Source organism: Spinacia oleracea, chromosome 3 (assembly GCF_020520425.1).
Source record: "Spinacia oleracea cultivar Varoflay chromosome 3, BTI_SOV_V1, whole genome shotgun sequence".
Taxonomy (NCBI): domain Eukaryota; kingdom Viridiplantae; phylum Streptophyta; class Magnoliopsida; order Caryophyllales; family Amaranthaceae; genus Spinacia; species Spinacia oleracea.
This window is the reverse complement of record NC_079489.1, coordinates 69,374,138-69,518,316: the sequence shown is the minus strand read 5'-3', so window position 1 is coordinate 69,518,316 and position 144,179 is coordinate 69,374,138. Positions and strand designations below refer to the sequence as shown.

At 37.1% G+C, this 144,179-nt stretch overlaps 10 protein-coding genes, 4 long non-coding RNA genes and 2 pseudogenes across 24 annotated transcripts; 11 read left to right on the top strand and 5 right to left on the bottom strand.

Annotated features, from left to right (window-relative positions):
* Positions 1-30,420: 30,420 nt before the first annotated feature.
* LOC110802424 (uncharacterized) lies at positions 30,421-41,523 on the bottom strand. Of its 9 annotated transcripts, none has more exons than XR_008930599.1 (7): positions 41,049-41,506; positions 38,871-38,996; positions 38,471-38,507; positions 37,994-38,139; positions 37,894-37,901; positions 32,136-32,274; positions 30,421-30,873 (listed from the first exon to the last, which is right to left on the bottom strand). XR_008930599.1 is itself a non-coding variant. In XM_056840466.1 (6 exons), the coding sequence occupies exons 1-6, from the start codon at positions 41,070-41,072 to the stop codon at positions 32,244-32,246; spliced, it is 372 nt and encodes a 123-aa protein (XP_056696444.1). In that variant the 5' UTR covers positions 41,073-41,505; the 3' UTR covers positions 30,421-32,243. The 9 variants fall into 9 exon arrangements, 3 of the variants coding, with proteins under 3 accessions (XP_056696444.1, XP_056696442.1, XP_056696443.1); XR_008930600.1 differs by having other exon boundaries at positions 30,421-30,786; XR_008930597.1 differs by having other exon boundaries at positions 30,421-31,113; positions 41,049-41,505.
* A 4,204-nt stretch (positions 41,524-45,727) lies between these two features.
* On the top strand, positions 45,728-50,244 carry LOC110802537 (ankyrin repeat-containing protein NPR4-like; annotated as a pseudogene).
* A 7,752-nt stretch (positions 50,245-57,996) lies between these two features.
* Positions 57,997-60,863, top strand: LOC110802552 (putative disease resistance protein At1g58400; annotated as a pseudogene).
* Positions 60,864-62,025: 1,162 nt separating this feature from the next.
* On the top strand, positions 62,026-64,241 carry LOC110802432 (uncharacterized). Its single transcript, XM_022007873.2, has 2 exons — positions 62,026-63,557; positions 63,848-64,241. Exons 1-2 carry the CDS (start codon positions 62,450-62,452, stop codon positions 63,880-63,882), a joined length of 1,143 nt encoding a protein of 380 aa, XP_021863565.1. The 5' UTR covers positions 62,026-62,449; the 3' UTR covers positions 63,883-64,241.
* A 4,769-nt stretch (positions 64,242-69,010) lies between these two features.
* LOC130470384 (uncharacterized) lies at positions 69,011-74,230 on the top strand. The gene is made up of 5 exons (XM_056840463.1): positions 69,011-69,475; positions 69,999-72,162; positions 72,250-72,393; positions 72,803-73,669; positions 73,773-74,230. The coding sequence occupies exons 1-5, from the start codon at positions 69,396-69,398 to the stop codon at positions 74,043-74,045; spliced, it is 3,528 nt and encodes a 1,175-aa protein (XP_056696441.1). The 5' UTR covers positions 69,011-69,395; the 3' UTR covers positions 74,046-74,230.
* A 281-nt stretch (positions 74,231-74,511) lies between these two features.
* Positions 74,512-77,465, bottom strand: LOC130470383 (uncharacterized). 2 transcript variants are annotated; one of them, XM_056840462.1, is made up of 2 exons: positions 76,765-77,465; positions 74,512-75,071 (listed from the first exon to the last, which is right to left on the bottom strand). In XM_056840462.1, exon 2 carries the CDS (start codon positions 75,068-75,070, stop codon positions 74,621-74,623), a length of 450 nt encoding a protein of 149 aa, XP_056696440.1. In that variant the 5' UTR covers position 75,071; positions 76,765-77,465; the 3' UTR covers positions 74,512-74,620. The 2 variants fall into 2 exon arrangements, with proteins under 2 accessions (XP_056696440.1, XP_056696439.1); XM_056840461.1 differs by lacking the exon at positions 76,765-77,465 and adding an exon at positions 75,360-75,706.
* On the top strand, positions 76,775-78,724 carry LOC110802568 (putative disease resistance protein RGA3). The gene is made up of 2 exons (XM_022008001.2): positions 76,775-78,328; positions 78,401-78,724. The coding sequence occupies exons 1-2, from the start codon at positions 76,775-76,777 to the stop codon at positions 78,722-78,724; spliced, it is 1,878 nt and encodes a 625-aa protein (XP_021863693.2).
* Positions 77,986-81,117, top strand: LOC130470382 (putative disease resistance protein RGA3). The gene is made up of 2 exons (XM_056840459.1): positions 77,986-80,405; positions 80,526-81,117. Exons 1-2 carry the CDS (start codon positions 78,848-78,850, stop codon positions 80,537-80,539), a joined length of 1,572 nt encoding a protein of 523 aa, XP_056696437.1. The 5' UTR covers positions 77,986-78,847; the 3' UTR covers positions 80,540-81,117.
* A 113-nt stretch (positions 81,118-81,230) lies between these two features.
* Positions 81,231-82,223, bottom strand: LOC110802440 (uncharacterized). Its single transcript, XM_022007882.2, has one exon. It carries the CDS (start codon positions 81,733-81,735, stop codon positions 81,520-81,522), a length of 216 nt encoding a protein of 71 aa, XP_021863574.1. The 5' UTR covers positions 81,736-82,223; the 3' UTR covers positions 81,231-81,519.
* A 618-nt stretch (positions 82,224-82,841) lies between these two features.
* On the top strand, positions 82,842-83,602 carry LOC110802725 (uncharacterized). Its single transcript, XM_022008180.2, has one exon. The coding sequence runs from the start codon at positions 83,212-83,214 to the stop codon at positions 83,419-83,421; it is 210 nt and encodes a 69-aa protein (XP_021863872.1). The 5' UTR covers positions 82,842-83,211; the 3' UTR covers positions 83,422-83,602.
* Positions 83,603-84,562: 960 nt separating this feature from the next.
* LOC130469099 (uncharacterized) lies at positions 84,563-85,973 on the top strand. Its single transcript, XR_008929473.1, has 3 exons — positions 84,563-84,774; positions 84,859-84,906; positions 85,645-85,973. It is a non-coding gene; the product is annotated as an uncharacterized lncRNA (long non-coding RNA).
* A 19,065-nt stretch (positions 85,974-105,038) lies between these two features.
* LOC110791272 (protein FAR1-RELATED SEQUENCE 5-like) lies at positions 105,039-110,003 on the bottom strand. The gene is made up of 5 exons (XM_056840458.1): positions 109,371-110,003; positions 107,178-107,461; positions 106,453-106,847; positions 105,569-105,804; positions 105,039-105,477 (listed from the first exon to the last, which is right to left on the bottom strand). The coding sequence occupies exons 2-5, from the start codon at positions 107,297-107,299 to the stop codon at positions 105,172-105,174; spliced, it is 1,059 nt and encodes a 352-aa protein (XP_056696436.1). The 5' UTR covers positions 107,300-107,461; positions 109,371-110,003; the 3' UTR covers positions 105,039-105,171.
* A 2,107-nt stretch (positions 110,004-112,110) lies between these two features.
* On the top strand, positions 112,111-113,207 carry LOC110802735 (uncharacterized). The gene is made up of 2 exons (XR_002537299.2): positions 112,111-112,747; positions 112,923-113,207. It is a non-coding gene; the product is annotated as an uncharacterized lncRNA (long non-coding RNA).
* Positions 113,208-114,405: 1,198 nt separating this feature from the next.
* Positions 114,406-115,863, bottom strand: LOC110802743 (uncharacterized). Of its 2 annotated transcripts, none has more exons than XM_022008200.2 (2): positions 115,315-115,863; positions 114,406-114,556 (listed from the first exon to the last, which is right to left on the bottom strand). In XM_022008200.2, exons 1-2 carry the CDS (start codon positions 115,697-115,699, stop codon positions 114,543-114,545), a joined length of 399 nt encoding a protein of 132 aa, XP_021863892.1. In that variant the 5' UTR covers positions 115,700-115,863; the 3' UTR covers positions 114,406-114,542. The 2 variants fall into 2 exon arrangements, with proteins under 2 accessions (XP_021863892.1, XP_021863887.1); XM_022008195.2 differs by having other exon boundaries at positions 114,406-114,852; positions 115,315-115,861.
* Positions 115,864-124,075: 8,212 nt separating this feature from the next.
* Positions 124,076-126,686, top strand: LOC130470381 (uncharacterized). The gene is made up of 3 exons (XR_008930596.1): positions 124,076-124,223; positions 124,710-124,916; positions 126,573-126,686. It is a non-coding gene; the product is annotated as an uncharacterized lncRNA (long non-coding RNA).
* A 3-nt stretch (positions 126,687-126,689) lies between these two features.
* Positions 126,690-128,028, top strand: LOC130470380 (uncharacterized). Its single transcript, XR_008930595.1, has 3 exons — positions 126,690-126,718; positions 127,570-127,750; positions 127,892-128,028. It is a non-coding gene; the product is annotated as an uncharacterized lncRNA (long non-coding RNA).
* The last annotated feature ends 16,151 nt before the right edge of the window (positions 128,029-144,179 follow it).

Sequence of the window (144,179 nt, the reverse complement as noted above, 5' to 3'; positions counted from 1 at the left end):
CCAGCAGCTGACTAGCTTTGAAATACAACACATACCCCGGTCTGAAAACAACAAGGCAGACGCTTTATCTGAAGGAAATAATGCCCTTGGTCCAAGTATGCATTCTATGTTAAGTCTAATAAATGCGGTTCAGTATTAATTAACAAGTTAATCATTCAGTGAGATCAAGTGAGCTGAATGCCTAGCTAGAGGCCGCTTCAGTTCAAGTGGAATTAATGATATTAATCCACAGCTTACTCTTGACTGAACCCGTAGGGTCACACAAATAGTACGTAAACGGATCAAGTATTTAATGGCATTAAATACTCCAACTATGGATATTCGGAATCGACGGATCTTGGTTTCAGTGGGAGCTGAGATCGTCACAGGCAAGAAATGAATACTCCGGAAACGATGATATTGCCGGAAACGGAAATATGGATCGTATCGGAAATATAAATATTATCCAAGTCGTAGATGTTGCCGGAAACGGAAACATGGTACGTATCAGGAAATATTATCGGAAATGGAAATATTGCCGGAATCGGAAATATTGCCGGAAACGGAAATATTGTCAGAATCGGAAATATTATCGGAATCGGAAAATAATTCCGGAAACGGAAATATTAAATATTTGTTCGAAACGGAAATTAATTCCGGAATCGAAAATATTAAATATTGTTCGTATCGGAAATATATTCCGGAATCGGGAATTTAAATCGGAAGCGTATCGTACGAATAAGCATCGGACGAGGCCTGCCGGACGAGGGCCCAGCACGAAGCCAGGCCATCGCCCAGCAAGCCAAGCGCGCCACACGAACAGCCAAGGCCACGCCAGGCCCAGCGCAAGGCCAGGCCCAGCAGGCCGTGGCAGCGCGCACAGCGCGCGCAGCGCGCGCAGCTGCGAGCAGTGGGCTGCGAGCATTGCTGCAGCTCGCGTGGGCTTGTAGCTCGCGTGGGCCGTGCGGCCGTGTGGGCTGTGCGCGGGCATGCCCTGCACGCTTGCGGGACATGCTCGCGTAAGTGTTTGTGTTCGCATACGAAACCTAAAACGTGCAGAATTCGTTTAATGATTAAATTCCTAATTCTATTTGATAAATTAATTAAATAAGAGTTTTATTATAATTCTAATTTAATTAATTCGTATCCTAATAGGATTCCAATTCTCTTTCCATACCCCTATAAATATGTGGCCTGGGTTCACAATTTATAACGAGTTATTCAAGTATTCAAAGTGAGTTTTTGAGGGAAAAATTCAGTCACACATCTTGCTCAAAAGTGCGGAAAATTTATAGTACCTTAGGGGCGATTCTAGTTGGTCAATCTTAAGGCGGATCCGGACGTGCTGTGGACTATCTACGGAGGGACGACACTTGGAGTCCTAAAGACTTGTTCTTGTTCGGTTCGGGCGCAGCTAGGGAAGGCACGCAACAAAGAGTATGCATCTAAACTATGCTAAATGATTATGTGTAAATAATATGTATTCCTGGCTTAATGGTTGTTTCCGCATGATTTATGAATTGTCATATGTATCATAACCTAACAGTGGTATCACGAGCCTCTTATTATTTTCATAATCTAAATTGCATGAACATGGTTAAATATTACAAATTTGCAAGAATTAAAAGGGGTGATTAATTTTCGTAATTGTTAATTAATTGCAAATTGCGTTTATTTAATTATACGTACGCAGTTTTTCGGCAGTTTCTTCGTTACTCATCCAAATCGAGTGATTTTTGTGTCAATTCCGCATGTAAAAGGCATTCTAAAATTTTGACAAAAATAGAATTTTTCTGCCGAACCCAGAATTCTCAAATTCGAAGCCTAACTATGACTTTTCGAAGGTTTTAGTTTTTCGAATGCAAAATTTCGTAAATTTAAGATGTTAAATTAAATATTTGCGATTCTTGTTGATAAATCTTGAATTTTTGATTGACCTACTGTATATGTTTAACAAGTTTGAATGCCTAGCCTTGTTAATTATGCAATCTAATTTGTAATTATGATTAATTAGTTGAAAATTAGAATAATTTAGAATTAATTTGATTTTCATAATTAATTATAATTTAATTAGAAACCTATGATTAAAAACCACCATAAAAATTGTAAATTTATGATAAATTTTAAATTTTTATGACCTAGGCTTGAATCCATGATAATCGGAAATCAATTGAATAATAAATTTTCGATTTTTCGCCCTAAAATTATGAAATTAATATTAATTTATTAATTTGTCATTAATTTTAAATATAAATTTTAAATTTTTATGCGATTCGTTCATATAACTTGCACGCACAAAGCAATGGACGCTTCGTGTTACCCTTAAGGGGTGTTGTATAGTGCGGGCATGCGACGACGAGCAAGGGAGCTCGTCGCCCGTGCGGCACGAATGCAATGAGCAAGGGCATGGTGCACGAGCACAAGGCAGCAGCCCTGCCTTGTGCCGTCGGCCACGAGCTATGGACGAATGGGCATGGGCGAAGGCAAGGCACGGCAGTCGCGTGTGGGCAGCGAGCGAGCTGCGCCACAACGCGCACTGCCTCGCGCAAGCGCGCGCAGCGAGCGCGCAGCGAGCGCAAGCTCGCGTGCCACGAGCGCTGCGCCCAGCGTCGATCGCGCGCAGCAAGCGCTGTCGAGCGCGCACAGCGAGCGATGGCTCGCGTGCATCGAGCGCTGGCGCGCGCGCAGCGAGCACCAACTTGTGCGATGGCTTGCGATGGGTAGATGCAGCAGCTATGCGACGAGCGCATGGGCTGCGCGCACATGGCCAGCGATGGCTGTGTGCGTGTGGCCCATGGGCGTGCGATGCGTAGGGTGTTTGCATTACGATTAGATCGTTTTGAATGTTTAATTTGAAATTTTCAGTTTACGTAATTTTAATTAATTTTAAAATTAATAATTTAAATTATTTTCTTGGATTTTAATTTTGAATATTGTAATTATAATAAATTTTATTTATTCTAATTATTTTACTAAAATTAAAATCATGAATTAATTTAAATACGACTGAAATCAAATTAAAATTTTTGGATTCAATTATAAATTTATATGGGCTTTAAATTTTAATTAAATTTGTATGTTTCCGGTTAGACTTGAAATACATTTTTATGTTTAAAATTAGTAAAGCATATGAATTTATTGGTTTAAGTGGGAGCGCTTTTTAGTCATAAACTCTTGATTAGGTCTACGAATCCTTAAGGTTAAAACAACTTGATTAGAATTAATAAGGACTGAATAATTGGTAGATTATTGGTGCCCTTGATTAATTGCTGCAAATGTTTACGTGATGCATAATGTGTTTTACTAACCAGCTATTTGAGCCATTCATGATAATGAATGGGTGAATGGTATATATTGTATATGTACTGTTTTGCAGGTTATGAAGTGACTAGTATGGCCCAAATAGGATAGAAAATATGGTCTGCGTACCATTAATTTGAATGTAATTGGTCTAAAGTACCAAAGTTGTTTTTCAATTCAAATATGGTCTGCGTACCATCAAATAGTTGTAATTAGTTTTAATTATAACTTATCCTATTTGAAGAAAATGGTGCCTCCCACGGAGATTTTCAAGACGGACTTTGAAGTTAAAGCTTCAAGATGAAGTCGGGCCATACTAGATCACATTTATCTTATGCATGCTTTAAGTTATTTATTGTTTTACATGTCTTAATTATGCATGAGATCGCGGCTTGATTATGTTGCATGATTAAGGATTTTAGTTCACTTAAAATCTAACCAACATAGTAAGAGCCTTAAGTTCCAAACTTAAAAATTGAGTTAAAAGGTGTCATGCCAAAATATACACTTGCTTGGATATCCTTTACATCAATCTAGTAATAGTTTTCGCTCAGCGAGGTGTTACTTATTGGTCCTAAAGGGGCAAGGTACACAAATAATTGTGAGTACATGTTAGTTTTGGTGAAACTCAACGATATAAGTAAGGAGTCCTTTTATGTCGTGGCAAAATCGATAGGTTTTCCTAATAAGTTCTTAGACGTACCTATCAACCAAGAGTAGTTTCTAGACTATTAGCAAAAGGCTTTTGCTTACCTAAAATGTTTTAGAATTGAGTCGACAAACTGTGCTTAATTCTTCAATGGTTTTAGGGTCTTGGAATCATTTTATTCACACCTGCCGGAACAATAAATTCGAATAAAATGCTAATAACTTGTTGAAATTGCATGATTGCTTTAATTTTCAAGTTATTACTCATGATAAATGTTTAGACCTTGCATGCTTCAATGTATGTTTTAATTATTGTTTATAATTAAATATCTTGTACTGCATTAAATCCTTTTAGAAAGGTAACAGTAAATTTCCTCGATTGGTAGTGAATCCAAGAACGATTCACGGAAATGAGAGAAAGTGAGCAATATAAAATGTACGTTTCTTTTAGCGACTTTTATGGTTGTTTTCGAATATCAAAATCGAATGGCAAACCAATTGGTGCTTGTGAATTCAAAATACAATGTAGTTTTGAGATCATAAAGCATTGAGTTTAATACGCTCAGCTTTACCAATGGTTAAACAACCTAATATCTTTGTCCATTTAATTCTCGAATGAGTCTAGTCCCTAGACATTCGAATAGATAGATGCTTAGAGAACTTTAGAAGCTTCTGGTAAGATCATCCAGTTGAAATATAATGTTCAACATAAATTAAAATGGTAAGAACTTTGTTGTAGTGACATTGGACATGTCTAAACAAAGTATAAAAGTCAACACTAAAGAATTCTATTCTTAAGACTATAAGAAAGGGTACAAGAAATAGGAAAACAAATGAACAAATGAAAGGAATTTACGATTCCGTTTCTACCTATAAGTTTATGTTTAAAGAGAAGTGACCTAGCAATCAAACTTCCTTGGTATCATATACCGCTTGAGGTTCTTACTTCGGTAATAACTCAAACAATGGAAGCTAGGCTACACTAATGACCTACAAGTGGGAAATGAAGCATGGCAATGCTACATTAGTTGTAGGGTCATCTAGTTTGTTTTAAGTCCTTTCAAGGCTGGAACTAAATGGCTATTTTGTTCCATAATCAGCATACCTAAATTTCTGCTTCAAACACAGAAAGACTCACATTCATAAGAACAAAAACAATGTTTGTTTGTTTGTTTATTTGAATAAAATGGTCATTTACGGGATGAGTCAATATGCTTGATTAAAACAAACAACTCTTTAACAATAAAAACTTTACTAGGTTCAAATCAACCCCTTGATTTGAGTTCCACTAATCTTTGGCATTGTTGCTTAGACCATATCAACAAGTTAACATTCAAAAGCTCTATTTTGATGGAATTTTGAAAGTTGATTGATTTCTAGATCAATTTAAGACAACTAGTCTTACTTGTTGAAAGTAACAAAAGATATGAACTATTGTTAGAACGCCTAGACAATAGAGTTCAAAGCTAAAGAAAGGTTTTATGACTTTATTATTTCACACAGATTTGAGTGAATATAGGTTTATTTACTCAATGTGATATAAGTTTGAATCTGTTTGGCTAGTTCAAAGATTCAGAAGTATAAATCCCACTTGTTAAGAAATCACAAAGATCTAGGTTAGATCATGTTGATGATTACTTAAATCAAGAATGATCATCAATGATTGTTAGTAAAACTCACAATCTAGCTCCATAAGATATGGCATATCTAAATTGGAATGATCGAAGTCGATTAGTACTTGATTCGATCAATGATGGATCATAAACAAAATGCTCAACTACCACCAAACTAAACTAAATTCGTCAAAGCTATAGAAAAGAAATTTCAGAATATCTTTTCGATAATATATATCTAGAGAGTTGCTAAACTCAGTGGGAGCTTAGTGTTTGTTATTCAACAAACTAAGGCCCAAGTCTAGATATATGTTTCATTGTGATTTATTCAAATGAGACTCAAGGGTATTGTTTCTACCACGAATTTTTGAGAACATAATGTTTGTTTGCTCGAAATAATGTCCTTTTGGAGATTCGTTTCCAAAATGACAAGTGGGAGAAAATAGACCTCGAAAGTCTTCGAGGCGAACAACAAACATAAACGGACATTCCGGAGGCTTTTCAAAGTGCTTCAGAAAAACCGAACTTATTCTTTAAGGACTTTAGAAGTGGCTTTAAAGAATAGACTTCTCTTAGAAGACTTTACAAGTGCTTCAAGGAGAACAGAATATTCAAAGGACTTTCAAGTGGCTATTGATATTCTGTTGTTTGATGTTCTATACCCAAGTAGGCATAGAGTTCAAGTCACTGGAACTATGAGATTCTTCTATTAGATAGTAAAGAAACATAGAGTTCTGGTCAATGAAACTATGATATTCTTCTATTAGATAGTGAAGAAACCTACAACTTGCAGTCAAACTATTATCATGTAAATTAATGAGTTTGTGACCTGTAAGAAAGCTATGACGAAACCCAAATTCCCTAAAATGGTTAGAGGCCATATATAGACTCAAATGTTTAATGGTTAGAGGCCATAAAACATACTCAATGTTTTGATGACAAAATTAAAATTTTGTTGATTTGCAAGAATAGTTTCACACCTATTGGTTGCAAGTTTGTTTCAAGGATAAAAACCATCAAACATGAAATTGTGTTCACACACAAAGCTAGATTAGTTGTTAAAGGTTACAAGCAAATTCATGACATGGATTGTGTTGAAACCTCATGCATAATCGTAATGCTCAAGTCTATATTCAAGCAATGATTGCATATTGGTACATATAGCAATTGGATGACAAAACGTATTCCTCAATCAAATGTTGGAATAAACTATGTACATGGTATGTCATAGGATTTGTGGATCCAAATAAATGCTTGAAAAGAAAATCTAGTTTATAAAATCTAAGTACAGATTTAAGCAAGCAATTGGGAATTAGAAATGTATTTTAGTGAAACTAATAAGTATTTTAGTTTCATAAAATGTACATGATTCTTATAGATATATAAGAAGTTTAGTGGGAGTACATAAAACTTAATTGGTCCTATGTGTATCACACACATATCTCTCTATTGTGAAATAACATTCAAATGCTAAATACTTAGATTTGAGATTATTCATCAATGACGGACCAAGGCGAAACTTAGTTCATAGTGGGTACTAAGATCTATTTACAAAGATCTTATAATATTGTTTTGGATTAAGTAATGGCATTTACTAAATCAAACACGAAAGACTCCATTGGAGATATTCGACCCATGTGAATAAATCTAAGTAAAGAATGTTTGAACTATGTATAAGCATTTACTAAGTTAAAACATCAAAGGATCTAAGTGAGATTCTTCACCTATATTTTATGTCAAAGAATTTAGCTGGATTCAGTATCTACTGAAATTGAATGAGCTAAAGTTACATGAATAGAATTCAATTGGGAATTATTCTGCAAAAGAATTTATCATGTATGATATAATATGAGGATCGCCAAAAACGTATCGTATGACTTTAGGCATGACGAACATATACCAATCTCTATTGATCTAAGTGAAGATCAACTAGATTGAGATCAAGAATACTTATGGTACTTGAAAAGGTACATAGGAATAGTTCTTGATTCAAGGAAATAAAGATATGCTAAATATTGATGCTACACGCATAAACACTGGCAAAGGATCAAGCAAGACCCTTTGGAGTTAACCATTGATAAGGACGAGCTATAGAGCATCGTGTTTTGAAATGGCAACATGGATTGGAGACCATGAGTTGTTGCGTGGGAAATTAAATATTAATTTCTATGTTCTAAGATACAACTGGAAAGTCTTCCACATATCTGTGAACTGCTTGGATAAGTAAATCCAAACAAAGCATCACTAGCAACCTAAACAGTTGAAGTAAAAGTACTTATTGCCTAAGAAGCAATAAAACAGGGTTGTTTGTTTATGTTAAAGAGTTTCTTCACTGAACTTGGGTAGATCATATGTCTTCTGACTTGATGGTTCTTCATTGCAAGATGCGTAGAACTACTCTTGTAACTAGAAGGAATAGATCACAAAATAAACACACTCAAAAGATCTTATCATCATATCTCGAAGAACATTCGATGAAAGGATATTAAGATTGGCAAAGCATGATAACTAAACCTATGCAACAAGTGAGAAACAACACTCACATTGTAGCACTGGAAATCAAGCATAGCTTTGAATTCCATGAACTGTTTTAAAGATGGGTTTGAGGCCCATGGTTATAAAACATTGGGGTTGAACATTTATCATATATGAAATGTGTTTTCGTATTCCATTTAATCTTGGTTTAGTATTAAATGATGAGTCCCTTCAATTTGACAATATATTCAAGATAGACTGTCAGGACCAGTCCTGTGACTAAGAAATGTCTATCAAGTGAACTTGAATGTCAAAGGTTGAAAATGGTCCCTAGTCGGAGTTTTCTATAAAATTGGACGCATAGAAAATGTTAGACGACTAGAATGCAAGATGACTAGTAGTTCTGTTTCTTGAACTATGTGGACATGGCAATGTCATAATCATTTGCATAGATACTTACTTTGGGAAGACTAGTATCGGACAAGACCTATGAAACTTTACTGTAAGAGATGAAAATCTGTCATAAGTAAATTTCATTAAAATTATTAGACACTAAATCCTCAATACCTGAGTGATTTGAGATTACTTGTTTGAGAACTTGTTGCTTTGACGTTGACCAACCGTCGCACCGTAAAAGGAGGCTATAAAGGCAACGCTCAGGTAATCACCTATCAAACGAAGTCTAATCTCAAGATCGCAAGATTGGGATTGTCCTCCCATAAATCGGGATGAGATGCTTAAAAGTTGTACAAGGCCACTCGGAGAGCTAGAAACTGTGAAATGCATGGCCGTGCTCGGATGAATCATAGGCTATGATTATCTGTTTATTTGATCAGTTGAACTCTGAAACCGAGGAACATCTCTGGACATAATAAGGATGACAACTCTTACCTTATGTTCAAAGAGCAAGCATCGAGCGACAAAGGAATTAGGAAATGCACACTTGTCCCTAAGGACAAGTGGGAGACTAAAGGAAATAATGCCCTTGGTCCAAGTATGCATTCTATGTTAAGTCTAATAAATGCGGTTCAGTATTAATTAACAAGTTAATAATTCAGTGAGATCAAGTGAGCTGAATGCCTAGCTAGAGGCCGCTTCAGTTCAAGTGGAATTAATGATATTAATCCACAGCTTACTCTTGACTGAACCCGTAGGGTCACACAAATAGTACGTAAACGGATCAAGTATTTAATGGCATTAAATACTCCAACTATGGATATTCGGAATCGACGGATCTTGGTTTCAGTGGGAGCTGAGATCGTCACAGGCAAGAAATGAATACTCCGGAAACGACGATATTGCCGGAAACGGAAATATGGATCGTATCGGAAATATAAATATTATCCAAGTCGTAGATGTTGCCGGAAACGGAAACATGGTACGTATCGGGAAATATTATCGGAAATGGAAATATTGCCGGAATCGGAAATATTGCCGGAAACGGAAATATTGTCAGAATCGGAAATATTATCGGAATCGGAAAATAATTCCGAAAACGGAAATATTAAATATTTGTTCGAAACGGAAATTAATTCCAGAATCGAAAACATTAAATATTGTTCGTATCGGAAATATATTCCGGAATCGGGAATTTAAATTGGAAGCGTATCGTACGAATAAGCATCGGACGAGGCCTGCCGGACGAGGGCCCAGCACGAAGCCAGGCCATCGCCCAGCAAGCCAAGCGCGCCACACGAACAGCCAAGGCCACGCCAGGCCCAGCGCAAGGCCAGGCCCAGCAGGTCGTGGCAGCGCGCACAGGCGGACTCGGAACAGGAAAAGGATGACTGTCTCCCGACTGAGGTTGCTGACTGGATCCTGCACAGTGAAGCCGTTAACTAGCCTCGGGGGTGATCCGAGAATTACCCCTCCGATGCTTAAGTCAGATTATGCTGGTAGCTCTGTAATAAATGCTCATAAGAATGATTGGATTGGAATTGCGTACCTTTGGCATTGATGGGGGTCCGTATATATAGACGGGTTATTTGTACGGAGGACCCGGGTTATTACCCGTTGGTTCCGGACCGCTCCATCCTCAACTTTGACAGGGAATGCAGCGCAGCTGCGAGCAGTGGGCTGCGAGCATTGCTGCAGCTTGCGTGGGCTTGTAGCTCGCGTGGGCCGTGCGGCCGTGTGGGCTGTGCGCGGGCATGGCCTGCACGCTTGCGGGTCATGCTCGCGTAAGTGTTTGTGTTCGCATACGAAACCTAAAACGTGCAGAATTCGTTTAATGATTAAATTCCTAATTCTATTTGATAAATTAATTAAATAAGAGTTTTATTATAATTCTAATTTAATTAATTCGTATCCTAATAGGATTCCAATTCTCTTTCCATACCTCTATAAATATGTGGCCTGGGTTCACAATTTATAACGAGTTATTCAAGTATTCAAAGTGAGTTTTTGAGAGAAAAATTCAGTCACACATCTTGCTCAAAAGTGCCGAAAATTTATAATACCTTAGGGGCGATTCTAGTTGGTCAATCTTAAGGCGGATCCGGACGTGCTGTGGACTATCTACGGAGGGACGACACTTGGAGTCCTAAAGACTTGTTCTTGTTCGGTTCGGGCGCAGCTAGGGAAGGCACGCAACAACGAGTATGCATCTAAACTATGCTAAATGATTATCTGTAAATAATATGTATTCCTGGGTTAATGGTTGTTTCCGCATGATTTATGAATTGTCATATGTATCATAACCTAACATTATCCAAGCTGGCAAGCGCAGCATCCTGCAACACGCCACGTCATGTATTCTGGGAAGTAAAACAGTTCAAAAGCATTGACGCCTCGAGAACAGACATCTTAGACCGAACAGCCACCTGGATGGATGATATTGTCAACTTCAAAATGAATGGAGTACTCCCTGATGATCCCAAGCAGGCAGAAAGATTACAAAAGAAATTCACCTGGTTCGAGATATGGAACGGGACTCTACACAAAAAAGCTTTCTCACGGCCTCTTCTTCGCTGCGTAACCCCCGAGAAGGGGCATGAAGTACTGGAAGATCTTCATCAAGGATTATGCAGCTCGCACATAGGGGGGAGGGCCCTGGGGGAAAAAGCTCTAAGAACTGGATACTATTGGCCCACTCTCAAAGAGGACGCTCTTGACTTGGTTAAGCGGTGTGATAAATGTCAACGGTTTGCTCATCTAATTCGACGGCCAGCACAGAGACTGACACCAATCACCAGCACAATACCATTTGCCAAATGGGGGATGTGAAGGAAGTAATGCCCTTGGTCCAAGTATGCATTCTATGTTAAGTCTAATAAATGCGGTTCAGTATTAATTAACAAGTTAATAATTCAGTGAGATCAAGTGAGCTGAATGCCTAGCTAGAGGCCGCTTCAGTTCAAGTGGAATTAATGATATTAATCCACAGCTTACTCTTGACTGAACCCGTAGGGTCACACAAATAGTACGTAAACGGATCAAGTATTTAATAGCATTAAATACTCCATCTATGAATATTCGGAACCGACGGATCTTGGTTTCAGTGGGAGCTAAGATCGTCACAGGCAAGGAATGAATACTCCGGAAACGATGATATTGCCGGAAACGGAAATATGGATCGTATCGGAAATATAAATATTATCCAAGTCGTAGATGTTGCCGGAAACGGAAACATGGTACGTGTCGGAAAATATTATCGGAAATTGAAATATTGCCAGAATCGGAAATATTGCCGGAAACGGAAATATTGTCAGAATCGGAAATATTACCGGAATCGGAAAATAATTCCGGAAACGGAAATATTAAATATTTGTTCGAAACGGAAATTAATTCCGGAATCGGAAATATTAAATATTGTTCGTATCGGAAATGAATTCCGGAATCGGAAAATTTAATCGGAAGCGCATCGTACGAATAAGCATCGGACGAGGCCTGCCGGACGAGGCCCAGCACGAAGCCAGGCCATCGCCCAGCAAGCCAAGCGCGCCGCACAAACAGCCACGCCAGGCCCAGCGCAAGGCCAGGCCCAGCAGGCTGCGCGCAGCGCGCAGCGCGCGCGGGCGCTGAGTGGGCTGCTGCTCGCGCGCACGCATGAGGCCCATCGTGGCTGCCGTGCGTATGTGTGCAAGTGTTTGTGTTCGTGCACGTTTCCTAAAACATGCAGAGTTCGGTTAATGATTAAATTCCTAATTCTATTTGATAAATTAATTAAATTAGAGTTCTTGTAGGATTCTAGGTTTGATTAATTTGTATCTGAATAGGATTTCGATTCCCTTTCCATACCGCTATAAATATGAGGCTAGGGCTCACAATTTATAACACAAGTTTCAAAGTATTCAAAGTGAGTTTTTGAGAGAAAAATTCAGTCACACATTTGCCTATAAAGTGCCGAAAATAATAGTACCTTAAGGGCGATTCTAGTTGGTCAATCTTAAGGCGGATCCGGACGTGCTGTGGACTATCTACGGAGGGACGACACTTGGAGTCCTAAAGACTTGTTCTTGTTCGGTTCGGGCGCAGCTAGGGAAGGCACGCAACAAAGAGTATGCATCTAATCTATGCTAAATGATTATGTGTAAATAATATGTTTTCCTGGGTTTATGGTTTTTCCGCATGATTTATGAATTGTCATATGTATCATAACCTAACAGTGGTATCACGAGCCCCTTATTATTTTCATAATCTAAATTGCATGAACATGGTTAAATATTACAAATTTGCAAGAATTAAAAGGGGTGATTAATTTTCGTAATTGTTAATTAATTGCAAATTGCGTTTATTTAATTATACGTACGCAGTTTTTCGGCAGTTTCTTCGTTACTCATCCGAATTGAGTGATTTTTGTGTCAATTCCGCATGTAAAAGGCATTCTAAAATTTTGACAAAAATAGTACTTTTCTGCCGAACCCAAAATTCTCAAATTCGAAGCCTAACTATGACTTTTCGAAGGTTTTAGTTTTTCGAATGCAAAATTTCGTAAATTTAAGATGTTAAATTAAATATTTGCGATTCTTGTTGATAAATCTTGAATTTTTGATTGACCTACTGCATATGTTTAACAAGTTTGAATGCCTAGTCTTGTTAATTATGCAATCTAATTTGTAATTATGATTAATTTGTTGAAAATTAGAATAATTTAGAATTAATTTGATTTTCATAATTAATTGTAATTTAATTAGAAACCTATGATTAAAAACCACCATAAAAATTGTAAATTTACGATAAATTTTAAATTTTTATGACCTAGACTTGAATCCATAACAATCGGAAATCAATTGGATAATAAATTTTCGATTTTTTCGCCCTAAAATTATGAAATTAATATTATTTATTAATTTGTCATTAATTTTAAATATAAATTTTAAATTTTTATGCGATTCGTTCATATAACTTGCACGCACGAAGCAATGGACGCTTCGTGTTACCCTTAAGGGGTGTTGTATAATGCGGGCATGCGACGACGAGCAAGGGAGCTCGTCGCCCGTGCGGCACGAATGCAATGAGCAAGGGCGTAGTGCACGAGCACAAGGCAGCAGCCCTGCCTTGTGTCGTGTGCCACGACCAATGGACGAATGGGCATGGGCGTAGGGCGAGCCAAGGCAGTCGCGTGTGGGCAGCAAGCGAGCTGCGCCACAACGCGCGCTGCCTCGCACAAGAGCGCGCAGCCTCGCGCGCAGCGAGCGCAAGCTCGCGTGCCACGAGCGCTGCGCCTAGCATTGCTCGCGCGCATAGCGAGCGATGTCGCCCGCCCAGCGAGCGATGTCGCGCGCCCAGCGAGCGATGTCGCGCGCCCAGCGAGCGATGTCGCGCGCGCACTGCGAGCGATAGCCCGCGTGCGATGAGCGCTGGCGCGCGCAGCGAGCACCAATGCGTGCGGAGGCTTGCGATAGGGATGCAGCAGCTATGCGACGAGCGCATGGGCTGCGCGCACATGGCCAGCAATGGCTGTGTGCGTGCGGCCCATGGGCGTGCAACGCGTAGGGTGTTTGCGTTACGATTAGATCGTTCTGAATGTTTAATTTGAAAATTTCAGTTCACGTAATTTTAATTAATTTTAAAATTAATAATTTAAATTATTTTCTTGGATTTTAATTTTGAATATTATAATTATAATAAATGTTATTTATTCTAATTATTTTACTAAAATTAAAATCATGAATTAATTTAAATGCGACTGAAATTAAATTAAACTTTTTGGATTCAATTATAAATTTATATGAGCTTTAAATTTTAATTAAATTTGTATGTTTCCGGTTAGACTAGAAATACATTTTTATGTTTAAAATTGGTAAAGCATATGAATTTATTGGTTTAAGTGGGAGCGCTTTTTAGTCATAAACTCTTGATTAGGTCTACAAATCCTTAAGGTTAAAACAACTTGATTAGAATTAATAAGGACTGAATAATTGGTAGATTATTGGTGCCCTTGATTAATTGCTGCAAATGTTTACGTGATGCATAATGTGTTTTACTAACCAGCTATGTGGGCCATTCATGATAATGAATGGGTGAATGGTATATATTGTATATGTACTGTTTTGCAGGTTATGAAGTGACTAGTATGGCCCAAATAGGATAGAAAATATGGTCTGCGTACCATTAATTTGAATGTAATTGGTCTAAAGTACCAAAGTTATTTTTCAATTCAAATATGGTCTGCGAACCATCAAATAGTTGTAATTAGTTATAGCTTATCCTATTTGAAGAAAATGGTGCCTCCCACGGAGATTTTCAAGACGGACTTTGAAGTCAAAGCTTCAAGATGAAGTCGGGCCATACTAGATCACAAATATCTTATGCATGTTTTAAGTTATTTATTGCTTTTAAATATGTCTTAAAATGCATGAGATCAAAAGCTTGATTATGTTGCATGATTAAGGATTTTAGTTCACTTAAAATCTAACCAACATAGTAAGAGCCTTAAGTTCCAAACTTAAAAATTGAGTTAAAAGGTGCCATGCCAAAATATACACTTGCTTGGATATCCTTTACATCAATCTAGTAATAGTTTTCGCTCAGCGAGGTGTTACTTATTGGTCCTAAAGGGGCAAGGTACACAAATAATTGTGAGTACATGTTAGTTTTGGTGAAACTCAACGATATAAGTAAGGAGTCCTTTTATGTCGTGGCAAATTCGATAGGTTTACCTAATAAGTTCTTAGACGTACCTATCAACCAAGAATAGTTTCTAGACTATTAGCAAAAGGCTTTTGCTTACCTAAGATATTCTAGGATTAAGTCGACAAACTGTGCTTAGTTCTTCAATGATTTTAGGATCTTGGAATCATTTTATTCACACCTGCCGGAACACATAATTCGAATAAAATGCTAATGACTTGCTTAGATTGCATGATTGCTTTCATTTTCAAGTTATTACTCATGATAAATGTTTAGACTTTGCATGCTTCAATGAATGTTTTAATTATTGTTTATAATTAAATATCTTGCACTGCAATAAATCCTTTTAGAAAGGTAACAGTAAATTTCCTCGATTGGTAGTGAATCCAAGAACGATTCACGGAAATGAGAGAAAGTGAGCAATTTAAAGTGTACGTTTCTTATAGCGACTTTTATGGTTGTTTTCGAATATCAAAATCGAATGGCAAACCAATTGGTGCTTGTGAATTCAAAATACAATGTAGTTTTGAGATCGTAAAGCATTGAGTTTAAACGCTCAGCCTTACCAATGGTTAACAACCAAATATCGTTGTCCATTTAATTCTCGAATGAGTCTAGTCCCTAGACATTCGAATAGATCGATGCTTAGAGAACTTTAGAAGCTTCTGGTAAGATCATCTAGTTGAAACAAAATATTCAACATAAATTAAAATGGTAAAGAACCTTGTTGGTGACATTGGACATGTCTAACAAAGTATAAAAGTCAACACTAAAGAATTCAATTCTTAAGACTATAAGAAAGGGTACAAGAAATAGGAAAACGAGGAACAAATGAAAGGAATTTACGATTCCGTTTCTACCTATAAGTTTATGTTTAAAGAGAAGTGACCTAGCAATCAAACTTCCTTGGTATCATATACCGCTTGAGGTTCTTACTTCGGTAATAACTCAAACAATGGAAGCTAGGATACACTAATGACCTACAAGTGGGAAATGAAGCATGGCATTGCTACATTAATTGTAGGGTCATCTAGTTTGTTTTAAGTCCTTTCAAAGGCTGGAACTTAATGGCTACTTTGTTCCATAATCAGCATACCTAAATTTCTGTTTCAAACACAGAAAGACTCACATTCAGAAGAACAAAAACAATGTTTGTTTGTTTATTTGAATGAAATGGTCAATTACAGGTTGATTCAATATGCTTGATTAAAACAAACAACTCTTTAAAGAACTTTACTAAGGTTCAAATCAAACCCTTGATTTGAGTTCCACTAATCTTTGGCATTGTTGCTTAGACCATATCAATAAGTTAAACTTCAAAAGCTCTATTTTGATGGACTTTTGAAAGTTCATTGATTTCTAGATCAATTTAAGACGACTAGTCTTACTTGTTGAAAGTAACAAAAGATATGAACTATTGTTAGAACGCCTAGACAATAGAGTTCAAAGCTAAAGAAAGATTTTATGACTTTATTATTTCACATGGATTTGAGTGAATATAGGTTTATTTACTCAAATGTGATATAAGTTGAATCTGTTTGGCTAGTTCAAAGATTCAGAAGTATAAAATCCACTTGGCAAGAAATCATAAAGATCTAGGTTAGATCATGTTGATGATTACTTGAGACCAAATATGATCATCAATGATTGTGTGTTGTAATTTCACAATCTAGGTCCATAAGATATGGCATATCTAAGTTGGAATGATCGAAGTCGATTAGTACTTGATTCGATCAATGATGAATCATAAAGACTTTTCCTATAATTTCTAAAACAAAATGCTCAACTACCACCAAACTAAACCAAATTCGTCAAAGCTTTTGAAAAGTAATTTCAGAATAACTTTTCATAAAATATCTAGAGAGTTGCAAAACTCAGTGGGAGCTTAGTGTTTGTCATTCGACAAACTAAGGCCCAAGTCTAGATATATGTTTCATTGTGATTTATTCTAATGAGACACAAGGGTATTGTTTCTACCACGAATTTTTGAGAACATAATGTTTGTTTGCTCGGAATAATGTCCTTTTGGAGATTCGTTTCCAAAATGACAAGTGGGAGAAAATAGACCTCGAAAGTCTTCGAGGCGAACAACAAACATAAACGGAAATTCCGGAGGCTTTTCGAAGTGCTTCAGAAAATCCGAACTTATTCTTTAAGGACTTTAGAAGTGGCTTTAAAAAAAATAGACATCTCTTAGAAGACTTTACAAGTGCTTCAAGGAGAACAGAATATTCAAAGGACTTTAAGTGGCTATTGATATTCTAATGTTTGATGTTCTATACCCAAGTAGGCATAGAGTTCAAGTCACTGGAACTATGAGATTCTTCTATTAGATAGTGAAGAAACATGGAGTTCAGGTCACTGAAACTATGCAATTCTTCTATTAGATAGTAAAGAAACCTACAACTTGCAGTCAAACTAAAAGAAGTGACTTGTAAGAAAGCTATGACGAAACCCAGATTCCCTAAAATGGTTAGAGGCCATATATAGACTATATGTTTAATTGGTTAAAGGCCATAAAACATACTCAATGTTTTGATGACAAAATTGAAATTTTGTTGATTTGCAAGAATAGGTTCACACCTATTGGTTGCAAGTTTGTTTTAAGGATAAAAACCATCAAACATGGAATTGTGTTCACACACAAAGCTAGATTAGTTGCTAAAGGTTACAAGCAAATTCATGGTGTGAATTGTGTTGAAACCTCATGCATAATCGTAATGCTCAAGTCTATAATTCAAGCAATGATTGCATATTGGTACATATAGCAATTGGATGACAAAACGTATTCCTCAATCAAATGTTGGAAGAAACTATGTACATGGTATGTCATAGGATTTGTGGATCCAAATAAATGCTTGAAAGAGAAAGCTAGTTTATAAAATCTAAGTACAGATTTAAAGCAAGCAATTGGGAATTAGAAATGTATTTTAGTGAAGCTAATAAGTATTTTAGTTTCATAAAATATACATGATTCTTATAGATATATAAGAAGTTTAGTGGGAGTACATAAAACTTATTTGGTCCTATGTGTATCACACACATATCTCTCTATTGTGAAACAACATTCAAATGCTAATGACTTAGATTTGAAATTATTCATCAATGATGGACCATGGCGAAACTTAGTACATACTGGATATTAAGATCTATTTACAAAGATCTTATGATATTGTTTTGGATTAAGTAATGGCATTTACTAAATCAAACACGAAAGACTCCATTGGAGATATTCGACCCATATGAATAAATCTAAGTAAAGGATGTTTGAACTATGTATAAGCATTTACTAAGTTAAACATCAAAGAATCTAAGTAAGATTCTTAAACCTATATTATATGTCAAAGAATTTAGCTGGATTTAGTATCTACTGAAACTAGATGAGCTAAAGTTACATGAATAGAATTCAATTGGGAATTATTCTGCAAAAGAACTTATCATGTATGATATAATATGAGGATCGCCAAAAACGTATTGTATGACTTTAGCCATGACGAACATATACCAATCTCTATTGATCTAAGTAAAGATCAACTAGTTTGAGATCAAGAATACTTATGGTACTTGAAAAGGTACATAGGAATAGTTCTTGAATTCAAGGAAATAAAGATATGCTAAATATTGATGCTACACGCATAAACACTGGCAAAGGATCAAGCAAGACCCTTTGGAGTTAACCATTGATAAGGACGAGCTATAGAGCATCGTGTTTTGAAATGGCAACATGGATTGGAGACCATGAGTTGTTGCGTGAGAAATTAAAATAATAATTTCTATGTTCTAAGATATAGTTGGAGAGTCTTCCACATATCTATGAACTGCTTGGATAGGTAAAACCAAACAAAGCATCACTAGCAACCTATACAGTTGAAGTAAAAGTAATTATTGCCTAAGAAGCAATAAAACAGGGTTGTTTAAAGAGTTCTTCACTGAACTTGGGAAGATCACCTATCTGCTGGCTTGATGGTTCTTCATTGAAAAATGCGTAGAACCACTCTTGAAGCAAGAAAAAGGTCTGCTAACTTGATGGTTCTTCATTGAGAAATGCGTAGAACCACCATTGTAGCGAGAAAGACTAGATCACAAAATAAACATACTCAAAAGATCTTATCATCTATCTCGAAGAACATTCGATGAAAAGGATATTAAGATTGGCAAAGCATGATAACTAAACCTATGCAACAAGTGAGAAGCAACACTTACATTGTAGCACTGGAAATCAAGCATAGCTTTGAAATTCCATGAACTGTTTTAGAAGATGGGTTTGAGGCCCATGGTTGTAAAACATTGGGGTTGAACATTTATCATATATGAAATGTATTTTCATATTCCATTTAATCTTGGTTTAGTATTAAATGATGAGTCCCTTCAATTTGACGATATATTCAAGATAGACTGTCAGGACCAGTCCTGTGACTAAGAAATGTCTATCAAGTGAACTTGAATGTCAAAGGTTGAAAATGGTCCCTAGTCGGAGTTTTCTATAAAATCGGACGCATAGAAAACGTTAGACGACTAGAATGCAAGATGACTAGTAGTTCTGTTTCTTGAACTATGTGGACATGGCAATGTCATAATCATTTGCATAGATACTTACTTTGGGAAGACTAGTATCGGACAAGACCTATGAAACTTTACTGTAAGAGATGAAAATCTGTCATGAGTAAATTTCATTAAATTATTAGACACTAAATCCTCAATACCTGAGTGATTTGAGATTACTTGTTTGAGAACTGGTTGCTTTGACGTTGACCAACCGTCGCACCGTAAAAGGAGGCTATAAAGGCAACGCTCAGGTAATCACCTATCAAACGAAGTCTAATCTCAAGATCGCAAGATTGGGATTGTCCTCCCATAAATCGGGATGAGATGCTTAAAAGTTGTACAAGGCCACTCGGAGAGCTAGAAACTGTGAAATGCATGGCCGTGCTCGGATGAATCATAGGCTATGATTATCTGTTTATTTGATCAGTTGAACTCTGAAACCGAGGAACACCTCTGGACATAATAAGGATGACAACTCTTACCTTATGTTCAAGAGCAAGCATCGAGCGACAAAGGAATTAGGAAATGCACACTTGTCCCTAAGGACAAGTGGGAGACTGAAGGAAGTAATGCCCTTGGTCCAAGTATGCATTCTATGTTAAGTCTAATAAATGCGGTTCAGTATTAATTAACAAGTTAATAATTCAGTGAGATCAAGTGAGCTGAATGCCTAGCTAGAGGCCGCTTCAGTTCAAGTGGAATTAATGATATTAATCCACAGCTTACTCTTGACTGAACCCGTAGGGTCACACAAATAGTACGTAAACGGATCAAGTATTTAATAGCATTAAATACTCCATCTATGAATATTCGGAACCGACGGATCTTGGTTTCAGTGGGAGCTAAGATCGTCACAGGCAAGGAATGAATACTCCGGAAACGATGATATTGCCGGAAACGGAAATATGGATCGTATCGGAAATATAAATATTATCCAAGTCGTAGATGTTGCCGGAAACGGAAACATGGTACGTGTCGGAAAATATTATCGGAAATGGAAATATTGCCAGAATCGGAAATATTGCCGGAAACGAAAATATTGTCAGAATCGGAAATATTACCGGAATCGGAAAATAATTCCGGAAACGGAAATATTAAATATTTGTTCGAAACGGATATTAATTCCGGAATCGGAAATATTAAATATTGTTCGTATCGGAAATGAATTCCGGAATCGGAAAATTTAATCGGAAGCGCATCGTACGAATAAGCATCGGACGAGGCCTGCCGGACGAGGCCCAGCACGAAGCCAGGCCATCGCCCAGCAAGCCAAGCGCGCCGCACAAACAGCCACGCCAGGCCCAGCGCAAGGCCAGGCCCAGCAGGCTGCGCGCAGCGCGCAGCGCGCACAGCGCGCACAGCACGCGCAGCGCGCAGCGCGCGCGGGCGCTGAGTGGGCTGCTGCTCGCGCGCACGCATGAGGCCCATCGTGGCTGCCGTGCGTATGTGTGCAAGTGTTTGTGTTCGTGCACGTTTCCTAAAACATGCAGAGTTCGGTTAATGATTAAATTCCTAATTCTATTTGATAAATTAATTAAATTAGAGTTCTTGTAGGATTCTAGGTTTGATTAATTTGTATCTGAATAGGATTTCGATTCCCTTTCCATACCGCTATAAATATGAGGCTAGGGCTCACAATTTATAACACAAGTTTCAAAGTATTCAAAGTGAGTTTTTGAGAGAAAAATTCAGTCACACATTTGCCTATAAAGTGCCGAAAATAATAGTACCTTAAGGGCGATTCTAGTTGGTCAATCTTAAGGCGGATCCGGACGTGCTGTGGACTATCTACGGAGGGACGACACTTGGAGTCCTAAAGACTTGTTCTTGTTCGGTTCGGGCGCAGCTAGGGAAGGCACGCAACAAAGAGTATGCATCTAATCTATGCTAAATGATTATGTGTAAATAATATGTTTTCCTGGGTTTATGGTTTTTCCGCATGATTTATGAATTGTCATATGTATCATAACCTAACAGGATGGACCTATTAGGCCCTTATACGAAGGCACCGGGTGGACTGCGTTTTGTGATAGTTGCCGTCGACTATTTCACCAAATGGGTAGAAGCTGAAGCTCTGAAAAACACTAAGGCCCAAGATGTGAGAGCATTCATCTGGAAAAACATCATCACAAGATTCGGCGTGCCTCAGTCCATTGTCTTTGACAATGGGCCACAATTCAAGACACCCAAATTGGAGGGTTGGTTGGCTGACCATGGCATCACAGCATGTTTTGCATCAGTAGGCCGTCCCCAAGCTAACGGACAGGTAGAAGCATTCAACAAAATCATCTTTGAGGGGATGAAAAAGAAACTTGATAAAGCAAAAGGCTTATGGGTCGACGAGTTACCCAATGTCTTATGGTCTATACGAACCACGGCAAAGAACTCCACAGGAGAAACACCATTCTTATTAGCCTATGGTGCTGAGGCCGTCCTACCCATTGAAATGTGTGAACCAACTCTGCGCGTCATGTTATTTGACGAAGACGCCAATTGGGAAATGATGAAAGCGGACTTGGATTTCTTGCCAGAAACTAGAGGGAACGCGGCTTTGCGCCATCAACTATACAAACTCCGGATGACTAGAGAATACAACAAAAGGGTCTCTAGAAGAATCTTAAAAGTTGGAGATTTTGTGCTTAGGAAGATGGAGGCCGTCGGGCGCGCCAATGAACAAGGCAAACTCACTCCTACTTGGGAAGGTCTATACGAGATTTACGAGGAAGTCCGAGACGGAACCTCCCGGATCCAAGACATGCAGGGACGTCCGATTTTGCGTACTTGGAATGCAGACAACCTGAAGAAGTACTTTTTCTAAATTAACATCTATGTGATCTTGATTAAATGTTTTGTAAAGATGTCCAAACTATAGACGCATCATGTAGCATGGCTTAATGAATTTTAAATGAAAAATTTCCTGCAAGCCGGCCTTGCTGGGAAACCTTTATGACAAATACGTTATCAAATCTCTTGGAGAAGTGCAAACTAACATTCTCTTGAGAATTAAAGACTAGTCGTGTAAAGGCCTAAGAAGTGGCCCAGATTAGCACCCTCACTAGACTGATCACCTAGAACACAGGGGACACACATTTTTCAGCAGCTATATAAAGTAGCTAAAGACCTTGGCAAAAAGACCAAGGCAAATATTTGCCGTCTCTATTTAGGGGCGTCAGCCATAAATGATGAATTAATCAAAAATAAACAGAAACGACAAAAGCTAGGAACAAAAACGTTCAAAAGACGCCTAGTCATTCCAATAAGTTAGTCATAATTACAAATTATGCACATAGTGCCATTAAGCAGGGCGTCACAAAAACAAACCCAAAATAAATACAAGGCACCTAGAATGCCTCATTCATCATCATCGCTGGGAACAAACTCAGGAGGAGCGCGTCCTTCTTTCTAGGCCTTCTCCACCTCAACCTGATAGTTGAGGAACTTCTCAAACCAGCTGAAGGGGCATTGACTGCCGAACTCGGCATTCCAGGCAAGCTCCATGCCCCCTCGAATCGACTTCTCACCCAGCACGGCTGACTAGTTAAGCACACCCTTTGACGTGGCCACCTCCTTGCGAGCCGCCTCCAACTGTGTTTCCAACTCCTTAAACTGAGTCTCAAGACGAGAAAGCTCAGCCTCTTTCTCCTTAATCTTCCCAGAAAGATCTTCAATCTGAGAGAAGTTCTGATCAATCTGTTCAAGGTGGTGCTTATTCTCAGCAAGTTGGGAGGACAGGGACTTGGTCACATCATCGATTTCCTCCCGCCTGTTGAAACGAAGCCCCTCCAGCTCGGCAAAATGCTGATCACCGCACTGACTAGCAAGAAGACGATGTCTAGCCTCTTCATGCACCAGAGCAGTGCGCCACTTCTTTAGCGAATCCAACAGAATAAACATCTGCGAAAAATAGCAAGAGTAATTATCAAAGATAGAACGTAAAAAGAAGAAAAAATAATAAAAAATAAAGCTTACATCCAGTGCAGAGGACTGCATGGCGGCAAGTTGATTCTCGGCCGCCTCGGGAAGGGTCTCAGCGTACTTAGGAGGAATAGCATTGCGCATCAGACTCATTATCCGCCTCCGGTCCTGAGAAGTAAACCCGCCTGAAGAAGGGATCTGATCCAATTCAGCATCAATGGCTTTTTGAGGGTCGGGTATTTCTATTGGAAAAACAACGGCCTTAGAATCTCGGGGAGAGACTATAGAACTGCTAGACGAGGAACGGCAAGTGGTTACGATGTTGGAGTAAAACTTACCACCAGAATTCCTAGCCCTCTCCGTCGTCCTCAGAGGAATGTTCTGGCGGACGACTTCACGAATTCCCCCAAGAGGATCAACCGCCGCCTCAGCTTTTTGAGAGCTAGGAGAAGCGGACGACGTCTGATGCGCAGTAGACACCTTGGACTCCTTCGAGGCTGTTGACTTGAAGACAGGTTTCCCTGTGCCACCAGCCCTACGGTTGGAAGGAAGTGTCGCGTCCGAGGCAGCCTTCCTCGAACTCTGAAGAGACAAGGCCACGTCAGTTGCAAACATTGAAGGAAATCACATGTTTTGGAAGGCTTAAACAATACCTTCTTGGGGGCAGCCTGCTCAGCCGCCTTCTGACGCTGTAAGGCCTCAAAAGTGTTGGCGTCAAGCACCTCTGCCAGCCAGGACGGCATATCTACTCGGCCTTTGGCTGCATCATCCAGCTTCTCCATAGCCTCGTCTGAAAATCAAGGAAGACGTTAGTACAAAGCGAGGCATTAATAAAACGAAAAAATCTGAAGTACACTACATTACCTCTCGGCATATACGAACACAAGCCCACAGCCGAGAGGAAAATGGGATCGCCTAACTGATCCAAATGAGGCAACCACCCCTCGGGTATATAAGCCGTCTTGGTCCCAACTATGAGCGGCTTGGCCTTGAATAAGGACGAGATCCGTTTCTAGAGGGCGGGGGAAATTGGAGGAAAGGAATCGCTTTTTCCCACAAAATTGGGCTGAAGCGTCCAACGTCTCATCCTGTCACATATCTCCAAATTAGTGGTTCTGATAACCACCCACTTCTTCCTCCAGTGATGCCACTTGGACGCCTTGCCCATCACCGTCCGGTAAGTGCCCTTGTAAGTAAGAGCTAACCTACCTTCGGCGGACCGAGGAACCTGAGACATGGAGGCTATCCTGAGGAATGCTGGGAAGGAGAAAGTAATACCCTCAAGCTCACACCGGGAAATATAGCCAAAGACGCCAGCCCAGGAGTTGGGGGACATTTGGTTTAGACCGATATTGAAGCCGTCCAACACCTCCACCACAAAAGGGTGAGGAGGAAACCTCATGCCTAGCTTCAGAAAGGAGCTGTATACGGCGAACTCCCCGTTTACTAAGCCAAAGCTGGTACAGTCTATGCCAACCGGCATGCAAAACTTGTACTCAGAACCCAGGTTTAGGGACGCCCCATAATCCGCCCCCTGGGAAGTAAGAAAAGTCAACCACGTCTGAAGTGGGAAAATCTCACTAGGGTGAAGGTGGCCTTCTTTTCCACCTGAAGGACCCGCTGGTGCACCGTCGGCACGTTCGTTTGTGGGGGCGTCCTTCTCCATGGGGGAAGAAGATTCCCCTTTGAAATGTGGCACACCTTCTATTCACACCATGATATCCTGCACAGGCTGAAGAATTGGCTCAAGACGAGGGGCATAACTTGAGAAGTGAAGACGTCAAAATGGCAGGTCACCGCCCTCAGTTTTGACGAGGCCCTCACATCATTGATAAGGAAAGGGAACAAGGAATGACCGAAATCAACAAACAAGTTTATCCAAAATACATGTTACCTGATAGATCGAAGAGAAGATTTCCAAAGAAATTCGATGAACAACTGCAAGAACATGACCTTGAAGATTATGGTGGTGCTACAGTGTCTCTTGGTGGATGCTGGACGCCGGAAATCGCCTTCTCTTATGGCTCTCAAATGATCACTAAAAATGAGGGGGAAATTCACTCAAACTTGTCACTTATTTATAGAGGGGTAAGAAATGATTACCCCTGCCACGCGTCGTCGCCTTACTGGACAACCCAAAAGTAGTGAAAACTAACGTCCATTTTCACCCCTCATGAGGGGAAAATGATGTGGGCCTAATTGCTTCCATCACAAGTCCAAAAGAAGTCATAATATCCAATCGAGCCTGCCTAACTGACCCATGGCTCAAGCCCAGGAAGTAGGCTTGGACCTTGGTGCTCAAACAACATAAAGGCACGACCCTAATTGGGAAAGCCCACGATCTCTGGCCCAGTTTATAAAAGGGCCATGATTGACGGCCAAAGGACACGTGTCCCAAATCCCCAGGGGGCACACATCCCACAAATAGGGTTGAGGGATCACTTCCCGAGAAACCCTAGCCCTATAAAAGGCTCAGATCCCAAGGTAAGAGAAAATCAATTCATTCTCACCTACCTTAAATCATTTCTTGCTCTGTCTTCTCTCTAGAATTACTTCTCTCTCTAGCCTATACTTACTTAGGCATCGGAGGGAATATTCCTACGGGAATATTCTTGTTTTGCAGGTTGCCAGAAGTTCGTGCCAGGTCATACTTGATATCTCCGAGGAACGCGTGACACGTCATTGAAGGAAATAATGCCCTTGGTCCAAGTATGCATTTAATAATAAGTCTAATAAATGCGGTTCAGTATTAATTAACAAGTTAATAATTCAGTGAGATCAAGTGAGCTGAATGCCTAGCTAGAGGTCGCTTCAGTTCAAGTGGAATTAATGATATTAATCTACAGCTTACTCTTGACTGAACCCGTAGGGTCACACAAATAGTACGTAAACGGATCAAGTATTTAATGGCATTAAATACTCCATCTATGGATATTCGGAATCTATGTTCTAAGATATAGATGGAAAGTCTTCCACATATCCGTGAACTGCTTGGATAAGCAAATCAAACCAAAGCATCACTAGCAACCTATACAGTTGAAGTAAAATTATTTATTGCATAAGAAGCAATAAAACAGGGTTGTTTATGTTAAAGAGTCCTTCACTGAACTTGGGAAGATCACATGTCTGTTGACTTAATGGTTCTTCATTGCAAAATGCGTAGAACCACTAATGTAGCAAGAAAGACTAGATCACAAAATAAACACTCAAAAGATCTTATCATCATATCTCGAAGAACATTCGATGAAAAAGGATATTAAAGATTGAAAAAGCATGATAACTAAACCTATGCAACAAGTGAGAAGCAACACTCACGTTGTAGCACTGGAAATCAAGCATAGCTTTGAATTCCATGAACTGTTTTGAAAATGGGTTTGAGGCCCATGGTTGTAAAACATTGGGGTTGAACATTTATCATATATAAAATGTATTTTCATATTCCATTTAATCTTGGTTTAGTATTAAATGATGAGTCCCTTCAATTTGACGATATATTCAAGATAGACTGTCCGGACCAGTCCTGTGACTAAGAAATGTCTATCAAGTGAACTTGAATGTCAAAAGTTGAACATGGTCCCTGGTCGGAGTTTTCTATAAAGATGGACGCACAGAAAACGTTAGACGACTAGAATGCAAGATGACTGGTAGTTCTGTTTCTTGAACTATGTGGACATGGCAATGTCGTAATCATTTGCATAGATACTTACTTTGGGAAGACTAGTATCGGACAGACCTATGAAACTTTACTGTAAGAGATGAAAATCTGTCATAAGTAAATTTCATTAAAATTATTAGACACTAATCCTCAATACCTGAGTGATTTGAGATTACTTGTTTGAGAACTGCTTACTTTGACGTTGTCAACCGTCGCACCGTAAAAGGAGGCTATAAAGGCAACGCTCAGGTAATCACCTATCAAAAGAAGGCTAATCTCAAGATCGCAAGATTGGGATTGTCCTCCCATAAATCGGGATGAGATGCTGAAAGTTGTACAAGGCCACTCGGAGAGCTAGAAACTATAAAATTCATGGCCGTGCTCAGATGAATCATAGGCTATGATTATCTGTTTTATTTGATCAGTTGAACTCTGAAACCGAGAAACACCTCTGGACATAATAAGGATGACAACTCTTACCTTATGTTCAAGAGCAAGCATCGAGCGACAAAGGAATTAGGAAATGCACACTTGTCCCTAAGGACAAGTGGGATACTGAAGGAAATAATGCCCTTGGTCCAAGTATGCATTTAATAATAAGTCTAATAAATGCGGTTCAGTATTAATTAACAAGTTAATAATTCAGTGAGATCAAGTGAGCTGAATGCCTAGCTAGAGGCCGCTTCAGTTCAAGTGGAATTAATGATATTAATCCACAACTTACTCTTGACTAAACCCGTAGGGTCACACAAATAGTACGTAAACGGATCAAGCATTTAATGGCATTAAATACTCCATCTATGGATATTCGGAATCGACGGATCTTGGTTTCAGTGGGAGCTAAGATCGTCAAAGGCAAGTAAATGAATACTCCGGAAATGATGATATTACCGGAAACGGAAATATGGATCGTATCGGAAATATAAATATTATCCAAGTCGTAGATGTTGCCGGAAAAGGAAACATGGTACGTATCGGAAAATATTATCGGAAATGGAAATATTACCGGAATCGGAAATATTACCGGAAACGGAAATATTGTCAGAATCGGAAATATTATCGGAATCGAAAAATAATTCCGGAAACAGAAATATTAAATATTTGTTCGAAACGGAAATTAATTCCGGAATCGGAAATGTTAAATATTGTTCCTATCGGAAATGAATTCCGGAATCGGAAATTTAATCGGAAGCGTATCGTACGAATTAGCATCGGACGAGGCTTGCTAGACGAAGGCCCAGCACGAAGCCAGGTCGTCGCCCTGCAAGCCACACGCATCAAACAAACACGCCAAGGCCTCGACCAAGCCCAGCGCAAGGCCAGGCCCAGCCAAGGCTTGGCGCGCGAGCACGGATCAGCGAATGGGCTGCGAGCATGGGCCTCGGCGCCGTGCAGCTCGCGTGGGCCGCGAGGCATGCGCGCGGGCTGTACGGTGCTCGTGTGCGTGCTATACGAATCCTAAAGCTATCGGAATTCGTGCATTGATTAAATCCTAATCCTAAAAGATTAAATTAATTATTTAGAGTTCTAAAAGGATTCTAGTTAATTAATTAGTATTCTAACAGGATTCGAAATCCTTTCCATGGTTCGATAAATATATGCCTAGGGTCATAAATTTATACACGAATTTTTCAACAAGTATTTATACAATAAAAGCTGTGATTTTGAGCAGAAAAATTAGTCACATTACTTGCCCATATTAGCCGAAAATAATATTACCTTAAGGGCGATTCTAGTTGGTCAATCTTAAGGCGGATCCGGACGTGCTGTGGACTATCTACGGAGGGACGACACTTGGAGTCCTAAAGACTTGTTCTTGTTCGGTTCTGGCGCAGCTAGGGAGGGTACGCTACAAAGTGTATGCATCTAAATTATGCTAACTGATTATGTGTAAATAATATGTTTCCTGGCATTAAGGTTTTTCCGCATGATTTATGTTTTTCATATGTATCATAACCTAATAGTCATCACCGTAAAAGATCCCACAACAAGAGGGATAATCCGTAATCGGAGAAGGAAGAGATCAGGGAAAGTCGGAACGACGATTAGGTGCCTAACCGAAATAGCTCAAAACTTGACTCAAGTTATGACAACTCAGGTAACTCGCAAGAGTAATATTGAAAACTTTGGTGATGTATTTAAGAAAGTAGCAACTAGTAAAACACCTACCTATGTTGGAAAGGAAGACCTTGCATGTCTAGAAAACTGGCTTAGAGAAGTTGACAAACTGTTTGATGCTATCAATTGCCCTGAGGATCCAAAAATCAATAATGATGTGTACTATCTAAGGGAAGAAGCTGACCTATGGTGGTCACAACGAAAGAAAGACTTAATGGCCAAACCTGATTTTGATTGGGAAACCATAAAAGAAGCTTTGAGAGCTAAGTTTTACCCTCCCTATCAGAAATGCCTAGAATTTACAAACCTTAGAATGGGGACCATGACTGTGAATGAGTATTACACCAAGTTCATAGAGCTAATGAGGTTTGCACCTGAAATAGTCCCAACTGAAGCCATAAAAGCTCAAAGGTTTGAGCAAGGGTTAACTTTGACTTTGCAAGGGAAGATTGGGGGAGTTAACTTTGAATCCTTAGATGATGTTTATGGTCGTGCAACTCACCTATATGGGATTAAAGGAAGAGAGCTTGATGGAAATTCTGGTGAAAAGAGGAAGGGAAATGGAAACTTCCAAGGGAATGAGAAGAAACCTAAGCTGGATGGGGAATTTAACCATGGAAAGAGGGAAGGGAATTTTAACCAAAATAGGGAAGAGAATCGCAATATCACCCAGCAGGATGGAATCAACAACACCAAACCTAGAGGTGGGAATAACGCCACCCAATTGAAGGGACAATTGTTCGTTATGAATCAGCGTGAAGCTGAAAAAGCATATACTACAACAAAATAAGCTTTTAATAGCGCTTTTTTCAATGAAAGACAGCGTTTTTAAAGCGCTGTTAATTAGCAGCGCTTTTAAAAGAATAACAGCGCTTTTAAAAAGCGCTTTTAATTTTGCATCATGTAACAGCGTTTAATATATAAGCGCTATTAAAGCTATAGTATGGCGGGAAATTTTGTGCCCCCAACAACTAATTTAATTTCAATTAATTAATAGCGTTTAACTAAAAAGCGATGTAATTTTTGTCGTATTTTTTTTAGTTTTCATTTTTAATTATTAAGTACCTGTAATTAAAATAAAAAAAATTAGAGCCTATATAGGATAATGTAAGAGTTGAATATATGTCTTGCTCCCCACAAAAAAAAATATATAAGAAACAAATTGAATAAGATCCAACTTCATTTCTATCATATCAATGTATTCTTGATGTACTCAAAACCGAAATTTTGATCCTCTTCAATTTTCAGTGCCAGTGAAATAATCAGCTCTGCCAATCTGGAGATTTTCCGATGAAACTTCACAAACAGAACCAATGTGCCAACTACTTTACAGATAAACTCCAATACAATGTACAACGCTTCCAGCAACAACCAAATCAGTTGAGGCCACAACAAATTTCTTCCCTTCTTGCAGAACCACAACCATCAAACAACTCGTAGATCATGTTATAGGACATGATTTTCCTATTAAGTACAAAATTCTCACTCAAATTAAGCAATGAAGGTCACAAATTTGAGCAAAGAGATCCCTTATATCAGAGTTGAATAGCACTGCATGATGAAATATCAAGAAGATATTGGATAATATGAAATGATCATTTCATGAGAACAATATTAAAAGGAGACTTTGGCACTATTAAAACATGGCAGTTAACAATATACATGCGTGTATATGTGTAGAGAAATAATTCATTTTCTCCTGGATGCGGAAATTCACAGGTTTGCTAGATGACTAGATGGCACCACAGAAAAATTGAGTAGTATTAGAGAGAAAAGAACACCTGTTTTTCCCTAGCAACACACAAAGAAAGGCAACACCACATTAGCTAAATAATGATAATTTCTAAAATCTCAATTAAAGGAGAAAGAAAACACATAGGGACGCAATTAAAGGTCCATTTTGGAAGAAAAAAAATAATAAGCAAAGTTAGTAGAATTTCCTTCGAATGCCTGCATGGCTGCACCAAACCTCATGGGTATTGCATGGTATGAGTATAATAGCATTTTGGAGAATTTAAAAAGCCCATACAGACTGATAGATTATGTTAATAATCGTTTTGTATATATTTATAATTAGCAAGTAGATAATCTTGTGATATTATCTCCCTGATTTGTAGCCTACAGCTAGCATATTAGGGTTGTATTACTTGTATATATTGATAAGTACCTAGATCGATCAGATATTGACATTCAACAACATTAAGCTTCTGCTCATGCAGCTGCTTCTGTATAACTATAAACTTCTGAAGCAAAGCTTTGCCCTCATTGCAAACATCATGAGCAGAATTCGAGGTACGCATAGGAATCAGTGTAAGAACTCTAAAGACCTTCTAACATCCATTGCCCTCTAGGACAATGGAATGTTAAATCTGAATATATTGTTTTATAAATCAAAAATGAAAAAAAGGAGGAGTTGGTTTATGATGCTTAGCTCTGGGCACAGAACACCCAATAAAGAAGCCAATAAAACAAGCTTAATGTTTACCTAGTTTGACTGAGAAAAGATGTAGAGCTAATGGTCTAATCCAATGATAATATTGTAAAATCGACTCTCTAGACATTTATATACTAAAAGACTCAGTGTCAGGAGAGGGATAATCATAATTAAAGTTTGGCGATCTTTGAGTCCGCATTGTCGGAGCTAAAAATTGAAAAACAATTTGTTTAGAGGCACGACAAATATCCAGCTTGTTTGTGACAAGTACCAGGCACAAATTAACAATCTAAATGGCTCTAAAATAGAGAAATTCATATGAGAAATAACAGTTCGAGTTGAGGAAAAACACTCATGCAAGTCTAGATGAGGTACTCGCCTGTTAGTGACCTCGTGAACCCAGATGTGGAGTTGCAACAGTTATGAAGTTTTTGGGTTCTAGTCCATAAATTCTATCTTTGGAATCTTCCCCGACCACTTGCAGTCCTTATTTATCATCCAGCTCTAGGTATGAACTTGTAACACACCAGCTAACCACCACAATAATCAAGGAAGAACACAAGGAAGTTATACAGTAAGTAAGAGAAACAGGAAGCTTTTTGATAGATGAATGCTCAAGGCAAATTACAAAAGGAGTAGCTTGAGGCTACAAATCTCCAAGTTGGTAGCTTGAGGCTACTAATCTCTATTCTCAGTACAAAAAAACACAATCCTTCCTCTCTCCTCTTTGCCCTCTTTAATTACTAACTTAGGCTACTGGTACGGTGCTTCATAAATGCAGCTGCTGCTTTGCTTTGTCTTCTAGTAGCTAACAACCTTGCTTTCCAACTCTGCTCCTGCTGCAGGTGCTTGGTGTGCCTTCTGAGTCTGTGTAAGCCCTTTCTTGTGGCGCCTGCTGTACACAAACATAGGTGGGTCAGCTCTCATGTGGTCCATTACATTACCTCGCCCCCAAAGACTCACCTTGTCCTCAAGGTGGAAGTCCGGGAAGCGATCGGAGATCAAGTGAGCTTCCTCCCACGTTGCCTCAAACTGTGGCAGCCCTTTCCACTTAATCAAGACCAAGGTAGGCTTGCCTTCACCACTTTGTTCACGCACCTCCAGCAATGCTTCTGGTTCAGTTATGAGCTCTAGCTCTTGGGTGAGTTGCTGTGGAATAGTTGCAGAAGCCATCTGTTGTCCACCGGCTCTCTTGAGCTGAGATACGTGAAAAACAGGATGAATTCTACAGGTGGGTGGCAATTTTAGCTTGTAAGCCACCTTGCCTATTTTCTGTAACACTTCATAGGGCCCGTAGAAACGTGCAGCTAACTTTTCAAAGGGTCTTTTGGCCAACGAACGTTGGCGATAAGGTTGTAACTTGAGAATTACATTATCCCCCACTTCAAACTGCTCTTCCCTCCTCTTGACATCGGCATTTTTCTTCATTATTTGTTGTGCACGCAGGAGGTTGAGTTTTAGCTCGTCCAACACACCATCCCTTTCCTTCAGCATTTCCTCTACACTGTCCACAGGGGTCTGCCCGGAGCCAATGTGAAACAGCCTTGGTGGATCACGGCCATAGACAATCTTAAAGGGGGTCATAGTAGTGGCCAAATGGGTTGAAGTGTTGTATGAGTACTCGGCCCAAGTCAACCACTTAGCCCACTCCTTCGGCCTTTCACTTGCGAAACATCTTAAGTACGTCTCCAAGCCTTTGTTCACGTTCTCAGACTGCCCATCGGTTTGGGGGTGGTAAGCCGTACTCCTCCGCAATTCGGTCCCCTGTAACTTGAACAATTCCTTCCAAAATATGCTAAGAAAAACTCGATCTCTATCCGACACAATGGAGGAAGGGAACCCATGTAGCTTCACCACTTCTTTAATGAAGGCATTTGCAACTGAAAGTGCAGTAAAAGGGTGCTTCAACCCGATAAAATGAGCATATTTGGACAAGCGATCAACCACAACCAAAATAGTGTCCACCCCTTTTGAGGGAGGTAAACCCTCAATAAAGTCCATAGCAATGTCACTCCAAACAGCCGTGGGAATCGGAAGAGGCTGCAGTAGCCCGGCGGGTTGTTGTTGTGAGTGTTTGCTCCGTTGACATACCGCACACTCTCTCACATACGCGGCCACCATCTTCCTCATCCCCTGCCAAAACCACTCTGCATTCAGCCTAAGGTAAGTTTTAACCTCCCCTAGATGACCACCAGTTGGGGAGTCATGGTATTCCCGTAGTAATAAGGCAATGAAGGCAGAATTTTTCGCCAACACCATGCGGCCTTTGAACAATAGTATGCCACCCTCCACTGTAAACCCAGGTACTACCCCCCCTTCTTCTATCTCCTGCCTTAATTTCGTCAGCCCCCCATCATTCCTCACTTCTTCTTCCAATTTCTCCCAGCATATACCGTGAGATGAGAGTAATGCTCCTAACTCCATACCTCCCAATTCAAGCTCACCTTCATTCTTCCGAGAGAGCGCATCAGCAACACGGTTCGATGTTCCGGGCTTATATTGTATCTCAAAATCAAACCCAATCAATTTTCTCACCCATTTTTTATAGTCCGCTCCGATCTCCCGTTGTTGAGTGATGTATCTGATGCTCTGTTGATCGGTCCTTATCACAAAAAGTCTCCCCAAAAGGTAGTGTTTCCACTTTTGCACAGCTAGACACACCGCCATCAACTCTTTTTCGTATATAGACTTCCCCCGTGCTTGTGGCCCGAGAACCCGACTAAAAAAAGCAATAGGACGATTGTCCTGCATCATCACAGCTCCTATGCCGTAGCCCGAAGCATCAGTTTCGAGGATGAACATGCTGCTAAAATTAGGCATTGCCAACACCGGGGCAGTGGTCATGGCTTCCTTAAGCCTCACAAATGCCGTGGTGGCCTCTGCCGTCCACCCAAAACTATCCTTACGTAGCTGGTCCGTAAGGGGTTGAGCTATTTGTGCATAGCTCGAGACGAACTTACGGTAGTATCCCGTGAGTCCTAGGAAACCCCGTAGTTCCCTCAAGTTCTGTGGTATGCGCCACTCTTGGATTGCTCGGACTTTCTCTTGATCAACAGCCACACCCTTACTTGAAATTACATGGCCGAGGTATGCAACCTCTGTCTTGCCGAATTCACACTTTTTATAGTTTGCAAACAGTTGATTCTCAGCTAAGGTTGACAGCACTATTTAAGGTGTTTCTCATGTTCTGCTTCACCATTGTTGTAGATTAAGATGTCATCAAAAAAAACAAGTACGAATTTTCTTAAATAAGGACGGAATACCTCATTCATAAGGGATTGAAATGTTTCCGGAGCATTGGTAAGCCCAAAAGGCATAACCATAAATTCATAATGGCCTTCATGGGTCCGAAATGCGGTCTTGGGGACATCACTCGGCTTCACACGAATCTGGTGGTAACCAGCCCGCAAGTCTAACTTGGAGAAGACTTTGGCCCCATGTAACTCATCAAGCAACTCATCGATCACCGGAATGGGGTACTTATCGGGCACCGTTTCCTTGTTAAGCGCCCTATAATCCACACAGAACCTCCATGAACCATCTTTCTTTTTTACCAACAAAACCGGGCTAGAGAACGGGCTAGTTGACGGTCTGATTATGCCGGCCTCCAACATCTCCCTTATAAGCCGCTCAATCTCATCTTTTTGAACTTGAGGATAACGGTAAGGCCTCACACTAACTGGGTCACTCCCTTCCTTCAAAGAATGGCGTGTTCGTGATTACGAGTGGGAGGCAGTCCCGATGGAAGTTCAAACACTCCCTTATATTCCATCAATGTCTCACGCAAGAACAGGGGTTGTTCCTGTGTTGCCCTGACCTCCTCTTCTAGTCGATTGAACTCGACCAAAATTCCCCCACCTTCCTTCTTGAGAACCTTAATCATGGCTTTGAGAGAGATTTTCGATCGTGACAAAGACGGGTCGCAGGTGATGATCACCGTCTCCTTCCCCAACTTATATTTCATCACCTGTGTTTTCCAATTTGTAACCACTGGACCCAATTTCTCAAGCCACTGTATTCCAAGGATAACATCTGAATTCCCTAGCTCCAAAGGCAAGAAGTCCTCCTGTATGGCTACCTCCCCATTCAACTTCAGACACACATTTTTACACACTCCCGTTCCCCGTACTGCTTCTCCGTTTCCCAGCGACACCCCAAACCCACCGGAGCCCGTAATTGGAACTCCCAATTTTTCCACTGCCTTAAGCGAAATAAAATTGTGGGTGGCCCCAGGGTCCACCATGACCACCACTTCGCCATCTCCAATTGTTCCGACCAACTTCAGCGTTTTTGGGTTAGTTAACCCCACAATTGAATTCATGGATACAGTGATAGGACTTACCTCTGTCTCTGGCAATTCTAAAGACTGAAATTCGCCTCCCATCTCGCTGTCGTCCTCCCCCAATTCGTCCTCATTATCATCCACAAGCAAGACACTCATCTCCTTCTTCTTGCATTGGTGGCCAATGCCCCACCTTTCGTCACATCGGAAACATAACCCTTTAGCCTTCCGGTCTTGCGATTCCCTCTCTGTCAGCCTATTTATCTCGCCGGAGAACCGTGAGTTGGCCGGAGCCGACCTGGGTGGTAGGTTGCTTTGGGCGGTGGAGTGGACTGATCCTACAGAAGACGCCGGTTTGAAACTGGTTGCCTTTGCCGTAGGATTGTAGTGATTTGGAGCAAGGCTGTGGGTTTGGGCGATAGGTGTGTTTGAGGTTGGATAACTGTTTACTGGACTTTTGCTAAAATAAGAGAACCCGTTTTTGTTGGGCCCAGATCCGTTCCTCTTTAACCCATTGACCCTAATCTTCTCCTCCACCCGTAACGCCACATCCACAGTATCATTATATGTATACGGGTTTAAAACCCGAACCTCCGCCTTAATCTCCTCCTTCAACCCATTCAGAAACTGCCCTACTAATATGCTCTCTGGTACGTCGTCTAATGGTGACACCAGCTCGATGAAACGCCGCTCATACTCTGCCACGGTGGAGGTTTGTGTGACTGCAAGCCATTGCTCGTGAAGTGAGCCTGTGTTCAAAGGCCGGTACTTTAACAGGACCCTGGCTTTGAGCGCCGCCCAACTCCTGATTGGATTTCGCCTCGACTCAAATGTGAACCACCGCAAGGCGTCGCCGTCCATTGACACAACTGCAGCGTTTAGCTTTTCCTCTTCTGTTAATTTGTAAAATTCGAAGTACTTCTCTCCCCTCATTATCCACCCATCCGGATCCGTCCCTTCAAAATTCGGCATGTCGAGTTTTCTGTACTTCCAATGGCCACCTCTTCCCCCGCCATCGAACCGGTGGTTGTGTCTGGTTTCAGAATACTCATCTTCTCCTTGGTGGTCATTTGGCCTTGCGTTGGGTTGCTTGGTTAACAGTGCCTTGATGTCTTCCTGGAATTTCTCCTGGTTCTTCTTTATCAATTCCATTTGCGTATTTTGTTCTTCCCTGAAACGATCAATCCTTCCCTCTAGACGGGGAGTTGCTGTGTCTACCTGCTCTGAACTCTTAGCCATGAGTTTTTCGGCCAAGATGTTCTGAAAAACCTCCATACTCTCTGCCAAAATCTGTTGTATATTACTCTCTAAGCCATCCATTCGCTGGGTTACTTCTGCCAGACCAGTTTCCAACGCCTCAAAACGTTGTGAGTTCGGAAGCACCATGGTGGCTGACTCCCTGGGACCGTACGGCTCTGATACCAAATGTAACACACCAGCTAACCACCACAATAATCAAGGAAGAACACAAGGAAGATATACAGTAAGTAAGAGAAACAGGAAGCTTTTTGATAGATGAATGCTCAAGGCAAATTACAAAAGGAGTAGCTTGAGGCTACAAATCTCCAAGTTGGTAGCTTGAGGCTACTAATCTCTATTCTCAGTACAAAAAAACACAATCCTTCCTCTCTCCTCTTTCCCCTCTTTAATTACTAACTTAGGCTACTGGTACGGTGCTTCATAAATGCAGCTGCTGCTTTGCTTTGTCTTCTAGTAGCTAACAACCTTGCTTTCCAACTCTGCTCCTGCTGCAGGTGCTTGGTGTGCCTTCTGAGTCTGTGTAAGCCCTTTCTTGTGGCGCCTGCTGTACACAAACATAGGTGGGTCAGCTCTCATGTGGTCCATTACAGAACTTTTCATTGTCTGTTCAAACAAAAATAATTAGTTATCATAACCTACATTCAGCTAAATTAAAACCCAAAGCAAGTGGAAGCAAGGGATAACGAGTATCCGACCTGGCAGAACTGACACCACGGTGAATAGAAGATAAAAATCCTTGGCACTCTTCTGTCCTCCAACTTCATCAATTTCTGAATTCCAGTCTTACTCAATATCACCATATTTTCTGAGTCAATTACGTCAGCGACCTCCCAAATTTCTTCTGCACTACCATTCTGATTATCGGATAATCATATTATTTCAAGTTATGTAACATGAAAATCAGAGCACCCTACTAGAATTTTAGTTATTTTATTGTTTTTAAAGATGTACTTTGTGTTGTTTTCCAGTAAAATTAGACCACCAAGTCTTACTCTATATAGAAATGAGACAGAGATCAGAAAATGCGCATAATAAACTGCTAGCAGAAGCTCATATAGTACACAGGCTTATCATCCTAATCAGTTGGCAGACGAATCACTCAGTACTTAGTACTGCTTACATATCAGTCAAGTACTTTCTGCTTTGAACAAGCAATTTGGAAAAAATAATACCTGTCCCAGATTTTCTAATTTGTGTTGAACAACGTCCCTGCAAAGAAGGAAAAAATAAATAGTACTTTGTTAGTTACTTTCATCGACATCATTTGATCACATCTAAACCTAACTCTTTTACATTACAAAATTCAAATCATAGAATATAGAGTAAGTCACATTATACCAGATAATATTATCAACTATGTCATATGCTAGAAGGTAATACACATTAACCAAAGAGACCTAACTAAATTGGGGAGAAAAGGTAGAGATTAGGAAGATCTAGCTAGCTCTAAAAGTACGTTATTAATAATACATACTATAAGGAAATAATGATTTAATATTGGCTGACGTAGGAATACATCAGACTGGTTTAATACAGAGGTTAGTTTCAAACTTTTCTTGCTAAATCAGATACCTGAAAAATTATATGAGCACGATCATCGGCATGTATCAAGTCACCAGGAGTCCAAGACAGCTCAGCAAAAGTAATTGTGCTTGCGACTGTTAGAGTGAAACCAACGCCTCGAGCTTTGATTAACAGCTGAAAGAAGAAAATAAAGAAAAATAAAGCTTAGAAGTTAGCTTATTTAGCAATCCCAATAGAGGAGTACAAAAAAAAAGTCAAGGTAGTATTTTCCATACAACTGCAGCCTTAATTGTTTCTTTTTTCCTAAAAGTCTGTAACGTGTACTATCGTCGACGCAACTTTCTTCTATTGGAGGTTCAATAATGTAGTCAGAATATGTAAACTGAAATGTATTGAATTAACACTCTAGTAGTTAGTGAAAATCGTACATCACTCGAAGAAGTCAGGCGGTGATCATCAGGACAGTCTGTATATTTTGGCAACCATCATATTCAATTTTAAACATTAGATGCAATTTTCAGAGCAACAGATGGTGGTACACTAGTTAATAGCATTAAAGCTACACCAAAACCAAACCACCCAACCTCTCTAAGAGACAAATACAAGTTCACACTTCACTAAACCTTAAGGTGGAGAACACCAGAAAAATACATGGAACAAGTAAAGATTATAAATTTAGTCATTATACATCCCAAAATCCTCAACAATGCAGGAAATTGTCAATTAAAAAATTGAATCAAACAATGCAGGAAATTGTCAATTAAAAAATGGAAAAATTTATAAAGGCAGTCCCAACTATGGACGTTTATCTTTAAAAGGTCCCAACTACGGATTATTACTGGCCGGTCCCAAATAAAGGGGTTGTTGACTTTGCGTGGGTCTTTTTCCAAAATGACCGGTTTACTAAGTTGAAGACGATGACGTGTCGGGTCATTTAAAAAAATCACGTGCCACTTTAAAACAAATCCACCCATTTAATAAAAATCCCACCCATTTAACTAAAATCCCACCCATTAAATAAAAAATCAACCACTTAAAATACCCACCCAGTTATTTGGGTGTTTGATTTTAAAATTTTTTATTTTTTTTTACCTCCTTCCTCCTTCAGCAACACCACCTGCAACAACCTCCCACCACCCTAGCTAGCTACCAAACCCAACCGTCGACCCCAAAATCTCACCGCCCACCACATGTCTGTTTACCGATCTCCCTTCTGTCTTTCACTTCTCGGTTTCCGTCCAACGCAAACCCGAACGGAGAAGCCGCACTCCACTCTCCTCTCGCTCACACCATATCCGTCGGAGCTGCGAACTCGCCGCACTACACTCCCCTCTCGCCGGAGATGCAAACAAGCCGCCCTACACTCCCCTCTATTTCGCGGCGGGGAACCCAGATCTCGCCGCCCACAACCCAATTCTCGCCGGGGAAGGTTTGAACGACAATGGCCGTGCACAAGATCTCCTTGTTTTTAATTTTTTTTATTAAATTAAAAAAATAATTATTTGCCGGCGGTGGAGGCTGAAGGGGTCGGCGCCGGAGGCTGAAGGGGAGAGTTTGCGCGCAGCGTGAAGGTGAGAGGCGAGGAGGGAGGAGAGGAAAGTGGTGGCCGGCGGTGGATGCGGGGGTAGATTTGGTGGAGAGAGAAAAAAGTTAAGAATATTTATTTTGGGTAAAAAAAAAATCCTTGACTTACACATCCGGTCACCGGTAAAAAGACCCACGCAAAGTAAACACCCCCTAGTTGGGACCAGTCAGTAATAATCCATACTTGAGACCTTTTAAAGATAAACGTCCATAGTTTAGACTGCCTTTATCAATTTTTCCTTAAAAAATTGAATCAAACAAAGGGTTTATATAAAATCATAATCTAATTCACAATATCAATAATAACGCAATTCAACAATGTTATAGTCAAATTATACGGGCATTTAAGAAATAAGAGGATCTTTCTGTTCATTTTTCGGATTCTTCAAAATTCTATTGGATGCCATCCAATTAAAACCTAAAAGATCGATAGAAGCTCACTAAATCAAGTCATATCTTCAGCTAAAATTATCGAATAAAACTTGTCAGAATCACTAAATTGGGGGAAAACATCAAATTCAATAGAAATAAACCAGCATATCTCAAATAAACGACAATTCACACATGAAAACTCGCAAATCACAATTGATGAAACCTGTAAAACGCAATTAAATTGAAAATTAAAAAGACATGCATACTCACTAAAAAATCGATAATACACCGCATATTTCATCACAAATTAAGAAGAAGAAGTAGGCCAGGGAGATTCATCACAACCGTCGATAAAGGGTTTATCGGAGAAGAAGCCAAATCATAACTGACCTCAACAAATTTCGCATTGAAAAGAACTTGAAAAAATTTCGAATTGAGGGAACTCGCTCGAAAATGTTTGGATTGTTAAAATTTGGGATTTGGTAGAATTGGGATTGCAAATGAAAATTTTAGTCGATGAACAACTGCAGTATTTCTGGGTAGGTGGGAAAACCATATTGTTCTTCTTTTTTATTTAATAAAGAATTTGGGATGTTTTGGCAGCACTTAATTAACAAACAAACATTCAAGCGTTATTATTTGTTAATAATGACAACGTTTAATTATAAACCCTATCAATTAGGCGTATTTGATATTAATGATAGCGTTTTTTAATAAACGCTATCAATTAGGTGTTGTTAATTGATCATTTTGGTGTAGTGATATGAAGTAGAAGCTGATACTTTTTCTATTTATGATCTACTTGCTAGCTAAACTTTTATTGTAATGGTAGGACATCACATTCATTCATTCCAAGAGCTTTAGTTTTCAAAAACTTAATAGGCGAGTTACGGGGTCGTAACTTTCTTTTTGAGGGGGGTAGAATGGGATAGAGTTTCGCGCCCTTTTACCCATTTTTAACATATTTTTGGAACTTTTTGTAAAATTTGGTCTATTTTATGCATGTGCATTAGCATCTTCTTCTTTTTAAAAGAATCGATAAAGTTGAGATATCTCCGTTTTCGGAATATAGTGTGGTATTTTGTCCTAAGTTTCGGGACGAAACTTCTTTTAAGGGGGTAGACTGTAATACCCATATTTTTAGGCATTTTATTAATCATTTTATGCATATTTTTAATATATATTTGATATTAAATTATTTTGGAAGGAAAAATATTCAAATATTTTGGAGGGAAAATGTTAAATTGTCTTAGAGGGAATATTATTTTCAAAACTGAATTTAAATTATTATTTTCGGATTTTATTAATTCCTAATTCTATTAGGAATCAATTTTGGAGAAAAATAGTTTTAATCAACTTAAAATTATTTTATAAATCCGAAAATTATGTTTAGTATTTTATAAAATCATTTTTATATAATAGGATATTTATGATAATATATTTCAGATTTATTTTGGAAAAATAAGATAATTTTTTATAAAATTGGATATAAAGAGTTTTACCAATTCAAAATTCCCTAAAAATCCGAATCTTTTGAGATAAATTCTGAAAATTTCAGGATAAATCTTAAATAATAATAAAAGACTATGTGTCAAATTTCGTGATTTTATCTTTCGTATTTCTATTTAAAATCAATTTTACTCTAAATCGAAAACCACCACAATTATGACTAGCTAGATTCAGAATCCTACCCTAACTTAAACACCAACTCTGAATCTACCTATTAGGGTTCAATTATGAATCTAACTCTAATCTTACAACTATAAATACCCCTCCCTCATTCATTATTATTCAAATCAAAAGTTGAGAGTTTTTCCAAGCCCGCTCTTAAACTTCTTCTTCCTCTTTGGCTCTAAACCTTCTTACTTAACACCCTTATACCATCACCAAGACACCCCCGTCGTGCACTCCTTGCCTCCGACGTCTACACCTTGGTGTCGTGACTTTCACACCCCAATTGATTTCAAAGCCTTCTCTTTTTACGGTCAGTTTTTACTTTTAAACTTTTCTAAATTAATACCGTAATTTTTAAAAGTATATTTTTTAAACCATGAGTTTAAAATTTTGATTTATAATACTGTTATTATGCATGCAAAACTCGGGAAATAAATTTAAGGGCATTAGATTTATTTTTATTAATTTAATTGTTCAATCAGGACTTAATTAGGGTTTTATTTATTAATTGTTAGGAACTCGTGAATGATCCGTAGCATGATCAAATTTATATTTGTGTGAGGTATTATTTAATCAAGGTACGTGTATGTGGCTAGATTATTATATGAATGAAATCTATGTATGGTTTGATTATTAACTTCAAATTATTAATTGTTTTCAAATTGAAAATTGTGAATTAGTGATTTTGAATTGTTTCTTGATTTGTGAAAATTGTTTGAGGATTTTTGAAAGGTTAAATATTCTTCTTGATTTTAATATGATGATGGATTTGTTCAAGTGGTTTTTGAAATAGTTTGTTTGGTTTTGATGAGTTATAAATCTTTATTTCAAAATACGTTGTTTTCTTTAAAAATAAATTTGATTAAATAAAAGGAGGATTGTTGGTTGATCATATGGTTGGAACTGGATGGTCTTTCACGACATTATTGTACTTTTATAAAGTCTCAAGGTGGAATGGATTTCATGGAACTTTTATGTTCATACGCATCACTTTTTGCGTAAGTCGAAGGTCACTTGTTGACTATTATTTGGTTAGTACCCCAATGTATAGATTTGTGATGGAATACTAGCTTGGGGGTGTGCACATTTAGGAAGGAAGGGGAGATAAGAAGAGGTGTTTTGATTTCCATATTCTAATTGTAATCTATTTTTGGAAAGTTTCTACTTTTGGAATGTTATTATATTTGGAAAATTTATATAGTTGGAATATTTCTTTTAATGGAATGTTTCTACTTTTGGAAGTTTCTATTTTGGAAATCTTAATTCTTGAAATGTTTATACTTTTGAAAAGTTATTATTTATGGAAAGTTACTATTTGTGGAAAGTTACTATTTATGGAAAGTTACTATTTATGGAAAGTTTCTAATTTTGGAAAATGAATCTTTTATGATTTCAATTAAGCAAGTTTGAATTAAATGGTTTGTGAAGGTATGTTCAAATATATATAAATGTTTTACATGTCTTGCATATATTCGTACTTAGCTTTTGCTAACCCGTAATACCTATTTGTTTTGGCTGGCCCTGTTCACCTTTTGGTGTGCAATTTTCAGGAACTTGATGTGATGATGTGACATGCTTGCATACGGGATTAATGGAGAGTTCACTAGTTAGGATTTATTTTTCTAAGTTGGTTTCATTTGTGAGTTCAGATTTTAGTATTTAAATTTCAAGGGTTTATCGAATATACACTATTATTATTTCCACTATTATTATTTAATAAAGAAAAGTATTTGAGTTATTTCGCTGCATTAGTTGAGTAATTATCCTTTAACGTAATCACGTGGTGGTAATACTCCTAAGTTTCTCTCAAGATTGGTCTTATTTAATTAAAGGTTGTTTTTAAAAAAGAGAGAAATTTGGGGGTGTTACAATATCCTCGGGGTCGATCTCCACCTCCTACACACATTCATACAATGATCAAGAATACAAGAGTACAAGAGTACAAGAGTACAAGAATACAAAAGTACAAGAATACAAGAATACAAGTTCAGAAGTTCACCGGCAGTACGAAGCGTACAGGTGGAGCAAGCCTTTTCAGAAGGCCATCATGACTGCCTCTCCTATCTACAAAGTTCTCCCAAGGAAGACAAACAACCTCACCCCCAGCCTCCATGGCATCCAAATAGAACTGGGAAACATCTTCAATCGTCGCCAATATGGTCTCCGGCGGGTCCTTGGGGATAAGCCTACCCCTCGTACTATGTTGAAGGGACACTCGCTCCCCCAAATACCACATATGACGATACACCCCCTACAGAACTCCTTTGTTGTTTAATGTCCCATAATTTATTGTATGACTTTGTCACTCTTTCTGGTATTTTTATTTACTCAGCCCACCCTTTAAACCAAAAAAGAAAAAGTTGAAGAGTAGACAAATTGGCAAATGCCCATTCACTTCGCCTGAAATTTGTTTGCATGAACTATCATATTTTTTAGTTTGAACGTTTTTTTGATGAACAATTATTTGCCATTTCTAAGACTAAAAAGTAAATGTTCATCCATATGAACTGAACAATTATTTGTCCATTTCTCAGACTCAAAACTAACTGTTCATTCATATGAATATCTCTAAAAGATTGCCTCGAATATTTTTGTTTAATTTATTAAGAATTTTGGTATATTTAAAACAAATTGGTAGGTACGTAGTAGTTTTGTTTTTAGTCAGATTAAATAGTTGTTTAAGAGGAGAAACATGTGAGAACCATAAACCAAATAAGATATGATACAAACAAATAGCGACACCCAATTTTTTAGGGACAGGGAGAGTATTAAGAAAGCTCTCGATCATTACATATTACATGGTCCCATGTGGGCTTTAGTTATGGCCTTTTGACTTTATGAGCGGTGAGTTTATCTATCTTTGACGTGAAAGCAGTGAGAGTTAACTACGATGAACAAGCGATTATAGAAAATATTACTTATGCGAAGTAATACTCTGTCTTTTATGGATGTTACTTAAGTGGTTTTTCTATAAAAAAAAAACCTATTGAATCACTATTTACCTAGATGGAATTTCAGTCAACCATTGTTACCAAATTGATCTCAACCATTGACCTTATTTGTATTTAATTTATTTCATATAATTTTCAAAATATTACCTAAATCATTTAAATTATTTTATTTTATTTTCTGAAACTACTTTAATAATTTAGTAAAAAAAAACAATTTGTCCTTATAATAATAATTTAGTTAAAATGCGTTGTACACACTTGTCATAAGTCATGGACTATTTAATGAAGTATGCCACTGGGAAGTAGGAAGAATCCACTAACGGCTTTTACGCTTGGATGTGTTGAGCTTGGTTTGAGCAACCGCAGAAAACCTGTTTAATAAATCAAGTACAAACATAAAACTCCATCTCATTTTTCTTGTACATATTACTAGAGTTTATAGGATCGGAAAAGCAACAGGGTCATCCATGGGAGTTAATTGCTCATCGAGATCACGGGCCAATTTCGAACGTGGCCAAGAAAGTGGCATTGGTGGCACCAGGTTCTGTAAGTTTCTTCATTTCCGATTTACCCAATTTTAACTGCAAATTTAATCAAAATTAGTTTACATTTGGAAATTTCAACAAAATGCAAAAGAGGTAACAAAATGCGAATGGTAAAAAAAATTGAGTTGCATATTTAAAAATGGGACACAGTATATCCAAATTTACAGATTCCTTTTAAAGTCAAAGTCAACTAATCAACTGGGGGGTAGGGGGGGAAGTATTGAGACTTTGAGAGGATATTACAGATCTGAACTAGTTCATGTTTCATCAATAATGCAACAATATGATTAACCATTAATGTTGTTGCACTTTAATAGAAAATTACACAATTTATTTTACTTTTTAAACAAAAAGACAAAAGACAATAAATTGCGAGACCACATTTTCATGGTACAAACATTTACTATTGGACCACACTATTTTTTATGGTACAAACATTAATTATGGGACCATATTTTGTAAGTAAAATAGGACAATTGAGGTATTTAAGTGGTTTGATAAAGGTATGTTGGAAAAAATCAATTGATTAAATACTCCCCCTGAATTTAAATGTTTTTCCATTTAGAATCTTGACCCTATTCATAATTAATAGAAATGAATCTTATGAATTACGTTCAATATATAAGAAAAAATATAGTTACGTGAAGTCTTGTTTGATTCGTCTCAATGAGTACTTTGACAATATGAAAATGCACATGTGGGGTCATGCCAATGCACATTTTACATGTGAGGTCACGTGGAGTCTTGTTTGATTCGTCTCAATGAGTACTTTGACAATATGAAAATTTTATAATTTTTAATAACACGTAACTAGAGATATTAACGATGTAAAATGTGCATTAGCATGTGTGCCAAAGAGAAATGGGAAAAACATTTAGATTAGGAGGGAGTAGAAAATTGTAAAAGTAGACACAATATTTAGGGATATCCAAAATAGAAAATCCGGAGTAGGCAATATACTTTGGATGGAGGAAGTATATACGCTGCAAAGTACAAAATAGGTTCATAAAAGTTCAGAAATTAGAGTGAGCTTCAAGTGAAAAGAACACCGAAGATGAGACTTTTGAGGCACTTTGTGTAAGTGGTAGTTCGTTGTATTATGGAATATTGTGACATTTTCTAAATTTTCACATAAAGTTCAATAGTTGTTGATGTATAATTTTACATAACCGTTCCCTAATCCACAATGTTACTATATACACACTTGAACTGAATGTAGTGCGTAGTTTGTTAATAATATATATGTTTTTAAAAATGAGACCTACAGCGAGTCGACGACCAAGAGGGAGGGTGGAGAACAAGTTGAAGGATCTTGGAGGTTACTTGGCCTTGTACAAAGCTGTGGTTAGAGGTGAGTGGAATGAAGCCAGGAAATTTTTAGACGACGATCCAGATGCATTGACGGCAAAGATCACCATAGCTTCAGAAACAGCACTTCATATTGCGGTTGGCACAGGGAAAGATCGCCTTGAGTTGGTAAAGAAACTGATAAGGAGAATGTCCCCTGAAGATTTGGCACTGACTGACCAAAATGGGGAGACTGCCCTTACAGTAGCTGCTGTGGTTGGCAACATTGAAGCAGCTAAGTTATTGGTTAACAACAATCCTGACTTGCCAAATATTTCAGGCAAATCAGGCTTGCCTATTCATAGGGCAGCCGAGTATGGGCAAGAGGCAATGATTTTGTATTTGTTGGATGTTACTAGACCTGATATTGAGTCTAGTCCTTTTGCAGGCGAATCTGGTGGCAAACTCCTCATTCACATTATTACTGCCGAATTTTTTGGTAAGTCCACTAGACATTTATCAATTTTCGTAAAAATTAATGTTTGATGAGCTTAATTAACCAGGCATTGCTCTCAAGTTGGTTGAATGTTATCCGGAGATGGCCACAGCTGAGGTACATGGTGTAGGCTCCCCTTTGACTGTGCTAGCTAAAAAGTCTACTGCTTTCCCCAGTGGCGAAGACACAAACTGGCAACTACTATTATATAATCCCGGTACGTACACTATTCTATTCAATTCAAGTGTAAAACTTGTAATGGAACGATATTTAGTATCAATAATAAGCTAGCACTCTTTTTGTTTTGGTTGAAGTTAAATATGTTATACAAAGGTGACGAAGAAGGCAGACGCAACACGATGCACTAGAGCTTGTCAAAATCTTGTGCATGGAGATATTGGAGTTGGATGATGCAAAAGCTTTCTCTTTACTTCAACAACCACTCCTGATTGCCGCAAAATTAGGCACTCACGAAATTATAGAAGAGATTGTAGATGTATTCCCCCCAGCAATATGGGTTTCGGATGAGGAGAATCATAATGTTTTTCAATTAGCTGTTTTACATCGCCGTGAAAACATTTTCAATCTTATATATCAAATGAGTGATTACAAGAATCTAATTACAAGGTATATAGATCACCCGCACGATAATAACATATATATTACATTTGGCTGGCAAGTTACCATCTTCAGACCGCCTTAACCTTGTCTCCGGTGCAGCTTTACAAGTTCAACGGGAGTTGCAATGGTTTAAGGTTTGCTTGCTTATCCTTCTCTTAATTACGTTTCTCAAACATGTTACAATGTATGCGTTCATTTGGAAGTTTGTTACAAAATTAAAGCATAATATTTATTTCCAGGAAGTGAAGAAGTTTGTGCAGCCTGGCCAAAAAGAGGCGATAAACAAACAAGGGAAAACCCCATGGATGGTTTTCAGAGAGGCACATCAACAGTTGATGAAAGATGGGGAGTTATGGATGAAGACAACAGCACAATCATGTACAGTTGCTGCAACACTGATTGCAACAGTAGCATTCAATGCAGGACTACATGTTCCTGGTGGTAATAACTACAAAGAAGGTCATTCTGTATTTTTTGACAAAACTGCCTTTGGTTCCCTTTTCTCTTTTGTCACTTGCATCCTCATGTTTCTGTCAATATTAACATCACGTTACTCAGAAGAGGCCTTTCGCATTGCACTCCCAGGGGGTTTGATTGTTGGATTGAGTATGCTTTTCGAATTCATTTCAATAATAAGCATGATGGTAGCCTTCAGTTCAGCAGTCTACCTTGTGTTCGGTTTTCAGAGGGCTAAGATTGTCATTCCAGTTGGTTCCGTGCTTGTTCTCCCGGTCACCCTCTATGTGCTCTTACCTCCCCTTTACCAAATACTTTTCAAGTCCAAAATTATTGGTCCTGGCATTTTTCACAGCCAAAGCAACCGTATACTTCATTAATAATCTCATATCTATCGATCGATATAATTTCAGCATCCTCCGTAATCAACCAAAATGTGCAAGTATACTACAGGGAGTTTTCAGTTGTACTCTTTCTGATACTGAAAAGTTCAATTCTTAATTTAGACTTTGTTTTCTTCATCTAGCCTGGTCTGATTATCATAGATTCGTGTAAGGTCTGGCCTAGGCTGAATGTTTTATGTGACTGTTTTCTGTTTTTGATGCAACGAGCAAAAAGAATACGGATATTTCATGAAATACCCCCGAGGTTTAAGTTAATTCACCAGGTACCCTCGTTGTTTCAGTAATCTACCAGGTACCCCTCAGGTTTCATTTTCTCGCATGACTTAACCCTGCCGTTAAGTGGCCGTTAGAAACTTTTTTTCACCAGGTACCCTCGTAATTTATTTCACCAGGTACCCCTGAGGTTTTTTAGATTTTCACCAGGTGCCCTTGTGCTTTATGGTAATTTAACCAGATACCCCTGCTCACCAACGCCTAGTTTTTTTAAAAAAAACTAGCCGTTGGTAAGCCTTCTCTATTTAAAGGGGAAGCCGCTGCAACTCTTCACTACAAATTTCTGTTCTTCCCCTTAACCAACTCATATTTTCCCTAATTCCCAACTCACCTTCAAATGAGCTGATATTCTCAATCCCAATCTTCTTCTACAACGTATGAATCCTCATACGTTGTAGTTCCAAACAAAACATGCAACATATGTGGGAAAAAATTTGCAATAAGAAGTTCTGAAACAATGAAAAATCCTCAAAGACTATATTACAAGTGTGACTTATGTGACAACTTCAAGTGGTGCAAGGGAAGCATTGAGCAACCACTGCCAATCAGAAACAACAGAGGTAGCACAAAGGAAGGAGAAATTGAAGAAAACAGAAGCTTGGATGAAGAAATTCACCAAATGAAGAAGAAACTCAAGCAGCAAAAGAAATTAATGCATGGAACTATCAATATTGGCATTGTAATGTTTTTTATTCTAGTATTTGTAATGAGAAAGTGAATGATGACATTTCATCAATAATATGATATTTCATTTCCGAATTAAGTAGCTTTACAAAAGTGTGCCCTCGACACGCAAAAACTTTAAGTGTAGCTCTACAAAAACTTGCTCCCATTGGCAAAAGATATACATGATAGGTTTAGCAAAAAGTTATGCATAAATCACAAAATCAAGTACGCTTCCTTTTTCCCTTACTTGATGCATTACGTTGTTGCTGTGAACTGGAAGCACCTTGATCTCCCCCTTGCTGTGAACCAGCTGCACCAGAACCAGCTGCACCAGCTGCACCAGCAGAACCAGAAGCACCAGCAGCAGCAGCCGCAGCATCATCATCCTTCTTTTGCTTTGTAGTGGCCCCACCTCTGTATGTCCTTGCATTGTGTCCCACCTCCTTGCACTTACCACACCTCACAGTGCTATTTCTCTTTCCCCTTTTTGGATCATGTTTACCTCTTTTTCTCAGTTTAGGGGGTCTACCTGATGCTCTCTTCATGGGTGGTGGGAGGATAATAGGAAGGTCAAAAGAAGGCCATTGGGTTGGGTCAGGCATGGGGTGTATGTGCTCTGAGTAAGTTAACTTGTATGCTTGCCCTTTGAAGTAGTGAGACACAAAATCAGTAGCCTCAAGTCTTTGGTGGTAAATAACCCTAACGCCATGTCTGCAAGGTATGCCAGATATTTTCCATACTCCACAACCACAAGTCCTTGCATCAAACTTAATAGGGTATTTGACAGCCCCCTCTTTCACTTCATATTCCCCTCCCCCAGCAACTGTTATAGAACAAAACCTGGTGAAACTAGCCGTTGGTGAGCAGGGGTATCTGGTGAAATTACCATAAAGCACAAGGGCACCTGGTGAAAATCTAAAAAACCTCAGGGGTACCTGGTGAAATAAATTACGAGGGTACCTGGTGAAAAAAAGTTTCTAACGGCCACTTAACGGCAGGGTTAAGTCATGCAAGAAAATGAAACCTGAGGGGTACCTGGTAGATTACTGAAACAACGAGGGTACCTGGTGAATTAACTTAAACCTCGGGGGTATTTCATGAAATATCCGAAAAGAATAAAGCCTTCTAATTAATTACTACTCCTATAGAATCAACTGTAGTATCGTTCTAGTAAAGATACAAAATTCTTTATTACTGGAGTTTATTTCCTTTATTCTAACAAGTGCGACAACAACATGTTCAAAAGGTCTTGCATGCATAAGGTGTACAATAAATTTATTATTAAAAACAAACATAACTTTTACCTAGTTTTCTCTAACTTTTACCCAATTTTCTCTAACTTTTATATTATTAAAAAAAGTTGATAGATAAACACTTTAAAGGACAAAATGATAAATTTTATACATTATTAGTGATTTAGAATAAATGTTTTTTATTTAAATGAAAAAATTTATCAGTAAAAGATAAATAACTTTTACGTATATGGGTAATTTTTAAGCATTTTACGTTAACTTTAACTTCGGTGTACAATATTTATCGTACACCCCATGTAAATAAGAATCTGTGCAAACTGTTTGGATCGAGTGGGTCAGGATGAGTCCGAGTCCTATGAATGTACGGTATCTGTAATAAAAAACAAAGCATTCCTGCTTGGAACCTGATTCAGCTCGAATCCATATTACAAAAATACAGTAAACTATAGTAATAATGAATATAGATGATGTATGAAGGTGGCCAACTCACGCTAATGTAACATTCTATTTCTTTAATAGAAGCCAACTGAGACTTTGAATAGTCTTTCTGTAGTTTGATTACGATCACACTAATTTGTTGCACCACTCATTAACCAAATGACGTGCTTCTTGATTCCAATAAATTAAGTCCCAATTCTTATCCTCGCATAAAAATTAATAATAGTCCTGAAATTGTTCCTTGAGTTTAATTTAAATTGTCAATTTTGGGGCTAATCGGTTGACGTACATGAGTTCAATTCAGAGTTTTTTCTTTGTTTCCTCAAAGTTCCGTTCAAAGCTTATAGATTGATTCAATTCAGAGTCAAATAAGTACACAATATTCTACTTCATAAATTCACAGTTTTTAAATGAAGAGAACAGTTTTTGTGAAAAAGAAATATCATGAAATTATATTAACAAGAACAAAAACAAAAACAGGACGACTCCATTTGAGGATAAATGTCACTAATATATATGAACGAGTAGTACTACCCAGTACATGATTATTTTGAAGAATATAATAGCCATAATGTACGGTCAAAGTTGTTCAACTTTGTACACAAATTTCAGAAGGTTAAGATCTTTCGTAAACGGAGGTAGTATGTAAGTATCTTCCGGTATTCTATATCAGGCCATCAAGGTGTGCAACCCTAATCTATAACGATGTGGTATAAAATATACATTATTCTTGAATCTTGATTAGTCAAATAGTACCTATGGAGGATTCAAGAAAAAAGTCTCACAAAATAGAAAGCAAAATAAGGAGGACTATATCTGACAGAGGGGTAGGACATCATGATAGCTACTTCTTATGCGGAGTAGTCGTTTATTTGTTTAATTTTTGGTATAAAACGTTAGCCAATAGAGGCAGCTAAGTTTTGGATTCACCACCCAAACATTTAGTTGATAAAAAAAATTGAATTTATTTTTGGTTGGATTCAGCATGGCGGAATCAATGGTGTCCTTTGCTGCCCAACACATTGACGAGGACTCCGACGCTTCAAGTGTGGAAACTGAAGCACGAGCCTTGAGCAATAAGCTCAAGGTATTAGAGAAGCTCCTGATTCATGCCGAAAGAAATAGACAAGGGCCCAACAACGAGCAGGTTGATGCCTGGTTTACAGAGCTGAGAAATATCGCTTATGAAGCCGAGGATTTGGTCGATAGCTTAGTGTCCGACGCAGATTGCACGGCATTTAGTACCCTGAGACATCTACCCCGTGCCCGGCGGGCCATAAAGAAGCTCAGGGGATTCCGGGAACGAGTTGAAGAAATCATTTCCAGTCTCAATAGTAAGAATATTATTCAAGGATCGTCCAAGAAGAATCAAAGGGTGGGGCAAGTAAGTAGTGGGCAGGCATTCTTCCAGCAGACCCATTACCATGCTGATGACCATTTTGTTGTGGGCATTGACACTGATGTCCACAGACTGGTTAGAATGTTAGTTGGGAAAACCCAAGACCTGACAAAATCTGGAAAGAAAAACAATCTGGAAGAAAGAGTTTATGCTGTTTTTTGTTTATTGATCAAAAACTGAATGAATAATTATTACAATGGTGCTTGCCTTTTATAGCTTAAGCTAATTCTAGAAGCTACTAAAAACTGTTACAACTAACTCCTAGAAATAAGGGAGCTACAATAACAGAATATGCCAGCATGGCAGCTCATGTGAATTGCTTGTTTTGCACGAGATGATCTTATGCTCAAAGCTGAGTTAATGCAATGCTCATAAGCTTAACAGTCCCCCTCAAGATGGATGCTCATAAGCTTAACAGTCCCCCTCAAGATGGAACATCACATGTTCCAATCTTGGACAGTAGTTGTTGAAACTGTGCAGAAGAAAGTGGTTTGGTAAACACATCTGCTAGCTGATTTTCAGTAGGCAAGTATGCAAGATGTAGTAGCCCTTCCAACACTTTGTCACGAGTAAAATGACAATCAATCTCAATATGTTTTGTTCTTTCATGAAAAACTGGGTTTCTAGCAATATGCAAGGCTGACTGATTATCACAGTGGAGACTAATAGGTTTGAGATTGATGACTCCCATATCCTCTAATAAATTAACCAACCAAGTTACTTCAGCTGATGCTGCAGCCATTGCCCTGTATTCTGCTTCTGCAGATGACTTTGAGACTGTGTTTTGCTTTTTAGACTTCCATGAGACTGGTGATCCTCCTAAGAGTAACACATAACCAGTGATGGACCTTCTAGAATCTGGACATGAAGCCCAATCTGAGTCTGAAAAGGCTTGTAAGCTGATACTATCTGAAGCTTTCAACAATATTCCTTGCCCTGCAGTGTGAGCCAGATACCTTAATGTATGATGTAAGGCTGCAATGTGAGGTACTCTAGGGTGTTGTAGAAACTGACTTAGTAACTGAACTGCAAAGGACAAATCAGGTCTAGTGTTGGTTAGAAAGTTAAGTTTCCCAACCAATGATCTGTATTTTTCTGTGTCAGAATACAACTCTCCATCAGACAATGTCAACTTCACATTCACTGGAAGTGGTGTTATGGCCTTCTTTGTGATGTCAAAACCACAATCACTGAGCAACTCTTTGGTAAACTTCTTTTGACTAAGGATGATCCCTTCAGTTGAATAACCAACTTCAATCCCTAGAAAGTAATTAAGTTTCCCCAAATCCTTGATGCTAAATTCCTGATGCAAATAAGCTTTCAATGCAGCAAGCTTGTTGGGATCTGTACCAGTAAGAATGATATCATCAACATAAACTGCTGCAATGCTGATATGACCATGTTCTCTATGAATAAACAGACTGTAATCATGCTTGGATTGAATAAAACCCTGTGTTTCAAGAGCAGTCAGAAGTTTCTCATGCCATTGCCTTGAAGCTTGTTTTAAGCCATAAATAGATTTGAGTAGCTTGCACACTTTATTGTCAGGATTATCAACACCTTCAGGAACTTGCATGTACACCTCTTCTTTCAAATCTCCATGGAGAAATGCATTATTGACATCTAGCTGATAGAGAGGCCAATTTCTGCTTGCTGCAACAGCAATCAGGCATCTCACAGTTGTCATTTTAACCACTGGACTGAAAGTCTCTTCATAATCTATTCCATATTTCTGGTTGAACCCCTTTGCAACAAGTCTTGCTTTACATCTTTCCAGGGCCCCTGTTGATTTCAACTTGATTTTGAATACCCACTTGCACCCAATTGCCTTTTTTCCTTTAGGTAACTTTACCAGTTCCCATGTCAAGTTATGATCAAGTGCATTGAGTTCCTTTTGCATGGCTTCCACCCATAGTGGATGTTGTACAGCTTCATCATAGGATAAAGGCTCTGTAATATCACAAAGTTGTGACAAGAGAGCCTGAAATTCTGCAGGAAAAGTGTCAAAAGAAACCAGATTGCACCAATGTTGAGTGTACTGTGGAGAGATGATGGATTCTGGATCTAGAACAGATGAGTAGCATTGGTATGAGTCTAGGTATGATGGTTTTCTGTGTGTTCTTGTAGACTGTCTAGGTGGTGGAATTGTAGAAGCATTCTCAACAGTATCTTGTCTGTGAGAATCAGGTGGAGAAGGAACATCAGAAGGGCTAGATGAGGGATGAAGAGCATCATTGTTTGAACTAGATGGAGAAACAGGTTGAGTGTATGTAGGTGTTGAGTGTGGTGAAGGAAATATGGTGTTTGGTGAGCTGTGATGTTGCTGGATGGTAGGAGATGAGTTAGATGAAGGTGAGTTAGGTGAGGGAAATGTGGTTTCTGGGGAAGAAAAATCTGGTGTATCAAAGATTACAGGTGATGTGACAGCAGGTAGATAAATGGCATGGATATAGGGATGATCAGAAGAACTGTGTTTGTGATAAATGTGGAAGGGAAAGTGTTTTTCATGGAAGTGAACATCCCTTGATACAAACAGTTTGTTTGTATCAAGTTCTAGAACCTTGTATCCTTTCTGAGAAGTGGAATATCCTAAGAAAACACATGGTGTAGCTCTGTGATTCAGTTTAGTTCTCCCTACTTTGGTTGTAGATACATAACACAGACATCCAAATGTTCTTAGGTGAGACAAATCAGTGGTTTTCTTGTATAATCTGAAATGTGGGGTATCAAGATTGATTGACTGCAAAGGCATCCTATTGATCAGATATGCAGCACATAACACACATTCACCCCAAAACCTAGCTGGTACTTTGGATTGAATGTACAAAGCTCTGGCTGTCTCTAAAAGGTGTTTGTGTTTCCTTTCTACCACCCCATTTTGTTGTGGTGTATCACTACAGCTAGTTTGATTCATAATTCCAAACTTTAGGCATAGTTTCTTCATTTCCCCTTCACACAACTCTTTAGCATTATCAGACCTAATGCATTTAACCATGACTCCAAACTGTGTCTGAACCATATTAAGAAAATCAGTCATGACAATAACAGAATCACTCTTATTTTTCAACAAATGTATCCAAGTAAATCTGCTGTAATCATCTACAATCGTCAAGAATTGATTACATCCAGAGGGTGTTTTAACAGAGTGAGGACCCCATACATCAAGGTGGATCAACTCAAAAGGAGCAATAGTCTTTATACTACTGTGAGGGAAGCTAACTCTAGTCTATTTAGCAGCAGGACATACTTGACAAATTGTATCCTGTATACAAGTATTCACCTCACACTTAGGATTTATTAACTTCAATTGACTAAAAGGCAGATGTCCTAATCTTAAATGCCAAAGTTTAGCATTGTCTACAGAACTAGAACAAACTGTATTACAAACATGTTCTTGTTTCTTCTGCTGCAATTCTCCCACATTGTACAGACCTGATTTCACTTCACCAAGAGGAATCAAGTTCCCTTTCTGACAACAGACAAAACACTGATCATGAGTAAATCGAATTTCACACTTCAGATCTTGACACAATTTGTGGACAGATATAAGGTTGTACTTGAAGTTTGGAACATATAAAACATTCTGTAGAGTTATGTCAGAATTTAAAACCACAGAACCAATATGAGTCACAGGAATTCTACTTCCATCTGGTATGGTTATAAAGGTGTTTTGTATGTCAACTGGTTTATAGGTAGTGAATTGAGACAAATCATGACAGAAATGGTCAGATGCACCACTATCTAACAGCCATTTAGAATTAGATTGTGATAGTAAGCATATACCTGCCATCAAAGCAAGATTGGTCTGATTTCCAGAAGTTTGTTGCTGTTGTTGTTTAGACATCATATCCAAGAGTTGCTGGTACTGTTCAGTTGTTATTGTGGGAGCAGTCACAGTCTGTGTTTCAGCACAAACATCAGAATTAGTGCCAGATGAGAGTGCAGCTACTTTAGAATCTCTGGAACCTTTGAAACCTGGTGGATAACCATGAATCTTGAAACATCTATCCACACTGTGTCCTTGCACTTGACAGTGTGTGCAAAAATAGCTAGAACCTGTTCTTCCATATCTGTTTGTGTTTCCAGTTTGAAAACCACCACCAGTCTGCTGTGTTTTGAATGTTTTGTTGTTGTTGTTATTCCAATGATCTCCTCCAAAACGTCTCTTTTCAGCTGCAAAGGCCAGTGTCTCCACTTGTTTGTTAGAGTGTGAAATTTCTTTGTGTCTTTCTTCTTGAGCAAACAGTCTGTATGCCTCAGATACTTTAGGCAAAGTAGGCACCATTAATACATTTCCTCTGATAGTAGCAAACTGATCATTAAGCTTCATCATAAATTGCATCACCATCCTCTCCTGTTGCCTCTGAAAAAACTTCTTAGTGACATTACAAGTGCAGTTGTTACATGTGCAATATGGCATAGGATTTGCTTCCTCAATTGCATCCCAAACAGATTTAATTTCAGTAAAAAACTCTGAAATATTCTTATCTCCTTGAGTGATTTCAGCTAGCTTTTGTTCAAGAGAATAAATCTGTGCCAAAGATGCAAAACCAAACCTGTCTTCTAAATCAGTCCACACATCTCTGGCTGATTTCAGAAACATCACACTCTTAGCAATCCTATCATCCAGATTACTTAGAATTAAAGAACACACCAAATCGTTGCACCTTTCCCAAGCCTTACTCTCCATTGAACCAGGATCAGGTTTGATGTAGCTTCCATCAATGAATCCAATCTTATTCTTTGCTGACAATGCCAGCAGCATTGACCTCTTCCAGCTAGCAAATCCTTCACCATTAAACTTGAATGTAACCAACTGAGTTGAATTTGCGTCTGATGGATGAATATAGTAGATACTTGCAGGATCTTGATTAGGAGGCAATACAGAATTTCGTCTTGAGGTTTCTGCACTTGAATCAAAATCTTCAACAGCCATTTTAGAAGTAGCTCTTTGGATTAAGAATCAGAAGATCAGGAATATAGAAAGAAGTTTGGAGTTTAAACTTCGAAATTGCTATTAACACCAGAAAATCAGTGCAATCAGAATCAGGAAGAACAGAATCAATCAGAAAGAATTTTTGCGGAATTTTCAGAAAAAATGAGCCAAGAATCTTCGATTCTGCTCTGATACCATGACAAAATCTGGAAAGAAAAACAATCTGGAAGAAAGAGTTTATGCTGTTTTTTGTTTATTGATCAAAAACTGAATGAATAATTATTACAATGGTGCTTGCCTTTTATAGCTTAAGCTAATTCTAGAAGCTACTAAAAACTGTTACAACTAACTCCTAGAAATAAGGGAGCTACAATAACAGAATATGCCAGCATGGCAGCTCATGTGAATTGCTTGTTTTGCACGAGATGATCTTATGCTCAAAGCTGAGTTAATGCAATGCTCATAAGCTTAACAAGACCCGCAGCAGTCTGTGATGAATGTCATTGCAATTGTAGGCATTGGTGGTTCTGGAAAGTGGAAAGACTACATTAGCTAGGAACCTTTACAATAACGGAGAGGTCAAGAATCACTTCAAGCATAAGGCATGGGTCTCGCTTCCTCAACAGTGGGATGCCTCTCATGAGGAACTTCTGTTGTCTGAACTCATACGACAAATGATTACAGGCAGTAGTCGCAGTCCAAATAACCTCCACCGTGTTGCTTCCCAAAGTTCTGATCATGATCAAATCGATGCCGGTGACAACAGACAAGTCACGATGAAGAAGAAGTTACGCCTCCAGAATCTATTGAAGACAGAATTGTGTCTAGTGGTGTTGGATGATGTATGGGACTGGAAAGTGGAAACCCCTTCAACAGATCCTTAACGAATTGTTCCAAATTTGTAAGGATGGATCTTCTACATCTTCCGGTGTATGCTACTATATCTCAAAGATAGTAATCACTAGTCGACGTCTCCCCTCGCTAGACACCCCTTTAAAGTGGGTTTTCCATGAGACCAAGTTCCTTACTGACGAGGATAGCTGGAGACTATTTAAAACATTGTCCAGAAACAATAATGGGAAAAAGTTAGATAGGGAATACCGGGGTTTGGCAACAGAGATGTTGAGAAAATGTAAAGGTCTGCCATTAGCCGTAGTGGCGTTAGCCAGACTTCTTAAAAGAAAGGACTCAATTCAGGAATGGGAGAGGGTGTTTTGTCAATTAAAGGGGGAAGAAGGTCCTCATATATATGGGCCGGTGAATGATGTTTTGGCCTTGAGTTATTATGAACTGCCACCCTATATACTTGAAACCATGCTTTCTTTACTTGGGACTTTTAGCAGAAGAGTCCAGTATCTCAGCAGGAACATTGAAGAGGATGTGGATTGCAGAAGGATTTGTCAAGGGACAAGGACAAAACAGTGAAACCCCTGAAGATGCAGCAAGAAGGCTTCTGCAGGAGCTTGTAAACCATACAATGGTACAGGTCGTGACCAAGACTGACACTGAGAAAGTCAGTACACTCCGGCTTCATGATATAATGAAGGATATTTGTATCATGATAGCGCAGCAGCTGGACTTCTTAACCTTATTTTCTTCTAATTCTGATCAACCTCACTCACGCCGAGCTTCAATCAATCCTAGGTACGTATTATTTGCTCACTAGCTTTCTAGCTACCCGGGTCTGATTATTAATTGATCGATTCATTTACTTGTATTATTTGTTGTTAATATAGTGTCATCTATTTAATTAGCTCCCATCCTCTAGGACAAGGGAAAACAATGAGCTTGATCCTCATACTATTGATGGAAGATAAGGAAAAACGTACTTGTATGCCTCATCATCTTTGATAAACCACGGTGTATTGTTTTCAAAGATTGCTTTTAACAACATATTAAAAAAAACATATAGTATAAATCAAATTCAAATGAATTGAAATTATGTTTGGTTTTCAAAAGGCACTAGATTAATATTTAACTCTCTTCTGATCAAGTAGGAAACTTCTGAGAAATCATTCGTTATGACTTATGACGAGTTCATAACAAGTTGTTGCTTCCAAGCCAGGCTGTAGAATAGTTTAATTGTGGAGTCATCAAGTAGGAAACTTAATTTATATACTCAATTTGGCATAATTGAATGGCATGTTGATCACTTTGACCCAGTATAAAGAAAGGAGAAATGATCTATGAGAACAAATTTGCGGGAAATATACCAAGTATGATATAGAATATCTTATGTAAATGTCCAGGAATACTACGTCCTGTATTTCTTCATTATGTTTCTTACTGCACAGCCATTAGTTAACATATGAAATTATGTAGTCCTGATTAGTATCTAATTGTAAGGTTTGTCATAACTCATAAATTAAGTGATCATTTTCGACTTTTGTTCTAATACATTTTCATTATATTTTGATGGTGATACCGTTTTTTCTAATATTTCATAAACAAAATCGGTAGAAGAATTACTTTATAATTTAGACCTGGACCATTGACATTGATATACAGTGATACAATGAATTCATTTGTGTTAATTATCCACGTACATGCAGCAAGTGCTCGGCTCTAACGTTGAACAACACAAGCCTTAGATCTCTGCTGCTATCTGGAAAATAAATAGGAGTTGGCGAACAAGACGGTAGCAGAGTGAATCAGCAGGGAGTTGTGGATTTAGCCCTTTGGTTTGAGAAGTTCAAACTGCTAAGGGTGTTAGATATTAATGGAATCAAAACCTATGATGGCACCTTACCAAAAGAAATAGGCACCTTATTTCACTTGAGGTATCTAGGAATAAGGTCTACAAACATACAACAACTCCCCAGATCAATTGGGAAATTGCGCAAGTTATTGACCTTTGATTATTGGGATGTTTTTATTGATAACGAGATAAGATTGCCTAATATGTTTTGGAAGATGGATCGTCTTAGGCATCTTTTCCTTCCAAATGAAATGATGAGCAACGCAATGGCGGATATGAAGTTAGATACTCTCCAAGAATTACAAACCTTGTGGGGTGTAAAAGGAGGAAATTGGATGCTTAAAGAAATGAAAACATTGAGTAGTAAACTTAGTAAGCTATATATTCAAGGAATATCAAGTCCTGAAAAATTAAAAGCAGTATTCGACTCCCCTGTGATCGAGAAGTATGATTATCTCTATGCTTTGTCTTTGGATTGGTATGGCTTCTCATTAGAGTCAGAGTCCCTAGTTAAGTTGAGCAGGAAAATTAAACTAAAAAAGCTAAGGTTAATGGGTAGAGCACCAGATAAACCACAACGTTAACTACCCCTTAAATTTCCATCTAGCCTTTGGAAATTAGAACTTTACTACACTCATCTTCAGGAACAGGAGACCTTGGATGCGATAGGAGAGATTCCTGGTTTAAAGTTCTTAGGATTATCCAAGGACTCATTCATGGGGAATAAATGGATTATTAACAAAGAAAACATGTTTCGCAGTCTAGAGGAGCTGAAATTGTCTAATCTGCCAAATTTAGTGGAATGGCAGATCGACAATGGGATCATGCCATGTTTGAAAAAGTTAACAATCGTTTCTTGTACTGGTCTAAAACAAATTCCACAAGGGTTGAAGTCTATAACTACCATTCAAACATTGAATATTCGACGTATGTCAACTAGTTTCAATAGTAGATTACGGGTTCAAGGAGAAGATTTCCACATTGTTCAGCACATCCCTGACTTTGGGGTTAAGGACTCATGTACACAATTGTTTTACTAATCCATCGTAAACTCGGTAAGTTTTTTTTTTTCTTGTAAATTTAGTTTCACTTCTTTTCCGTCCCATTATGTTTTCATTTAATTAGCCTTAATTTTCCTTTGATATAGGGAGGTAAAGTACATAGTCATCAAGAAATTTGACGATCAAAACTACCAACAAGAGTTGAGGCCAAGTGGGATATCAACTATATATCATCATCATCATCATCATCATCCATGGATATAACTTTACTGTCCGGATGTCCTGTACATAACTACTACCTCCGTTTTTTAAAAAATTTTACAGTTTCGGATTTTTTACTTGAAATAAAAGGTTTTTGTGACGGTATATTTTTAGAGATTTTGGAATATATTTGATAGGAAGATATTATTGTAATTGATATGATTTATTATTGCTTCTTAAGATAGAGTTTAGTTTTAAGTAAACTCTTTGTAATATAAAGCCACGGACATGAATGAGAAAGGCAAAGGCAATTAAGCCCAAAACTAATTTACATGGTATCAGCCTAGGTAAATTAAACACACAGGCACAACCATGGCTGGAGACGAATCGCCGCCGCCACCACCAACACTTGATCCTTCTTCCCCGTTCTATCTCGGTCCTAATGATAAGCCCGGAGATTTTATTACTCCAACCCGCCTTCATCATGAGAATTACGATGATTGGGCAAGCGATATACAAACGGCGATGGAAGCTCGTCGTAAATTCGGGTTCTTGAATGGAACCTACACAAAACCAATTCCCCCTTGCACTCAATCTGATTGGATAGCACTCAATGCTATGTTAATCTCATGGATCATGAATACAATCACTCCAGAGGTTAAAACCTCCATCTCAAAATACAGAGAGGTTAAGCGACTATGGGATACACTCAAAGCTCAATTTGCAGTTGTTAATGGGCCCCGTATTCAGCAACTACACTCGTCCATCGCGAGGTGTGAGCAGACAAAAACGATGACCGTGGCTGCCTACTACGCCAAACTCAATGTCTTGTGGGAAGAACTACATAATCACGAACCAATAATAGAGTGTGCGTGTTGTACTTCCTGCACGGCAGGCTCTAGGCATGAGGAGAGGCGAGAAAATGGGAAGCTACACCAATTTCTGATGGGCCTTTATTCTGATTACTATGCTCAAACGAGAGCTAACATTCTATCACAAGATGCTTTGCCATCATTAAACCGTGCATATCAGCTCGTTATCCAGGAGGAAAGGGTGCGCAAAGCCCGACAACCCACCGAAGATAGAGCACCTGAGGTTCTGGGTTTTGCTCTTCGAACCGACAGTAGCAGAGGCCGTGGTAGGGGAGATAGGGTGGACAAATCCCATCTTACTTGTACACATTGCAAGAAAACTGGACATGAAGTCTCCCATTGTTTTGAAATAGTTGGCTATCCAGAGTGGTACGAAGAGAGGATGAAAACTGATGGAGGCCGAGGCCGAGGCAGATTTGCAGGTCGTGGGAGGGGGCAGTCCGTGCGTGCTAATGCAGCATCGACCAATCATGATTGTGTTCCTAATGATGCAACAACTTCTTCCATTGCAGGAAGCAGTAATTCCTCCTCATTATTTTCTGCCGACCAATGGAAAGTACTCACTGGAATGTTTGGTAATGTTAAAATTCCGGATAACAGACTAACCGGTAAGTTTGATAAACGTTTATGAATTATTGATACGGGAGCAACCCATCATGTTACTGGGGATGCTTCGTGGTTGATTGATGTAAAAGATATTTTTGATTGTCCTGTTGGTCTTCCTAATGGTGACACTGCAGTTGCAACTCAAGAGGGTTCTGTGCGTCTATCGGACAAAATTTTTCTCACTCATGTTCTTTACGTCCCTCAATTCAGTTGCAATTTGCTTTCGGTTTCACAGATGAATGATGCCTTACATTGTACTGTCCAATTTGATTCTTATATGTGTGCTATACAGGACCGATCGAAGGAGGTGATTGGAACGGGTGTTAGGAGGGATGGACTATACTACTTCGGGGGAACAAATTCCGTTCAACATATCTCTGTCACCGGTGACACATCTACTTTGGAATTGTGGCATAGAAGAATGGGACATCCTTCTGAAAGAGTGGTGAAGTTACTTCCTCCTGTCCAAAATTGTAGGGGTAGTTTGAATAAAGCATGTGAAATATGTTTTCGTGCTAAGCATTCTAGGGATAAATTTCCGATTAGTGAGTCTAAAACTACTAGAATTTTTGAGAAAATCCATTGTGATTTGTGGGGTTCCTATAAACATTTGTCTTCATGTGGTGCTCAATATTTTTTTACTATAGTAGATGATTATTCCAGAGCCGTTTGGATTTATTTGTTACTTGATAAAACAGAGGTGTTTCAAATGTTTATGTCTTTTGTTGCCATGGTCGATAGGCAATTTTCCAAAAAGATTAAAGTTGTGCAAAGTGACAATGGCACTGAATTCAATTGCTTACGTGATTTTTTTTAGCAACTGGCATCATGTTTCAAACATCATGTGTGGGTACTCCCCAACAAAATGGGAGGGTTGAAAGAAAACACAAGCATATTTTAAATGTGGGTAGAGCATTGCGTTTTCAGGCAAATCTTCCAATTTATTTTTGGGGCGAAGGGGTTTTAGCAGCCGCACATTTAATAAATCGAACACCATCCCCTTTGTTAAATAATAAAACCCCTCACGAGATCTTATTTGGTACTCCTCCCTCTTACAATGCAATCAAGGTGTTTGGAACATTGTGTTTTGCTCATAATCAACGGGCAAAGGGTGACAAATTTGCTAGCAGAAGTCGAAAGTGTCTATTCGTTGGCTATCCCTTTGGCAAGAAAGGTTGGAAGCTCTATGATCTTGACAGTAAAGAATTCTTGGTGTCTCGGGATGTGAAATTTTTTGAGGATATATACCCATTTCGGACACCGGAAATTGCAAATATAGTGCCGGAAGAAGTAGCAGACTTGCATTATGATGGTGATGTTGATGTTGATTTTGGTGAAGTGGAACAGCCCACTGTAGTGCACCGTGTGGATAATACCACAAATGGGCCCAGTCCACAAACAACCCAACATGTAATAGAGGAAGAGGGAATGCACTCTCCTTTGCCCACTATAATTGCTGCCAGCGAATTGGGCCAAGTAGAAGACTCTATTTCTGCTGGCTCAATCGCACTCTCAAATGACATTGCTGACCCATTATCTCCTTTGAACACTGATGATGGGCCTTTGGAGGTTCCTGCTCGGTCCCCAGTAGCTGAAACAGTTCCATTGGGCAGAGGTTTGCGGGAAAAAATCCCCTCGGTTCGTCTACACGATTATGTTACTCATACGGTCTCCGTTGATAGTCCATCCTCCATCCCACCTGCTCCACATCACTCTTCAGGTACTCCTTACCCTATAGCACATTATATAAATTGTGACAGTTTATCTGTGAAATATCGTACTTTCCTTGCAGCTATTACATCGAGTAAGGAGCCTAAGTCATTTAAAGAAGCTTTGAGGAATGATGATTGGGTAAGGTCAATGCAAGAAGAAATACAAGCCTTGGAGGATAATGACACATGGACCATGGAATATTTACCACCTGGAAAACGTGCATTGGGAAGTCAATGGGTATATCGAAATAAATTTGATTCTGACGGCATTCTTGATAGGAGAAAATCACGATTGGTGGTTCTTGGCAATCATCAAAAGGAGGGTATTGATTATACCGAGACATTTGCTCCTGTTGCTAAGATGGTCACAGTTAGGGCTTTCCTGGCTATTGCGGCTTCAAAAAATTGGGAACTCCACCAAATGGACGTTCACAATGCTTTCTTACACGGAGATCTTGAGGAGGAGGTGTACATGAAACTCCCTCCTGCATTCGTGGCATCAGATCCTAATATGGTATGTCGGTTGCGAAAGTCTCTCTATGGTCTGAAGCAAGCTCCTCGATGTTGGTTTGCAAAGCTTGTCACGGCCCTAAAGGGGTATGGTTTTCTTCAATCTTATTCTGACTATTCTTTGTTTACTTTCACCAAAGGAGAAATTCAGATGAATGTGCTTGTGTATGTTGATGATCTTATTATTTCTGGGAATAATTCCGCTGCTTTACGGGCTTTCAAGGCCTACCTAAGTGATTGCTTCAAAATGAAAGACCTTGGCTCATTACGGTATTTTCTTGGCATCGAGGTTGCCCGTAACTCCTCGGGTTTGTTTTTGTGTCAAAGAAAGTACGCTTTGGATATTGTTACTGAGGCTGGTTTGTTGGGTGCTAAACCATCATGTTCTCCTATTGAGAAAAATCACAAGCTCGGCCTTGCTACAGGCGAGCTACTTGCGGATCCTGAGGCTTATCGGCGCCTTGTCGGTCGTCTCATATATTTAGCGGTCACCCGTCCTGATCTGGCTTATTCGGTGCATATATTGTCTCAGTTCTTGCAAGCACCCCGAGTTGAGCATTGGGAAGCCGCACTTCGTGTGGTCCGTTACTTAAAAGGGACACCTGGCCAAGGTATTCTCTTACGTGCAGATAGTGAATTAACCTTGCAAGGTTGGTGTGACTCGGATTGGGCGGCTTGTCCAATCACGCGTCGTTCTCTCACTGGTTGGCTTGTATTTCTAGGTCAATCACCGATTTCATGGAAAACGAAAAAGCAACACACGGTCTCTCGATCATCGGCTAAAGCCGAATATCGCTCCATGGCCGCTATTACTTGTGAGTTGAAATGGTTGAAAGGTCTCTTATTGAGTTTGGGCGTCCATCACCCAAAAGCTATACCGTTGTTCTGTGATAGCCAATCCGCTCTACACATTGCAAAAAATCCGGTTTTTCATGAGCGGACGAAACACATTGAGGTGGATTGCCACTTGTCCGGGATGCGATTACAGATGGTCTTATTACTCCTTCATATGTTCATACCACATCACAGTTGGCAGACATCTTCACTAAAGCTCTTGGTAAACCACAGTTTGACACTCTTCTCCGCAAGTTGGGCATTTTGGATCCGCATGCTTAGACCTGTCAAACGGGTCGGTCGGGTCGGGTTGTAAAAATTTACTTTCGGGTTCGGGTTGAATCGGGTCGGTCACTTTCGGGTTCGGGTTTACAAATGCTTGTTCAAGACCCAGAACTTTCGGGTTCGGGTCGACCCAACGGGTTGAGAGATTTTAAAACGCGCATTATATTTTCATTAATTTAGGTGAAAAATATACAAAATATTGGCACAAGTTAACAAATTTTCCTACGAAAGTTTATATTTTGTCAAATTCAATCATAAAATGGCGTATAATTCAAATTAAAATCATATTACACAGAACAATAGTAAAAACAACGTGTCTTTTATGCTTAAATTTTCTCATAATCTCATTTATTGCTATAAATACAATGATTTTCAATCGGTCGGGTCTAAAACGGGTTCGGTCGGGTTTTGACCCATTCATTTTCGGGTTGTTCGGGTTCGGATAAAATCGGGTTACGGGTCACAAAATCTTGTTCAGGACCCAGTATTTTCGGGTCGGGTTCGGGTCGGTTTTCGGGTCGGGTTGATTTTTGACAGCTCTACGCATGCTCCAACTTGAGGGGGGTGTTACGGTATATTTTTAGAGATTTTGGAATATATTTGATAGGAAGATATTATTGTAATTGATATGATTTATTATTGCTTCCTAAGATAGAGTTTAGTTTTAAGTAAACTCTTTGTAATATAAAGCCACGGACATGAATGTGAAAGGCAAAGGCAGTTAAGCCCAAAACTAATTTACAGTTTTAAATCGTCAAAGTTGATTTTTAATCTTCTCTTTTTTCCTAACCTATTTGCACTAATTCCCTCATTTCATTATGACTATGTCTGAACAATTTTATTTTTTGTACAGTACCTTTTTGCATTTATTAATCAATTTCAACGACTTTTACTCTATATTTGGTAAATTATTTCAGGTAACCAAAACTGATCTTTTGTTAATATTGATTTTTACTCTCACACACTATATTTTTTAGGAAAATTTGTAATTATTAATCCAACTTTTGCCCGATTTTCTTTAATTAAGCCTACCTATGCGATATTTCTAAATAATCCAACCTTTATGACCCAATTACTATTATTAAGCCTAACAAGTTACTAACCTGCTATAGACGGTATTCACCCTTACGTGGTATATAACAATTATTATTATTTTTTCTATTTTTTAACATGGAAAGGCAAAAGCTAGGCTATTCAATTTCATGAATGGGCAATGTATCAGGCGTCATATGCTGTGGCCAACAATATAAATATTATGCATGTACCAACGAGGACTTGACCTTAATGTTTAAAATTGTGTACGATAGATTTCGGGTTCAAATTCCCCTCATCCTTTTGTAATTTATTTTTTCCTTGTCGCTCATTCTCAATTTCTCATTCATACGAAAAAGAAGTGTTATGTATATTTCTATTTTGTTTGCAGTCTACTGAGTAATCAATCGAAAATGATTTTGAAATATGAAATCATTTGATTAATCAGTGGAAAATGATTTTGTAATATGAAATCATTTACTTGGTCCAATTAACATTCAATCCATACATTTGAAACTTTTTTATTTTTGAGGATTTGTAAGTTTTAAACTGTGTTTATCCATTACTCTGTTTTTTCTCCTCTAATTTTTGGGATTTTTTCGTATTCTATATAGAATTTTTTTTTTGACATGAGTTTTAAACAAACAAAAGTAAGGAAAGCTTGAAAAAGAAAAATAACAAGTAGGTGCTCTCTTGTCCATATCATGAAGAGATCATAATCGATTTGTCTATATTATAACTGATCTGCTCAAATCATATCCAAATCAAATTATTAATACAATATTTCATATTAATACTAATACAATATTTTTCATGTTAATATTAATAGTACTACAATAGTCGATCAATGTGAACTAAAAGACGCAAATAAAATAAGCACTAATTCGGTAATCATACCATAACATGTTAATACTTTAATTGATTATTATTTCCATAATTCATGTTAATACTTTAATTGACCTTCACCTCAATCACCTGTTGATCAATTGTTAACTACTCCGTCAACGAGGCCTTTTAGTTAACTGAATAGACAACCGACTACTGACTAAAACGATTCTGATATAAAAAAAATTACGAGTATTTTTTAGGAAATTTTGTGCAACACTACCTTTAAGTTTGGACGTTTTGTGAATTACTACCTTATAAAAAAGTTTTTTAATTTTGCTACCTTATAAGTTTGTTTAGTTTGAGTAACACTACCTTGTAACAGTTTCTGTCAAATTCCTCCGTTTGTGGGCCCCACCTCCAACGTTTCCCTCCATTTGCTTTCCCACCAACTTCTATCTTCTCCTTTCTCTTTCCTCTGTCATTTTTCTTTTCCTCTGCTTCACATTTATTCTTCTCTCCTTCAATCTCAACCACAAACCCTAAAGCCATAATTGATGATGCTACACTTCTGAATCTTCTTCAAGTCAAGAGATTCTTCTCTTTATTACGCGCAGTGGTCCAAAAGAAGATCTTGGAAAGATGAAAACGACAGGAAGTGGTCCAAAGGATAAGGGAAAGGGGATAATGCCAACGAACCGACAAGGTGGATCCCAAATCAGGTATTAAACAGTTAAAACAATGCGATTTTAGTAGTTTAATGTGATATTATTGGTTAATTAGTTGTTTAATTAGGAATCCCTAATTTTTTAATTGCACTGTGAAATTTTGAATCAAGAACCCTAATTTTTTATTGTCATTGAAATCCACGAATTCATTGTTTAATGTTGTTGGAAACCTTAATATGATTGTTTAAATGATTGTTTAATGTGAATAATGATTAATTGATTGTTTAATTGAAAAACCCCTAATTTTTTAATGTCTAGGGTTTCTGGATTGGGTTTCTGGATTAGTGTTGTGAAATAATTGTTTATTATTGGAAAAATTAGATTAGTATAACTGATTAGTTTATTAGTTTACAGTGATTACATGTGGTTACTTTGTTGTTCGTGTTGTGTAACCAAGTCGAACACTTGGACACGTACCCGAGTTGGGACTTGGACATGTACTCGATTTGGGATTTTTTAAATTTTTTGTAATCACTGTTGATTTGCAGTTAATTTTTTGTGGTAATTAAAATTGTAGGAATGAGCAGTTGGGTTACATTGATCTTGCAATATGGATGGGGGGAAAGTTTGTTTTCAATAAGGGGGAAACTGATTATGTTGGTGGGAAGTTGTATACTAGATTGACAGTGTGGTTGCATGAGTTAACTGTTTTTAGTTTGAGGGAGCTTGTAATGAAAGGGATGAGTGGAACTATAGGGAGGATTATTGAGAATTTCAGTGTATGGTTTAGGCTACATGGGATGAATTTGACTAAGGGTAGGAAGATTATACACACTCATGATGATATAGGGAGGTTATTGGAGACAAAAGATGGGTCTAACAGGGTGATTTTGTACATTATTGAGGAATCCAAACCAGCTTTTATTGGCCCATCTGTTACCTACCAAACTGCCAACTTTAAACCACCAAGACCACTGAAACAAGCTACACAAAGCAATCCTTCTGGGCCACAAAGAACACTGACCCAGCCCATTACAACCAAACCTGCTGGCCCATCAACAGTGACCCTAAAACAAGTGAAAATGGAACCACTTCAGTCAAAGTTTTCCCTAGTTAGGAGAAGCCCAAGGCTTGGTTTTGATCCTGATGTGATTTACATGGGAAAGGGTACAGGGCCAAGTGAGAATCCATCCACTGTAAAAGAACCCAACAAAACCCAATTAAAAAAGCCAATTGCTTCAGCCACTGTCAAAGCAAGTGTTCCTAAACCTATTCCCTCAAATATATCTTCAGTTGATCCTCACACTCCAAGTACAGAACCAACAGAAATCCCTCCTCATACCACCACCACTCCCACAAAACCTTCAAAAACACCTCTGCCTGCAAACCCACCTCTTCTTAGTCCAGATTTGAAGACCTCTACCCCTAGGAGAAAGAGTGTAGCACAGAAGGGGAAAAAGGTCAAAGGAAAAGCAGGAAAAGTAGGGAAGAAAAAGGGGAAAGGAAAGAAAAAGGATCCTGGGGACTGTTTATTTGAAAATGATGAGTTTGGTGATTGGTCTGAAAGTGATTCAGACTTTTCAGATTTAGATGTGGAGTTTGAACCAGGGGAAGAGGACAGAAAACAACTAGAGGAGGATGAGTTGTTCTGTGAGCCATTGTCTACTGTGTTGAGGGGAAATAAGAGGGTAGATAAGGTTGCAGCACCTGAGGTGGAAGAACAAGTGGATCTAGCACCTGAGGTGGAAGAACAAGTGGATCTAGAACATGAGGTGGATTATGATTCAGAGGAGCTTAGAAGTCTTTGTGGTTCAGATGATGAAGTAGATCCATACCCTACCTTTAATCCAGAGTCAGACTTCAAGAAAAAGATTGTGCTCAGTTTGGGTTTAAAGTTCCCGAGTGTTCATGCTGTTAGGAAAGCGATAAGGTATCATTCGATCGAGAACCACTACGATTACTACCTTCTTCATAATGGAAGGAAGAGGGTGAGTGTGTATTGTAGGTATAGATGTAGTTGTCCATGGGATAAAAAGCATGCAAAGCTTGTAAAGTGTGTGTGTGATGATCCACATAAGTGTAGGTTTAAGATTCATGTGAAGAAACTAAGGATGGAAGAAACGTTTCAGATCAAGTCTTTAAGGTTAAAGCATACTTGTGGTGTGGTTCATTCAAGTTCTAAAATCACATCGGAGTGGTTAGCTGAGAAGTATTTGGAGGAGTGGAGGTCAGAACCATATTGGAGGCTTGTTAAGTTTAGGGAAAGGGTTTACAAGGAAACGGGGCTACATATTGGATACTACAAGTCATGGTTTGCTAGGGCTAGAGCCAAATTGATTCTGTATGGGGATGCTGCAGATGAGTATGCTGCTGTGTATGACTATGGGTATGCAATTCTTCAATACAATCCTGGTTCTTCAGCCTATGTACAATGCCAGATTAGAGACAACCCCACTCCGTTCTTTCAAAGATTGTACGTCTGTTTTGAGGCTCTCAAAGTGGGTTTTAAGAATGGATGTAGGCCCCTGATTGGAGTAGATGGTTGTCACCTTAAAGGGGCTCATCCAGGAATGATCTTAGTGGCTGTGAGCAAAGATGGAAATAACAATATTTTTCCCGTAGCTTGGGCAGTGGTGGAAGTTGAGAATGCTGACAGTTGGACATGGTTTCTTGATTTGCTGATGAAGGACATAGGACACCATGACGGAGAAGGATTGACTCTTATGTCTGATAGGCAAAAGGTAATATAGTTTTATTCTTTTGTTCAATGAGGTACAGTTTCTGGATGGTTTACTAACCTTGTGTTTCTGTTTATTGTTTCAATTCAGGGACTATTGGATGCTATATCTGTTGTGAGTTCAAAAGCCGAGGTCAGATTTTGTGCTAGACACATATGGGCTAACTTCAAGAATAAATTCAGTGGCACAGCCTATAAGGACCTGTTTTGGGCAGCAGCAAGATCAACAACTAAGGTTTGCTATTCTTCAACTTGGTTGCATTTAGGCTTTCATGTTAGAAATGGACTCGTATTCTTAGATTTAGTTGCATTTAGGCTTTCATGTTAGAAATCGACTCGTATTCTTAGATTTATTTGCATTTAGGCTTTCATGTTAGAAATCTACTCGTATTCTTAGATTTGGCGGCACTTGTGATTTTATTTTAGAAATCGACTCGTATTCTTAAATTTGGTTGCACTTGTGATTTTATTTTAAAAGCATGTGTGTTTAGGGTAGAAAAGTAAAGCATGCTTCTTGGACACGTTCCCGAATCGTGACTTGGACACGTACCCGAGTCGGGACTTAATCGCACTAAATGTATAAATGTATAGCATTTGTTATTGTTTGTTGATGTCATCCTTGTTTTTGTTTGTTACATGTATAGCATTGGCATGATTCTTACATGGCTGAAATCAAAGAGCTAAACGAGGATGCATATAACTACTTGAGTGACATACCTCCTGTTCATTGGTGTAGACATGCATTTGGATCGAATTCTAGGTCTAACATGTTGCTCAACAACCTTTGTGAGACATTTAATGCTGTGATAAGGGAAGCTAGGGATAAACCAATAATAACCTGCCTAGATTGGATTAGGAGGTACGTAATGAGAAGGAATGCTGAGAAGTGGGAGGGTATTCAAAAGTATGAGGGGAGGTTTATGCCATTTGTTGAGAAGGTTTTAGCTTGGGTTTATGAAGCATCTTTGAATTGTATAGTCTGTCCTTCTAGATTAGATGAGTGGGAGGTGGAAACTGCTTTTGATAGGCATGTGGTAGATTTGAAGGAGTTGACATGCACATGCTTTAGGTGGGAGTTAACGGGAATACCATGTCCACATGCTTATGCATGTATTGTGAAGAAGAGGTGGAGGCCTGAAGATTTTGTTCATGAGTGTTACTCAAAGGCCAAATACTTAGCAACTTACTCGCCTCATATCAAGCCAATGCCCGGGATGAAGCAGTGGAAGAAAACAGATTTGCCTCGACCTTTGCCTCCACTGTTAAGGAAAATGCCAGGAAGGCCTAAGTCACATAAGAGAAAGAAAGAAGCAGGTGAGGATGCTGAGGAGAGGTTTGTGAAGCGAGGGAAAAAGCCGAATAACTGCTCAAACTGTAAACAACCAGGCCACAACAAGAGAAAGTGCAATAATCCACCTGGTGTTATTCAGCCCAAGGAACCAGGGAGGGATCCCTCCAAGAACCCATGGGTTGTTGCTGACAGAAACAAGAGGGCTGCAAGAGTTTTAAGGGTGAGTTTTTGTCATGTATTTACATTGTTTCTGTTGTTTAGAGCTGAATCTGTTTCTGTGTTTCTATTGTCATTAACAATATGTGTTTCTGTTGTGTATGCAGAGGTATAATGCTGAATCAGTCACTCAACCACAGCAACAAAACTCAAGTGCAGCTACCATGCAACAGACATTTAATGCTCCACCTCAATCCAGTCAGACAGGGAGTTATCAACCTCCTCCACTCAGTCAGACCTCAAGTCAGCAACCAGGTCAGACAGCAAGTCAGCATCCAGGTCCATCCAGCCAAACATCAACTCATCAGCCTCAAACATCACTCCCTCCAAAACTCAGACCCAAATTGCAGACAACAAAGAAACCAGTGTGGCATATTTAAGTATTGTTGGTTGTAATTCCTTTGAACAAGTAGTTAAGGTTTCTAATTAGCAACAAGGTTACATTTTGGCAATGACAATTGTAATTAGGTGCAAGGTTTACATTGGAACACTGTGTAAAGATTCATTTGCCCCTTAATTATATTTGACGTTCGAGCTCGGCTCACGCGTGGCTCGTTTCAGTTAAGTGCAGGTTTAACAAGTTGTTGTTCTTGTTGTTCACTTGTTGAATTGTTGTTATGAATATATGATGTTCAGGTGTGGTTCATTTGAGAAAAATTTGTCCTCCATTTAAACTAAGTCAATGGACCAAAGTTGACTCCCGTTGACTTCAAGGACTTTACCTAATTTATAGATTTATCCTCTGTGGTGAATGACAGGTGAAACGAGCACGTATACTAACCAAGTTTTAATCGGTACACAATTAAACGGAGCTAATAATCGAACACAAGTTAATGCAAAAAGATATTGTCATAAGCTAGAATTACCATTATTAAATGATTAGAGTCAACTAATGTCAACAACATTACATTACATTACATGAAATCCAATTTCCCGTTCCATTGTCGCGTTTACACTAGAGGAACTTCATTACAAACTTCAACACACAACAAACAACTAATCCTACAACAAACCAAAATACAGAATGGACAATTTCTTGGCCCTTATCCTTTGTCCCCTTCATTCCAGCCACTCCACCATTGCATATCCTTTCAAGCCTCTCATTGGCAGCAACAAGAAGGGCTTTGTCATCCTCCAACTTCTGCAATTCTGTCATCATGACCCTCAACTCTGTTTTCAGCAATCTCTTCTCCACCACCAGTTCATTCGTCACGACTCTTTGCCACTCCACAACATCAGGATCAACCCAATAAAACCAACCACATCCTTTCCTACCAGTGTGTACATCAGAGAACTTACAAGTCAGGAATTTTCTCCCCGGGTTATCAGTTGTCCACGATGTCAACATCTTGGATGGAATGCCACAATAACATTTTTTTGAAGCACAAGGAGACCCACTCGACATCCTGCAACAGTTAAAACAACTAATTATTAGTATTTGATTTCTCAATCAAAAACCCCCAAATTGCAAATAACGATCAAAATTGATATTTTAAACCACGAATACCCACATTTTTAGTCAATTCAAGAACCCAATTTTGCAATGTAGTTGTTTTCACATGACAATTCAAAGGTTTCAAACGCTAAATTTATCAAAAGGATTCGAATTTAATAAAATTGAACAAGAACAAAAACCCTAAATTGAAAAAATAAACCCAGAAATTCAAGAACAAGAACGAATTTAATGCACTCACCTTTAGGTTACTCGATTCCTCAACCAAATTGCGAATCTTGCTTTGAGAAAAAAATTGCCCAGATTTCTTGATGTTTTTCCGAAAAATTGGTTGAATGTGGTTGATAAAACTTTACAGGAAGTTTAAATAAGGGGGAAAGGGAGTTAAGCAGTTGAATATAGCCGTTGGAGGTGGGGCCCACAAACGGAGGAATTTGACAGAAACTGTTACAAGGTAGTGTTACTCAAACTAAACAAACTTATAAGGTAGCAAAATTAAAAAACTTTTTTATAAGGTAGTAATTCACAAAACGTCCAAACTTAAAGGTAGTGTTGCACAAAATTTCCTATTTTTTAATTGACAGGTTATTGTATTAAACTCATAATACAGTGAAGTTTGAGGGAGGCTACATCGCTGGTTACCAGCGGCTTTTTTACCCATATCTAGGGGCAAAATCGTCTTTTCACTTAATTAGTTGAAAAGTCAAACAAAGTACTAAGTATCGGAAATAAATGACAGTATTCAATATAACAATGACAGTATTCAATACAACAATGACAATATTTATACAAACAATGACATAGTATATGTAACACGTTTATCCAGTCATTTAAGTGGTCCCTTTACTATTTTTGTTTCATTTCGTTTTCTTCTTTTTGGATGATTATGACAGAGAGTATATGTAACACGTTTATCCAGTCATTTAAGTGGTCCCTTTACTATTTTTGTTTCATTTCGTTTTCTTCTTTTTGCATGATTATGACAAATTTTAATACAACAATGACAGTATATACACAATAATGACAGTATTTATCTAACCTTTGACAGTATATAGCAATTCGCAATATTTTTACCGTTTATTTAAGGGGTGGGCCATCATTGCAATTTATTTTCTTTTCACTTTTTTTTTGGTGGGTATGGGACAGATACATCGCGATGTAGCCTCCCTCGTGAAGTTTACCCTTCAAGCAGATAAAAAGTGAAGTATATTATTACTTTATTATTAAAATTTAGAAACATAGATCAAAATTTTGGAAAAATTACCGAGGAAAGTCAAACAACACTGCGAAATAGTAACGCTCAAAATAACTTTTGGCGGGTACCTTCGGGAAATAAAAAAGTAGAGAGATAGGATAATTATTTACAAAATATTTTAGTATTTGATAATGATAGTATTAGGCTATGGTGTTAATATAATTGGATTCTACACCGATTAGGCGATAATATCTTCACTTAGCGGTTAAGTGTTAAAAGTGTGAATCTATCATCCCCATTTCTAATTTGTATTGCTATCGTAGCTCATTGGCACCAAAAGATGAAAAGAATATGGAGTAATTATCATGTAAACGACTTTGAAATGATGGAACTTAATTAGGCTATCAATCAGCCCATTTCCTAGTTTAAGCTGCCTCAAAACTTCCTGTACCTGTATCAACATGCCTCCATTAGTTTCAGCCAACAAAAGAACCGCAGCTGAAGGAGTCATATTGATGAACCTTAAAAGAACCTTGAATAACTTGAACAATGCAGAGATATTATCTTCAATGGAAGAGCTTGAGACATTGAAGGAAGCAGTTGGTGTTGTTCATGGTGCAGTAGCAGCATTCCAAAAGGATGATCATTCGAATGGCAGTAGCCTTGGGAATCTAGGGGCTCTGCTGCATCAAGCTGATGACCTCCTTGATGAAATTCTCGCTCGCTATCATGGTGGAAGGCTTTCAAGAAATCAGAATGGGAATCTGGGGAGAAACCTCGGTCGTGCCTTGCAGAGAGTGGTCAATGCCAGTAACAGACTTACAGAAAAAGCAATTGCTATACAAATTAATGAGTTAAGCAAAGGTTTGGATGACTTGGGGAATCAATTGAAGAGTAAGCATGGCTCAATTGGACCTCCTCATTCTTACACTCTCTCTGAAAATATAGTTTTTGGGAGGGATAATGAAAAGAAGAAACTCATAAAGAAACACAGAGAAGAAGGAACCAGCGTATCTGTCATTCCTATAATTGGATCACCAGGATTAGGGAAGTCGGCTTTGGCTCAGATTGCGTATGAAGATGAAAGGGTAAAGAATCATTTTGACTTGAGAATGTGGATTCAAGTCTCACAGATTTCTGACCAGAAACAACTCATCCGGGAAATTTTGGAGTCTTGTACAAATAGGAGGCCTAATTATAGGCGAAATCCTAAATATCCCCGTTCCCGTGTTCATCAAAATGGGTTGACATTTCGTAATATTTTAGGATGTCAAAGTATTGATACGACTCCTAATAATATGGATAGTCAAAATGGAAGTGACATCAACGAAAGCCGACTCCGGAAAGAGATCCAAGGGAAACTGTACCTGCTGGTCCTAAATGATGCATGTATAACACATGAGCAAAGTTTGGGTACAATATTTGGGCAGCGTTTGAAAGACTTGTTAGCATCAGGTGCAAAAGGAAGTCGAATTTTGTTGACTACACGCCATTTGAAAGGGGCGCTTTTTGCAAAAAGTGAAATTGTTAAGTCTTATAAATTAAAGTGCCTGTCAGAGGATAATTCTTGGTCTTTGTTCCAAAAATTTGCATTTAGACAAAACAATGTAAGGGATAATGAATTGGAGCATATAAGGAGAGAAATAGCTAGAAACTGTGGGGGTGTTCCACTTACTCTAAAGGTTGCAGCAAGTTTCCTTTATGGCAAAGATGATGATAAATGGTTGTCTTTCAGTGAAAAATTGAAGTCAGATGCAAAACATGAGAATGATAGAATGAAACATGTCAGCTACGATGACCTCCCAACTCGGCTAAAAGCTTGCTTGGGCTATTGTTCTTTGTTTCCTGAAAATTTTACTTTCAACAAGCACGATCTCATTAGTCTCTGGATAGCACAGGGATACATTAACAGGACCAAAGTTTTGAGGAGGCTGCAGAGAAGTACTTTCTGGAATTGTCACGGCGCTGCTTCTTTGAGGATGTCATCACTGATTACTTGGGGAATATCATCAATTGTAAGATGCATCACATTATGCGCAGCCTAGCGTGTCAATATTCATCAGGGATCAAGAGCTTTTATCTGACAGATGCAGGGGGTTAATCTGGAATCTACATGCAAACATGTTTCTTTGACATGTGATCTGGACTCATTGAGGAATATCTCATCATCCGTACTTCAAGTTCAAAATTTGCGGACACTTGTTTTAGCCAAGGGAACAGATTGTGCCACAGAGATAGACTCTTTGGTGTGCAATAGGTTGATATCTAGTTTCAAATGCATAAGGGTTTTGGACTTGCGTGATCTTGGAATTGAGGAATTGCCGGTTTCCATGGGTAAGCTGATTCATTTGAGATACTTTGATCTCTCCAGAAATGATGCTCTGGTTACTCTACCAAAGTCAGTCACATAACTGTACAACTTGCAAACACTGAAACTCAACTCTTGCTCAAAACTTACAAGATTACCAAGTAACTTTGGTGAATTAGCAAACCTTACACGTTTTGAGGTTGACGAGTGTGATAGCTTGACTTGCATGCCTTCAGGCTTGGAGAAACTAATTAAGCTTGAGACGATGAGTCGGTTTGTAGTAGGCCAGGAGTTTTCCAAAGATATGGTTAGTAGTGGGCTGAAATCTCTAGAAAAACTCGACAAATCGAGAGGACGACTGGCAATTGAGTTGACAAGAGATTGGAAAACCGCCATACCTGAAGCCTCACAGGTGGAATTGCAAAAGAAAATCCATCTAGAGGAATTAAAGATCAGCTGGCCAAAAACAGTCTTAAACTGTAAAGAGACTTCACATCTCCTTTCCGATCATGAAAAATTACCTTACAAGAAACTTCTTGAGAACCTCCAACCAAACTCAAATCTCAAAATCCTCTGTATAGAAGGGTATAAAGGGCAAGACTTCCCATTCTGGGCAGGGGTGAATATGTTGGCTTCTTGTCTCCCGGATTTAGTTGTCATCAGCATTGAAGGATGCGACAAATGCAAGTATCTCCCACCATTTGGTAAACTTAAGTATCTTAAACGACTCACCCTGAGACACATGGCTAATGTGCAATTTGTGCAGAGAGAAACTTTCAGAGAAGTGTCAGCAGGTGACAGCCAAGATCAAGAACATACTCATGTATCACCATTCTTCCCAGCCCTAGAAGAACTTACCCTCCATAACTTCTACAAGCTAGAAGGATGGTGGAAGGAAGAAATGATGGTAGCACCTCCAGAAAATATCCCTCCCTTCCCTTGTCTTTCCAAATTAAGGGTATGGAACTGCCCAAAACTGCGATCTATGCCTTCGTTCGTAGAGGTTTCGGATCTTGACTTGCGCAACGTCAATCAGATGCTTCTAGAAGAAAGTGCAAAGAACATTCCTATTAATCCTGATTTCCACCTCAAATGCCTGCAAATTAAGGCCTGCTCCAACTTGAGGAGCTTCACAACAGTCAGAAAGGGGCTAGGGGGCAGCCTTTCTTTATTACAAGAGCTTGTGATTGAAAAATGTCATGCACTGAGTTCACTGGCATCAGAATTGTCATACCTACCCTCCTTAGAGAAGTTGGAGATTTCCAACTGCAAAGAACTTGATCTCTCTGATTATGGAAGCAATAATATGGGAAACAGAGAATCTGTATCAACTCCATGGACCTCTTTGGCATGCCTTCGCCATTTGACCCTTCAAGAAATACCAAAGATGAAGTCTCTCCCTGAATGGCTGAAGCATGTCCAAACTCTCAAATCATTATGGATATCATCATGCACTGCCTTGACAGTATTGCCGCAGTGGATAGATAACCTGACAGCGCTTCAGCACCTTCGGATTGAGAACTGCGAGGCTGTAACAAGGCTACCAGATGAACTAGAGAATGTTGAATCCCTGAAGAAAGTTGAGATCACCGAATGTACTGCGTTAATGGAACGTTGCAGAGAGCACACGGGGGAGGACTGGCACAAGATCAGACATGCTCGGGTTTTGCTCCATAAGTCGTGGCGTTATGGACTCATACCAGAGCTAAGAGCCTCACAGAACAGATATAATATCCGTGCACCAACAGACATTAAGTACATCATCATTCCCATAATAGCTACAGGTAATTAATGGTGTTTGAGCAATTTCACTTTCAGCGTTAGTGTTTTTATTTACTTTTTCATCTTACTTTATTGTTTCTCGTTCATGAAAATATAGAGTAACTTCTTTTCTTCTCTTGCAGAAGCCATCATCTGACATTTCATTGCATATCAGCTATAGACTTCTCGCTGTTATGCACTGAAACTTGAAAAACAAGCACACAAGAACATGAAGAAAGGAAGCTTGAGGTTTCTTAGATTATGTCATATTTGTGGTTTCAGAAGTTAGTGATCTAATGATCTTTAATTAATTTGACAGCATTTTCTTCTGTAATGATGTAAGGATGTAACCCTTCTTACTTGTTCTGTATGACCTTCATCACCTTCAGTTGTGTTCTCTCTCTCTCTCTCTCCCTTTTATTTTCTTATTCTTCCACCCTTTCTCTTAGGGTTAAGCCGTACTATACAAAACAATCCATAATCAATGCGCGGTCCTAGCCATCAGTTTTTCTCAAACTACAGCCTTGTTTGGTAAATGGCTGTTAAACAAAATACATAATTTGATAATTAACTATCTTCTTGTATCATATTACATTTAATAAGCGTATACCAATCGGCATTATCTTATTACTACCTTATTGTATTATACGTCGTATTAGATCTAATAAGCATACAACAATAGGCATGAGCCTATTACAGGTATCTGGTGAATTACAGAATAAGCAATTTAGTTTGTGAATATGTTAGGAATACAATATGCAAATTGAGAAACCTTTTGGACACTAGCATATCAAAACAGTGGGGTAAACTTGTAAAAGACCATATTTAAAATTAAAAAAACAAACATGTCTAATGCTCTCAAATAAGTTATTTTTCAAGAAGCTCAGAGTCTGCGGCTTTGAGCTATAAGTAAATTCAAACTAGATCTAAAAAATGAGTTGAGAAAAGGGCTATAGCAGTATAGCATAAGACTGGTCAGATATAACCTTCCCTTAAATATGAGAGCGAAAACTTTACAACTCTGTATCTAGAAGCTGAAGAAAGGAGAAATGAAATTACAGTTGGGTAATAGAAAAAAAGGAAGAAACCCGAAGCGGTTGGTTGATGGCCAGACTTCCAGGTGCTTTAACCTCAAGTTTATACACCAGAACGTATGTGAATGCCAATTGCAATCGTCAAAATAGTAAGGATACAAAAATAAATAACAGCATGGATCAAAATAGAGATCCCACTGGTGGTCATGTTTCCAAACTCAACTATCCTTGTTCTTGCAGGCAGCTGAAGCAGTAACCCCGGCGACAACAATATAAACAACGCCACTGACACCACCACAGGCCCCCAATCTACCATCATATTTCTCTATGTTCTTTGCTGTCACACTCCCTGTCTAGAGTGATATTTCTTTTTGAGTCACTCTAGCAAACACTTGTCTCTCTCGCGTTCTTAGAAAGTGTAAGGAGAAGGAAAGAAATCCGAGAGAATAAGTAGAGCAAATCAGAGGGACTTCCTTGGTCAAGAAGGATTAAAGCAGGGAAGGAAGACAAGCTCGCGAAGTAAATGAGTAATCAGAAAGCTAAGGAGGGAAGGGATCAGGAAAGGTATAGATGTTTAAAACACATAGTGGATTTGCTTTACTAAGATGAAACAACTGCTTTTCCATTTTACGCTTCACAAATATACTAAAGAATTACTGTTTTTGTGTTTTTGTGTTTTTGTGTTTTTGTGTGTGTTATCTTTTCTTTTGTGGGTGCTTTGCTTTAGTTTTTTATCATCGGGAAAAGCAGAATTCAATGTGTAAAGTTGTGAATTCTAGACTTGGAAGATGTGTGCATGGCTTTTTTTTTCTTCTGATTTTCTTTATTTTTTAATTTTTTTTTTTTTTGAAGTTGGTTTGTTGATTAATGAAAAGCTATTTTGTCTAAGAAGATTAACTAAAGCTAAAAACATGATTAGATACAGCAAAGATCCTTTCACATTTTATGTGCTACTCATGCCTCGTCAGAATGAAAAAGAGGAATTTATATTGCTCTCAAGGCAGAAAACATGCTTTGACAATGAAAGTTCTTCTATGTTTCATAAGCGTTACGAATCAAAATCCTTTGTCCCACTTGAAATTTTTGCAATCAACTCTTTAAAAATTAATTCAATGAAATTTGTGTACATCAAATTTCGGAATTTAAAGATCTATCTATATTTTTTTGTTGTTTCAGTCCAATACAGGTTACGAGTAAACATTTAAATGTAAGACTCGCTTATAGCACACTAAAATTAAATAGAGTTTTCAGTCTTCTCAACTACGTAGAACATTTAAATTTGCACCTAACATTTGGACCCTGCATTAGGAAGGAATGGTTACTTCAGGCTATTTGAATCTTATTGTTGTGGGGGTTGGGGGTGAATTATAAATGAAAATCCAACAGCTAATTGGTTATACACAACCAAGTCTTGCCAATTTTGAAAATGAAGGCAAGAAGATGCTCTGGATGAGGAATCTAAACTGGGTTTCTCACTAAACCTGAGACAAAAGCAAAAGCTGGATGGTAACCCTCCACAAGATGTCATCTATCATCAAGTATGGAATCAATCCAAAATCCCTATCAAGTTCCATGATTTTGATATCACGATGTTATCTTCCACATTGGGGCACCTCCTCTTTTGTCTGAATACTTATTTAGTTATACCAGTCTGTCTATCTCCATCTCTCTATCTACTCTCATGTATATATAAATGAGGCCCTGTTTATCTCAAACATACACCAATCACCATCATTACATCACCCAATAAGCCATCAAATCAAAACAGCACAAACAGCGAGAAAGAGAAAGGGAAATGGCAGATTGGGGACCAGTGTTGATTGCGTTAGTTCTGTTTATTCTGTTGACACCAGGACTGCTGTTTCAGCTGCCTGGGAAGAACAGAGCGGTGGAATTCGGAAGCATGCAGACCAGTGGGATGTCGATACTAGTCCACACCGTCATCTACTTCTGCCTCATCACCATTTTCCTTATCGCTGTTGGCGTCCATATATACACCAACTAGTCCTTGCTCCTCTGCTGAGACTTTCATGTTTCTCCTATCTGCTGTTTTGATTTGTTTTTTTATTTTTTTTGTTGTATTCAAATCCATTATTCTAGGGGAATTTAACACTCCTAAATCCCAAAATGTATTCTTTTACGATTATTTAATTTGATATAAAATTTTCTGAAGTCCTTCTAATCAATACTGCCATCAGTAACAATCTTACAATTGCGCAGAGCATAAACTACACCCATAGCTATTGTTTGTCATTGCCCAACCTCAAGAATGGAAGAACTAAGAACCTGTAAAGTGTAAACTACAAACATGAATACAATTTGCATTCTTTGTAAATTGATGCCAAATTCATACATCCAAAATCAAAATATGCTACTTCTATTATTCCTAGCTCTAGTAGGACTAACGTTGAGTCGCAAAACTTAGCTTTAAACTCTGATGTGAACTCTACGTACTGCAGCTCCATCTTTTTCTTTTAAAGTTTTAATTGAAATCCCTTTTAAGTCCAAAAAAAAAATCTAAATTATGGTCTTGACCTAAAGTTTGTGTCAAGTGCATCTACCACCAAATGTTTACAAAGCAGCCGAAGTAGATGCATTGAATATTAGTCTACCATTTATGCACTCCTTAGTTATAAAAGCGTTTCAAGCTGAACAATAGAAGCATGCTTATTGCTTAACATATCAAGTTAAGGAAAGGAGGATTCTATATTAACAACAGACCTTATACAATTCAGTGACACCATATTATCCGACAGTGAAGAGTCCTTAAAATACATCATCTTAATACTCAAAGAAAGACCTAGGATCTCTCTTTATGTAAACATGAAAGACAAACAATTGCCTTTTACGGAGTACGAGTACATACTACTCCCTCCGTCCCATAATTATCTTCCTGTTTGACCAAAAATACAGATTTTAAGAAAAAAAGTGGAATATAGTACATGAAAAAGTGGAATAAAGTACAAATGCTGATTGAATTGTATGGAAAAGTGGAATAAAGTACATGTATAAGAGAATATAGTACATGGGAAAAGTGGAATATAATACATGGGTGGGGTTTTCAATTCAATTTTAATTAATACAAATTATTGAATAAGGCGGACTGACAGCGTCAGACGGGTGACGTGGCAGCGCGGGTCGTGACGCAGGTCGTGACGCGGGTCAGGACGCGGGTCAAATCCGAATTGGGTCGAAAACGGTTATTTTTTCGGGTTTAGTATAAAAGGTTTTCTTTCCCACGTTTTTGCCCATTTTCAAATCACTGTTCACTTTTAGAGAGAGAAACCGCCGAGTTCTTCCATTTCAGGAGAGAGAAAGCTTCTACTCTTTGATCTTCTCTTCGATTTCTTCAATTTCTGTAAGTTTTTTGCATTTTCACTTGTTTTTCTTTGTTCGTGTGTAGTTCTTACTGATTTATCCTCTCTTTTTTCGTTCGATTTAGGGTTTTGAAGGTGTGATTGTGATATTTTCCGATTTACTTCAAGTTTCGGTAAGTTCTTTCTATTTTCATCTACTTTTTGTTCAATTTTGTCATCATTTGATGTTCGTTTTGTTTCTTACTGTTTTTGGTTTTGATTTAGGGTTTTGTAATTGTGATTTGTGATAATTTCGGTTGTTCTTCATTTTCGACAATATTTTTGAAGTTTTGTTGTCATTTTTTCTTCTTTTTGTTCAATTTTGTTATCATTTGAAGTTCGTTTTTGTTTCTTACTGTTTTGGTTGTGATTTAGGGTTTTGTAATTGTGATTTCTGATACTTTTGGTTGTTCTTCATTTTCGACAATATTTTTGAAGCTTCTTGTCCTTTTTCCTTCTTTTTGTTCAATTTGATCATAATTTGAAGTTTGTTTTGGTGTTTTTGTTCAATTTGTTCAATTAAAAGTTCGCTGATAAATAATTAGTTTTTTAATCAATTAGTTAATTATTTTTACCAATTAGTTATTCTTTCAAAGCAATTAGTCATATTCTGACATTCATAAATCAAGTATTAAACGAATTAGTTAATTTATTTAATTTCAAACTTTCTTGAGCAATTAGTTTACTTTTTTGACCAATTAGTTAATTGCATAATCCAATTAGTTAACTATTTTAACCTGTTAGTGAAACATTCAAATCAATTAGTTACACAATGAAATTGTTTTGTTTTTATTGCTATTTATACTGCTTATGTTCATTACACATTCTTTTTATTTGCGCATTACAATATATTGAACTACATTCATTTATAGTTTCAGTTCACATAATGAGGTCAAAAAATGCAAACAAAGCATCTGATTATCACGATGTTGGGAAGTCGAGTCAAGATGTTGAAGGCAGTTCAAGGCCGACTGAAGATATTCCAGCTAGTTCAAAGCTGAGCGCAGATGAGAGGAAAATTGGAAGGGGGCCAAAGAAGTCGAAAATTAAAGTAGAATATACTGAAGATGGTGGGGAAGTTGTAGAGTTGGATAGGTATAACTCCTATCTTTGTAACTGTTATTTATCACTGTTTAATTAGTTGGATAGGTATGACTATTTAAAAATTGATTTTGCAATTATCATAACTTATTTTACATTTAGTGAACTTTTTGCATAATTTAGTTAACTTTTGACTGCAATTAGTTAAATATTTTTCAGTAATTAGTTAACCTTTTTTAAAAGAACTTTCCACTAATTAGTTAACTTTTTCCACTAATTAGTTAACCTTTTCCATTAATTAGTTAACTTTTGGCTGCAATTAGTTAACTCAATAATTAGTTACTTTTGACTGCAAATAGTTAACTTTTTCCATTAATTAGTTAATCTATTTCATCAATTAGTTAACCTATTGCATGATTAGTGAAGTTTTTTTCAGTTAGTTAACCTTTTTCTTCAATTAGTTAACCTATCTTTGTAACTGTTATTTATCACTGTTTAATTAGTTGGATAGGTATGACTATTTGTTATTTATTTTTAAATTAATTACTTTTGCTTTGAAACAAATTATTTTACCTATATGAAGTAGTTATGTAATTAAAATAATTAGTTAACCTTTAAACACAATTAGTTAAATATTTTTCAGTAATTAGTTAACCTTTTTTTAAAAGAATCTTTCCACTAATTAGTTAACTTTTTCACTAATTAGTTAACCTTTTACATTAATTAGTTAACCTTTGACTGCAATTAGTTAAGTCAATAATTGGTTAACTTTTGACTGCAATTAGTTAACTTTTTCCATTAATTAGTTAACCTATTTTATCAATTAGTTAACCTATTGCATGAATAGTGAAGTTTTTTGCAGTTAGTTAACCTATTTCATTAAATAGTTAACCTTTTTCTACAATTAGTTAACTTCTTAAGCAATTAGTTAAATATTTTCATTAATTAAATTCTTTTGTTTTGTGTAGGGGTTACAAACTAAATTGTAGACCAGAGGCGTTGATTGAAGGAAATAATGCCCTTGGTCCAAGTATGCATTCTATGATAAGTCTAATAAATGCGGTTCAGTATTGATTAACAAGTTAATAATTCAGTGAGATCAAGTGAGCTGAATCCCTAGCTAGAGGCCGCTTCAGTTCAAGTGGAATTAATGATATTAATCCACAGCTTACTCTTGACTGAACCCGTAGGGTCACACAAATAGTACGTAAACGGATCAAGTATTTAATGGCATTAAATACTCCATCTATGGATATTCGGAATCGACGGATCTTGGTTTCAGTGGGAGCTTAGATCGTCACAAGCAAGAAATGAATACTCCGGAAACGATGATATTGCCGGAAACGGAAATATGGATCGTATCGGAAATATAAATATTATCCAAGTCGTAGATGTTGCCGAAAACGGAAACATGGTACGTATCGGAAAATATTATCGGAAATGGAAATATTGCCAGAATCGGAAATATTGCCGGAAACGGAAATATTGTCAAAATCGGAAATATTATCGGAATCGGAAAATAATTCCGGAAACGGAAATATTAAATATTTGTTCGAAACGGAAATTAATTCCGGAATCGGAAATGTTAAATATTGTTCGTATCGGAAATGAATTCCGGAATCGGAAATTTAATCGGAAGCGTATCGTACGAATAAGCATCGGACGAGGCCTGCCGGACGAGGCCTGCCGGACGAGGGCCCAGCTCGAAGCCAGGCCATCGCCCAGCAAGCCAAACGCGCGCCACAAGCCCAGCCAAGGCAGCGCCCAGGCCTACCGCAAGGCAGGCCCAGCGCACGCCAAGGCCGCGGCTGCGTGGGCCTCGCTACGTGGGCTGCTGCTCGCACGCACGCGCATGGGCGGCCCATCGTGGGTGCCGTGTGTGTGTGTGTGAGTTTGTGTTCATGCACGATTCCTAAAACGTGCAGAGTTCGGTTAATGATTAAATTCCTAATTCTATTTGATAAATTAATTGATTAGAGTTCTTGTAGGATTCTAAGTTTAATTAATTCGTATCCTAATAGGATTCCAATTCCCTTTCCATACCCCTATAAATATGTGGCCTGGGTTCACAATTTATAACGAGTTTTAAAGTATTCAAAGTGAGTTTTTGAGAGAAAAATTCAGTCACACATCTTGCTCAAAAGTGCCGAAAATTCTAGTACCTTAAGGGCGATTCTAGTTGGTCAATCTTAAGGCGGATCCGGACGTGCTGTGGACTATCTACGGAGGGACGACACTTGGAGTCCTAAAGACTTGTTCTTGCTCGGTTCGGGCGCAGCTAGGGAGGGCACGCAACAAAGAGTATGCATCTAAATTATGCTATATGATTATGTGTAAATAATATGTATTCCTGGGTTAATGGTTGTTTCCGCATGATTTATGTAATATCATATGTATCATAACCTAACAGTGGTATCAGAGCCCCTTATTATTTTCATAATCTAAATTGCATGAACATGGTTAAATATTACAAATTTGCAAGAATTAAAAGGGGTGATTAATTTTCGTAATTGTTAATTAATTGCAAATTGCGTTTATTTAATTATACGTACGCAGTTTTTCGGCAGTTTCTTCGTTACTCATCCAAATCCAGTGATTTTTGTGTCAATTCCGCATGTAAAAGGCATTCTAAAATTTTGACAAAAACAGTATTTTTCGGCCGAACCCAGAACTCTCAAATTCGAAGCCTAACTATGACTTTTCGAAGGTTTTAGTTTTTCGAATGCAAAATTTCGTAAATTTAAGATGTTAAATTAAATATTTGCGATTCTTGTTGATAAATCTTGAATTTTTGATTGACCTACTGTATATGTTTAACAAGTTTGAATGCTTAGCCTTGTTAATTATGCAATCTAATTTGTAATTATGATTAATTTGTTGAAAATTAGAATAATTTAGAATTAATTTGATTTTCATAATTAATTATAATTTAATTAGAAACCTATGATTAAAAACCACCATAAAAATTGTAAATTTATGATAAATTTTAAATTTTTATGACCTAGACTTGAATCCATAATAATCGGAAATCAATTGGATAATAAATTTTCGATTTTTCGCCCTAAAATTATGAAATTAATATTATTTATTAATTTGTCATTAATTTTAAATATAAATTTTAAATTTTTATGCGATTCGTTCATATAACTTGCACGCACAAAGCAATGGACGCTTCGTGTTACCCTTAAGGGGTGTTGTATAGTGCGGGCATGCGACGACGAGCAAGGGAGCTCGTCGCCCGTGCGGCACGAATGCAATGAGCAAGGCATGGTGCACGAGCACAAGGCAGCAGCCCTGCCTTGTGTCGTGGGCCACGAGCTATGAACAAATGGGCATGGGCGAAAGGCAAGCCAAGGCAGTCGCGTGTGGGCAACAAGCGAGCTGCGCCACGACGCGCACTGCCTCGCGCAAGCGCGCGCAGCCTCGCGCGCAGCGAGCGCAAGCTCGCGTGCCACGAGCGCTGCGCCCAGCGTTGAACGCGCGCAATGGCTCGCGCACAGCGTGCGATGGCTCGCGCGCACAGCGAGCGATGGCTCGCGCGCACAGCGAGCGATGGAGCGCGCGCAGCGTGCGCTGGCGAGCGCGCACAGCGAGCGATGGCTCGCGTGCGTCGAGCGCTGGCGCGCGCACAGCAAGCACCACATCGTGTGATGGCTTGCGATGGAGATGCAGCAGCTATGCGACGAGCGCATGGGCTGCGCGCACATGGCCAGCGATGGCTGTGTGCGTGCGGCCCATGGGCGTGCGATGCGTAGGGTGTTTGCGTTGCGATTAGATCGTCTTGAATGTTTAATTTGAAAATTTTCAGTTTACGTAATTTTAATTAATTTTAAAATTAATAATTTAAATTATTTTCTTGGATTTTAATTTTGAATATTGTAATTATAATAAATTTTATTTATTCTAATTATTTTACTAAAATTAAAATCATGAATTAATTTAAATACGACTGAAATTAAATTAAACTTTTTGGATTCAATTATAAATTTATATGAGCTTTAAATTTTAATTAAATTTGTATGTTTCCGGTTAGACTTGAAATACATTTTTATGTTTAAAATTAGTAAAGCATATGAATTTATTGGTTTGAGTGGGAGCCCTTTTAGTCATAAAACTCTTGATTAGGTCTACAAATTCTTAAGGTTAAAACAACTTATTTAGAATTAATAAGGACTGAATAATTGGTAGATTATTGGTGCCCTTGATTAATTGCTGCAAATGTTTACGTGATGCATAATGTGTTTTACTAACCAGCTATATGGGCCATTCATGATAATGAATGGGTGAATGGTATATATTGTATATGTACTGTTTTGCAGGTTATGAAGTGACTAGTATGGCCCAAATAGGATAGAAAATATGGTCTGCGTACCATTAATTTGAATGTAATTGGTCTAAAGTACCAAAGTTATTTTTCAATTCAAATATGGTCTGCGTACCATCAAATAGTTGTAATTAGTTATAGCTTATCCTATTTGAAGAAAAAGGTGCCTCCCACGGAGATTTTCAAGACGGACTTTGAAGTTAAAACTTCAAGATGAAGTCGGGCCATACTAGATCACATTTATCTTATGCATGTTTTAAGTTATTTATTGCTTTTAAATATGTCTTAAAATGCATGAGATCAAAAGCTTGATTATGTTGCATGATTAAGGATTTTAGTTCACTTAAAATCTAACCAACATAGTAAGAGCCTTAAGTTCCAAACTTAAAAATTGAGTTAAAAGGTGCCATGCCAAAATATACACTTGCTTGGATATCCTTTACATCAATCTAGTAATAGTTTTCGCTCAGCGAGGTGTTACTTATTGGTCCTAAAGGGGCAAGGTACACAAATAATTGTGAGTACATGTTAGTTTTGGTGAAACTCAACGATATAAGTAAGGAGTCCTTTTATGTCGTGGCAAAATCGATAGGTTTACCTAATAAGTTCTTAGACGTACCTATCAACCAAGAGTAGTTTCTAGACTATTAGCAAAAGGCTTTTGCTTACCTAAGATGTTCTAGGATTAAGTCGACAAACTGTGCTTAGTTCTTCAATGATTTTAGGATCTTGGAATCATTTTATTCACACCTGCCGGAACACATAATTCGAATAAAATGCTAATGACTTGTTTAAATTGCATGATTGCTTTCATTTTCAAGTTATTATTCATGATAAATGTTTAGACTTTGCATGCTTCAATATATGTTTTAATTATTGTTTATAATTAAATATCTTGCACTGCAGTAAATCCTTTTAGAAAGGTAACAGTAAATTCCCTCGATTGGTAGTGAATCCAAGAACGATTCACGGAAATGAGAGAAAATGAGCAATTTAAAATGTACGTTTCTTATATCGACTTTTATGGTTGTTTTCGAGAATCAAAATCGAATGGCAAACCGATTGGTGCTTGTGAATTCAAAATACAATGTAGTTTTGAGATCATAAAGCATTGAGTTTAATACGCTCAGCTTTACCAATGGTTAACAACCTAATATCTTTGTCCATTTAATTCTCGAATGAGTCTAGTCCCTAGACATTCGAATAGATCGATTCTTAGAGAACTTTAGAAGCTTCTGGTAAGATCATCTAGTTGAAACAGAATATTCAACATAAATTAAAATGGTAAAGAACCTTGTTGGTGGCATTGGACATGTCTAACAAAGTATAAAAGTCAACACTAAAGAATTCAATTCTTAAGACTATAAGAAAGGGTACAAGAAATAGGAAAACAAAGGAACAAATGACAGGAATTTACAATTCCGTTTCTACCTATAAGTTTATGTTTAAAGAGAAGTGACCTAGGAATCAAACTTCCTTGGTATCATATACCGCTTGAGGTTCTTACTTCGGTAATAACTCAAATAATGGAAGCTAGGCAACACTAATGGCCTACAAGTGGGAAATGAAGCATGGCAATGCTACATTAGCTGTAGGGTCATCTAGTTTGTTTTAAGTCCCTTCAAGGCTGGAACTAAATGGCTATTTTGTTCCATAATCAGCATACCTAAATTTCTGCTTCAAACACAGAAAGACTCACATTCAGAAGAACAAAAACAATGCTTGTTTGTTTGTTTATTTGAATGAAATGGTCATTTACGGAATGAGTCAATATGCTTGATTAAAACAAACAACTCTTTAAAGAACTTTACTAGGTTCAAATCAATCCCTTGATTTGAGTTCCACTAATCTTTGGCATTGTTGCTTAGACCATATCAACAAGTTAACATTCATAAGCTCTATTTTGATGGACTTTTGAAAGTTTATTGATTTCTAAATCAATTTAAGACAACTAGTCTTACTTGTTGAAAGTAACAAAGAATATGAACTATTGTTAGAACGCCTAGACGATAGAGTTCAAAGCTAAAGAAAGGCTTTATGACTTTATTATTTCACATGGATTTGAGTGAATATAGGTTTATTTACTCAAATGTGATATAAGTTGAATCTGTTTGGCTAGTTCAAAGATTCAGAAGTATAAAATCCACTTGGCAAGAAATCATAAAGATCTAGGTTAGATCATGTTGATGATTACTTGAGACCAAATATGATCATCAATGATTGTGTGTTGTAATTTCACAATCTAGGTCCATAAGATATGGGATATCTTAGTTGGAATAATCGAAGTCAATTAGTACTTGATTCGATCAATGATGAATCATAAAGACTTTTCCTATAATTTCTAAAACAAAATGCTCAACTACCACCAAACTAAACCAAATTCGTCAAAGCTATTGAAAAGTAATTTCAGAATAACTTTTCATAAAATATATCTAGAGAGTTCCTAAACTCAGTGGGAGCTTAGTGTTTGTCATTCGACAAACTAAGGCCCAAGTATAGATATATGTTTCATTGTGATTTATTCAAATGAGACACAAGGGTATTGTTTCTACCACGAATTTTTGAGAACATAATGTTTGTTTGCTCGAAATGATGTCCTTTTGGAGATTCGTTTCCAAAATGACAAGTGGGAGAAAATAGACCTCGAAAGTCTTCGAGGCGAACAACAAACATAAACGGACATTCCGGAGGCTTTTCGAAGTGCTTCAGAAAATCCGAACTTATTCTTTAAGGACTTTAGAAGTGGCTTTAAAGAATAGACATCTCTTAGAAGACTTTACAAGTGCTTCAAGGAGAACAGAATATTCAAAGGACTTTCAAGTGGCTATTGATATTCTATTGTTTGATGTTCTATACCCTAGTAGGCATAGAGTTCAAGTCACTGGAACTATGAGATTCTTCTATTAGATAGTGAAGAAACATGAAGTTCAGGACATTGAAGCTATCTTATTCTTCCATTAGATAGTGAAGAAACCTACAACTTGCAGTCAAACTATTATCATGTAGATTAATGAGTTTGTGACTTGTAAGAAAGCTATGACGAAACCCAGATTCCCTAAAATGGTTAGAGGCCATATATAGACTCAAATGTTTTAAATGGTTAAAGGCCATAAAACATACTCAATGTTTTGATGACAAAATTGAAATTTTGTTGATTTGCAAGAATAGTTTCACACCTGTTGGTTGCAAGTTTGTTTTAAGGATAAAAACCATCAAACATGGAATTGTGTTCACACACAAAGCTAGATTAATTGCTAAAGGTTAAAAGCAAATTCATGGCATGGATTGTGTTGAAACCTCATGCAAAAAATCATAATGCTTAAGTCTATAATTCAAGCAATGATTGCATATTGGCACATATGGCAATTGGATGACAAAACGTATTCCTCAATCAAATGTTGGAATATAATATGTACATGGTATGTCATAGAATTTGTGGATCCAAATAAATGCTTGAAAAGGAAAGCTAGCTTATAAAATCTAAGTACAGATTTAAGCAAGCAATTGGGAATTGGAACTGTATTTTAAGTGAAGCTAATAAGCATTTTAGTTTCATAAAATATACATGATTCTTATAGATATATAAGAAGTTTAGTGGGAGTACGTAAAACTTAATTGGTCCTATGTGTATCACACACATATCTCTCTATTGTAAAATAACATTCAAATGCTAATGACTTAGATTTGAGATTATTCATCAATGATGGACCATGGCGAAACTTAGTACATACTGGGTATTAAGATCTATTTACAAAGATCTTATGATATTGTTTTGGATTAAGTAATGGCATTTACTAAACCAAACACGAAAGACTCCATTGGAGATATTCGACCCATGTGAATAAATCTAAGTAAAAGAATGTTTGAACTATGTATAAGCATTTACTAAGTTAAAACATCAAAGGATCTAAGTGAGATTCTTAACCTATATTATATGTCAAAGAATTTAGCTGGATTCAGTATCTACTGAAATTGAATGAGCTAAAGTTACATGAATACAATTCAATTGAGAATTATTCTGCAAAAGAATTTATCATGTATGATATAATATGAGGATCGCTAAAAACGTATCGTATGACTTTAGGCATAACGAACATATACCAATCTCTATTGATCCAAGTGAAGATCAACTAGATTGAGATCAAGAATACTTATGGTACTTGAAAAGGTACATAGGAATAGTTCTTGATTCAAGGAAATAAAGATATGCTAAATATTGATGCTACACGCATAAACACTGGCAAAGGATCAAGCAAGACCCTTTGGAGTTAACCATTGATAAGGACGAGCTATAGAGCATCGTGTTTTGAAAATGGCAACATGGGTTGGAGACCATGAGTTGTTGCGTGGGAAATTAAAATAATAATTTCTATGTTCTAAGATATAGTTGGAGAATCTTCCACATATCTATGAACTGCCTGGATAGGTAAATCCAAACAAAGCATCACTAGCAACCTATACAGTTGAAGTAAAAGTAATTATTGCCTAAGAAGCAATAAAACAGGGTTGTTTAAAGTTCTTCACTGAACTTGGGTAGATCACCTATCTGCTGGCTTGATGGTTCTTCATTGAAAAATGCGTAGAACCACTCTTGAAGCAAGAAAAACGTCTGCTAACTTGATGGTTCTTCATTGCAAAATGAGTAAAACCATCATCGAAGTAAGAAAGACTAGATCACATAATAAACAAACTCGAAAAGATCTTATCATCATATCTCGAACAACATTCGATGAAAAGGATATTAAGATTGGCAAAGCATGATAACTAAACCTATGCAACAAGTGAGAAGCAACACTCACGTTGTAGCACTGGAAATCAAGCATAGCTTTGAATTCCATGAATTGTTTTAGAAGATGGGTTTGAGGCCCATGGTTATAAAACATTGGGGTTGAACATTTATCATATATGAAATGTATTTTCATATTCCATTTAATCTTGGTTTAGTATTAAATGATGAGTCCCTTCAAATTTGACGATATATTCAAGATAGACTGTCAGGACTAGTCCTGTGACTAAGAAATGTCTATCAAGTGAACTTGAATGTCAAAGGTTGAAAATGGTCCCTAGTCGGAGTTTTCTATAAAATTAGACGCATAGAAAACGTTAGACGATTAGAATGCAAGATGACTAGTAGTTCTGTTTCTTGAACTATGTGGACATGGCAATGTCATAATCATTTGCATAGATACTTACTTTGGGAAGATTAGTATCGGACAAGACCTATGAAACTTTACTGTAAGAGATGAAAGTCTGTCATAAGTAAATTTCATTAAATTATTAGACACTAAATCCTCAATACCTGAGTGATTTGAGATTACTTGTTTGAGAACTGGTTGCTTTGACGTTGACCAACCGTCGCACCGTAAAAGGAGGCTATAAAGGCAACGCTCAGGTAATCACCTATCAAACGAAGTCTAATCTCAAGATCGCAAGATTGGGATTGTCCTCCCATAAATCGGGATGAGATGCTTAAAAGTTGTACAAGGCCACTCGGAGAGCTAGAAACTGTGAAATGCATGGCCGTGCTCGGATGAATCATAGGCTATGATTATCTGTTTATTTGATCAGTTGAACTCTGAAACCGAGGAACACCTCTGGACATAATAAGGATGACAACTCTTACCTTATGTTCAAGAGCAAGCATCGAGCGACAAAGGAATTAGGAAATGCACACTTGTCCCTAAGGACAAGTGGGAGACTGAAGGAAATAATGCCCTTGGTCCAAGTATGCATTCTATGATAAGTCTAATAAATGCGGTTCAGTATTGATTAACAAGTTAATAATTCAGTGAGATCAAGTGAGCTGAATGCCTAGCTAGAGGCCGCTTCAGTTCAAGTGGAATTAATGATATTAATCCACATCTTACTCTTGACTGAACCCGTAGGGTCACACAAATAGTACGTAAACGGATCAAGTATTTAATGGCATTAAATACTCCATCTATGGATATTCGGAATCGACGGATCTTGGTTTCAGTGGGAGCTTAGATCGTCACAAGCAAGAAATGAATACTCCGGAAACGATGATATTGCCGGAAACGGAAATATGGATCGTATCGGAAATATAAATATTATCCAAGTCGTAGATGTTGCCGAAAACGGAAACATGGTACGTATCGGAAAATATTATCGGAAATGGAAATATTGCCAGAATCGAAAATATTGCCGGAAACGGAAATATTGTCAGAATCGGAAATATTATCGGAATCGGAAAATAATTCCGGAAACGGAAATATTAAATATTTGTTCGAAACGGAAATTAATTCCGGAATCGGAAATGTTAAATATTGTTCGTATCGGAAATGAATTCCGGAATCGGAAATTTAATCGGAAGCGTATCGTACGAATAAGCATCGGACGAGGCCTGCCGGACGAGGGCCCAGCTCGAAGCCAGGCCATCGCCCAGCAAGCCAAACGCGCGCCACAAGCCCAGCCAAGGCAGCGCCCAGGCCTACCGCAAGGCAGGCCCAGCGCGCGCCAAGGCCGCGGCTGCGTGGGCCTCGCTGCGTGGGCTGCTGCTCGCACGCACGCGCATGGGCGGCCCATCGTGGCTGCCGTGTGTGTGTGTGTGAGTTTGTGTTCATGCACGATTCCTAAAACGTGCAGAGTTCGGTTAATGATTAAATTCCTAATTCTATTTGATAAATTAATTGATTAGAGTTCTTGTAGGATTCTAAGTTTAATTAATTCGTATCCTAATAGGATTCCAATTCCCTTTCCATACCCCTATAAATATGTGGCCTGGGTTCACAATTTATAACGAGTTTTAAAGTATTCAAAGTGAGTTTTTGAGAGAAAAATTCAGTTACACATCTTGCTCAAAAGTGCCGAAAATTCTAGTACCTTAAGGGCGATTCTAGTTGGTCAATCTTAAGGCGGATCCGGACGTGCTGTGGACTATCTACGGAGGGATGACACTTGGAGTCCTAAAGACTTGTTCTTGCTCGGTTCGGGCGCAGCTAGGGAGGGCACGCAACAAAGAGTATGCATCTAAATTATGCTATATGATTATGTGTAAATAATATGTATTCCTGGGTTAATGGTTGTTTCCGCATGATTTATGTAATATCATATGTATCATAACCTAACATTGATTAATCTTCTTAATTCTATAAAGAAGAATGAAAACAAAGTGAAAGCCATTAAAGAGATAAGTTTTGGTGGTTTGTTGAGTGTTCGACTTCATGAAGTCAACACACGCCTTGTTCCATGGCTGCTTCAACATTTTAATTGTGTTGGTCATATGCTCCAGTTTGGAGAAACACAAAATGTTCAGTTATATGATTATGATGTCTATGACGTCTTTGGCTTGCCATGGAACAAGGATTTTGATGTTCAAGAGACGCCAAGAAAGCGGGTTGAAGGAGATGCCAACCATGAAATGATTCAAAGATGGAATGAGAAGTTCCACAAGAAACCAACTGTTCAGGCACCCACCTTGACAGAGTTGGAATCTTTTTTCAAAACAGATGAATGTGGAGATGATTTTAAACGTGCCTTTGTGGTATATGTTTTAGGTAAAAATTTCTAAATTAATCATGCTCAAGTTATTTACCTTTAACAGCAAGTATATAGTTCACTATTTACATTAATTAGTTTACCTTTTTTTATTAATTATTCTTCTTTTTTCATTAATTAGTTCAATTTAATAATTAGTTTACCTTTTTTATCCATTAGTTACTGTTTTCATCAATCATTTAACCTATTTTACATTTAGTTAACTTTCTTCATCATTTAGTTAACTTTTTACATTAATTAGTGAACTATTTTTATGAATTAGTTAACATATTATCTTATTGATTTCTGTAATTATCTTATTGTTTTTATAGGTGTATTTTTGGCTCCTACGTCTAACCGGTTGTTAGACATCAAGGTTTTGAAGGCTGTTGAGGATGTTTCACAGATTGTGAAACAAAATTGGTGTAAATACGTGTTAAACCAGCTTGGGTTTGCTGTTGAGAGGTGGAGAGCGAGTGTAAAAAATGACAAGGTTGGTGGCTGTGTTCTATTTTTGGAGATAATTTATCTCCAAAGATCGTTATTTCGGGGTGTAGTCCCCCCCTAAGGAAATCCCACTTGTTCAACATTGGAATGATGAACAAGTGACTGAACGTCTGGTTTCCGAAGAGAAGATGGGTTTTGGGGTAGCTTTGGTTGATATAACCAGCTATCCCGTGTCTAAGACTTTTGCTGATTTGTTAGGGGGTCTTAACCCTATCAAACTCGAGGTTCCTGAAGCTTCTGCTGCTCCTGAAGCTTCTGCTACTCCTTCTGCTTCTCCTGCTCCTTCTGCTTCTGCTGCTCGTGCTGCTTCTGGTGCTCCTGCTGCTTCTGCTAAAGCTTCGGAAGGTGCACCGGGTAATTCCCAAGCTGATCGAAGCAGGATTATTGAGTTTCAAATTCCGGAAAGTGCTCAAACAGATGCTGAAATTCAAGCTACCTGCGATGATGTAAGTCATGATAATGTTCATATTTATTTTTGTTCATATTTAATGAATCTTTTTAATAGTTAACCTATTTTGTCAATTAGTTAACTTTTGTTATGAATTAGTAAACCTTTTTATTCAATTAGTTAACTTGTACCATCAATTAGTTAACCTTTTTTATGAATTAGTAAACCTTTTTATTCAATTAGTTAACCTATTACAATAGTTAACATTTTGCTTAAATTAGTTAACCTTTTACAGCAATTAGTCAACTTTTTCCATTAATTAGTTAACCAAGTGTTACTTGTTTTATGAATTAGTTAACCTATTTCAGCAATTAGTTATCTTATTTCATCAATTAGTTAACTTATTATTTAATGAATTTTTCCAATCTTTCATCATTCCATCAATTAGTTAAGTTATTTCATCAAATAGTTAACCCTTTCCTTTAATTAGTTAACGTTATACAGCAATTAGTTAATGTATTTCATCAATTAGTTATCTTTTTTTTGTGTGAAGGAGTTCTATTTTGCATTTAGTTAACTTTTTTATGAATTAGTAAACCTTTTTATTCAATTAGTTAACCTGTACCATCAATTAGTTAACCTTTTTATGAATTAGTAAACCTTTTTATTCAATTAGTTAACTTGTACCATCCATTAGTTAATCTTTTTTATGAATTAGTAAACCTTTTTATTCAATTAGTTAACCTATCTCACAATAGTTAACCTTTTGCTTAAATTAGTTAAGTTTTTACAGCAATTAGTCAACTTTTTCCATTAAGTAGTTAACCAAGTGTTACTTCTTTTATGAATTAGTTAACCTATTTCAGCAATTAGTTATCTTATTTCATCAATTAGTTAACTATTTTTCTCTATAAGTTAACTTATTTTTTAATGAATTTTTCCAATGGTTTCATCATTCCATCAATTAGTTAAGTTATTTCATCGAATAGTTAACCTTTTCCTTTAATTAGTTAACTTTATACAGCAATTAGTTAATGTATTCCATCAAATAGTTATCTTTTTCCATGAATTATATAATTGTTTAGATAATTCAATTAGTTAATTATTTTGCTGTTGTTTTCTTTTCTTAATATTTTTCTTTTTTTTTTTTGTGTGAAGGAGTTGCAATTGGCAATGAGAATATATTGTCGCGATTTATATGTATTGTCCAGTTTCCATATGGACCGTATAAATTTGTTAAAGAGTCGGCGACAAGAATTATCAGACAGTCCAGGATACAGTGATCCTGTGTTTTTGGAGATAATTGACTCAATTGTTGCCTATGCTGAACACTTGAGAAATGAAAATAATGCTGTTGATGATAATGCTCCTTCTCAAGCTGTTGATGGTGCTGCTGACAAGGGGCCAATTCAGGAGAATGTTGGTGTTGCTGACAAGGGTTCTGGTGATAATGGACCTGGTGATAAAGGGCCAATTGAGAAAAATGTTGAAGGTGGAAATGTTGCTCCCCAAGATGCTGAACCTGAACGAGAAGCTAGGAGTTTCTATAGCAGTCTTCCCATTGGTTCTGCTACAGAAGAAGTCTTCTGCTTATCTGAGTTAATGGAGAGATTTCCGAAGACCCTCGGTCGTCTGAGGAGACTGGAAAAAGAAGTAATTGACTTCTGTTTCTTGGATGATGAGGCACTTGATCAACGGTAATTTAACAATTAGTTAACTATATATGTCATTTAGTTGAGATTTTTACATAATTTAATATTTTCCTTATTTAGTTGTTTTAATTTTTGTGTAACAGGGCTGATGTTTTTATTTTTGGGATGCTCCACAAAATAAATAGGGAGGAAATGCAATGTTTGATTCCTGAGGAATATATCTTATCCAACATTGTTGAGATTTGGTCTATTCTCTTGAACAAAAATCAGTTCATGTTGAATAAAGAACAAAACAATTTCTATTTTGGTGTTGAGTACACGGTTAGTTTCTATTTTATGTAATTTTTTTTATTAATGTCCTTTACTTTTTTATGTTGTATCGTTTAAATAATGAGTTACTTATTTTTTTACATCAATTAGTTAACATTTTCCATTAAGTAGTTAACTTTTTAACTTTTTAAATCATTTAGTTAACTTGTTCTGACAATTAGTTAACCTTTTCAAACAATTAGTTAAGTTTTTCCATCAATTACCTACACTGTAAAGTAACTAGTTTTGTATTCATTTCAATTAGTTTGTGGTATTATTAGTTAATTTTTGCTATCAATTGGTTAACTTTTTCTATCAATTAGTGAACTTTTTCTATCAATTAGTGAACTTTTTCTATCAATTAGTTAACTTTTTCTATCAATTAGTGAACTGTTTCTATCAATTAGTTTCCCATGAATTAGTTATTCTATTAAGGTACCTAGGTTTGTATTCATTTCAGGTAATTTGTTGTACATTTAGTAAACTTTTTCTATCAATTAGTTAACCTTTTCTATCAATTAGTGAACTTTTTTTATCAATTAGTGAACTTTTTCAATCAATTAGTTAGCCTTTTCCATGAATTAGTTATACTATTAAGGTACCTAGTTTCGTATTTACTTCAGTTAGTTTGTTGTACAATTAGTTAACTTTTTCTATCAATTAGTTAACTTTTGCTATCAATTAGTTAACTTTTGCAATCAAATAGTTAACTATTTCTATCAACTAGTTAACTTTTTCCATGAATTAGTTATCCTTTTCCATCAATTAGTTACACATGAAAGTACCTAGTTTTGTATTCAGTTCAGTTAATTTGTTTATACTGTTTTCTAATTAAATTTGGTTTTTTGCTTATGCCAGAGGATGCTTGAAGGTGCTCTTAAGACAAAGTCAGCTGAATCTCTAAATCAAATTATTGATGAACTTATCAATAGTTGGAAATATTGGGTGCAAATCAATGACCACAGATTCAATCTGAAAAATGTGGGAATGGTAAGTTGGTATTTTGGTAGTTATGTCTTTATATGTAATAGTTAATTTGTGATATTAAATAGTTAAGTTTTTATATATTTTAGTTTGATTTTTCTTACTTTTTTCCCTTGATTCATTTGCAGTTTTTCTTTCCCATTATTTACCAAGAACACCTCTCTCTGTTGATTGTCAACATAAATCAGAGAAGTCTTGTCTATGTTGACAACATAATTTGGAATAAGAAGATTCATGATGATTATATGGCAATGGTGTCATTGCTTATTGAAGCATTTGCACAGTTTCTGCTAGAGATTGGCCATGCGGCTGCTGCTGATTGCTTAAATTTTGAAATGTCAATTCTGGACTTTGCTGGGAGATCAGATAACCCTGATCATGTAGATTGCGGAATTTTTTTGATGACATCAATGCAGTACTTTAATGGCAAAAATATTCCCATGGACCTTTCCTATGTAAGTCTACTTTAGTTAAGATTTTCAAGCAATTAGTTTATCTTTTCTAGTTTCAATAGTTTCAAATTAAGTATTTCATGAATTAGGTAACCTTTTTCTTCAATTAGTTAACTTATTACTTCAAATAGTTAACCTTTTTTCAGTTAGTTTACTTTTTACATTAATTAGTTTACCTTTTGCATCCATTAAGCTTTTAACAATAATTAGTTAACTTTTTCCATCTATTAGTTAACTTGTCCCATCAATTAGTTATCTTTTTCATCAATTAGTTATTGTTTTAACTTTTTAACAACTTTTTCTATCAAGTAGTTAATCAATTTAGGTAACTTTTTACTGCAATTAGTTAACTTTTTACAGCAATTAGTTAACTTTTTACAACAATTAGTTAACTTTTTACTGCAATTAGTTAACTTTTTATAGCAATTAGTTAACTTTTAACAGCAATTAGTTAACTTTTTACAGCCATTAGTTAACTTTTTATAACAATTAGTTAACTTTTTACAGCAATTAGTAAACTTTTTACATCAATTAGTTAACTTTTTACAACAATTAGTTAACTTTTTACTGCAATTAGTTAACTTTTAATAGCAATTAGTTAACTTTTAACAGCAATTAGTTAACTTTTAAATTTATTAGTGAACTTTTTACAGCAACTAGTTAACTTTTTTAATCTATTAATAAATCTATTTTTTGTTTCATACAATCAGTATTTAGTACACATACATTATCTTATATATTATGTTTTTATTTCAGCGCGGTACAAGGACAATGTTACGGGCTAAGATTTGTTCAACCTTAGTCCTTTCTGATATGAATGAAATTCGGGCTGTTGTGCTGGAGGAAATGGAATCATTCAACATGATTAAAGTTGGTATTTCCCATGCTGTTCGTGATCGCCGAAAGAAAAAGAAAGAAGAAGAAGAAAGACAGAAAAAAGAAGCAGAAGCAAAGAAGAAGCTAGAAGAAGAAGAGGCTGCAAAGTTGAAACAGCAGGCTGATTTAAAAAAGGCTGAAACTACAAGGAAAAGGTTAGAAACAATTGCAAAAAGAAAAGCAGCAGCCCAAGAGAAGCCAGAAGGAAATGACAATGCTCCTTTGAGAACATACAAGTCATCAAGGCGAATTGCCAAGAACAACGAACCAGTGGTAGCAGCTGAAGCAGTGCCAACAGTAGAAGCAGTGCCATTCTCTGATATGGATCAAAACAAAGCTTCTGTTGCACCGAAACAAAAGAGAGCAAAAGTTGTTCATCATAAGCCACCTTCCAGTTAATCAGTAAACTTATCTATCAGGTTGTTTTTAGTTGTTATTTAGTAAACAATTTATATGTGAATATTTTTATTAACTGCTTTGTTTGGTTGATATATTTTGAGAATAGGTGCTTTAAAACAGAAATTTAATTTTTGAATATTTTGGGCATGTAGCTCTTTTGGTATATATATATTTAGTAGGAGCTTATTTTGAATTATTTACTTGATATATTTCATAAGTATTAAATTCAATTAGTTAAATATCAAATTCAATTAGTTAACTAATTGATGCAAAAAATTAACTAATTGATGGAAAAGGTTAACTTATAGATTGTAAAGGTTAACTAATTGATGCAAAAAGTTGACTACTTTTAGGTTAACAATATTAGTTCAACTTTTGAAAATAAAATCAATTTGTTAACTTATTAAGGGAACAAGTTAACTAATTGATGGTACAAGTTCACTAATTAATGAAAAAAGTTAACTAATTGTACAACAAACTAACTGAAGTGAATACAAAACTAGGTACCTTAATAGAATAACTAATTCATGGAAAAGGCTAACTAATTCATAGAAAAAGTTCACTAATTGATAGAAAAAGTTAACTAATCGTACAACAAACTAACTGAAGTGAATACAAAACTAGGTACCTTAATAGAATAACTAATTCATGGAAAAGGCTAACTAATTGATAGAAAAAGTTCACTAATTGATAGAAAAAGTTAACTAATTGGTAGCAAAAGTTAACTAATAATACTATAAACTAATTGAGGGAACAAGTTAACTAATTGATGGAAAAATTTAACTAATTGATGAAAAAGTTAACTAATTGAGGGAACAAGTTAATTAATAGATGGTACAAGTTAACTTATTGATGATAAAAGTTAACTAATTTTAAGAAAAAGGTAACTAATTGATGATAAAAGTTAACTAATTTTTACAAAAAGGTAACTATTTGAGGGAAATCGTTAACTAATTGAGGAAACTTATTTTGAATTATTTACTTGGTATATTTCATAAGTCAGTCAATCTAATTCAATATATTATTAAGCATTAAATTCAATTAGTGAAATATCAAATTCAATTAGTTAAAACTTATTAATGAAAATAGTTAACTAATTGCTGCAAAAAGTTAACTATTTGGTGGAAAAGGTTGACTAATTGATGGTAAAGGTTAACTAAAGAGTGGTAAGTTCAACTAATTGATGCAAAAAGTTAACTAATTTTAGGTTAACAATATTAGTTAAACATAGTCATCCTGCATATTGTGACGTCAACAATAATTACAGTAACTTGACTTTTGAAAATGAAATCAATTAGTTAACTAATTGAGGGAACAAGTTAACTAATTGATGAAAAAAGTTAACTAATTGAGGGAACAAGTTAACTAATAGATGGAAAAAGTTAACTAATTATTGTTAAAAGCTTAATGGATGCAAAAGGTAAACTAATTAATGAAAAAAGTTAACTAATTGATGAAAAAAGTTAACTAATTGATGGAAAAAGTTAACTAATTGATGGAAAAGGTTAACTAATGCATTGTAAGGTTAACAATATTAAATAATTGAGGGAAGAAGTTAACTAATTGCTATAAAAAGTTAACTAATTGCTGTAAAAAGTTAACTAATTGTAGTAAAAAGTTAACTAATTGCAATAAAAAGTTACCTAAATTGATTAACTACTTGATAGAAAAAGTTGTTAAAAAGTTAAAACAATAACTAATTGATGAAAAAGATAACTAATTGATGGGACAAGTTAACTAATAGATAGAAAAAGTTAACTAATTATTGTTAAAAGCTTAATGGATGCAAAAGGTAAACTAATTAATTGCTGAAAAAAGTTAACTAATTGATGGAAAACGTTAACTAATGTATTGTAAGGTTAACAATATTAAATAATTGAGGGAAGAAGTTAACTAATTGAGGGAACAAGTTAACTAATTGCTGGTACAAGTTAACTAATTTGATAAACACTAAATTCAATCCAATGTCACTAAAAAAGTTGTTCTTTTGGTGTAAAAGTTCCAAATTCTGTAGGTGCTGTTGCCGATGTCCTTATCTCAAAGAATCCTTTTTTTCTTTTACTTCTTCCTTTTGTCTTCACTAGTGGTGGATTTTCAACTATTATTTGTGGTGCATTTGATGATGATGATGATGTAGACGGTGCTATGTTGATTGTGGTTTGTTGTGCTTCAACATCGTCTTGTGCCTTTTGTGCTGCCTCCTTTTCTGCTGCTTTTTCTTTTTCTAGAACCTTATTTATGCTTTCGTTAGCATGAGCATAAGCCTCTTTAAGCACCTATTAGTTAAGATTTAAAGCAAACTAGTTAGACTCTTGAAGTATTTAGTATTTATTGTTATGTATTAGTTAAATAATAGTTATTAAAAACCTTTTTAGCTGCATCACTCCCTTGACATTTAATAACCAAGTTGTACAAATTTCTTGCCATCTCATAACGCCATGGAGTAATTTTTCTCTTTTCTGTTCCATTATCTTCTCTATGTTCCATTCTTTTCCATACTTCACTTTTTGCAAACTTTGTCCACCTTTTTGAAATGTATTGCTCTTGAATGTTGACAATAGAATGTATATGTAGAACTCGTATTGCATGGAAACATAGCCATCCTACATATTGTGACATCCAAATATTAACTAATTGATGAAAAAAGTTAACTAATTGATAGTAAAAGTTCACTAATTGTTAGAAAAAGTTAACTAATTGATGAATAAAGTTAACTAATTGTACAACAAACTAACTGAAGTGAATACAAAACTAGGTACCTTAATAGTATAACTAATTCATGAAAAAGGCTAACTAATAGATAGAAAAAGTTCACTAATTGATAGAAAAAGTTAACTAAGTGATGAAAAAATTAATTAGTAGATTGTACAAGTAAACTAATTGATGAATAAAGTTAACTAATTGTACAACAAACTAACTGAAGTGAATACAAAACTAGGTACGTTAATAGTATAACTAATTCATGGAAAAGGCTAACTAATTGATAGTAAAAGTTCACTAATTGTTAGAAAAAGTTAACTAATTGATGAAAAAATTAATTAATAGATGGTACAAGTAAACTAATTGATGAATAAAGTTAACTAATTGTACAACAAACTAACTGAAGTGAATACAAAACTAGGTAACTTAATAGTATAACTAATTCATGGAAAAAGCTAACTAATTGATAGAAAAAGTTCACTAATTGATAGAAAAAGTTCACTAATTGATAGTGTATGTAAAAATGCAATTAGTTAAGAGCATTAACTAACCTGATTCTTCGAAGTTCCTACAAGTGCATTTAATGGAATTTGTTGTTGGATCAAATGCCACATAATGGGCAGTATGTTCAGGCCAAGATTCATGTTGCACTTTGTAACCAAAGAAATTTCCATTGATGTAGTTGACATTTGAGATGCAACCCATTGCATACTTGAATTCTTTTTCAAAATCTCTAAACAATGTAAGTGTGTAAACATTTGCCGCATGTTTTATCATTCCGACCATTGGAAAATCAGATTTAGGCAAAGCATTTCCACAATCATATTCATTTTGATCTTCTTGATATCTCCAACGATCCACTGTTGCTCCAAAAATGTGAAAGAATTCTGTTAGTGAAGTTGATTTGTTCCCTTTAAATCCAATAGCATTGTTAGTGCTCTCACTCCTGTGTAACAAGATTGAATTAGTTAAACATTTTATTTAATTAGTTAAGCAGGTACATGAATTAGTTAAGCAAACAAAGGAACTAGTTAAGAAGGTGAAACATTTAGTTAAACATTTAGTTTAATTAGTTAATCTTTCTGATTAATTAGTTAAGCAGGCAAAGGAATTAGTTAAGTAGATGAAATAATTAGTTAAACTTTGTGAAGTATTAAAAGCAATTAGTGAAGTATTCATAGTAATTAGTGAAGTATTTATAGCAATTAGTGAATTATTCTGAGCAATTAGAATAGCATTAAAAAAATTAGTGGACTTCTTTTATTTAAGCATTTACCTTTGTGAAGACAATATTCCAGCTGAGAAAAAATCTTTGTTCAAAGCTGTACACCATTTTTCTTTTATTGTATAGAGATTTGTAAACCAATCATGATCTTGAAGGTTATACTTAGTAATCATGTCAAACCAAGTGGTTTCAAATTCTTCTTCATTGTAACAACGATATAAGCACTTCTTGAATGTGTCTTTGAATGTATTGTCAGCTTTTAAGTCTCCAAATCTTGACACAGCATTCTTTTGTAAGTGCCATAAGCATAATCTATGTCTTGTATTAGGAAATACCTGCAATTTTTTTGATGAATGATGTATTAGTTAAGAATTTAAACTATATAGTTAAGTCAGAACAGAATTCTGTATTAGTTAGGAATCTGAAAATGATGCAAAAAGTTAACTAATTCATGCAAAAAGTTAACTAATTCATGCAAAAAGATAACTAATATATTATTAAAACAAGGATTTTTTGGTATTTACTACCTTAAAAATACACCACTTTTGTATTTACTACCTTATGAAAATTTTATTTTAAATTACTACCTTAAAGTTCCATTTTATTTGTAGTCACTACCATTTTACAGTTTTCTTATTTTAAAATTGAGATATCTCTTTCGTTTCTTAATCATTTTAAGTGATTCAAAGCTCATTCTTCTCATTTATATGTAAGGATTCCATAGGGATCTTACCTTTTAACATTTCGTAAAAGTTTAAACAAATTAAATATTATTTTTAAAATTTTAAAATGTTACGAATTATCAAACGATTTTTTTTGAAATGACGTTCTCAATGAAATCCCTATAGAAAAAGGAAAATAATGAACTTCGAATCACTTTAAACGATTAAGAAACGAAGGAGATATCTTAATTTTAAAATGAGAAAACTGTAAAGTGGTAGTAAACAAAAAGAATCTGGAAGTTTAAGGTAGTAATTTAAAATAAAAATTTCATAAGGTAGTAAATACAAAAGTGGTGTATTTTAAAGGTAGTAAATACCAAAATTTCCTTAAAACAAAAGTTAACTAGTTCATGCAGAAACTTATCTAATTCATTGCAAAAGTTAACTAATTGATTCAAAAAGTTAACTAATGTATGTAATAGGATAACTAATTGATGGAAAAAGTAACTGATGAATGGATATCAATTTAGTTAAACTTTTCAACTCATTAGTTAAAGACCAGTAGCAAATAGTTAACAATTTTTAGCAATTAGTTAACTATAAAACCCAAATAGTTAATACACTCTTACTTGTTCAATAGCATTTGCCATTGCTTGATCTTGATCTGTAAAGATAGTTATAGGTGCTTTGCCTCCCATAGAGTCCAGAAATGTTTCCAATAGCCACACAAAAGTGTGTGTCTTCTCATCAGCAATAAAAGCACAACCAAACATCACATTACTCCAATGGTTGTTGACACCTACAAATGGCACACAAACTAAATTGTATTTGTTTGTTCTGAAAGTTGTGTCAAAGACACAGACATCACCATATATGTCATAATCTTCTTGCATCATTCCATCCCTCCAAAACATGCTTATTACTTGGTTTGCCTCGTTCACCTTTACTCGAAAATAAAAGTTTGGATCTTCTTCTCCTCTCTTAATTAACATGTTCACAACTGCTTGTGTATCTTTTCCTTCTAGTCTTTTCATTTTCAATCTACTTGTGAAATTCATGTGGTCAACTAATGTGTGTCCAACGACCCTTGCGTCGCCAGCTTCATTACACATATATCTATAGGAATCTGCTGGTGTTATTCCTGATAGTGTGAGTCCTTCAATTACTTTTCCCTTTTCTTCATCAATTTTTCTTTGTGATCTGGAAATGATGCAAAACGTTAACTAATTGTTGTAAAAAGTTAACTAATATATGCAAAAAGTTAACTATTTGTTGTAAAAGGTAAATAACTAATATATTATTAAAATAAAAGTTACCTAATTCATGCAAAAACGTAACTAATTGATTGAAAAAGTAAACTAATTGATGCAAAACATTAACTAAATGTTTTAAAAAGTTAACTAATGCATGGAAAAGGTTAACTAATTTATGAAAAAAGTTAAGTAATTGATGGTTAAAGGTAAGTAACTGTTTTATCTAGTTTATTATTAAAACAAAATTATTTAAACGCTTAAGTAATTAATGTCAAAGCCTAACTAAATTTCTTTAATGGTTAACTAATTACTTGTATTTTGTTTTGTACCTTTGAAAGTTTTGCAGTGACTCTCTTGTTAAGGCATGATTGTGTTCTATAACATGATGAAAGACTATAAACTTTCCATCCTTTTGTAACTTCAATCGTATAGATGCGTTGCACCCTGTTCTAGTAAGGTTTTGCTGCCTTGCGTTCTTTGACTGTTCTTTCTGTTTGCTCTCACTTGATACAGTTGCTTCTTCTTTCTTTGTGTGCTTTGTGTTTTCCTTTCTCTTTCCTTCCTTTGAACAACAAAAGTATCTTTCCTTTATCTCTCCCGTTTTTTTATCTCTCCTTAATGTGTTTTTTCTTATTGAAAATCCAAGAAGTATTGAATGTTTGTCATAAAGTTCATGTAGTTCATCTACAGTGCCAGTATATCCAGTCAAAGGTCCTCTAATATCATCCTCTGTTAAATCGTTCCAAATATCTTTTGAACCTGTAAAATGAACAAAAGTAATAATTAACAAAAGAAACTAATTAGTTACATAATTCAGGAAATTAGTTAACCAATTGAACTAATTGAGAGAACAAGTTAACTAATTGATGATAAAAGTTAACTAATTAAGGGAACAACTTAACTAATTGATGGTACAAGTTAACTAATTAAGGGAACAACTTAACTAATTGATGGTACAAGTTAACTAATTGATGATAAAAGTTAATAATTGATGATAAAAGTTAACTATTTGATGATAAAAGTTACTAATTGCTTTAAAAAGTTAACTATTTGGTGGAAAAGGTTAACTAGTTGCTTCAAAAAGTTAACTATTTGGTGGAAAAGGTTACCTAAATGATGGTAATGGTTAACTTAGTGAAAAATGAAATTTGAAAAGTAGCTTTAAAAAAAATTAGTTTAGTATTGATATTAATTAGTTAAGTTCCTTTATATATTATTTAGTTTATTATCCAATTAGTTAACTATTTTACCAGTTAGTGATTCTTTCAAAGCAATTAGTTAACCAATTTGTTTAGTTTTTTAGCCGCTTAGTTAATTGCACAATCTAATTAGTTACGACAAGTAATCAATTAGTTAACTATATTCATTAAATTAATTTTAAAACCTGAAAAATAAGCTGATGTTGTTTCTCCTGTTGTTGCAGAACTTGTTTCAGATGTGTTTTCCTTTGTTCCAGAACTTGTTTCAGTAGTTACTTGCTGCAATGTTGTAAAAGCCCTTTGATTAGGGTTATCAAATCGAGAAGGAGGATGAAGATCGCTTTGATAATGGTTATCAAAACGGGCAGGAGGTTGAAATCGAGGAGGAGGATGAAGGTTGGTTTGGTTAGGGTTATCAAATCGCGCAGGAGGTTGAAAACGAGGAGGAGGATGACGGTCGCGAGGTTGAAAAATCGGTGGTGGTAGAAATCGAGGATGTTGAAGGTGGCGAGGTTGAAAATTCGGTGGTGTTAAAAATCGAGGAGAATGTTGAAGGTGGCGAGGTTGAAAACTCGGTGGTTGAAATTGTGGCGGAAACATCTGTGTTGGTTGTTGAAATTGTGGCGAAAATAATGGTGGTGGTGGTTGAAAGCCGTCGGCCATGTCTGATCTGAAATTTGTCGGCGGTGATTGTGGCGGAAATATCGGTATTGGTGGTTGAAATTGCTCATAGCCGCCGTCGCTCATGTCGGATCTGAAAGTTGTTGGCGGCGATTGCGGCGGAGCAAGCTGAATAATTTCGCGAATTAGATTAGGGTTTGAGAAAGGTTGTCGTGAAGAAGGAAGGAAGAAGGAGGAAGGAGGAAGAGAGAGAAAGAAAAGCGCTGTTTATGTGGCGCGTGAAGCCCACACGCGCGTGGGGAGTCAGCGGACTGACAGGCGCGTGGCCGTCAAGCCGCCTGACAGAAAACGCGCTGTTTAATTAATATAGTACATGAGAAAGTGGAGACCTTAGTAGCCAAAATTAGAAACAGGAAGATAATTTTGGGACGCTCGTTTAGGAAAGCAGGAAGATAATTTTGGGACGGAGGGAGTACTTTCCTAAATATTGGTTACACTTGCTGCAGATACGAAGACCAGCGAAAATAGGAGAGAGATTGTAAAAGGTAGAGAGTACAGATAGTGGTCGTTTGGTCCCGTGGAATTCTATTTCATAGGAAGTTTGTTCCCTTGTTAATTTCCTAGGAAATATCTTTGATATGTACGGTTAACACTTTGGAACTTCCATTTCCTACGAATTTAGAGGGTACTTATGTAGTTTAATTACCTAATACACATGGGAATTGTGTTTTACCAAACCTCTTCTTATGGTACAAGGGAACTCTAATTTCAACACTTGGCCCACACTTCCTAGCTAGGAACTTTGAATTCTCATGTCAATCAAACAAGGTCGTACAAGGACGTTTGGTTCAACTTTGGAATTAGATATGCGGTTAGATATTAAACCCGTGGGTTTAAAATGAGTGATACTTCATACCTACACATACCCAAACCTTAAATCAGGCGTTTGGTTCATCAAATAAAATTAAGGCAAATTTGTCAAAAATAACTTTTTTATTACCCATTTTTTTCGAGAAACAACCTTTTCAAAAAAAAAAAAATTGCGTAAAAGGAACTTAAACTAAAAAAAACTTGCGAGAGACAACCTTTTTGCCTTTTCGGGTGTTAACTACTCATTTCCGGCATTGACGTCGTCGGTTTTGCTAACCTCACCCTTTTTCCCTTAAAACCAAAAGGCAAATTTGCCAAAAACAACCTTTTATAACCCATTGTTTGCGAGAAACAGCCTTTTAATTTTTTTTGCGAAAAAGGACCTTAAACTAAGAAAAACTCGCAAGAAACAACCTTTTATAACCCATGGTCAATGTTTCCCAAACCCTTCAAAATAATTTAGAATTCCGGACCGGAAAATACTGCCCAAACCCGCAAAATTTCGTGGAGGGCTCATCTTGATCAGGTCTACCTAAGCTTAACCATAAATAAACAATCTGATATGGCACCCCACATGACTAAATTGACGATGAAAAACAGTGATATTCAACTCTTCTGGCCTTGAATGACAAAAAATCTTAGGGTGAAATTAGACAGTTTATAAGAATCTAATATAACAATTTAAACATTAAAAAAAAAGTTGAAAAGTCAAAGAGAAACCACACAAACAAAAAAGTATATGCAGGCATTGCACGAAGTTTCAAAGTCAAAGAGAAACCACAATGCACGCAAGCAATTAGGTGAAACTCTCAGGCCAAACCCTCATCCCATATACTCCATAAATCAATTGATAATTTCTACCTGATTCGGTTATCCCTTCTCCATAGACCATAAACCATTTTTTCCTAAGAAATTCAGACTAACAAAGTAAATGGCAGTTTGGGTAGGATTGCTGGTGGTGGTTGCATTTGTATTGAGTGTGGTAATATCACCTGGAATGGAGTTCCAGCTACCAGGTAATAGGGATCTATCGAATTCTTCAATAGCCAGAAGATTTTCTCGTTTTTGTTTTGTTCCACTCTGTCTTTCTCGCTCTGATAATCTTTTTATCACTGTACCGCATGACCGGGAATCCGGGACATAAAACATCCTTGACATTTACAATTCTTTTGGTCTGATTTTCATTTGCAGACCTCTCCCCGGTCTGTCTTCTCATTTGCTGTGGACCTTGGTGCTAATTTCATTCAAAAGGGTCGAATTTCATTGTATCTCAAAGGTCAGGTCAACTGGTCAAGTAGGTGAAAATGAGGAAACTTTGGGAATACAGTAACACTTGAGGTTTGATTTTTATTAAGAAGAGTATCAACACTGGGTCCAGAAATCTAATTGCCTTGAAATATGAATCAAGTGGAACTGTGCAATTTGCACCATGTAAATTAAGCGATTATGTATTTTGTTATAAGTTAATCCAATCTTAACCCTTAAGGTGGTCGCTCTCTTTTACTCTACTCTATCAATTTGTTTCCCACAAAATACATGATCACTATTAAAAACTGTACGGTACGAAATTCCTCCGATAAAAAGAAAGAAACGGAAAACAGTACTTTACAAAAGTGTTAATATCTCTCTATTTTCATGAACTCTCCACTGTCTGGTCAACAGAGTTTCTTAACACGGAGGAGTATTATTTAAACATCTGTGCTATTAATGGGAAACTATGTTGCTCTCTTTGCAACTGAAAATGTGTCTAAGCTGTAGTTTTAGGATTCCTTAAGGCTAAGTCATTGATTTTCTGGGAATGGTTGCCGAGAAATGGTGTACTCTGTGGAACTAGTAGGTTTCCTAGAGAAGCTTAAAGTAGAAGGTACAAGTTTCATCTTATGGTTCTCAAATCTCAAAGAGATTCGCCAACTTAAGCAAGCAAACCCTCAGGCAGACATAAATTAAAAGGATCAGAAGCATACATAAAAAACTTAAGAAACAAGAGGATGGGATCCTGGTTAATACTAAGAGGCACATCTCAGTACTCTGAGAGTTGAAAACCTACTCTATACAGTGTACACACAGAATACGAAGAACTTCCAGGTCTGGATTAGCAATTACAAGTAATAGTTTTGACCTTAAATCAGCAGTAATGATGTTCAACTGATGGAAACAAACAGTAGAACACACTCTCATCTCAGTTCAGTACAGAACTTACTCCACAGTCCACAAGTCCACATTCCTAAAAATATGCAACAGAGAAGCAAATGAGTACCCACTCCGGCGCTTTTTGTATGCACCATTTAAGTGAGGCAATGTTTCTAATACAGAGTATGTGGTTAGGAGAAATTGATGACAGAGAAAAGCAGTGGGGTATGGCTGATGACTTGATGAGAGACTGAAGTGGTGGGAACCATTGGATATGCATTTAGGGACATTCCGATATGGAAAATGGTGCCATATAATGACACAAGTAGGGAAGTTATAACAGACTATGCTTCATTCTAAATGCGTTTAGGTACATGGAGCAGAAATGACCTTGAAGTGGATGAGAACTCATAAGATGTATATCATGTATCCTTGCAGTTGCAAGGTTCTTCCAGCATTACGGAATAATAAATTTTGGATTGCACAGTTGCTTTTGGCATACTTAGTAACTGAAAGAGCCATTGATATATTTTCAACAATAATATGAGAATGCAGAAACCAATATATTAGCATTCGTAGAAGGGGAACAATCTTACAACACTAATATGTGGACAAGATACAGCAATCGGAATTCAGCAACCAGAAATTTCTCTCTACATTTGACAAGCCATGTCATCCTCCTTAGCATTTCCGAGCTGAAAGGAATGAGAATGTTTAAACATAGCCAAGAAGTTACTGCCACCATTGCACATTACAGTAGAATTAGGTTTGCAAGCTGCTTTAGACGTACTAAATAACTGAATGAGCAGGCGAGTAGCTACCGCATATGTATAGTTAGCAAGAATGTGAGAATCCGAAGCCAGACAATTGGCATTCAGTAAGAAGAAAAACAATCTTACAACACCAATACATGGACAAACAGCACTGTATTTTCAGCAACCCGGTCCCTCTACATTTGACAAACCATGTGATCCTCATAAACATTTCCAAGCTGAAAAGAACGCAACCAAAATACAATTAACATATGCACTTTGGTTATCCAAACTTAAGTTTATATAGCAACGCCAAAACGCCAAGTGAGCTCATAAAAGGAACTAACTGAAATTGATAAGCTCAATCATGGGCTGCAATGAAATTGAAGTTAATAACCTCAGACCAACGAATCGAATCAACTACTGATTATTACATAATCCATCAAACACTGCTTGAAATCGACTCCTTTTTCTAAAACGATAAGTTCCAAATGTCCATCCTCACAAAGTACACAATAGCTTAGCAAATGCAAACATAATGGATAGAACACAGAAATGTGATTTATCTAATGACTACAAACAATTAGCTAATCAGTCAAATATCATACTATCACAATCACTAAATCAGTATTAAAATATCAACAATAAACCAAATAAGGCGCTAAAAGAACCCTAAAATAGAAGAAAAGAAGAAACCTAACCATGAACATCTTGGGGGAAAAAAGCCCAGGAGAGACAAGATCGTCCAAAATATGACAAATTGGAGAGAATTCCAGCAAAGTAGAAGACCAAAACCAGTCCAATTATCCACGGCATCAATATAAACCCTATCAGAAAAGCCACTGATCCAAGTATCATCAAAATCAGCGAAATCCCCAAGAACAAGCACGCAAACGCCGTCGGAGATATCTGTTCCGGGTAGTATTGCGCCGTGTTGCGGCGAATTGAGGAAGATGATGCATTTTCCGGCGAGAATGTCGCCGGAGAAGGGAGAGTGATCGTAGGTGGACAGCGGAGAATGTTAAATATCATGGAACATAGGTCGTGTAAAACCCTAGTTTGTGGATCTTCATCGTTTGTCGACATTTTTCACAACGTTTGGATGAGTTTGATTTGGGTTTTTGTTAATTGTTTTGAATGTTTTGGATTGAGGAATTATTACTGGGTTTCACATTGATGGCGGCAAAAGAAAAGAGATAAGAATTTTGATTGATTTGTGCGCAATGGAACTCTGTCCGGACATGAGGAATACTAAATTTCAGGTCACAAACTCTTATTTACAAGGGTTGTACAATAAATATTGTACACCGGAGTAAAAGTTAACTTAAAATGCTTAAAAGTTAAGCTTATCTATGTAAAAGTTATCTAATTTTTAGTGAATTTTTTTTAATTTTAATAAAACTTATTTTTTCAAAATCACTAATAATGTATAAAATTAATCATTTAACCCTTTAAAATGTTTATCTTATCAACTTTCTTTTTACTAATATAAAAGTTAATCAAAACTAGGTTAAAGTTACAGAAAATTGAGTAAAAGTTATCTTGGTGTACAATAAATTTATTGTACACCTTGTGCGCTCAAGACCTTTTGATTTCAGGTGACTAGTGTCTATATGGTCCGTATGGAGCCTTTCCGAGTTAATTTCATGACAAATTCTTATTTACAAAGGGTGTACAATATTTATTGTACACCGGAGTAAAAGTTAAGCTTATATAGGTAAAAGTTATCTATTTTTTTAGTGATAATTTTTTTCATTTTAGTAAAACTTATTTCTTCAAAATCAATAATAATGTATAAAATTAATCATTTAACCCTTTAAAATATTTATCTATCAACTTTTTTTACTAATATTAAAGTTAATCAAAACTAGGTTAAAGTTATAAAAAAATGATAAAAGTTATCTTGATGTATAATAAATTTATTATACACCTTGTACGCGCAAGACCTTTTGTAATTTCATTGATTGGAAAAATTTCCTAATCAAATGCCATTTTCGTAAATAATTGATGATTTTATTATGAAAATGCCATTAAATGTAGGTTAAAGTACAGTGACATGTCATCAAATTGGACCACATGTAGGTCATTATTGTATTTTCATAACACATCAACAACTATATAATATACAGTCAACAGCTCACAATATACAATAAGCTTCTACTAATAAAAAATCTACAACTATAAATCACTTACCAATAAACAATATTGTATTTTAGTAATTCATCAGCAATCATAAAATATACAGTCAACGACAAGTGGTATACATTCAACACCGAGTAATATGCAGTCAATAACTACAAATATACAGTCAACACTTAACATTATACCAAATACAGTTTTCGGGCAAAATATTTACGAAAATGCCATTTGATTGGAAATTTTTTCCAATCACTGAGATTAACCCGGAATTGCTCGTCCGTATGGATATAAGTAACTTAATTTAAGTTTTGTTGCCGATTTTGTGTTGGTATAGATACAAGTTATTATAGACTTAGACTTCCTCGTCTGGACATAGACTCTATTTTGTAATTAGTTCATTTAAGTTTATACTAGTTTTATGCCCGTGCTAAACTGCTAATGCACGAAATATTTATTATCATGTCAATAAATAGTAATTATATCAAATGTTATACTTCATATTTCTAATTTTCTTTGTTACAGTATTGTTTATGCACGCAACGCGTGTTTAAGATTTTATGTGGACATTTATAATTCTAATAAAATCATGCGGTCTTATAGAAAAAATCGCATAGAAATATATATTCATGTTTTTTAGGAAAAATTGATGGTAATAAGTCAACCTTTGGACCATTCATAAAAATAAAAATAAAAAATCTACCTTTTGATTATACCTGAATAAATCAACCTTTATACTCCATCAATTTTAAATAAGTGATGACCGATGAGTTGTACTTTCGGTCCACATGGCAATTTTGTTTTTTTTGTTACTTAGTACTTTACATCTTTTAAGCTGATTTTTTTTTTAAAAAGGAACTTAAGCTTATTTTTTATATCCATCGACACGATTCTTGATTAATCATCTTAACATATTTTTCGAAGCATATTTTCGCACATTTTTTGAGCAATAATTTTTGGGATAATATTTTAACACGTTCTTCAATGCACGTTTATCGATATATTTTTTTAACACATTTTTTTTGTAAAGGAAAGTACACATGATATATGGTCCCCCTATCTTAGGGATAGACCAATAGATAAAGTAAAAAACAAAAAAAAATAAACTAAAAAGAAAATAAACTAAAAAAGAAAATAAATGAAATAACAAAAGCTTCACATAGAAGCTATCCTAAGGTGGTGTCGGCATATCGCCACCGACAACAGTTCACCGACCAACAAAATACATCAAGGACTCCACAGCAGCAGCAGCAGCAAACTAAACTTCTGAAAGTAGATAGTCCTACATGTACCCACAGTCGGTGTCGGCAAAGGAAATCGACACCGAACCATCAACCAAGCGAAGCCCAAAACACCAAGAAACGGACACATGCAGTGGTCATAGAAGACAAGTACGGCGGCTACAACAACGACGGACCACCGACACGTCGTGGGTTATAGATATACACTTCACGGCGACAAGAGATTCGTACCACCGATGAAGGGAATACCGGTCAAAAAAGAGGGGCGGGTGAGACACCGGAGATGTCAAATACCGAACAAAATAGATTCATGATAAAGATCACGTAGAAGAAGTTGATTACCCATGAAATTGACAACAAATTTGCTTGATTTAGATCTAGATGAAGGAGTCTTGTGATTTTTCATATTTTAGGGGTTAGGTTTTTAGAGAGAAGGGAGAACCCCTCTCTCTGTATCTTTTTAATACATGCGACACTTTTTCGATTCAACTTTTTGACACGCTTTTCGTACGACTTTTGCGCGTTTCTCGAAGCGAATTTTTGGAGTCGCCAAAGGGACTGGTGTCTCTATCGACCTCCCATCATCATCATCAACAAAGCGACTAACATACTCTATCAGCATGGGGGTTATCGTCAGAATCATCCTCGATCAACGACCTACAAACAAGCAAACAGGGTCATGCAATACAAACCCAGTTTAACAAATACAAGTACAAATATACAAAATGCCAACTTCAAGGTTACCGGTGAAGGAAATAATGCCCTTGGTCCAAGTATGCATTCAATGCTAAGTCTAATAAATGCGGTTCAGTATTAATTAATTATACAAGTTAATAATTCAGTGAGATCAAGTTAACTGTATGCCTAGCTAGAGGCCGCTTCAGTTCAAGTGGAATTAATAAATCCACAACTTACTCTTGACTGAACCCGTAGGGTCATACAAATAGTACGTGAACGGATCAAGTATTTAAGTGAATTTAATACTCCATTTATGGATATTCGGAATCGACGGATCTCGGTTCCAGTGGGAGCTGAAATCGTCAAAGGCAAATTATGAATACTCCGGAAACGATGATATTGCCGGAAACGGAAATATGGATCGTATCGGAAATATAAATATTATCCAAGTCGTAGATGTTGCCGGAAACAGAAACATGGTACGTATCGGAAAATATTATCGGAAATGGAAATTTTGCCGAAATCGAAAATATTGCAAGAAACGGAAATATTGTCGGAATCGGAAATATTATTGGAATCGGAAATATTATTGGAATCGGAAAATATTTCCGGAATCGGAAATATTATATATTTGTTCGAAACGGAAATTAATTCCGGAATCGAAAATATTAACTATTGTTCGAATCGGAAATGAATTCCGGAATCGGAAAATTAATCGGAAGCGCGTCGTACGAAATAAACATCGGACGAGCTTGCTAGACGCAAGGCCCAGCACGAAGCCAGGCCTGCGCCTAGCAAGCCCATGCGCGCAAGGCAGCCCCCCAGCATCGCAAGGCCCAGCCAAGCAAAGCGCAAGGCCAGGCCCAAGCGAGGCTAGCAGGCTGGCACGCCCACTCGTGGGCTGCAGCGCTGCTGGGCCGAGCCTTCTCCCCGCGTGCGTGCGCCCAGCGCCCCTCGTGGGTTGTGCGTGCGTGTGTGCGTTGAGTTTGTGCATGCATCGAATCCTTAAGCAATTAGGATTAGATTAAAGATTAATTTCCTAAAGCTACGAGAGTTAGTTGTTAAATTAAACATTAACTTAATAGTTTTAATTAATGTCTAATTCTAATAGGATTAGATTAATTGAAACCTGGTATGCTTCTAGTTCCAATAATCCAACCCTATAAATAGGTGATCGCATTCACAATTTATAAGCACCCAATTCAAGTATTCGTATAGTTTTAAGGTTAAAACTAAAGTTAATAATTTGCCACAAATTATATTCGAATAACTTAAAACCTTAGGTTGAATTCTAGTTAATTAAATCTAAGGCGGATCCGAACGTGCTGTGGACTATCTACGGAGGGACTACACTTGGAGTCCTAAACTTGTTCTTGTTCGGTTCGGGAGCTGCTAGGGAGGGCACGCTACAAATGTATGCATCCTAAATTATGCTAATTGTTATGTGGCAATTAATTTGGATTCCCGGCTTTATGGTTTTTCCGCATGAAATATACATGCTTTATCTCTATTTTATAAAGGAAGAGCTGAGGGAGTTTAAGTAAAAACACTTTTGGTGCCCCCTGTCTAAAAGACTAAACTACCCTCCACACTTTTACAGTTTTATTCCACTCAAAATTTGATTATTTACTGATTTCCACTAATAAATCATAAAGCTGATTAATTACTCCATCGTTTCAAAGCAAAGGAAATCACAGCCTATATTAGGAAACCCACATATATTACGCATAAATATTATAGAGAAGTCAAACAAAATCTGTCACAGCTTTAAAAACCCAGCAATTCACGCACAAAATAATCTGTCAAATTTACAAGCCCATAAATCTCTCATTTTCTCCAAATAACACAATAAATTCAGTCAGAACGCCTAAAATAAAAGAACAAGAAAGGCCTTAACAAACGCATAGAATCAAAGAGCAGTAAAGGCCTCCATAATTTCACAAATTAATTTCCTTACAAAACGCCTAAAATCAAAGAGATTTAAAGGCCTCCATAATTTCACAAATTAATTTACTTACAAAACGCCTAAAATCAAAGAGATTAAAAAGCCTCCAAAATTTCACACTTAATCCAATTACAAAAAGCCTAAAATCAAAGAGATGTAAAACCCAATCATTTTCCCCAAACAATTAACGAACTAGACAAACTAATACAGAAGAACTCACTGTAAATCTTAGAACAATCTCCATCGCCATGCCGAGGATACCATCTCCGCCATTTTCTTCATCTTCTTAAACCTTTTATCTCTCAAAACTTCTATATCTTGGCTTTCGATCTGGGGTTCCGATTTCATACCTTATCCTCCATTATTTTCGCAACTGTTAAAACTTGAATCTCCAAAATCTGTAGAAATTTGATTGAATTTATTTGTAGGTGGTTGTGCCGGTTTTGTTGATGGTGGTTGTGCCGGTTTTGTTGTTGGTGGTTGTGCCAACAAAGAGGAGATACTCGAGGGGGTGAGTTAGCAAAAGAGTTGAGAGAGAGGAGGGGGTAGGAGGAGCAACTAAAGAGGTAAGATAGGTATGATTCTTGGAGTCTCCGTCTTTTAGTGAAACTAGCAACTAGATTTATCATTCTACCTGTAAAAGATACAGTATCCCAAATAAGAATGTCCGGTGAACTTCTTAAAATTGTAAGGGTAGTTTAGTCAAAATTCATTAAATTTGTCAAAGTTCTCTAAAAATTTAAAAAGAAGCTCCTTCCCAAACAAGGGATCAATATCATTATCTATACTATTAGTTCCCACAAAGGTGAAGGTGACAAGAGATACCATAATAATAAACAAAGAAAAAACCCATAAAAGAAAAAAAAATAACATAACAAATCACGTAAAGCAAAATTTGGGACTAAGTTTTTTTTTTTTAAAGCAAAATACTGATGCCATATAAAACATATTGCGGTTTGTTTGAAAAATAGCCACAAAAATAAACCTTAACATGATATTCTTAACTTACTCCGTATTATTTTGTGACTTTGTTTCATTTTAAATTTTTTAATTATCCATCATTTACTTTTATAAAATATCTAAATTAATCATTTGTTATTGCTTCATTTTATAGGTTATTGTTTCGACTTTTCATATTTGACAAAAGTGATAGTTTGAAAGCAGCAATACTATATGACATTGCACAACAACTGTTAGATTACTTAACTATTGAAATAAAATCATTATTTCAACGGGTTTTAATTTACTCTAACTACATAATCTTCTTAGTTGATTAGCTCATTATATTTAACATTAAAATATATTTTTTAAATTTATGCAGTCTAATTGAAGCAATCGGGTCATGGAAAAAGTATTCTCAACCTTCGGAAAGTAAAAAAATTTCATGGGTGCTACATTCATCGATTGGAGATTTTAATCGAGGACATTCTTATAACGTTAGTTATGTGTTGCACATGGATGGGCGGAGGAGTACATTGCGAGGAGAAAAAAGTGAAACACACCACTTTTTTGTTTTTAATTATTTTACTTTGGTACTAAGATTTTGATTTTTTGTCATGTAAGGACTAAGGACATGGGTATTACACTGTTTCACTATTTAGATTGCAAGTTTGACGTATTATACGACCTCACTGTTTTAAATATGAAATTTGTGAATGGTATTTTAGTGCCTAATATTCGTTATGATTAGTTGTAATTACACAATTTTAAGTTTTTATAATATTTCGCACGCATCGCGTGCATATAAGACTAGTATGTATCATAACCTAACAATGGTATCACGAGCCTCTAATTAATTCCATAAATAGTTAACATGGTTAAATTTTATAAATGAATTAAAGGGGCGATTAATTTCGTTTTTTGTAATTAATTGCAAATTCGTGCGATTATTTAATTATATGTTCGAAGGATTTTCGGCAGTTTAGTCAATAATGGTTGGAATCGTATAATTTATAGTGAATTTCGCATGTAAACGGCGTTTTAAAATTTTGACTAAAATCAAAGATTTGATGCCGAACCCAGAATTCTCAAATTCGAAGCCTAACTATGACTCTTCGGAAGTTTTAGTTTTTTGAACGCAGAATTTGTAATTTTTAAGATGTTAAATTAAATATTTGCGATTCTTGTTTGTAAATCTTGAATCTATGATCGACCTATTGTATATGTTTAACAATTTTAATGCCTAAGCTTGTTAATTATACAACCTAATTTGTAATTGTAATTAATTTGTTGAAATTCGAATAGTTTAGAATTTGATTTGATTTTCATAATTAATTGACAATTTAATTAGGAATCCATGATTAAAAACCACCATGAAATTTGTTAAATTTGGAAAATTTTAAATTTTTATGACCTAGATTTGAATCCATGAAAATAAACTTGATCGGAAATTAATTTGAATAATAAATTTTCGATTTTTCGCCCTAAATTTATGAAATTAATATGACTTATTAATCCGTCTATAAATTTAAATTACAAAGTTTTTATTTTTATAAAAACCGCTCACGAAACTTGCACGCACAAAGCAATGGACGCTAAGTGTTACCCTTAAGGAGTGTTGTATAGTGCGGGCATGCGACGACGAGCAAGGGAGCTCATCGCCCATGCGGTACGTGTGCACCGAGCAAGCGTGTGGCACGAGAGCACAAGGCAGTAGCCCTGCCTTGCGTCGAGTGATGCGACGTGCATGGGCGGATGGGGCGAGAGGCAAGGCACCAAGCAAGCAGTCCGCAACGTGGGCAGCAAGGATGCCTCGCCCAGCGAGCGCTGCCTCGCCACAAGCAGCGAGCTGCTGCTGCGCGTAGGCGTGGCTCGGCTTGCTGCGTCTACGTGTGGCTGCTCGTGCCTTGCTGTGCGATCAGTCGAGTGGGGCGATGCTGCCTCCACTAGTAGAAAAAACCCCTGTTGCAACCCCCTTGTTGCAGCGTACAAGTATTAATACGCTTCAACAACCAGTCGGTCAACGCGGGTCAAACCCTTTAAATGGTTGTTGCAGCGTACAAATTAATTGCCCCCTGCAAAAGAGATTTTTGCAGCGTACATAGTAAAAGCCCCCTGCAATAGACCTTTTATTTTGCAGCGTACATGGTAAAAGCCCCCTGCAATAACATATTTGTAATTTTTTTCGCTGCAACTTTAACTCAGACCAAACATTTCTACCTCAAACCTCATGACCAATTTCGCAGCGAATATCCCACTCTCATTACTCCCTTCTTCTTCTCTCGGCTTACCCTGCGTCTCGCCGGTGGTTCTCACCAGTGGTCGTCGCCGCGTGGTCTCGCCCGTCGCCGGTGGTACTCTAGCAAGAGTCTATTTAATTTCCTCACCTCTCACCGGTGGTTCCCTGCTCGAAAAACCCCCGCAAAAGGTATTCCCTGCTCGAAAAAACAACCGGCGAAGTGATTCCCTGCTCGGAAAACTAAGCTTCTTTGCTCGGCCGGTTCGCGAACCCTGTTCTCCTTCAATCCTCGCTGCGGCAAGTAACTTTCTCCCCTGTCCCTTTTTATTTTCGTTTTCAAAATTAGGGTTTGTTCATTTTTCATTTTTGCAGAGAAAGCCAAAGAAATTGTTGGCTGACAAGATTAGGAGAAAATACATACGTTTATCTCGGGTGGGTTATGATTTCTTTTGTTTTAAATGATGAAATTTTGCAAATTCTTGAATCTTGATCTTCGTATGTAATTTAAACAGAGATATATCAATTAATTTGATTTTCTTGATGAGAAAAATATTGTAATAATCCCTGATTAAGGAAATATAATTCTGTTCATGCTAGAAAAATTCACTCAAAGATAAATGTTGAACATCCGACTACCGTAAAAGTGATGTAAAATCGAATGTTTCTGGTGGTTTCATCTTGGTTAGTACCTCAAATCATGTTTTAGGCTCTTTCATTAGGCAAATGTGAAAAACTACTCCCTCCATTCTTGAATGTCAGTCCTTTTTTGAATCTAAAGCAATCCAATTTAAGTAATTTCATGTTTCATGTTTTAGGCCTTTTCATTAGCCAAATGTGACAAACTATATATTATTCTGATGAAATTAATATGCTTATTTTGAGGTGTTTTCTTACTTGGTTCATTTGGTGGAGTCACAGAGACTTCCTCCACCCTTTTGAAGGGCGCATATACCAGTAAAAAACCGTACTGTTATAATACTCGAGACAGATACTGGAGAACAATACGAAGCCAATTATCTGCCTCAATATCGTGGACTCAGTGGTGGGTGGAAAAGGTTTGCCATAGTTCTGAAATTGGAAGGAGATACTGTTGTTTTTCAACTAGTTGAACCTGCCAAATTTAAGGTAGTTTTTGATAAAACTTTGTTATCTTTAGTTTGCATTTATTTTCTTCTTGGTCCTGCACATTGAAGTGTTCTTTAATACTAGTATATGTTATTGTTCATGGACTGACTGATATAAGGATAAGGGTAAATGTTAGGATTCTGCTTTACTTCGGGGGAATTCAATTGATCAAGTTTATATTTTGAAATCAGCCATACTTTGATACGTTAAAACAAAAATTGATATGTTTCAGCTAGGCCAGGCTTACTATTATCTGTCATTTTTTATTCCTTGCAGAATTCTTAATGGTCATCTAATAGTTCTATTCCACTTTCAAGTAATTATATGAATACAAATGATTTCGTGCAGTGGGTTATAGATGTGGATGTTAGCATATTGTTGTTAAGGGGTAGACCGAAGCTTGAAAATAGTGGCCAAGCAATCCAACGCAACTTTTATTCTTAACTTTGAGTGAATATGCATTCCTAACTTAAGCGTAAATGACAACATCGAGGGTTGTTGATTGAGCGAAAAGTCTTTTCAATTCCTAATTTTTATCCGTCCCAAACACATGTCTTAGCATAAACATCTGAACCACCTTTCAGCTAGCTGCACTTTGATTTAGCGTTTGAGGTATTGTCGTATTTATGCCTTTCCAAAGTTTCAGCTTTCATAATACTAGTCCCATAGTCTGGCTAGTATTATTATTTTCAGTTTTTCAAGGTCTTGTAGTGATCACTGATTCACTGCAAACTGGATATTGATTATTTATATACTGTATTAGATGAACTGCAGTTTCATGTTCGAGAGGGGTTCAAATCACTCTCTGATCAGTGGTTCCACACTTCCAACTCTCCTATGTAGTACTTATGCAATATATGTCGAGAAGCTACCTCTAGGATAGGTCTTTCTAGTAGTATGTTACAATGGTGTATTGGTGACCGGAATTATAAAATTATAATTGCTTCCACTAGAGCATTGATAGTCCTAGGAAACTACGTTGAGCAGCTTGGTATTGTGCGTACCGTAGAGACCCAGATGAATACAACGTTTCCTGGTATCTAGCAATCACTTTCTTTTTGGTTTAGATACTTGTGCTGCTGTCTCCTATATTCTCTGATAAATTGACGGGTTTTTTCCTTTGAGAGACTTGAGTTTTAGACCCTCATCCCCTGTAACTAAAAGCTGAAATGAGTCCAGTTTTGAGATTGAAAAATGCGCTTGACTATGTAAGAGATGCAGATGATTGAGCAAGTCTTTTTTGGAAAAAGTATAATTGGTGTTCAGTGTAAGTTAGAGAAGAACCAGAGTGATGGCCAGGGACTCAGTTACAAGCCAAGCCCAGAATTTGTCTTGCGGACTCTTGCCTTTATGGGTTTTGTTTGAGATGAGAGGAGGGTGGACATACTAATTTCAATCTATTTACGCACATCTAAGGCTCATGCCACAAACTTTTATGTTAAAAGGAATTTCATGGATAAAACCGTTCCACTGTTTTTTTTCCTGTTAAAGTTAAAAAAAATCAGACAACTGTTGATTTGATATTCCTCTGTACTCTAGTTCTGTTGTGATAAATTCACTTCTCCAACTCTTTGTTTGTGTAAATGTAGTCTGACATATCTTCCCGTGCCTCTACTTACTATGTGATCTATTCTATCTTCTTGTATCTGTCCACAGTCTACCTCTTCTAGAATCAAATCACTAAACTAGTTGAAGCTGAGGATAAAAGCTGCTAATGAAGCTGAGGCGGCTTGCCAACGGCGTCTCTCTGTTGCTGAGGCTGAAATAGCTCATTTAAGATCCAAATTGGATACTACTGAAAGGTTTGGACTTGGTTGAGTTTACTTCAGGCCTTGGTTATTTTGTGCTTTTGGATTCACTTTTAAATACTAGGAGCTAGGCAATTGTTTTATAGAGGTATGGTAGGCAAGCACTTTTCGTAAAGGTATTCCATTGTATGTTTATTTTGTTTGAAGAAAGGGTTTTGTATCAGTAAACTAAACTTGTATGCTCTTGCTGGGCAGGGAAAACTGACCCAGAAAACTACACCCCAGTCATAATGCCATCAGGGTCTCACCCCCCCCCTCCCCGCCCACCCCACCCCCCCCACTCCCACACACACACACACACATGTAGATTTGGTCCAACTCATCATCCAATTCTTACTCGAACCACTTCTATTTGCTTTATTTGAGTCACTTCTTCCACAAAGCTTTTGATTTCCCAACATTGCATCATTAGTTGACAAGTGATCGTTGCGAGGATTAGAAGCTTCGATAGACATTGTGTACTTTATAGTAGTTTTTAACAATGTTAACTAGCTTGGGTATAGGTGATAGGTATCTGTATATGTTTTCTGTGGCTCATTAGTTTGGATTTATCACTAGTTAGGGTGGAGTTGTGGGAACATGACAATTCAAGAATTAAGTATTTATAAAGAGTTATAACAACCTGTAAGTCTGTAACTTATTTTGTTCAGAAAATAGGACCCAAATTTCAATCTTATAAACAGGTTTGCTGTCAAATGTTTTGTGAAGCTGTTGAGATCCACATATATGAATATCCCTTATACCTAAGAAGTGACAGGGAGAGAGGGATCACCCTCTTAATGGTTGTTTGAATAACATATTCGCTCCATGTATGTAGATCACCAAATGTATTAACTTCTATGCAGCATGGAAGGCAAGCATTCGTTTCTGTGCCTAGCACTTTTCCTGTGCCTGGAGAAGAACTGATGTTTTGATGATTGTAAGAGGGGCAAGGAGAAGCTTGTTTGTGATGCTGCTCAAGTACTGCTTTATTTCGGAGTTGAACAAATCATCTATGTTTCTGAAATGACGCACTGCTAAATAAAGGTTTTTCTTCTTAACTATACCACTTCAAAGCACTATTTGTAATAGCTATTAGGACATTGTTATTAGTTGCTTGAATGTTAAAGTGTGATATTTAATTTGAATTTAATCTAATGCTTAGTTGAAATTTCTGTTTTTGTAAAGGTCTACACTCCGAGGAATGCGCCTATACTAGTGAGGAAATTGATGTGGTTCGTGAGCAACGGGCTAAGTGTTTTACCCGCAAGTATTTACTATTGGCTTGAGCGCGCTTGATCGAGGTGGTTTAGTTGTTATAGAACAATCGTTTACATTAAAATGTATGCGTACATTGAAATTGGAACATATATTTGAATGTAGTACGTGCACTTTGGTTTTGGGATATATATATATATGTATACAAAACACCAGTTATTATTTTTTATATTTGTTGATCTACAGGTTGCGATATTTTATTTATTGTTGTTGACAGGTTCCTATATTTGGTGTAAGACACCCTAGGTATAGATAAATAAAACTAAAATTTTCCCGCCAAAAGCACAGCTTTGTTGCAGGGGGCATATACTTGTTCGCTGCAACAAGTGTGTAAAATTAGGCAAAAATCAAGACTTGTTGCAGCGTACAAAATGATGTACGCTGCAACAGACTGGTTTGTTGCAGCGGGCTTTTATTTGTACGCTGCAACAGACTGGTTTGTTGCAGCGGGCTTTTATTTGTACGCTGCAACAGACTGGTTTGTTGCAGCGTACAAATAAAAGCCCGCTGCAACAAACCAGTCTGTTGCAGCGTACATCATTTTGTACGCTGCAACAAGTCTTGATTTTTGCCTAATTTTACACACTTGTTGCAGCGTACATGCAAATGTACGCTGCAAAAAAGTACTTTTCGCAGCGTACATTGTACGCTGCAACAAGTCAATACTTGTTGCAGGCCCCCCAGTTGCAGCATACGATGTACGCTACAACAGGGGTCTAAAAGCCCGCTGCAACAAGGGTTTTTTCTACTAGTGCTCGTGGACTCGACGGGGCATTGGCGCAAGCCCATCGCCTCGTCTTGACCCGATTGATTCGTTTTAATTTAATTTTGATTTTCAGTTGGAAAAACGATTTTAATTAAATTTAAAATTCGTAATTTAATTTTTTCTCGGAATTTATTTTGAATAATTTAATTATTATAAATTTTATTTATACTAATTATTTTACTAAAATTAAAACCTTGATTAAATTTATATTAATTAATTTAATAAACTGAAAATAAATTAAAGGATTCAAATAATAATTTATATGAGCTTTAAATTTTAATTAAATTTGTATGTTTCCGGTTAGACTAGGAAATACAATTTTATGTTTAAAATTAGTAAAGCATGTAAATTTCTTGGTTTAAGTGGGAGCGTTTTCGTCATAAACTCTTGATTAGGTCTACATTCCTTTAAGGTTAAAACAACTTGATTAGAATTAATAAGGATTGAATAATTGGTAGATTATTGGAACCCTTGATTAATTGATGCAAATATTTAAGTAATGCATAATATGTTCTACTAACCAGCTATGTGGGCCATTCATTGATAAATGAATGGGTGAATGGTATATTGTAAATGTACTGTTTTGCAGGTTATGAAAGTGAGTAGTATGGCCCAAATAGGATAGAAAATATGGTACTATGCGTACCATTAATTTGAATGTAATATTCGTCTAAAGTACCAAATTTTATTGCTTTAAATATGGTCTGTGTAACATCAAATAGTTGTAGTTAGTTTAAATTATAGCTTATCCTACTTGAAGAAAATGGCGCCTCCCATGGTGAAATTCAAGACGAAGTTTCCAATCCATTTTCAAGATGGAATTTGAAGTTGAACTTCAGGATGAAGTCGGGCCATACTAGATCACACTTATATCTTATGCATGCTTTAAGTTATTTATTGCTTTATATATGTCTTAATTATGCATGAGATTGTGGCTTGATTATGTTGCATGATTAAGGATTTTAGTTCACTTAAAATCTAACAAACATAGTAAGATCCTTAAGTTCCAAACTTTAAAAATTGAGTTAAAAGGTGCCATGCCAAAATAACACTTGCATAACCTTTACATCAATCTTAGTAATAGTTTTCCGCCTAAGCGAGGTGTTACTTATTGATCCTAAAGGGGTAAGGTACACAAATAATTGTGAGTACATGTTAGTTTTGGTGAAACTCAACGATATAAGTAAGGAGTCCTTTTATGTCGTGGCAAACGGGATAGGTTTACCTAATAAGTTCTTAGACGTACCTATCAACCAAGAGTAGTTTTTAGACTATTAGCAAAAGATTTGCTTACCTAAAATATTTTAGAATTGAGTCTAAATACATAATGTGCTTAATTCTTCGATGATTTTAGGATCTTGGATTCATTTTATTCACACCTGCCAGAACAATAAATTCGAATAAAATGCCAATAACTTGTTTAAATTACATGATTGCTTTAATTTTCAAGTTATTACTTGATAAGTGTATTTTCCGTCGTTGATAGAAAACAACCTATGGAAACAATATTTATAAAACCACTCAACTAACCGGATAGCGGTAAGCAGAGGGATCGTCCCAAAGAAACGGTGGTTATCGAGTTTGAAAGTCAATCTAGTTCGAACAAGAATTTGGTTTTGAATTGTCACTTTTAAGAATCTAAAAACTACGAATTATGCTAAATTGAATCAAGAAAGGGAGATGTTAGGGAGTCGGGGATAGACTAGGGAAATCGGGGGAAATGAATTCAACTATCTAGCAATGATGATCATGCAACAAAGTGACGATTAGGCAAATAGCATCTAAAGACGAACCCGCCACCTCTCAGATAGGGAACGCTAAGAGTCTAATCCACGGAAGAGCTTTCGCTTAATCATAGATTAAACTAACTAGCATATAATAGGCACCGCCATTTGATCACACAAGATAGGCCCACAATCTCTTGCCAAACCTAACCTATGGTTCCACGTGATTCTAATCGAATAACATTTGCAACTACCAATCAATTAGCATGGATGTCCTATCATCAAATCATATTTAATCACATGAATCAATCAACAATCAATCATCAATTTCCCCTAATTAAGCCCCTAGATTCTCCCCTTTCCCTAACCTAATTCTACTCACTAATCATTCTAGAAATTAAGCAATCCATTAATTCTAAGCTAGCAAGCATGAAATTGAAGGAGTAAGAGAAGAGAATTTAAGAATTCAATTGCACAATCAACTAGGAATTAAGAATCAAAGTAACTTCAATCAATGAAATCAAGAATTCAAGAAATTAAGGAATTGAAGAATAATCAACAACAAAGCAAGAGCAAGAATTAAGAAACTAAGAATTAAATTGCAAAATTGAAGAAGAGTTAAGAAGGATTACAAATTGAAGCTTGAATGGAGGAGAGTTTCTCTCTCTAGAATTGCTGAAAATCTACTTTTAGAATCTCCAATTATCAACTAAAATTCTACTCTGCACAAAATAAATCGAAAAATCTATTTATAAGTTTCCCCAAATAGAAGCCAAAATTCGAATAAGAGCAGCCCGCGCAACCATTCGGTCGCACAGACCTTTTGTGCGACCGAACGTAAAAGAATCATTCGAGCAAATACTGGGTCTTGTGCGAGCGAAGGCAGCGAAGAACACTTCCTTTGTCATGTGCGACCGAACGAAGAACCCTGTTCGGTCGAATGGGATTTCTTTGGCTCATAATTCCTTCGCAGCTTCATTTGGTCGAACAAGGAAAGCCGTTTGGGCGCACAACTTTTGTGCGGTCGAGTAGAGAACATTGTGCGGTCGCATCCCAAGTTAGGGACATTCTGCCTCCAAAAACCAAATCCGTTCGACTGAACAACAGAGCACGTTCGATCGCACAAAACATGTGCTGTCGAATTACCAGGGTTGTGCGGTCGTTTTACAATCTTGGGACATTCTGCCTCAAAAATCCGTTTTGTGTGACCGAATGACAGAGGGAATTCGACCGCACAAAACTGGAATCTCCTTGAACTCCATTTGCTCTACCTGTTCGGGCGCACAAAACTCCACTCGACCGCACAAGCCCTGTTTTGGCTCAAATTCACTTGTTTTCCATCATTTTTCATCAAGATCACCTATAAAGCACAAGATGGAACAAAACTTATAAATCTCACACAAAAATCTATAAAAACTATAAAAAAGCATAAAAACTAACATAAAATCCTAGGCTAAGAGCGACATAAATGTCGCTCATCAAACTCCCCCAAGCTAAGCGTTTGCTAGTCTCTAGCAAACTAAACTAGGGAAGAATGAGCAATAATCCTAATCCTAAAAACCGAAAAAAACAAAAATTCTAACAAATCTAATCAAGGCAAGACCTAAAAATTGAAAAGCAAACCAAGAAAAAGAAAAAAGAAAGAAGAAAAGAAAGAAAGGAAAGGAAAGGAAAAGAAAAGAAAGCAAAAACAAACTACAAAATCCAAGATAGGGCCTTTATTATGGAACGAGTATAAAAGAACACTAATATTACCAATCAAATAAATGAGTACACACTAACTAATGTCCTAAATCGAGTGAAAGATTCAAGTGCCAAGCAAAGCGAACTGAGGGTGAACACTAGTCAATTCCCCTTCAACCGAGCATACCACGTCAAATGTCTAAATCTTTTCCACCCTTGAGAGTAGCGTCTCGAGACACCGCGAAGGCGCTGAAGAAAACAAGATAGGCTACCCGACATCTTAGCATGACAATCCCGTTCCATAAACTTGAACAAATCCTCCCTCCACCGACAATGACTCAACTCAAAAGGGTCAAGAGGACTTTTAGGGTGTAACGTAGGCTAGGGGTAGGGTGTGGAACAAATTTGGTAATTTGGTGGTCATACCTAAAGTGAAGCGCAATCAATGAACTCAACTCAAGCATATCGAACCAAAAACAAACTCAAACCACTTATTTGGGGCACCCCCAAGCTTATTCAACAACTATTATAAACTACAACTCTTTTTGCACTTTTCTTGATTTGATTTTCTCCTTTTTTTGTGTTTCAATTGAAACTTTTCTCATTGCCTTGTTTTTCTCTATTTTTGGCTTTTTCAAAACTTTTATTTCTCAATTTTTGCTTTTTTCATCATTTATTCACTATATACAATACAATTCCCAAACTTTGCCATTCATACCAATAACAATAATTCCTCAACTTTGCATATTCATTCAAAACCAACAAGCATCATAACACAAAGTTTCACTATCACTTCTAAGGGTGAAAACAAAACAAAGGCTATTGGGCTTATAATGTGCTTATAAGAAATGAAGGGGAAAGACTCAAATGGCTAGCAAGGGGGAAATTGCAAACAAAAATATATATGAGAAAAATAGAAAATAAATTCCTAAACTAAAAAGAAAAATAGTCACCGAAAGAAATGCCTCTATCGTCCCCTAAAGTAATTCGGTCGCGGTCTCGGGAAGGAAATAGTCAAATTCGGGAAGTAAGAAAGTCAATTCCAAGGATCCATGCCACTCAATATATGAATATGTGTTTGGGCTATTTTTGAACATGAACCTCACATGGGAGCAAATACCACTCTCTCCGGTTTCAAGTCACTAGAGAGATCGACACCATCTGACCACAAGCCAAGGGTTCAACACGCATGCTACCCAAAGTTCTAACCAACTTCCTTGACACCAAATCCTAGATTCGACCCAAGACATTAAAAACCGTGTAAACATCTACCAATTGGGAATAAAAGCATTCTAGTCTACAAGTTCCAATTTTATTTGCCGAAATCAAGAATATTGCCTAAGAAAACCTAGAAAAACTTGCCTTGACAAAAGGAAATCAAAACAAAGAAGAAAATAAGAAAACACAACAAAAAAGAAGCAAATGAAACAAACAAAAAGAAAACAAACTAAAATCAAACTAAATCAAACTAAAAACAAAGAAACAAGCACATAATGGTATGATTTCATAGCAATGAGCATCACAAATAGGCAACCACACAACAACCACACAACAAAACTCCCCCCAAGCTAGAATTAGGACATGTCCTCAAGGCCTAAAACCAAGAAAGGAGGGGCACAACTACCCATCCAACCAAATGCCCAAACAAGATGTATGCCCGTCCCCTAAAGAATGCAATAGAGTTAGAAGGATGTTACCGGAATTGTCGTGGGAGCAAGTCCCGCAAAGAACCGTCAAAACCCGAACAAACTCACCAAAATAAAGACGGACAAGGCAAAAGGTGGAAAGTGTGAACCCACCGCAAAGAAACATACCAAAAACATGCAAAGAACCCACGGGGTGCCTCCCAGAAGCGCTCGTTTTACGTCATTAGCTTGACGAATCCCCCCAAATTCATGGGGGGTCCTTGAGGTCCAAGGTGGCAAAAGATCCAATGGAGTCTCCCAAGTAATAGTGTTTGAGCCGATGCCCATTCACCTTGAAGGACCATGAATCATCATTCCGAATCTCGATAGCACCATGAGGGAAGACCCGAACAACATCGAACGGACCGCTCCACCGGGATTTGAGTTTTCCCGGGAACAACTTCAAGCGGGAGTTGAAAAGGAGGACCTTCTACCCCTCCTTGAACTCTCTTTTCTCAATCTTAGCGTCATGATAATGTTTAGAACGCGCTTTGTAAATGCTCGCCGAGTCATAGGAATTCATGCGGAGCTCCTCCAACTCATGGAGATCGAGCAAGCGCCGCTCACCCGCACTAGTGACCTCGAAATTCAAAGTTTTGATGGCCCACATGGCCTTATGCTCAAGCTCCACCGGCAAGTGGAAATTCTTTCCATAGACAAGTTTGTAGGGAGTCATCCCAATTGGCGTCTTGAAGGCTGTTCTATACGCCTATAAGGCGTCATCAAGTTTGATTGACCAATCCTTGCGGTTCTTGGCAACCGACTTCTCCAAAATAGACTTGATCTCCCTATTGGTGACTTCCACTTGGCCGCTAGTTTGAGGATGATAGCCCACACCAACTTTGTGATGAACACCATGCTTCCGCAAGAGAGCCTTGAACTTACCGTGGGAAAAATGGGACCCCCCATCACTAATCAAAGCCCTAGGAACCCCAAAACGCGGAAAGATGATTTTCTTGAAGAGGTTGACTACCACTTTGTGATCATTAGTGGGAGATGCAATGGCTTCCGCACACTTGGAAACATAATCAACCGCCACAAGAATGTAGAGGTTGCCATAAGAAGAAGGGAAGGGACCCATGAAGTCGATTCCCCATACATCGAACACCTCCAACTCTAGGATAGGACTTTGGGGCATTTCATGTCTCTTGGAGATATTCCCCGTTCGTTGACAACGATCACATGACTTGACAAATGCCCAAGCATCCCGAAAAAGGGTAGGCCACCACAACATGCTTTGAAGAACTTTTGAAGCGGTTCGATCACCTCCCATATGCCCACCATAAGGGGAGGAGTGGCACATACGAAGGACACTAGGGAACTCCTCATCCGGAACACATCTCCTTAGAAGGCCATCCGGGCATCGTCTCAACAAAGTGGGCTCATCCCAAACATACCGCTTAGAGTCATGCTTCAACTTTCGGCGTTCTTGAGTTGTGAGGTCTTCGAGGATCGCCCCACAAGCTAAATAGTTCACCAAGTCGACAAACCAAGGGAGTTGGGCACTCCCAACCATGTATAAGGTGTCGTCTCTCAAGGCATCCTCAATCGGAATATCATCCGGACCCCCACTCCCAAATTCTATCCTAGATAGGTGGTCGGCCACTACATTTCCGGCTCCTTTCTTATCTCTAATCTCAATGTCGAATTCTTGAAGAAGTAGCACCCAACGGATGAGTCTCGGTTTGGCTTCTTTTTTCTGTAGGGGAATACAGTTAAACATGATAACATGTGCGGAACAATCCCCAAAGCCAGGAAACATGTATAAAGCACAGATTAAGGAAACTTACATTCGAAGCGTGTTTTCCACAATAATATGTCTACGAACACAAACAAAGAACTCCACTTGTCTTTCCTTTACTTGGTTCACCGACACGTTCAGATCCGTCTTGATTATCGTAGCTTAGACAATTGATCAAGATACTTTACTTTTCGGGATGAACACACTATGGAGGCACAAAGAGAATTAGGGTTCTCTGTTTTCTCCTAGGGTTGTGTGTAATCTGAATTGTGATTGTGTTAAGTTGGAAATTAGGTTGTAAGGTTATTTACATAACCATACTAACCGACCAAGCCAAGAGGCAAGGCCGGCTAGCAAGCTTGCACGCTAAGTCACACGGACACACACAGCGAAGGAGCCGTGGGCCGCGCTTGCTTGCTGTGTCGTGGTCTCGGCCCGCACGCGCACAACCCTTGCCTCTTGGGCCTCGCTGCTTCCGCGCTTTGCTTGCTCGCCTATGCGCGCGCCCATGGGCCTCGAGTGCTTCGTGCACTCGGCTCGTGGGCCGCTCCTTGTATTCGCGATTAAATATATTTCCGATATATTTATTTATCATTTCGTATACGACGAATTACCGTCGTACGATACGATTTATTCGTGTCGCCTAGCTTACGAATATTCGCGATACGATATACGATTCCGATGCAAGGTCGTATCGTATAATATGTTTCCAACTTAAATCCCGAAAAGCTATTAAATAAATTTCCGATTCATTTAATCCGGTGATCTGTTACGTGTCATTGGTGTGACCTTGTAGGTTCAGTCAAGAGTAAGTTGTGAGTTCAATATCCATTAGAACTCACTGATCGGAAGCATTGCTCCAGCTAGCTGTTCCGATCACTTGATCTCACTGAATTAATTGTTCGCAATTAATCTGGACCTTGGTATTAGACTTAATGCACCTTGGGTGAAGGACATATTTCCTTCAATCTCCCACTTGACATTCAGACAAGTGTGCATCCACATTCCTTTGTCACTTAGTGTTACTTACTGAACATAAGGTAAGATCCAAGCCATCCTTATTAGGTCCAGAAGTGTTTCTCGGATTACAGAGTTCAACTGTCAAACTTTTGCAGAAGGTTAAGCCTAACCATTCTGAGCACGGCCATGCATTTTACAGTATCTAACTCTCTGAGAGGCCTTGTTACACAACAACACCATATCCTATCAAAGATAGGAGGACAATCCATTCTTGCAATCTATGAACACTCACTTTGATTCATAGTACGCCCAATAAATTCTTTTATAGCCTCCTTTTACGGTGCGACATTTAGCTAGTATCAAAGCGAACTAATTCTCAAACGAGCAGACATAATCGCTCATGTTCTGAGGAACAGTTTCTAATCACCATTAATGAGAACTACCTATGACATGACTTTAATCTCTTAAAGTGTTCTCATGGTCAATCCGATACAAGATCCAATAAGTATCTATGCAAAAGATTCTGACATCCAGTCACTCTAGTTCAAGAAACAGAACTAAGTAATCTACTTGCAATCTAATCTTCATTAGTCATTGGTCGTCCACCTTTCAATGACCTGGATTAGGGATCCTTTGTGACTTCAATATTCAAGTTCACTTATGGGTGTTTCTTTGTCGAAGAATCCATCTTGACATCCCATTTGAATGATTTGAATCACATGGACTTATCATTTAATTCTAAACCACAATTAAATGAATATGAAATAAATAAATTTCATAAATATGAAATGGTTAAACCAATTGTTTTAAACATAGATCTAACAGATGTTCTAAAACAATACTTAGAAAATCAAAGCCATTCTCCAACATGCTTGATTCCCATGGTTGCTACATGTGCGTTGTGTTTCACTTGTGGCAACGGTTTAGTCAATGGATCCGCGACGTTGTCGTCAGTTCCAACCATGTAAATCTCAATTTCCTTTCTTTCAACGATCTCTCGAAGTATATGAAATCGCCACAGTACGTGCTTGGACTTGTGGTGGCTCCTAGGCTCCTTTGCCTGGCAATGGCTCCGCTATTGTCGCAATACAAAGCCACTGGTCCTTTAATGGAGGGGACAACACCAAGTTCTTTGATGAACTTCCGAATCCAAACAGCTTCCTTTGCTGCTTCTAAGGCAGCAATGTACTCGGCTTCAGTTGTAGAATCCGCAATAGTGCTTTGCTTAGCACTTTTCCAGCTTACTGCTCCGCCGTTGAGGCAGAACACAAACCCAGACTGTGATCTGAAATCATCTATGTCGGTTTGAAAGCTTGCGTCCGTATAGCCCTTAACAATCAACTCATCTGTACCACCATAAACCAGAAACTGATCCTTAGTCCTTTTCAGGTACTTTAGGATGTTCTTGGCAGCAGTCCAATGCGCCTCACCTGGTTCTGACTGGTACCTGCTCGTTGCACTGAGTGCGAACGAAACATCCGGCCTTGTACAAATCATAGCATACATGATAGATCCAACATCAGATGTTTTGGGACACTGATTCTTGCTTAGATATATGCCAGGTGACATGGGTATATGGCCTCTCTTGGCTTCCATCATATTGAACCTAGCTAGCACTTTGTCAATGTAAGTGCTTTGACCTAGTCCAATCATCCTCTTAGATCTATCCCTATAGATCTTGATGCCCAATATGTACTGTGCCTCTCCTAAGTCCTTCATTGAGAAACACTTCCCGAGCCAAGTCTTTACAGACTTCAACATAGGAATGTCGTTTCCAATAAGTAGTATGTCATCAACATACAAGACAAGGAATGCAATTTTACTCCCACTGACCTTCTTGTATACACAAGATTCGTCCTGATTCTTGATGAAGCCAAACTTATTGACTGCTTCATCAAATCGTTTATTCCAACTCCTTGATGCCTGCTTTAGTCCGTAGATGGACTTCTTAAGCTTGCATACCTTTCCTTGGTTCTTTTGATCGAAAAAACCCTCCGGCTGTGTCATGAACACAGTCTCTTCAAGAACACCATTCAAGAAGGCAGTTTTGACATCCATTTGCCATATTTCATAGTCATGAAAAGCGGCAATCGCAAGGATTATCCGAATAGACTTAAGCATCGCAACTGGAGAAAAGGTTTCATCGTAGTCAACGCCGTGAACTTGCCTGTAACCTTTTGCTACCAATCTAGCCTTGTATATGTATACAATTCCATCTTTGTCTTTCTTCAATTTGAAGACCCATTTGCATCCGATAGGTGTGAACCCATCCGGCAAATCAACCAAATCCCAGACTTGATTTTCAGACATGGAGTCTATTTCAGATTGCATGGCCTCTAACCATTTAATGGAGCTTGGGCTCGTCATAGATTGCTTGTAAGTCAAAGGTTCATCACTATCCAATATGAGAACGTCTATGTTTTCAGTCAAGAGGACGCCTGTCCATCTATCCGGCTGAAAAATAGTTCTATTTAACCTCCGAGGGGCAACAACGTTTTGAGGAACTACTCCCACTGGCTCTTCTAAAGACCTTGGAGGTTCATCAACCTGAACTGCTTCTAAAGAGTTCTGAGTTCGTTGTTCGTCTCGAATCTCTTCGAGGTCTATTATTCTCCAACTTGTCAATTTGGAAATATGATTTCTTTCCAAAAAGACACCGTCACGAGCAACGAACACCTTGTTGTCTGACTTGTTGTAGAAATAATACCCCATAGTTTCTTTTGGATACCCAACGAAGAAACATTTCTCAGATTTAGGTTGTAGCTTGTCCGAAATTAATCGCTTGACATATGCTTCGTAACCCCAAATCTTCAGAAAAGACAACTTTGGAAGTTTCCCATTCCATAATTCGTATGAAGTCTTTTCAACAGCTTTTGACAGAGCACGATTCAGTGTGAGTGATGTAGTTTGCAACGCATGTCCCCAGAACTGTAAAGGAAGTTCGTCCTGACCCATCATTGACCTGACCATATCGAGTAAGGTCCTATTTCTCCGTTCCGACACTCTATTCCATTGAGGTGTCCCCGGAGCAGTCAATTCAGAAAGAATATCGCATTCTTTTAGATGGTCATCAAACTCGTGGCTAAGATATTCACCTGCTCGATCCGATCTTAGAGCTTTGATTTTCTTGCCATGTTGATTCTCTACTTCATTTTGAAATTCTCTGAATTTCTCAAACGATTCAGACTTGTGCTTCATTAAGTAAATATAGCAATATCTACTGAAGTCGTCCGTAAACGTTATGAAATAGCTGAACTCACCTCTAGCTTTCATACTCATAGGCCCACATACGTCCGTATGTATTAGCCCTAGTAGTTCTCTTGCTCTTTCTCCCACCTTTGAGAAAGGTTGCTTTGTCATTTTGCCAAGTAAACAAGATTCGCATTGATCAATCTTCTCTAAGTCGAATGATTCTAGAATTCCTTTCCGTTGAAGTAATTCCATGCGCTTTATGTTTATATGGCCTAATCGACAATGCCACAGAAATGTGAGATCCGAATCACCAGTTTTAGCCTTTTTGGTATTTATGTTATAAATGTGCTTGCTCGTATCTAGCACATAAAGTCCGTTTTCTTGTTGTGCTGAACCATATATAAAACATTCCATTCAAAGAAAAAGAACAAATATTGTCTTTAAATTGAAAACTAAAACCTTTAGAATCCAAACTTGAAACGGAAATAATGTTTCTGGTGATACTATAGGAACGTAGTAACAGTTTTCTAGTTCCAAAACAAACCCACTAGGCAAAGAAATAAAATAAGATCCTACGGCTAATGCAGCAATCCGTGCTCCATTTCCCACGCGTAGATCCATCTCGCCTTTATCAAGCCTTCTACTTCTCCTTAGTCCCTGTGAATTGGAACATAAGTGTGATCCACAACCAGTATCTAATACCCAAGAAGTAGAATTAGCAAGATTACAATGTATAACATACATACCTGAAGGAGAAGCAACGTTTCCGTCCTTCTTCTCTTCCTTAATTTGGGGCAATCTCGCTTGTAATGACCAATTTCATTACAATTGAAGCATTGCGATGTAGAAGGAGTAGCATTCCTCTTCATCTTGCTCTTGGAAGGCGCCAGATGCCCTCCGGGAGTGGACGAAGATGCAGCCTTGCTTTTCTTCCCCTTGCCTACTTTCTTGAATTTAGTGCACCTCACATTCAAAGGGTCTTGATTGAACTTAAGGATTTTCTCGCATTTCATGAGTAATTCCACAAGTTCACAGAATGTGCTCTCTTTCTGATGAAAGAGATAGTGCATCTTAAAACCCTCATAATCCTTATGAAGAGAATTCAGCACTAGTGCAATAGCTACCGACTCTTTGATGGAACCACCAAGTCTCTCAATTGTGAAAAATAATCCAGACATCATATCCACATGAGACCGAATTGATGTATTTTTGTCCATCTTGACAGAGTAGATGCGCCTTTGTGCCTCCAGAAGTTCGATTTATAGGCACCACTTGCGTGGGGTTATGAGCTTGAGATCGCTCATCGAATTAGCCAATTCGTCAACCCCATTGCCACCAGTTTGGCACAAGGGTCGAAAACCCGCACACTTATCCTCGAGGTTACTTAGGAGAGCTTGAGGTTCAAAAGTAATGAACCTCCCTCTCCAACTCTCAGGAATAAACTTAAGGATGAACTCCGTGACAAGGTACTTGTGAAGTGCCCAACTTCTGTACCTTTCAGGAGTCATGCCTCGCGCATCATAGCTAGGGAAAGGTTGTTCAATGACATAGTGTATGCCATTAACTTTCAAAACTTCAACAAGTTTCTCTTTCCATTCAAGAAAATTAGTCAAGTCTAACTCGACATCCAGAATTTCAGCTGATATGATTGTTGTTATGTTTGCGACCATTTTGATTACTACAATCGAAAAGAATTTGCAATAAATAACCATTCATACAATTCAATAACTTTGAAATAAAAGCAAAACATGCAATCATTAAAGCTATTAAAACATTTCATTCATGCAAAAAGCAAAAACATGGTCCAAAATGAATGAAACGATTCCAAGACCCCAAAAGTCCTAAATCCTTAAGCAGCTTTAGCATGTCTTAAGTAGTTTCAGATTTTAGGTAAGCAAAACCTATTGCTAGTAATCTCCAAATTACTCTTGGTTAATAAATTAATGCCATAATTTATCCCATTGCCACAACTTAATGCCATTGTTGTTTGAGTTGTAACCACAATCAACGTGCTCCTTTAGGACGCCTTACCACCTAAGTCAACTAAAATAGCATCTCGCTTTAGCGTAAACCTACTATCTTAGATCCCTAGATTTTTGTAAGTGTTGATTTGGAAGGCAATTTTTAAACTCAATATTACTTGGACCTAGTTGTTTCTATGTTGGTTCGATTATTTAGTGAACTTAAAACTAATCGATTCATAGGAAACAACCTGTTCATGCAAAGCATACATACATTCATACATTCACGCATAATATATATATAGAAGTGCATAAATAAATGGTGATCTAGTATGGCCCAAAACATCTTGTCTTGAAGCATCCAATCTTCATCACCTCCTTGTTAGCTTGGCATCGTCTTGAATCTTCGTTCAAATGCTAACTTAAAGTTCTAAACTTAGAAATACTTGAAAATAATAAATTACATCAAAATTTCCATGGTTCGCAGACCATATTTAAAACTTTACATTCAAAGATAGAACGGTACGCAGACCGTATTTAACTATCCTAAATTGGCCATACTAGTCACTTGGAGTACCTGCATTACATAAAATATATATTCTATGCATTCACCCATTCGTATGCTAAAACGAATGGCCCATGTAAATATGCAAGTATTTACGTGAATTAATTAAAATTCACGTTCACATAAACGCGTCCTAAAAGATTAATCAATTTCCAAATTATTAATCCTTAGACTTTATTCTAATTAAAATTGAATTTAATTAAAATAATGCGACCTACGAAAATAATTAAAAATAATTATATCATTTTAATTTCATTTAGTGGCTCTCACTCAAACCAATAATTATTCCGGATAATTAATTATGAAATATTAAATTAAAACTCGCGGCCCGGCCCAAACAAATAAAATATTAAATTAAATATCCCGTTAGCCCAAGTTAATGCAAATAAGTCAAGCCCAACAAAAAAAAAATTGTCATGTGCTTACTTGGGCTAGGCTTGCGCCCAGCCCATTAGCATTGCGTGGCCTACGAGGCACACGAGCATAGCCCGCAGCCATCGCAGCCGTCGCATGGCCTACGAGGCATGCGAGCATAGCCCGCACCCATCGCATGCCAGCGCACGCGTACCCGCAGCATCGCTACTGCCCTACGTGCCTTGCTCGACTCGTCGTAGCGCATTGCTGCACCATCGCAAGGGCTTGCGCCCTGCAATGCGCGCAACACACGCCCTTGACCTCTCGCCCAGCGCGCGCGGCACGCAGCGTGCATGCTGCTGCCCGCGTCGCTGCGACTCGATTGCGCACGGTAGCTCGCATGGCTCGTCGAGCCACACGCCCACCACACACATGTGTTCGTGCCTTTGGTTCGTGATACGGACCAACTTAATTAAAATTAAATTTAATTTCACGAACTTGCATTAATTTTATTTTTCAAAAAGTTACGATTTTTATTTTGGAAAAACAACGATTTTTAACGATTCAATAAACTTTAACGACAATCCAATTTCGTAAAATTATTAAATCAAGGGCTAACAATATTCAAACTTTTAAGAACACACGAATCAACATTTAAAGTTTGAACTTTTAATTAATAAAATCCGAAGCTTTAAATCGTTCATAAACAATTAAATTTCAGATTTTAATAATTTGGTTTAAGTGCGATTAAAATTAACGAAACCATTCAAAATTTTAATCCAATAATTTTTAAAATTATCCACTGACCCATGAAATTATATCCCCTTTCCCAATTAACCGAATTATTAAACCAAAATTAATTAAAATTCAATTAGGGTTTCAAATTTTACGAATTGGGGAAAGGCAAAATTAGGGATTATAATTATCGGAAAAATCTGAAATTTTTACCATAGATCAAGAATTTACCCAGCAACATTGTGTCAAAATTTCAAGCAATTCCAAGAAGTTTAGGTTGACATTTTAATTGAATTACTGTCCGACACTTTTAATTTTTAATGAAAAATTAACAAAAACGCCCAAAAAACGATAATTCGAGGCCTTTTTTCGCAATTCTATTCGCATGAATTGATCTTAGAAAATCGTTTTCCATCAGATTAGGGTTTTAAAACTCGAAAAAACGAACATTTTTTATTTCGGACCTGATTATTACGCAATTCATCTAATAATTCGTAATAATTCCGAAAAATCAACAAAAATTCCAAATTTTTCGACAGATGCAAAAACAATAATAATCATGCTAATTCATGCTTTGAATACATAAGGCTCATGATACCACTGTAGGGGAATACAGTTAAACATAATAACATGTGCGGAACAATCCCCAAAGCCAGGAAACATGTATAAAGCACAGATTAAGCAAACTTACATTCGAAGCGTGTTTTCCACAATAATATGTCTACGAACACGAACAAAGAACTCCACTTATCGTTCCTCTACTTGGTTCACCAACACGTTTAGATCCGTCTTGATTATCGTAGCTTAGACAATTGATCAAGATACTTTGCTT

Bases quoted from the DNA above. Each gene is read 5' to 3' on its own strand.
- LOC110802424 (XM_056840464.1), bottom strand. From the start codon at position 41,072: ATGCGGTGTATTATCGATTTTTTA. The intron at 38,997-41,048 runs GTGAGTATGCAT...TTCTTCTTTCAG, and splicing joins GGTGTATTATCGATTTTTTA to CTGTTAATCAAAGCTCGAGG. The intron at 37,843-37,993 runs GTCGGATACTCG...GTTTGTGTACAG, and splicing joins CGTGGTGTCAGTTCTGCCAG to CAGGCGCCACAAGAAAGGGC.
- LOC110802432 (XM_022007873.2), top strand. From the start codon at position 62,450: ATGGCTGGAGACGAATCGCCGCCGCCACCACCAACACTTGATCCTTCT. The intron at 63,558-63,847 runs GTAAGTTTGATA...TGTGCTATACAG, and splicing joins TCCGGATAACAGACTAACCG to GACCGATCGAAGGAGGTGAT.
- LOC130470384 (XM_056840463.1), top strand. From the start codon at position 69,396: ATGAAAACGACAGGAAGTGGTCCAAAGGATAAGGGAAAGGGGATAATG. The intron at 69,476-69,998 runs GTATTAAACAGT...TTAAAATTGTAG, and splicing joins CAAGGTGGATCCCAAATCAG to GAATGAGCAGTTGGGTTACA. The intron at 73,670-73,772 runs GTGAGTTTTTGT...TTGTGTATGCAG, and splicing joins GGGCTGCAAGAGTTTTAAGG to AGGTATAATGCTGAATCAGT.
- LOC130470383 (XM_056840462.1), bottom strand. From the start codon at position 75,070: ATGTCGAGTGGGTCTCCTTGTGCTTCAAAAAAATGTTATTGTGGCATT.
- LOC110802568 (XM_022008001.2), top strand. From the start codon at position 76,775: ATGCCTCCATTAGTTTCAGCCAACAAAAGAACCGCAGCTGAAGGAGTC. The intron at 78,329-78,400 runs GTAAGATGCATC...TTTATCTGACAG, and splicing joins CTTGGGGAATATCATCAATT to ATGCAGGGGGTTAATCTGGA.
- LOC130470382 (XM_056840459.1), top strand. From the start codon at position 78,848: ATGCCTTCAGGCTTGGAGAAACTAATTAAGCTTGAGACGATGAGTCGG.
- LOC110802440 (XM_022007882.2), bottom strand. From the start codon at position 81,735: ATGATGGTAGATTGGGGGCCTGTGGTGGTGTCAGTGGCGTTGTTTATA.
- LOC110802725 (XM_022008180.2), top strand. From the start codon at position 83,212: ATGGCAGATTGGGGACCAGTGTTGATTGCGTTAGTTCTGTTTATTCTG.
- LOC110791272 (XM_056840458.1), bottom strand. From the start codon at position 107,299: ATGATTACTAAGTATAACCTTCAAGATCATGATTGGTTTACAAATCTC. The intron at 106,848-107,177 runs GTAAATGCTTAA...CTTGTTACACAG, and splicing joins GGAATATTGTCTTCACAAAG to GAGTGAGAGCACTAACAATG. The intron at 105,805-106,452 runs GTTAGTTAATGC...CACAATATGTAG, and splicing joins TAGGAACTTCGAAGAATCAG to GATGGCTATGTTTCCATGCA.
- LOC110802743 (XM_022008195.2), bottom strand. From the start codon at position 115,699: ATGTCGACAAACGATGAAGATCCACAAACTAGGGTTTTACACGACCTA.